At 41.8% G+C, this 144,179-nt stretch overlaps 3 protein-coding genes across 9 annotated transcripts; 1 reads left to right on the forward strand and 2 right to left on the reverse strand.

Moving 5' to 3' along the window:
• Nucleotides 1-54,197: 54,197 nt before the first annotated feature.
• Nucleotides 54,198-85,382, reverse strand: Sh3yl1 (SH3 and SYLF domain containing 1). Of its 4 annotated transcripts, none has more exons than XM_020176619.2 (10): nt 84,891-85,050; nt 75,054-75,164; nt 73,179-73,292; nt 71,107-71,171; nt 66,499-66,611; nt 65,581-65,709; nt 63,930-64,092; nt 63,160-63,244; nt 59,503-59,553; nt 54,198-54,565 (listed from the first exon to the last, which is right to left on the reverse strand). In XM_020176619.2, coding segments are annotated over exons 1-10 (1,023 nt in total). In that variant the 5' UTR covers nt 84,892-85,050; the 3' UTR covers nt 54,198-54,374. The 4 variants fall into 4 exon arrangements, with proteins under 4 accessions (XP_020032208.1, XP_073905156.1, XP_073905158.1 ...); XM_074049055.1 differs by lacking the exon at nt 84,891-85,050 and adding an exon at nt 84,766-84,784; XM_074049057.1 differs by lacking the exons at nt 71,107-71,171; nt 84,891-85,050 and adding an exon at nt 85,111-85,382.
• Nucleotides 85,383-85,557: 175 nt separating this feature from the next.
• Nucleotides 85,558-99,546, forward strand: Acp1 (acid phosphatase 1). 3 transcript variants are annotated; one of them, XM_020176616.2, is made up of 6 exons: nt 85,558-85,671; nt 91,460-91,533; nt 91,618-91,731; nt 96,993-97,054; nt 98,143-98,248; nt 98,386-99,546. In XM_020176616.2, exons 1-6 carry the CDS (start codon nt 85,572-85,574, stop codon nt 98,461-98,463), a joined length of 534 nt encoding a protein of 177 aa, XP_020032205.2. In that variant the 5' UTR covers nt 85,558-85,571; the 3' UTR covers nt 98,464-99,546. The 3 variants fall into 3 exon arrangements, 2 of the variants coding, with proteins under 2 accessions (XP_020032205.2, XP_020032206.2); XM_020176617.2 differs by lacking the exon at nt 91,618-91,731 and adding an exon at nt 91,770-91,883; XR_002213120.2 differs by lacking the exon at nt 98,386-99,546 and having other exon boundaries at nt 91,618-91,883; nt 98,143-98,218.
• Nucleotides 99,547-101,056: 1,510 nt separating this feature from the next.
• Nucleotides 101,057-110,357, reverse strand: Alkal2 (ALK and LTK ligand 2). 2 transcript variants are annotated; one of them, XM_020176618.2, is made up of 5 exons: nt 109,452-110,357; nt 107,752-107,805; nt 107,594-107,674; nt 104,752-104,817; nt 101,182-101,929 (listed from the first exon to the last, which is right to left on the reverse strand). In XM_020176618.2, the coding sequence occupies exons 1-4, from the start codon at nt 109,708-109,710 to the stop codon at nt 104,753-104,755; spliced, it is 459 nt and encodes a 152-aa protein (XP_020032207.1). In that variant the 5' UTR covers nt 109,711-110,357; the 3' UTR covers nt 101,182-101,929; nt 104,752. The 2 variants fall into 2 exon arrangements, with proteins under 2 accessions (XP_073905159.1, XP_020032207.1); XM_074049058.1 differs by lacking the exon at nt 107,594-107,674 and having other exon boundaries at nt 101,057-101,929.
• Between the last annotated feature and the right edge of the window lie 33,822 nt (nt 110,358-144,179).

The raw sequence follows: 144,179 nt of genomic DNA on the forward strand, positions 1-144,179 counted from the left end.
TTGTGGAGCTTAATTTACATTAGGGGATGAAGTAAATGCACAAAGTGTCAGTGTACCAAGTTTGTGAAGAAGGATGAAGCAGAGAAAGGGTACCTACTTGTGGTCCAGGCTACTGTTAGAAGTAGAGTAGTGAGGTACACACAAAGGTGCATGTCTGTAATCCCAGCTACTTGGGAGGTGAAGACTGGAAGGATCATGGTTTATTGGAGGCCAGCCTAGACAAAAAGTTAGCTGGATTCCATCTCAAAAAACAAGGTGGGCATGGTGGTGCATGACTGTGATCCTAGCTGTGCTTAAGGCATAGGTAGGAGAATTGCAGTTTGAGACTGGACTCCAGGCAAAAAGTGTAACTTTATCTGAAAAAATACCTTAAAGCAAAAAGGCCTGGAGTTATGGCTCAAGTGGCAGAGTTCATGAAAACCATAGTACTGAAAAAAAGAAGGAGGAGAGTAGTTAGAAAGGCCACTGAATTAAGGATCCATTTGAACACAGACCTGGAAAAAGAGTGAATAGATCCTGGCAGAGGAAACAGAAAGGGAAGAGACCTTGAAGCAGGAAAGCAGGCAGGTCTGGAGTCCAGAATGGCCTAGGACTGCTAGGAGAGGGAGGGCAGAAATGAGGTCAGTGAGGTGGGCCATGGGGCTCTCTGCTTGTTGGCAATCCCTTTTCCTCCTCTCTTTCTTCCTCTCTCTGTCCTCCTCCTCTCCTTCACTGGCTCCCTCCCAACTGACTTTTCTTATGCTTAAATCTTTGGAGGATGATTTCTGTAGGGAACAGGGAGGAGATTGTAAAAACCCTCTTTTAAGAAGGATTACTTAAACTAAAGTATCCACAAGTTTGAAATTTAAGCAACCGAACTAATATATTGCAAGCAATGAAAAATTGTCAAAAATATGTCTTATGTTAAGCTGATGAATCCCTGGAGATTTTAAAAACCAAAGTTGCAAATCCAACTCAAGCATCACTTGTTCAGGCCTGGACAGAATAAGTAGGGAGACAGAATGAGTAGAGGATATGTCTGCTAGAGTTATAGCTATTGTCCTTCTGTTTCAGATAGTCCTAGACATTTGTTTCCATGTTTTTGAGCATCTGTGAGATCCATTTTAGCCATGTTTTGGGTAATAGACTCACCCCAAACCCATTATCCTAACTCTTGTCCTCTACTCATTCTGTCTCCCTACTTATTCAAGAGGACTGAACTAGTTGTAAATGGATATTTGTTCAAATATCCTAGCTGAGAGTGAGTACTGTTCAGAAATGTTTCCTAATTTTTTAAAAAGAAAATGGAAAATTCTTTTTCTTATTCTGGGTAGACTAACCAGGCTCTTTCCATGAGAGTCTAAATAAAATAGGATCAGTATCCTACAGCATAGTTGGCCCTACTTTCCTGAGCCCTGAGTCCATCTACATGGGGATCATTGTCATGCAGTGTAGACCACCCTCTTTACTTGAGTCTGTCTACACAGAGATCATTGTCCTGGCAGTATAGACCATCTCCCTTCCCTGGGTCTCCCTACACTGGGATCATTGTCTTCCAGTGTAGACCACTTCCCTGAGTCTGACTACATTGGGATAAGTGTCAGCAGTGTAGACTGTCCTTCTTTCCTGAGTCCACCTACACTGGGATCAGTATTGTGATAGTGTAGATTGCCTCTGTCCTTGAGTCTGTCTGCACTGGAATTAGTGTGCCACTCGAATAGAAAGCCTAATGCTCCAAAACAAGCCATGTGATCTGTTGACCTGGAGGACAGCCCTCAGGTCCTTACAACAGTCTCATTCTCTCCCTGCTGAGCTTTTCTGACACAGTGTTGGGCATGGACTGTTGAATGTGCAGAAAGAATTTAGCTGCCCACAAAATTCTTTCACTGTGTTCATGCATAGACATGGAAAATTCAGTGGTCAAGCTGCACATGGGGCCTGAGTCACAGTTCTACCACTTGAATTCACATTGACCCAGCCACCATCTTGGTTTCTGTGCTTGAAACATTGGGGTAATAATTTTACAGCTTTGTAGGGTTCCTGAGAGGATGAGAGGCTTTTCCCTGCACATCACTTACCCTGGTTCCTCTACGCAGCATGTGAGCTCAGCTATATAACCAGCTGTGTAGGCCTTTATGTCTATTTTAGACTTTTACCTAAATTAAATTAAAATAGATAATTAAACATTGGTTAGACACACACACACATATATATATATATACACATATATGTATGTGTATGTGTGTATCACATCTCATTTAGTACTGACAACAAAGCGTTCCCATAACTAAATTATCAAATCCATACTTTTCTTGTAAGTTGTTTTGGCACATTGCAACAATATTTTTAGGATATTTTAAGGCAGAACTAATTGTGAATTTGATTTCTTTGTGGCTGGGAACTGTGGGTAGCTTTGCTACATGTCATCACTAATTAATAAAAATATTAGTCAATGAGACAAAAGAGAAAGAAACTGATTTTTAAAAAAAGAATGAAGAAAGAAAGGAAGGAAAGCAAAGAGGAAGGGAAGAAGGCAAGAGGAAGGAGGGAGGGAGGAAATTCTTAATTCTCTTAATCTAGCATTTTGCTTTGCAAACATTTCTTTCATCATCTTCTTTTGCTTTGTGTGCTAACACAGTGGTACATCAAGCTGGAAATCTGCATAACCATAAAGAGCATATTGTTAACTTCCTTTGCAAAGTTTGTGCATAATGCTGATATTTTCATAGTTTTATAAAGTAAGTGATTTGAACCATCTGGCTATAACTTCTTAGAGCACCACTAAGCTTTCTCCTTGGTTATTAGATTGGGCATAGGACATTTTAAGAAATTTTGTTTTCTTTTCTTTTGATATGAATGTTCACAGAGGGATAGTGCAAACTTTGCAAGGTAAAGATTACTTGTGAGCTGACAAAAACCAAAACTGGCTGTGCCAAGCTCTAACATGGCAGAAATTCTTACAATCAGGAGAAAAGGTAGAAACCATGTTTGTTTAAAAGCTGGTTGTACACAAATGCAATTGATGTGCACTTTAAGCAAATGACTTACAGATAGACAACTTATCCAAATACTGAGTCATTCTCCATTCTTAATTCATCTTGACCTTTAGGCTTAGTATGGAACTGTTGAGAAATTAGCAAAATTGTCATTTTTATTGTTCCCTGAGAGCAAACCTAATGTGCTACAAAAGAATCACCACCTGACAAGCTGGGCCCAGTCATTTGCCATATCTTTGTTCATCCAAAAAATCCAATGGAGCTGATAAAAAAAAATAAAAAATAAAAAGCTACCAAGTCAGTTGTAGGCATGTTTTCAAATTGTTGACAGTTCAGGTTTACAGAGACAAAACATCTGGATATCTGTTTTTAAAAGATATTCAACTCTAAGTTACTGTTAGTAAACAGTATTTGGTTAAACTCACAAAAGGTAAAGGATTTATGTCTTAGGCCTTGTAGCAAGAGAAGCTGCCTTATTATATACACCACAGGAACAAAAATGAAACATTTTGGAAAATTCTATTCTTTAAAAACCAGGTCTTCCTGGTTTCCTTATTCTATTCTTTAAAAACCATTATATAGTGTTGAGTAAAAAAAGCAATATGTAAGACAGCATGGGATTTCATCTCATTTTAATAAAAGCCCATTCTACATTCAGATATTAATTCTGTGAATTTATAAACAAGTTGAAATGGTTGCTTCCGGGGCTGAGAGTAAATGAGTCCTACAATTTACTTAGCGTAGTTCTCCATTTTTATGAGAACATTTTATTTTTTAAATAAGAAAAGCAAATACATTTCTAGTTTAGAGGTCTTACAGTGCTGACAAGGACTTACTTTTTTCCCAGTTTGGATTCCCCTCCATGACTTCCAGTGTGAACCCTGCTCATTTGTTATCTGATCTCTGATCACTATGCCTTGCTCAGTGGTTTAATCCTCACCTACTTTTTCCTTTGATGAATCAGCTTTAAGAATGCACCCATAATCTTGATTACTTTTTCCTTTGATGAATCAGCTTTAAGAATGCACCCATAATCTTGATTACCTGATTATTAGATGCTATTTGATACAAATTACTTTGATTTGGACCAATAACTATTTCCTCTTAAACTCATCATTGTGCTTTCATCTTGATAGAAATGGAAGACAGAGAGCAAACATTACAAAAATTTATTTTACATAAATCCCTAGGGAACAAATAGCAAAATCAACCTAAGATGTAGTTTTAGGTAAATAAATGAGTTCTCGCCAATGTTAAGCAGAATAAAATGGTTAATGTGTGTTGGTATTGATGTGGTAAGCATATCACTCACTGAGTTGCTTACTGTGTGCAGAGAGTTCGCTGGCTTTATCTCTTCCAGTCCCACTCGATGATATGGTGGGATCATCTCAACTTCAGATGAGGACCCTTGCCTATGGTCACAAGACTGGCAAAGGGCTACACTTGCCCCTAGATCCAAAGCCAGTGCCCATTCTATGTGGGACCACTGTAGGATCATGGAAGACAAAGCAAAATAACTTAAAATTAGATGAAAGTATTTTTTCTAATTTTAGCTTGTTACTAAGGATTCTGTCTTAAAATTAATATGTTGCCTTCTGGAGTTATTTGTGACTATTTCCTTGGCTATAAATTTCAGAGGGTTGTGTCAAGGTGCTGGAGAACACTGCAACTCAGATGAACAGCATCTCAGAGCTTAGCTGTCCACTGTGCTGGTTCGTTCACTTTGTGGTTCTCACATTATTCCAAACTGTCTTGTTCACTTTCTCATTCTGGCATCACCAGGCTATAGAGAATTATGGCATAGAGCATTTGTGATGTTCAGGAAACTTAGAACTTTAATTTTCTAAGAGAAAAGAAGAATGATATAGCTCCTGATGCTCTAAAGGTAGTACACTGTGTTGGACAAGCAAAACCGTCCTTCTCCATGTCTACCTTTCAGGGAAAGGTCGTAGCCTAGAATTATGATCAGCATGTTGGGAGAATGAAACAAAATATTAAAAATATTCTTTGCTATTTTTCAGAGAACAAATGTAATAAAATTTGGTCAGCAAGATTATTTTTTCACTTTTAAGATACTAACCAAATGATTAAAATTAGAAGTCATCAGAACTCGAGCTTCTGTCTCCTGAAAAATATAGCAATCTTCCATCTGCATTGAAGCATTCAGCTGTGCAGTGAGGCTCAGGAGTACACCACCATGAAACGCTAGCCAGGGTCAATATGTGGGCAGCAGGAAGGACTGAGGTGGGTACTAGTTGGCTGACCTTCCACAGGGCTACTTAAAATAGGAGTCTGCCTCAATTAAGTGTAAAGCGGTTAGGAAGAAATGAGTTCTAATTGCTTAGAGAAAAGTACAGTCACTATACCAGAGCCTAACCTTGAACTTGCAATCTGAGACTCAGTGACAGGTTCTCAGTAATCAGTAATCAGACTCATCACTCTCTCCCCAGCAGTCGGCATAGCACCTGGCACATAGTAAACACTCCAAAACTAGTTGAAAACAAAGCTTACAATGTATTGATGAATGACTAAAACATGACTACACTTAACTTTTGCTTCTAATAGGACCTTGAGATTCTGCTCTTTTAAGAAAAACAATATAAAATAAATAAATGTGAATTTCAGGGAAAAGATCACATGTTCTGCAAAAGATAACACACATCAAATTTAAGAAAATCATTCAAAAACTGTACTGAAAATGAAATACTATTTCATAGCACTGTCTAGAATTCTATATATGGGAATAATGACATGATTTGGTCAGGTGTATCCTAACTGTGACCTGTAGGAAATTGACTCAAATTGTGTCCGTAATCTCCAGCTGCATAGGAGGCAATGTCAGATGACCCTTGGCCCACACAGAGAGCTCTGTCTGTTTTCAGGCTTCCTGATTGTTTTCTCCAGGCTATTTCTAGGTCTCATCCTCTTCTAAAAAGAGATCGTTTCTAGAACCCAATGTTCTGCTGTCATCTGCAGGATACCCTCCAGCTTGTTCACACCCTTCTTTGTCCAAGGTAGACTTGTCACTGAAGATGCCAGCAGGCCAGAAGTAGGGTTTTCCTCCATGTGGTTGGCCCCATCCCTTTCCTCTAGGTGATTTTTCTCTACCATGAAATATCACCTCAGCCTTCAGTGATCACTGTCACCACAGGCAGATGAACTTAGATCCCCTGTATACCACACAGCTTCCAGCATAAACCTTTTGATTGTGCCCATCATCCTTGAAAATGCTTTTGTGTCTGTGAGCATTTGATTCGTTCATATGCATGATAAAGAAAGATCAAGTTTGATTTACTCATGATATTATTTCTTTAGCTAGCATTATGCCTGTAGAAGTTAATAAAAACACTTACATATAGTTTAATAATCTGGCAATTAAACTAATGCTACAGCATAAAATGATGTGTGCTTTGTTTTTCCCATGTATTTTAAATTTATTTTTAGTATGGAGTCTTCTGAAAATAACAGTGATAATTTCACAAGACTGTTTTTCCTAACTAAAATCACCAGTTCATAAGTGTTGAACTTCAATCCAAACCAGTCTTATAAGATTCCAAACCTCATATTTAACACTGTTCAAACACATTGCTTTAGCTTTTGAGAACAAAGCTGGAGTCCTAAGGCAGACATTTGATAGAGCTGATACTGAATGATAGTTTTCACAAAGGACCCCATGCACATGCAATCCAAACAACATCTGGGACTTGGAATGTCTCCGCAATATAGTCAGATGGCTATAGAGGCTGGGTGGGCTGCAGACATTTGCGGATTCTCACCTGGGTAGCAGAGAGGGTACCTCTCACAGCCAGGAGGCAACAGGGAGAATAGTTGGTATTTTCTCTGGAATAAAACTTGACAATGTCAAAGTCAATATGCCAGGAATCATTTTTACATCATGGCACTTTTTATAAATACTCTAAAACTAGTTGAAACAGCAAAGATTTTTTTTTGTCATACTGTGCTAAGAACCTACCAGTAGATATTTAAATTTAATGTAACAGGCGCTGACTTCCTGTGGTTTGAAATGTTGGCTTCCACACAGCCATGCTTAATTTTACACTTGCTTAGTATCTTCTTGTTCCTCTGGCTTGATATTTATGTTCCACCTCCTGAATGAGACTTTTTTGGCTTAAGGTTGTCATAAGCAGTGGGGATACTTCGGTTGAAAGCTAGACCAACAGCTTTTGCAGTTGAATACAACTAAAGCACATCTGTGCTATTTACACTCAGGAAAGAGGAGGTTTTCTCTGTCATTCAGCTCTAACAAGGTAGTTCCTGACTAGGATGTGTGTCTTCTTCTCTTCCTAGAGAAGACAGTACCCATGGCTGCATTCCTGAAGGAAAACCATTAATGACTAGGGCTTATGTAGACTTTGTCCCTCCTTGCTTGCAGCTTGTGGGGCAAGATAAACACTGACTCCTCCTGATGTAAAAAATGTTCTTACGTTCTGTTGTTGAGGAGGACATTGGTAGGACTCAGGCTGTGTGCCAGTGTATCATGAATTTGAGAATGTGCCATTGGACTACATCAAAGTCATCATGCAGTTGGTACAGTTGAAATCTAGTCCTCATGATGTCTAGAAGCAATAAGAACTTGGAAAACAGTGTGTAATGAAGAAGGCAGATGTGCTCACCTTACTGGTTGGAAACCTGAAACAAGAATCACCGTAGTGTTGTCTTGCTTACTTACTATGCAGTAAGTGCTTCTGATCAGCCTCAGGACTACAGTGTGATTTGCCTCAGGCCAAGGTTTTGTCTTCATCACTTCCACCTGGCTCTGTAAATGTGCGTAGGACCATTTATTTGACATTTGATCATTCCCAACAAATACGTCTTTACTGCTACCATTTTTGAAAAGTAAACCTCAAAACCATCAATGCAGGAGTAAACCATTATTCTCCCTTTACTTTCACAGGTTTTACTCTGGGCAAAGCCTCTTCACCTGAAGAGCGCTGCATCTGAGTGACTCCAAGTGAAGACTCCAATTCTCAGAGAGGACACATGCCACAGGACACATAGTGGATAGCACTAGGTAATAGGCTGGCCCACATCAAGTGACCATAGCACAAGAAAACTTTGACCACAACCTCAAACAAGCTGAAGAGAAGTGTTTATTGGAGCCAAAAAGAAAAAGATCCTTGTGATGCTACTTTAGTGAAATGGAGAAAAAAATTGTTTCAGAATGAGCAACAAAAATGTGCCTTTTAAGTACAACCTCCCAGGCCTTGTTGGACAACATCCACAACTGCAATGCACAGGAATTTGGCATGTAAGTTATGCTGGCTGACTTTGTTTTGAGCAAAAGTACATCACTTAGTGAGTGTCAATGCACAATTTCTTTTTGAAGTCAAACTTTCCATGCTGTTGAGCACCATGATTGAACCAGGACACCACAGAATCAGGCAATTGTGAGGGACAGCTGACATCAAGGGTTAGCTGGTGGATCTGAATCTTAGCATGATGAATTAGCTATGACTTCACAGGAAAATTCTGGTGACTTAAGGCGATATCCGTGTTGCCAATGGAAGAGGTGCATATCACCTATTCTCAAAAAAAGCAAGTTCTCCACCAAACGTTTTAAGAAGTCAAACTTCATACACAGCACTTGGTTTCCAGAATGTGAGAAGAGCCTCTTATTCTGTTAAATTCTTAATAATGATCATATTCTTGCATGGTTACTACATAGTTAGGCTCTGTGTGCTTGACACAAATTATTTGATATAAATAATTCCATTTCATGTCGACAATTGCCTTTTGTAGTTCTCTATAAAAACCTCTTTTGAGGTAGTATAGCACAGTGATTAAAAATTTAGACACAGGGAACATTCAAATTCTGCCTCTTCTATTCATTTAAAGTTTTGGATCCTTGGTTTCCTCACCTGCAACATGGTGATAATTATAGCCTATCTCATACAATGAATGTGAAGAACAAGTTAGCGAAAATAAGAAGGCTCCTGGAAGATGCTGAGGAGGTGTCTTAAGTTGTAAGAAGGCTGCAATGGAGCCCATCTGCAGGGATCAGCCAAAGCCATGCTGACAAGAAGTACCCACACAGGAACACACCCTAGTGGGCAAGTTCTGGAGAATGCTCTCTAGACCACACTGCCTTGTGAAGCAGGCAAAGATAAGTAACTCCAAATCAGCATGTGTTTCCTTGCTATAGGAGACCAACCTATTTGAGGTTTGCACCCTAAAAAATTATTACAGAGAAACACAACAAAAAATAATAAACTATAAACTAAGACTTGCTGTGTGTTAGGCACTAAGGTAGAGGCTGTAGGACAGAGAATAAAGCAAGTCACATCCTAGAAGGAAGTATTGAGGCAGGACAGATAGATAAGGAGATGGGGAAATTACATTATTTTAATAAATATTTAAAGGGCCAGATTCACATTGGAACAAGGAAGTAAAAACTGAAAATCCAGAGCAGCTGGCCCCCTCCCATCTTCTTTTAGATGCTAAGTTACAGGAACAGAAAGACTTATGGAGCTACCTGCTTCTGCTTTTCTCTTTGAGATGTTAGCAAGCTCTAGGCTTCTTGGATGGGTGGAAAATGCCATGTCTGGCAGAAGGAAGTTCTAAGACACACTTATTGTCTCTGTGTTTGCAGTGGGCCAGGATGACCCCTCCCTGTTTTAGCAGCCTTCTCAGCCACCCAGATCTGTGACCTTTGACCACATGTATTCCCCCCAACTCTCCAGTATGAGACTAAGAGATGGGGCTACCATTTTGTCTCAACACCCATTTCCTCCATGGGTGGAGGGGCAGGAAGTGGTTCTTTTTTTCATTTCTCCCCACTTTTATACTAAATTTATTTTCAAGTAAACTTTACTATTATTTTTACTACATCTTTTGTGTCTCGCTTGAATTCTTTTCTTGCCAGATGCAAGAAGCATGGTATTTATCAGTGCTATTTTTCTGGTTGCAGTTCCATTGTGGGTCAGCTGACCTAGCCTGCTCCTGACAGACAGTATGACTCAAAGGCAGTAGACCCTAATTGCCCACAGCCGTGGTGACTCAGCCATTGCTAGGATACAGCAAGGAAGTCTGTGTTTCCCACCGAAGACTTTATTGCACTTACACAGGCAGCTCTGAATTGAAAGAAAGTTGTGCCATGTTTCCTGAGATAGGTCCTTTCATCACATGTACTTATAAGAAGCTCAGGTTCTACTCATTTCCAGTTCATATTGTTAGCAGTTAACTCTCTCCCACAGCTGCAGAGTCGCGCAAATGTATAGCAATATTCTGAGTGCAAACTATGCACTGTGAACTGGGCTTGGCCTCCTGCCAGGTGAGGGATTCCACAAATCCCTTTGGCCTTCATCTCTGAAAGAAGAGACTAGAACCAGGTTTATTCACAATTTCTTCCTACGTGACATTTCTAGAATCACTTGAGTAATTTCAGATTGCAGGAGATTCCTGTAAAAATGTGTAAGAAGATGTTTGAAGAATGTGTGATTATGAGTGTTGAAATATCAGGAGTCACTTAGTTGGCATCGTGGAACCATGGGGCACCTTTTGCTCTGTGAACTGGATCTTCTGTGTTTTGTTGACTGAAAACAGTTTTGTTCCTTTATGTCCTCCTGATTTCACAGGGCTCATTCTCTAAATATGCTTTGGTTATCATAAGAATTTGAATGCTATCTAGAGTTTTACCTGTAATATTCTCAAGTTCTCTTGTCCTCTTTTTCCCATCTGAGTTTCCCATCATCTCAGAGCAGGTCTTTCCTGAAGACAAGCACAGTTTACTCTCAGTTCTTGGCAAGCTGACCGGATCACATCTGGTGGGATTCCTTTTCTCCCACTATAAGCCCTGAAGGAAAGCACATGCAGTGCTACTTATGAGTTCAATGCAAATACGCTCCTGCCACAGAAACCCTTGACATGGTCACTTGCTGTGTGTATGTGAGGGGTTCCCACACTTAAAACACTATTCTGCAGCAGAATTTTTTTTACCTTGATACTATAGGCCATGTCTTTATTACAGGTGTTCCTGCAAAAGATTCACCTAACATTAACTTAGTGAGATTGTTAAATCTAACTTTCATTCATTCATTCATTCAGCTATTGGTTTTTGTCAATCTAATCTGTGTCACAAAATGTACGGGGTGCTTTGCCTATGTTGTCTGTTTACATTAGGCAACACCATAATGTCCATATTGTTGACTGACAAATTTCCCTGAGGGCCTGCAGCTGCTGGCAGGATAGGGATCAGTGAACCTGTCCAAACATGTCAAATTCCTATCTGTGTGTCTCCCTTTCCTTACACTGCAGTCTAAGGCTTAGATACCTGTCACAGTCAGAGATGCAAGCAAGCCAGTGAATAGCATTTTCTTTTGTGGAGCTTGGAATTAACTTAGGAGGCAATAGATAAATTCACTAGATATGTTAAATAAACAATAGACAGTAGTATATGATTAAAAGTAGTGAAATTCCATCTGAGAAGTCAGCATCACTGGGTGTTCACAGGTCCATGAGCCCCACCAGGGAGTACAGCAGGACTCTGACCCTTCAGGAAAGCAGATGGCAGATCAAACAGTCTCTCCAGGAGTGAGGAGGAAGAGGCGAGTGAACATGAACTTTGATTCATGTTGAGAAGTGGGGAAAATTTCAATTCTGGTTACAGGTCCCAGACCTAATGTGGCCAGCACAAAGGATACAGACTTTCTCCATTGCCATGAACACCACTAATTCTTTTCCCTTGTCCACCTCAGCAGCATACATATTACCTTATTGACTTGTGTACCTGGACAACCGTCACATCATCCACCTGTACACTTGGACACCCTACAAATTACCTTACCTGCTTTGACCTGACAACACTAGATTTTGTGACAGTTAAACAATCTTGACATACTGTATCAGTCACCATTGGAAGCAGCTGATACAGTGTGCAAAGATCAACCCCCAAGAATCCTACTAGTCATAAAAATAACAGTAACAACCTCTTACATTTTGTTAATGTTTACTATGCAAAAGGGTTTCACTTATGCTATTTCAGTTATAGAATCAAATTGAATTTTTACTTTTGGTGCTTAATCTCCACTTTCTCCACCCTTCTCTTACTGGTCTTAATTAATATGTAGGTCAATATGTGGATCCACATATATTTTTTCAGAGAATGAAAAAAATCACCTTGAATCACGGTAGATGTGTCAATTCCAAGTTTCTACCAATACTCAATAAATGCTTCTTTTTTTTGCAGGATAGGATTTGAACTTGAGCCTTGCATTTGCTAAGCATGCACTCTACCACTTGAGCCACACCTCTTTTTTGCTTCAGTTATTATTACTTTTTAAATTACTTTTTGGATAGGTAATTTTGTTCAGGCCAGCTTCCTAACTGCAGCCTCCAGTGTAGCTTGAACTACAGGCATGGGCCACAATGCCTAACTTATTTGTTGAGATAGGTTCTAACTTTTGACCTAGCAGGCTTCAAACCATAATCCTCCTGATCTCTGCCTCCCAAGTAGCTGGGATTACAGGTATGTGCCACTGTACCTGACCTCAATAAATGTTTCTTGAAGACTGACAATGAATAATGAGAAAATGGATAAGTGACTACGCAGACACATGATCACAGCTAGATTTCTAAGGCTGAGCCTGTTTATGGATAAGAAAATGCAAGGTGTTCCAGGTGATGACATTGGTAAAGGATGGCTGGTGCCACAGGAAAGGAGTACATGATGATATCAGGAGGGCCATACAAGGTTTAGAGCCAGAGCAGGGTGTAACAAGCTTGGACTGGGTCAGAGAAGCCTCAAAAGAAGGCCATGCATCAAGGTGGACATGGGGATCACAAGAGCACTCTGGATTCTTGAGCAATGTTGAGGATGCTTTACATAATATCAATACAATATTGATGGAAACAATAGACTGCAGTGAGAAGTGATGATCACCCAGCAGCATCTGAGGATTGGACACAGCTCAGCAGGAACCTGGGTGCAGCTAATACGACAAGAGCTACTTTTATGAGAGTAGCAAGGACCAAGGGTAGAGGGAAAAATTCTAAGGAGGGTGCCTTCCTTCCTTATTGTGGCATTTATTGATAGACTATTGTAGTTTTTAAAAGAGTTATTGAAAGAAATGGAACATGCCAATTGGTAGGGAACATTTTTATATTCTTAGAAGGTGTGAATATGAGTAAGAAGTCCAGATTAAAGACTATTTTTGGCAGAAGGGAAATCATTTTGAAATCACAAGACTTATCTGCAAAAAAAAGTCAGGAATCCTAGGGAGGCACTGGTGCAATGAGGGCTGGGAGAGGGGAGACTTCCTGTTCTATGTCAGTTTCACTTTTTAACACTGTGGTAACAAACCATTTTGAATTCTTTGACACTGTTATCTGTGAGGACTCTGCAGAGTAATCTGGATGTTTAGCACAATTCTGTTTACACCTCAGCACAGCACAGGCAATGCACAGCTCTGCTGGGGGCTTCCTGACTTCACCAAGCACAAGAGCTCTGCTTCTGTGTCTTAATTGACTGTAGTCCTCAGCGTTGGATTTCATCTAAACCGTGGCCTGCCTTGGGGAAGAATTAAAAACACTGAAGCTCAGGTTTCACCCAAAGTAACTGTTTCCTGTTTCGGAGCAGGAGAGGCCGAGGTGTTAGCATTTCTTAGAACTCCAGGGTGACTCTAAAGTATAGTCAGTTTAAGAACCCCTACTGCATATGTCACCCAAACTACTTTCTGAATGCAATAGAAAGTAACCTATCAAAATGTGGTTTGGGTCAAAGTCTACACTACTGCTAGTACCTTCAGAATCTCCTAAGAACAACCTGAATGGGGGATTTGTAACCCTCATTCCACTTGAATGGTGGTAATTCCCATGTGAACATGGTGAGTCATGTGGGATCTCTGTGTCTTCACTGATGCTCTGGAATATGTTTTTCTGACAGTAGCAATCCAGGCTTCCACTCATCTGACATCATGGTGAGCACAAACATCTATGAACAGAAATGAAATTCACTTATGCGTCCAGAATCAAGTAGTGGAAAGCTGCAATGAATGCACAGCTGTCTGCCCCAGGGTTGATACAGAACCGTTAGTTGCTAGTACATTGTCCCTTGCTCTGACACTGCAGTGCTGGGCGCTGGACTTGCTTAGCCAACACTATAATTAATACTTCCTGAGCAGACTGGATGCGGTAGTTAGTGCTTGTAATACCAGCTACTTGGGAGACAGAGATTGAGAGGATCATGGTTTGAAGCCCACCCAGGCAAAAAGTCAGAAAGACCCATCTCAACCAATAAATCCGGGCACGGTGACATGTAGCTGTTGTCCCAGCTACCTGGGAGGCCTTAATAGGAGGATCCCAGTCCAGGGTGGCCCAGGCAAAAATGTGAGATTGTTGCAAAAATGACTAAAGCAAAAGGGCTGTGGTTGTAGCTACAGCACTTTGCTTAGAAAGTGTGAGGCCCTTAGTTCAAATCCCAGTATAGCAAAAGAAAAAGAAAAACAACTTCCTAAGCAAAGAGGAGATCTATTCACATTGTTTACAACAAGTTTTACATGTGGAATAAATGAATCCAGAACAACTATGAGTCATCATTCATTCAATTTTTCTACCTGGGTCATAAAATTGCAAAGCAATACCCATCTAAGTCTGTCTGGTAATGTGGAATGACTTAGCTGGGAGACCCCTAAGTGAGAACAATGAGCCTGAGCTCAAGTCTCACTCGACCCCTCAATGAATGCCTTGTGCCTAGGCCAGGTGCTTTGTCTGCCTGAGCCAAACACCACATTGCATTTATCTTGTTGGCAATTGGACTAGGAACTTCTGAGGTGAAGAGAAATGGCAGAATTTGTGCCTCAAGACCTAGAAATGTGCCATGGGCAACCATGGGGTACAAGTGCTTTTGACAAGAACACGCTATCCTTCCAGGTAGCAGCATAGGAAAGGAAGTCCCGTCCATCACATTGTGCAGCTAGAGAGTCTCATGTGAAGGGAGACCCCTTTAGCTGTAGCTGTTTTAGCACATCATGGTGGCAGGAATGGGGTCTCTTTCACTCTGGGTCAGCAAGAGAGAAGTGGTGCTTCCTTGAGAAGGGGCAATAATTCCCTGAGAAAGAGCACTTCAAGGAGGCTGGAATGACTTGAGACAGGAAGTGCCACCCATGAGGCCAGCCCAGAGCAGCCTACATGGAAAGGAGTAGGCATGCTGCAGAAAGACTCTGACATGACTAGGTAGACTTAAATCATGTACCTGAAAAAAATCGTGTTAATAAGTAGACTATCAAAGACAGAATTTGGTGATATGGATGCTGAATAAAGACAGTGTGGAACATGATAAACATCTGCCCCACTTCCCTACAATGAAAGGATATCACTTGCTCCTCACTTGACATGGAGGCAATGTCCTCACCTTGTATAAAACACAGTCACTGCATTCAGTTCCACTCTGTTGCTTATTTGGCTATTCTCCACAAATACAGCACTTTATCAAAACGTGTAAGATGTTTAGCAAAAGAGTGAAAACAGGTTTTCAAAGCAGTACACACTTATGATTACAAGTATGTAACATATGTAGCTATATAAAGGAAAATGTGCCTAGAACTTCCAGTCACAAGTACTTGATTTTATCGCTTGCTTCCTACTGAAGCCCTCCTTAGACTCTGCTGTGTCCCCTCCTGCAGCCTTGGGATCTATGCTCCATGAATTTGAGGCAGCTTGGTGAGACAGAAAAAGGCTCAGGAGGAGATCTGGCTGATGCTTATCAGTGATGCCCACAATGCAAGGGTGATGTGTGATTTACTTTTCTCACCACTGTGACAAAATACCTAACATAAACAATTTAAAGGAAGAAGACTTTATTTTGGAAGGGGTAGGGGACCAGGTAGAACCTTCAAAGGCATGCCCCCAGTGGTCTGCTTCCTCTAGATTCGCTCCACCTCCTTAAATTTCCACAAGCTCCCAAAACAGTGTCCTAGTGTGGGACCAAGCTTTCAACACATGAGCCTGTGGGGAACATTTCATATTTAATGGCAGCCAAAGTCCAGCTGGATGTTGGGGTGACCCTACACCCAGTAGCTTATATGCTTCATGGGATGCAATTAATTTTTCCTATTTGCATATCAAAAGAATTAAACGTACCAAAGTTGTATTAACTGGTCCTTAAATGTGACAGAGAATTACAAGAATGCTGTATGATCTCCAGTTTCATTCTACTTTCAAGTTGTAAGGGGAAATGCATAGGTAGAAAATACACTTAAGAATTCCACTTGATTAGGATGTATGATTAATAACATTTTAAGAAGTTTTTTGGAGATAGGGATAAAAGATTCATTTTTAAATGAAATTAAATAAAATAGTGATATTTACTCTTTTTGAAGGAGGGGTGGCAGTGATAGACTTCCTTGGAGATGGCTTTTGATTCATTGTAAAACTAAACGTAACCACCATCTCTGAGCTGATCAAAGGATAATCTGTTCTCTCCTTATGTGGGTTGAAATCTAAACTGGTTTGATTTTGATTTTAAAAGGTAAGACTTAGCATTCCCACTCATAATTGTTCCCACTTTTCCACATTTTAAATGGTACAATACAAAATGAAATGAGAATGAATTAATGACAAAGAGAAAATGATAAGGAAAAATTTAGAGAACTTTCTAAAAAGATTAAAAGCAAATTGGATTTGACTTTCAAAGAAATACAGTGTGAGGAAGGAACCACTAAACAGAAAGCATGTTCTGTGATCTAGAAATCCTATCATTAGGGACAGACTGACAGAATTGTACATACACTTATGAAAACCAAGAAATAATTCAAATGTCCATTAATGGTAGAATGGAAAATTATAATACACTCACACAATAAAATGCTGAACAACAATTAAGATGAATGCCACACACAACATAGCAAGCAAAATAGCTAAAGACAGCATGACTGTGATTCCAGCTACATGTAGTGGAGAACAGGCAACATGAATCAGTCTAACCACAAAGAAGCCGGGATGACCTCACCATTGGAACACTGGCAGTGCAGATGGTACCTGAAAAGGAGGAAAGAGGGTTTCTAGGTTTGTGGTAAAATTCTATTGCTTGATCTTAGTCATAGTAACTGAGGTAAGTCACTTCATGATACTTCATTGAGCTTGCACATTTGCAACCTATGCAAGTTGTGTATTTTATGTTACACTTCAATAAAAATAAGCTTACAAAATGCAGCCACAAGTAGCAGATGGACACAGATGCAGAGCAACTAGTAAGTATAATGACTTTTTGAGAGGAAAATTATTCCAGGAGCAGTACAAACATGTCATAGGATGGAAAATATGAGAAAAAAATTTAAAGCAAGTAAGTGATGATGCATGTTTCAGCTTATATCTAAATAATGTTTAGGAGATGTGGGAAAATGGGTTTAACTCCACATTGCTGAGCTGTATTGAATGGAGTGACTGATGGTACACCCAAGTGCTGAAAAGTACTAAGAAGAAAGGAAGGTCAGAGTAAACTCTATATAATTACGGGTTTGAACTGAATATCTCCTGATGGTTTGCTAAAAGAATTATGTATAACAACTGTAGCCTTCATTCATACAAATGGAATTGAAAATCTGTAGTAACTTTGTCACTACTTAATGGACACTTACAAGTATCCAGCGCATTTTTTTTCTCAGTAATATAATGTTTTTATTCAAAATTACTGAAACTTAGAAGCAAACAAGATGTCCTTCAGCAGGTAAATGGATAAATAAACTGTGGTGCATTCAGACAATGGGATTTTATTCAGCACTAAAAGGAAACGAGTGAGCTCTCAAACCATGAAGACATGGAGGAACTTCAATGTGTAAGACTAAGTGAAAGAAGCCAATCTGAGAAGGCTGCATACTATGTGACGTTTTGTAGAAGGAAAACCATCAGAAGGCCAGTGGTTGCTGTGTCCAATGGAGAGAAAGATGAGAGAGATGACTAGCAAGCACAGAGGGTTTTAGGGCAATGAAAGTTCTCCATATGATATGATACCACTGTGACGGACCCTTCCATTTTAACATCTGCCCAACCCCACAGAATGTTCACCAGCAAGAGTGCAACCTAATTTCAACTGTGGACTTTGGCTGATAATGACATGTTGTTGTAGGTTCTGTAATTATAACAAATGTGCCAGTCTGGTGCTAGATTTTGATAGTGGGGAGGTTGTGCACATCCAAGGGTAAGAGACAGGGAAAATTCTGCTCAATTTTACTGTGAAGCTAAAGTCATTCTGAAATTCCATTAAAAAGAAAAAGCTATAAATAGTCATGTCTTCATACATTGATGTTTTCTTCTTGATGGAATATCTCCTTCATTTCCCCTAACAATGTAATGAGCAGGTTACATTACAGGTTTCTTGGAGATTTTGTTCCCATCTTTGATCAGATAAGTGAGTCCCTGCTAAGGGCTGAGGGTATAGCTCAATGGTAGCACAATTGCCTAGCATGTGCAAGGCCCTGAGTTTGATTCTAAGCACCAAAAAGGAAGAGAGAGACAGAGAGACAGACAGAGAGAGAGAGAGAGAGAGAAAGTATTTGCTATAAAGTATCTCTTCATAATTTTCATGAATGGGTTCAAATTGCCAGAGAAAGTTCCAGACTCTCACTACAAATTGTGAGTTTCTGTTGAGTCAAATATGTTATAAGGGCTTAAAGTCCCAGTCTGGGCAATCTTGGCTATAATCATAGGATAATTGGGAACCCTAAAACATTGTCATGTCAGCAGGTCTCACTCTCCAAAGGGTTACCTCACTTTGTAGTGCCATATTTTAGGAGGATGAATTCCTGACTCCCACAACTCAGGTGCTTGAAAATAGCCTGAGATATTGCAGTTCTAGAAGCTTTCACTGAAGGTGGTCTGGGCGAAGCTTCAGCACCACTGAGAGGTTTTCTAAATCAAGGCAGTGGCTACTAGGATCCAGGCTCTGTTTCCTCTCCACCTCCAAAGCAACCATCTACTGGGAATGCAAGAATGATTTCTGATGGATGGGGGTAAGCAAATAGTCTGGAGACAATATGGAGAAAGATAAAGAAGACAAGAAAAAATATAAGATTTAGTTGGAATCATTCAAAACAGGAAAATGTCCTTAACTAGGGTCACCATCAGATATTTGGATTCTTAGAGGGAAGTCTCTAAGTGATTTTTGCAAGAAACAAGGACACCAGAAACAGGAATGTTATATGAGAAGACAGGCACAATGCAAACTGCACTGGAGATTCATGCTTCCTGCAGGAGGAAATGGACAGAAAGTAGTAGGGAAACAATAACAATATTGCTTTCCACAGGTCAGACTAGGAGGAACTCATGTGTCCCCTTTTTTGCTTCAAAGTTTTGATAATCTTTCTTGTGGACACTGAGACATATATGCCACAATTTCTACAGACTTTTGTCATTCTATCTCAACCCAGAACAACGTCAAGTTTTTAGTATCTCTGGCCAACATTCTACCTGTTCTTTCTTCACTGTGATTTCTTAGAAACTAGGTCCTCTGTATTCTGGATAAAGTTTTCAGAGTACACTGCAGGCAAAGCACCTGAGTTGATACAAGCACAGCTTCTAAACTAAAAGAAATACCTTTATCCATTCATTAACTGATAGGCACCTGGATGTTTCCATATCTTGGCTATTCTGAATAATGCTGCAATGAAATGCAAGTGCAGCTATCTTTAAAAGTAGAGCGTTCACATTCTTTGGGAATATCCCCAGAAGAGGGGTTGCTGGGCCATATGCTAGTTCTAATTTTAATTTCTTTAGGAACCTCCATACTGTTTCCAATCTACATTACCATCAACATTGTACAAGGTTCCCTTTTCCCCACATCCTTACCAACATTTGCCTTCAATAAATGATGTTGAGGATTCTTCATATTCCTGTGGCCATTTGTATGTCTTCACTGAAGAAATGTCTATTCAGGTTCTTTACCCATTTCTATCAGGTTATTTTTCTGCTAATGAATTGTATGAGTCTTTATAAACTTTGAATATCAACCACTTATCAATATATGTTTGCATATTTTTCCATAGGTGTCATGTCATTTAATTCCCCTTATTGGACAGAAGCTGGGTTATACACCTTTGAAAGGAGATTCCACCACTTGCTACAACATGGACAGACCTGGGGAATATTAAGACAATAGAAATGAGTCACAGACAGAAAACAGAGCAGTGCATGACCTCACTTATACGTTGAATATTGTAAGAGTCAAAGACTTAGATGTAGAGAATAAAACAGTAGCTTACAAGGCTTACGAGTCAGAATATACAAAGCAGCAGATATGTAGACTTAATAGAGATCTATGTGCAACAGGAAGACCATAGTTAATAAAATTCTAGAGTATTTGACATTATTGTTAATGAGTTAGCTGCCATTGCTAGAAGGAAAGAAAGAAGAGGGAGGGATGAAGTGAGGAGGGAAAGAAGGAAGGAAGGAAGGAAGGAAAGAAGGAAAGAAGGGAGGGAGGGAGGGAGGGAGGAAATGACTTACTTCTCTGGGCACCTTGCTTGTCTCCACCCTCCTCAGGGTGTGACTGCAGAGTGACATTGGATCCATAGATACCTAGTGTTCCCAGCCTTGGAGACTTCCTCCTTTCTCCACTGAGCTCAATCCTTGAGTGAAAGAAGAGCACAGGGGAATGGCAATTATACGGTGCAAGTTGAACAGAAACTACAGAGATGAGAATTGTTTCAATTAACCTTCCATTATCATCATTAGTTATCAAGTCTGCACTACTATGATCAAACCATTATATTCACATCAAGATTATAACCCATTCCAATCGTGTATTCAAAATAACTTCTTCCACGAAAGACCATTGGGTGTTACTTTCTACTTCTCTCTACATAAATGGGAACTCGTAAACAAATTAGGAAAGCAATTATAATTCTTTTAAAAAATGAACACAAAATAGAAGATAAATTAATCAACAGAACACAATAGAGAACCCAGAAACTGACCCAAACACAGCCAACTGGTCTTAGAGAAAGGGAAAAGGCAACTTACTGGAAAGAGGAGGGCATTTTCAACACAAGATGCTGGGATCACTGGACATGGCGTGCAACAGAATGACTGTAGACACAGGACTTGTACCTTTTAAAAATTTCACTTAAAGTGGACCTTAGCTCCAAATGTAAAGGCAATGTTGTCATACTCCCAGTGGATCACACAGGGGTAAATCTATATTACCCCGATGTGGTGATGGTTGTTTGACCACAACAAATGAAGCATGACTCATGAGGGAAAACTGCCAAGTTGAACTTCAGTGAAGTCCCACTTTTGTTCTTCAAGATACAGCTAAAAGAATGAAGATGAGAAAATATTTGCAATACATATCTAATTGAGGATATATATCCAAATACTACAAAGAACTCTCAAAACTCAAAAATAAGAAAGCAATCAAACTAGAAACACGCAAAAGTTCTGAACAGATACTTCACCAAAGAAGACAGGCATACAGAAACAAACAAAAACCTGCTATAACGTCATTAGGGAATTTCAAACTAAAATAGCACTGTGATATCACCATGCACCTATTAGAACGGTTGAAATTCACACTTAACTACACCAGGAGCTGGCAATGACATGAAGAAACAGGAACTCTAGTTTGTGCTGGGGAGGATGTAAAATGGTACAGACATTGTGAAAGACAGTATAGTAGTTTCTTGGGGTTTTGTTGTTTTTTGTTTGTGGGACTGGAATGGAATGGAATCCAGGATCTTGCACATACATGCAAGGTAAGTGCTCTACTGCTCTACTACATCTGCAGTCCTTGGCAGACTCTTACCAAGCTAAAATATTCTTACCATATGATTCAGCAAGTATGCTTCTACCTATTTACCCAAATGAGCTGAAGAGTAGTGTCTACACAAAAACACATACAAAAATGCTCATGTGAGCTTTACCCATAATTGGTAAACTTTGATATCCAGACAATGGAATCTTATTCATCAATAAAGAAATGAGCTATCAAGTCATTAAAAAAATCAACTGTGTACTGCTAAATGAAAGAAGCCAGCCTGCAAAGGCTATTGCTATATGGTACATGTGACATTTCAGAAATGACAAATTCATTAGTTTTAATTTTAATGCAGTTGTTTTAATTGTATTACCAGGGTTTGGGGAGAGGGACTGATGACTTGGTGGAGCACAGGTGCTTTTAGGGCAGTGAAACTATTCTACAGTTATATTGTAATGGCAGATATGCATATGTCACAACCTATAGTGTACTGAGCAAAGAGTAAACCCTAATGCACAGACTTCAGTAAATAAAATATAAAGTGATTTTTAAAAAAGAAGACAATGTGGCTCAAATATTATTTTTCTAGAATGAGGGGTAGGGGAATGCTTATATGGTTGTCATGAGCAAAAGAGCAGCTTGAGAGTACAGGAACAGAATGAATAGGTATAAAATGATTAAACTACATTATCATTTAAGAATATTGGTAAATAAAAATTTCTCATTTTTTAGAAGTGAGAAAGTAGTTCAGACATGTTAATGTAATTTTGCTCTACCGATCTTCCTATAGTCATGACTGTGGTGCTTTATTGGGGTTCAAATCCACACCAGAAGCACAGAAAGGCTGCAGGGCCTGACTTGAGTTAGGTGACTATCTCAGCTTTGAGGTTATTCTAGAATCATCTAAAAATTTCAACAATATGACTGATTTGGACAGGATCTATGTTTTATAACACAAAGAGGTTTTAACCCTCCCCACCAAAAACATTGAGGACCTTGTTTGGATGCCTGCTACAAATTACTTGGGGCTGCTCTCTGAGTTCTGCAGCCAGAAAACACAGGTGTCTGATTCTACTTTTGATGAGCTAAAGAGGCGGGGTCAGAGTTCCTCTGGGAGCACCAAGTCCTCTGTTCACAACATTTTACTTTATACATTCCACAGGTTTAGACACTATTTTAAAATGCATTTATTAACTTATCATGGTTTGCCCAGAGGATTTCTGTATCATGAGTAGACATCAATAAGAGTGCTCAGTGTGCAGCTGGGAGGTTGAGAGTCTCCTTGAGCCTGTGGGGGTGGGGAGCTGCGTTTATACAATAAGGGACTTAAGCTACCTCTAAGCCTTCAAAATCACTTCTAACAATAGAAAGTTTTCTGGTTTGTTAAATAAAAACTTAGGATGAAACCCTAACACTATAAAGATAAATGGCCATTTACAAATAAATGTATTTTCCATGAGTTCAGTTCATATGATGTAGTTATACTAAGGCAATAGGCAACCTTGAAGCTTCACTTCCGTTTCCACTTCCGGCTCTACTTCCGGCCAGCTTCCTAATCCTTACTTTGTGCTGTTGATTAAACCTAATGTGTCCAGGTCAGCAGCTCCAAAGGGCACAGACTGATTTGTAATTCTAGATGCTTTTCAAGATTCCCTGCTATTTCTTTTGGAAGATTCTAAATTAGTTTGCTATATCTTAAGTCTAAGTAACTGTGAAGATCTAACACTCTTCACAGTCCTTATGACAAATGTGCAAGTGAGAAGAGAAACAAACCACTTGGTGTGGCAAACTCTTTGAGAAACCACCAAAAACCCAGGCCTGAACACAGAGCTCTGGTTTACCTGTAACTGAACATGCAGCACACCTGGTCACAGGAGGTACATCCCATGAGATTCCATGTGACGGAACTGTAGTCCAAGCAGAAACTGTCCACTCTCCTGTCCCATGTTGTATCTGCATGGGTGATAGATATGTGCAGAGTTCATTTTTCCTGGCTTACAAGAAAATGATTTAATTGGACATTTGTTTACTGCACTGATGACACATTTATAATGCACTTGAATGACATGATTTTAAAATCTATTACAGCTTTTAAATGCTTTTCTGAGGGGCAGTACTGGGGCTTGAACTCAAGGCCTTGCTTGCCGGCAGGCATTCTACCACTTGAGCCATGCCCCAAACCCTTATTACAGCTTTTAAATGCTCAATGCTTTAGGCTGAATTCCCAGGAGAAATAACTAGTTCATGTCTTTTTGTATGCATTCTGGACATACTAGGGAAAAAAGCCTCTTTTTCCAATTTGCTGTCTATTTCTTGAAAACTAAGACAGACTTCTGTAGATCAGAATGCTAATAAACACGCACACATGCACACACACACACTCACACACACTTAAACACACTCACATGTCTTTAGGAGACTAAAAGGGAAAAAGGAATTTGCCTGGACAACTCTCACCAAGGTCTTTTCTGGGCAGATCTAGAATTATGTATGGGTTGAGTTGGATTAGTCAGTGGAAAGACAGAATGAAGGCTTAAGGGGGAATTGCCAGAAGAGGACCATTCTCAATGGTTCTGCCCAAGTCAAGTGCCCCAGATGTGGTTAGTTTGCAAGGCTGTGACTGCAGCAAAGAGGTGCTTGAAGGAGCAGCCTCCCCCAGTTCCTAGGGCCACAGTCCAGCTCATTCTAAGTGAAGGGCCAGCACAGGGTAGGCACGGAAACAAGAGTGACAGAGGTGGGAGATGAGGTCCTACTGTGCAGGCCACCTTCAGTGCTTCACACAGCATGTGAGAGGGGCCTCAGTGAACTGGAATGTTCTACATTCTCGTCTTGTAGGAGCTACTACAGACACAGTTGGAGTTACAAATATATTTGTAGGCTACAAAGTTCCCTGGAATTTCCTCAACTCGTTCTGAAAACTGCTGGCTCAGATAACCTCCATGCAACCTCTACATTGCTAATCTAACAGGCAATTTCCTGATCTGTGTCTGAGAGCCTGCTGCCTGGAGAAGGGGACTTTGAAGGGGAAGAAGATTCACAACCACTTATGGAGCCTGGTGGCTGGTCAAGATTCTGTCACAGCCTGGGATCCTGCCACCAGAGGGCACCATGAGACTGTTGAGGGAAGCACAGAAAGGTGTTTAGGGCCAGAATGACCAGGAAAGTGGAGTATGCCCTTACTTTGCCAAGCACTTAGGGACCATCCAAGGCCACACAGAATCCTCTCAAAATCACTTGCACAACATAGGCAGGAAGAGATAGTGGAATAAATGTGTACTTACCATGTGGGCGCTGACAGTTATCAGCCTTAGCAAACAAGTTTGCACAGGGTGGAACACATGGTCTGAGAGAAAGAGCACACAAGGTTAAAACAGAAAACTTTGTGAGCCTGTTTGCGCCTCCATGAAAGAACGGCAGTGGTACTTACCACCTTCTCTTCCCATGCCAAGGAGGTGCTGAATAGGACAGATACCAGGCTGTTCTTCTCATACAAAAAGTTCAGGGAAACCCTAATATGTAAGAATTACCAAATAATATAAGAATTTTCAAAGTACAATGTTAATATATATGGATAAAGGAATAAATTTTATATCAAATAAAAAGCCAGTCACAACTTAATGGCAATGAAGAATAGTTAAGCTTTTTCTTAAAAAAATTATATAAAAACTTGGTCTGTACTTTTTGAGTGTGAAAAATACCACATGAAGTTGACATAATATAGTCAAATAAAGCAGAAGCTAGTTATTGCCCTATCATTACTTTCAGGAAACCCAGTAATATGCTGCATTAAGATGCTTAAATGGGACTGATGTGGCTTGGTGATAGAGTGTTTGTCTAGTATGTGTGAGGCCCTGGGTTCCATTCCCAGCCCTGTAAAATAAAATATTGTTAATAACAGTAGTAGTAAATGATGTGAAAATGGTCCCGGAAGGTTTGGTTACTGCTTATTTGAAATTCTTTCTCAGGCTTTGAGATTCTACTTTTAGTTATAAGAAAAAACCTTCCAAGTCAAAAGTGGCATTTTCCTCCCTTCTCAAGAGGTATTGTGATGATGTGGTCTGGTCACCACTGGGTGAGAGACGAGTGGCAGGGCTGGAAGTCCATTTAGTAGCTAACATCACTAAGTAAGGGACCTCCCAAAGCATGTGAAGATGTGGTGCAGGATCCTGGACAATGGGATTCGAGGACATGTGGCATCTCAAGCAGGGATGCCTCAAAATCTACACAGTAGACAGTCAACCTCTATGCTCTACCTTGCCTATCCCAGCCACCTGCCCCACTCTTCAGGTAAGCAGACAGTAGGACACCGATAGCTAAGCACCTGCCTTCCAGACACTACAGAAACAAAATGGTCCAGATGCAAGACATGTAGTATCTGGGAAATAGCCAGCATCATGGCTGACCCCCAAAGCAAGACCAATAGATGAGCCTCATTCAGAATGTGAGCCAACAAAAGAGGTGCCAGGCATTTAAGGAAACCACATCCAAATAACAGACTGAGGTGGCCCAATGGATAAAATTACGATTCAGAAACTAATATTCTAGCAACAAGAAAAGCAAATGAGTTTTACATCATTACTCACCTGTGTGTATTGGGTGGAATGTCAACCTTACAAATGTATCACTTTTACACATTTTTAATTATTAGGATAAATGATAGGAAATTGTCATTCTTAGGGCCCAAAATCAGCAATGTATTCAAATGTCAATAATGTCACATGTTCAACATAATTTTTAAGAAAACAGAAGTGATTAAAAAATCTGACCAGTAAAGAGTGGGAAAATTTATAATTACATAGTAATAATAATATATGAGATTTTATTGAGCTTTAAAGTTTATAAAATACTTTTAAATACTTTGTTTTTGTTTGACTTTTAAACAACCTTATCATTGCATTCCTAAAAAATTTAATTGCTGGGAAAATCCAAGACCAAAAAAATAAATAAATAAAAAGAAAGAAAAGAAAAGAAACTGTCTGCTTGAATACAGCTCCAATTTGGAAGTACGTGGTTGGGAAGGGACCAAAACTCAGAAAGTACAGCCCACATCCTCAATTTCTAGTGCCTTAAAGTCTAGGAAGATGGAGCCTTGGGAAGGACTTGAGATGGAGGCAGTGGGGAAACAGCAGAGCCAAGCATGACATACAAATCAAGGTAAAAGAAGGGGCGATTTAAATACAAAGTCACATGTCCATGTCCATGAAGTTGCATGAGCTACGTAATTAAAGAACATTATATAGACACACTCTTGAGCTGACCCAGGGGAATGTCCATGGCACTGATTCCAAGAAGTATAAACTTGAAATTTCCCAGATATGAGCAAACAAACCCTATCCTGGAGGCTGTGGCCCAAAAGCCATACAAATGCCCTTGTTAACAAAAGAAACTAACTTGTGCCTAACACAGATAGAGAAAGGCTGACTTCTGTGAGCTGTTTCTGGAGACTAAATTAGAGAGTGTGCCACACACACTCGCACATGCACGCACATACACACACTTGAACACTTACACACTCACACACACACACATGCAAAGCAAAGGACAGACAATCTGGCAGCTGGAGGTGTGACAAACACAGAGGGATCATGGTCTCTCTCTCGCACCTTTCCTTCTTGCCCATGACTGGATTTCATTCTCAGGCTGGAGACCATGTGTTGCTGAATCCAACTCAGTCCCTTTAGGACCAAAGGATGCCTCTGTGCACAAATGATTTCTTTTATTTTTGCATTCAGCCCCCAGGAAATGAGTGAGCAGCTGTGAGACAGAAAGAAAATGTGCACAGTACGTAGATGGAGCAGGTGCCTGAGAGTCTCTTCTATGTATTCTGATCCCCACCACGATGCATAAATATTCATGTGGTGATTAAAGACATTGCTGAAAACCAGAAAACACAATGAAGCATTGCTCTTCGTAGTGCGCATTTGCTGTAACCAGAGAAGCAGTGATACTAGACATGAAGCATCCTACTGAAGTTCACAAGAAGTCCCCACTCCCTTCTTATCTTCAAACCTTCTGTTCACACTGTGGTCTCTCCCCCAGGGAGAGAGCATGAGCTCCCTTGCAGCGTAGGTGGCTATAGACTTTCCATGCCAGCATCTCCTGCCTCCAGACACACTGATTCCTGATTGTCTGGCCAGTGTTGACACCTCAGCGCTGAGGTCAGTCTCTGGCCCAGAGGCTGTGGAGTGAAGGTGCCGTTTTCTGTGGGTCTCATATTGGCACCACGTTGCTCAGGTGCATAGCTTCCAGAGCTGTGCTCTGACATTCAGGCCATTGCCTAATTATCACTTCAAACTTATCACTCCATGGGATACAAGCTTCCTTGATCCTTCAAACTATCTGCTTTGGAAATGTATAAAAACAAAAGAAGTGAAATTCTGTGACCCTCTAGAAAAAGAATTCAGCAGAGTCCCTATACCCGAGGGCATGTTGGGTCATTAATGTGGCTGATTTGAGTATACACCGGTTCTTTGCTACTCCTCCTCAAAAGATTGTGAATATCAGCAGATAAGTTCTCATTTTCTCTTTTTGGAAAAAACAAGACACTTAGGAAAAATGTCTACAGCTCATTCTTCAGGGTTCTAAACATGTGAGGGTCTAGACCTGTAAGAGAACACGGCAGCCAGACCCTGTCACAAGGCCTCGCATTGCTACTGTGAGATGGCGACCCTGGCTTTATTGACACATTAGATTAAGCAGCTATCACTCGCCAAATGGCACAGGCTGTGCCTACAACCTGCTTCTAAACTTTTTGGGGAAAAGTAGGCAAGGAACATGCCTGCTGTCATGGCCACACAGAAGGCTCACTGCAAACCTCTGTGCCACCACCTCCCCCTCAGATGTGTGTTTAGATTTTATAGATTTTTTGCTAGATTTTGTTATGTAAGCTTTATGTACTGAAAGGTTTTAATTAAAGATTTTTAAATGTTGAGTAAAGTGTTCACCAGCCTGGCCAGTAATACATACAATAAACCTGTCACATAATTTATTTTCTTTAAAAACAAGCCTCTTATACAAACTGCCTAAGAAACTTTTATTTAGAATTTAAGGTCATTTGGGGCTTAGTGTCATGTAAACAAAATTCTCCAAAATGCTGGGGTCTTTCTTTTGGGGTGTTGCACTCTGACAAGCCAAGATGGGCTAGGTCTTGTCAGCTGTTGGACAAACAAACCTTCTGCTCTGGGAGCTCTTGTTCCAGCTAGAGTGTGTCTTGCTGAGCTATAAACTCCCAAAGGCAGAGAGTTACAGGAAAGAAGACAGACCTTTCACCTTGGCATTTGGATCTGACAAAGGTACACTTTTCTATCACAAGGAAAGCTGATAAAAACCTCTCTTGCTGGGATCTCTGGCATGGGAGGAACCCTGTGAACGATCTGTGTTCTCTCAACATTCTCAGCTCATTAAGAGTTTGGAGTCAGAATCTCCACCAGGAAGGGACTGGTTCTGGGTATGAAGTAGACAGAAGAAAGGACCTGACAGAATCTTTTACCAACTTCTGAACTTCAATCTTTTTGTAGTTAAATAAAAATAACTACATGTGTTCATTAGTGTGTTCCTTGGTGCAGTGCCTAGAACAAAGCTCAACCCAGAAAGGTTGCTCCTTTATTCCTAGCTGAGCACCAGGGTGACACCCTCGCTCCTCCTTCATACCTTGCCACAGACAGCAGACCACATCCTCAGATTCCAGCAACCATGAATCCAAAACATTGGTAAAAAATCCCATCTGTACTGAACATGTACAGACATTTTTCCTGTCCTTATCCCCTGAACAATGCAGTGAAACAGTTTTCACGTAGTGTTAGGTGTCATAGCTTCTAGAACAAGCCACAGGTGCACGAGTCTGTGCAGATGCCCTACCACTTTCTAGAAGGTACTTGAGCATCCTAGGAGGAACTCAGTGTCTTCGGGGTCCTGGAAATGGTCTCTCACTGGCACTGGGGGAACCACTGTAATTCCAAATGCAGCATGCGTCTGTGAGGTTTTGGAAATATGTATTTCTACTGATGTTGAGTAAACTTGTTAAAAGCTTTAGGATACAGCAGTAGACTTAGTATTTAGGAACTTCTCTGACAAGTAGTGCTCAAGAAACATGAACGCAGAGAAATATAACATAGTGTCAATGTAACAGCAAACAGTGAAAGCAATCCTGTGCACAAAAACAGGACATGATTTAGCAAGTGGGTGGGAATTGAATATTACATGCTCATTAAAATTCTGTCTATGAGTAATCTTTAAACATGGCAAAAGGCTAAAAGTTAAAAAATAATCTATAAAGGTTGTAATGAACAGTGTGAACTCAACCACATTTTAATTCATAAAAATGCCTGAGGAAAATACCATTTTTTCTTTATACTATTAAACATTTTCAAGTCAGCCTGTGGCAGTACTTTAGCCATAGGCATACACTAACATTATACATACAATACTCCATTTTTTCCCTGGAGAAATGAATATGGTTTATCAGATATTTATTTAATAATTAAGGCAATGAAGAAGACATCAGTTGTGCTTAAAATATTGGTAAACTACAGGCTTCATTTGCTAAAGTGGGTACCAGGTAAAAGTAAAAGCAAGAGTTTTTGTGTCATTTTAAAAGAATATGTGTTCATGCCAAAAGTCAAGAGCAATTACTCATTTATTTTTTAAGAATATTTATAAGTGGTTTAAAGAGAGAGGCTTTATTTTTATATCGTTAGCATGCAGAACACATGTCAAATATAATGAAATTAATACTAAATTGTTTTGCAGACAAATTCTATATGCATGTGGCCTTCAAATCACTTGCTGATAAGATTTTTTAAACAGAAATACAATTTAAATCTCTCTAACATATCAACATTTTCCTCTTAGAGACATTTGTATCCCAAAAGATTAACTCATGCAGAATCTGGAAGGAGAATTTAGGGCTCTTTTCTTTTGTCCAGCCCACAAATCCAGGAGTGAACCATCGTTGCTATAGTACACAGCATGGTTTGAGTGAGGAAGAAAAACATTTAAAACTCACAGCCTCTCCAAACAGGGTCTCAAGGAGGTTTTGGCTCCTGGCTCCTTATAGGTACAAAATCCCGGAGCCAGCATTTCCTCCCCTCGTCCAGAAGAGTGTGGTGATGTCTAGAGCACGTGCAGAGGGGCAGCTGTCGGCAGTGGCATGGGAGGAGCACAGCACAGTGTCAAGGATGACAGCACAGACAGCCCCACCAAGCAGCGTCCAGCTCCAATGTTGGTAGCGGTGAGGCTGAGAAGTCCTGGAGGAAGTGGAACCTCAAAATGAGCTTTGCCTCTTCTTTTTACACGCACACATCAGACCCCAGGTTCCAAGCTTACATATCTCTTAAGGGAGGAGCCACCACAGTGACCCAAGCTGACTGTGCGTTCCAAGCACGGAAACTTCACCAGGAAGAGGAACCTAATTAAGAAGGGACAATGGACCTGAACAGACTTTTCTCCAGGATAATCAATACACAGAGGCCCAGCATGCTCATGAAAATGGTTAAGAAATGCGAGTCAGAACCACCATGAGACAACAACCCCTAAGAATCAGAAGGCCATTTTCAAAGGAATGGAAAACAAGGTGGGGCAATAGGGAGATCAGAAACCTGTGCACTGCTGTTGGGAATGTCATTAGTGTAGCTGCTACAGAGAGCAGTCAGACATTTTTCTTAAAATAAGACAAAACTACCACATGATCCTGCATCTCTACTTCTGGCTATATGCCTCCAACAATTCAAAGCAGGGTCCATGCTCACAATGGCCAAAGGTGACCGCAATCTCAATGTCCATGGACAGGTGAATGGAAAAAGAAAATGTGACAATTATAATGGAATATTATGCAGCTTGAAGAAGAAGGAAGTCCTGATGCATGCTGCAGCACAGATGACCCTCAAGGACATTGTTCTGAATAAAGTAAGCCAGCCACAAATGCACAAATGCCCTATGACTTCACTTATGTGAAGTACCTCAGAAATCAAAGTCATGGAAACATAAAATGGAAAGGTAGTCACCAAAGGCTAGTGGCAGGGAGGAAAGGAAATTACCGTTTTATGGGCGTAAAGTTTCAGAGTTGCAAAATGAGGAAGTTCTAGAGATTGAAGTGCAACAGTGAAACACACTTAATATTGGGGTACACTGGAAAGACACCTAAAAGGTCAATTTCACTTTACATGTTTGTAAAAACAGTTACAAATCAAACACAAACTTAGAAGCAAAGTGCTTGCCTAATCATTGTACCTAATTACTCAGAATAGCAGAAGCCTTACAATGTCAGGTTGAAAGAGTAACCTGTGGGTCTCTGTCCCAGACCCACAGTCAGCTGTTTCCCTCTGCCTCTTCACATCCCTCACCCCTTTACGCACCCACCCCTGCACCCTGAAGTCACCACAGAGAGCAGCAGTGGCCCTCCTGGGAGGGAGGGATGGGACTAAGAGTGTGGAACCTGGCTGCAGCCTACACATCCGTAGTCGGTGAAAGTATCAGAGAAATAAGCTAGAGAGATTTCAAGTTTTGGTCAAACAGAAAAGGAAGAAAGTAAAAGGAGTGTAGCCTTACTTTCTCAGCAAGAGCACTAGTCTGGACTGAAGGAACACGTGTTGAAAGCCTACTATGTGCCTTGTTTTATGCTTGCCTTGGATACCGTGAAGGAAGCTGACATCTTCCTGGTGTGCAGTGGGCGGGGATTCAAGTCTTCCCAAATCCCAGATGTAGACTTTTCTCATTTTGCCACACCAGGGGCCTCTAGCTACCTGAATACCATTTTTCTAGTTTTTTCCTCTCATTCAGATCAGGGAGGAGATTAAGAGACACATTTTTTATAGGACAGTCATCCTGGACTCTGCTTATTCAGCAGATCCTGGACTTTCTTCCCAACCCTTAGTGAGGTTTGGGATTCTCTTCTCCTGGCTCCTGGGAAATCAGCAGCTTCACTTCCCAGGGAGGCCATAGACCTTGTTACTGAAAGGGACTTTTTGCACCTTCTCGAGGCCATGTTATCCCCCCAGCACCCATGCAGTGCAGCCCCTGCCTCCTGGCTCTCTCTGCCTGCTCCTATGTAGAGGTCTGTGAAGGATTTGTGCTTGAAGCTCCAGCCGCTCCTTCAGCTGCTCTCACCTCTCCAGGCCCAGGGCAACTATAAATAGTTCTGCTCAGGATGGTAAACTCCTGGGGATGTTATTTTCCTTCCCAAAGCATCTGACCCTAACATTTTCTAACTCTGGGGAAGCAGAGAGACAGACGTTTATTTTAGATTTTTTTTAACCTTCCAATTTTACATGGTCTTGGCCTTTTGTGTCCTGGATAGGCATTTTCCCACAACCAATAACATGCTTGAGTCCAAAGGGAAAGTTGATTTGCAAAAAGATTTCACCAAGCCTTCCAGATATTTTGTTTCTCACTTACTCAAAATCTGTGCTTAATGGAGAACAAATTAGAAATGAGCATGTACCTACTGACCCTGTGGGTATATGCATAGGCCACAGGGATGTGGGAAGTGGGAGAGAGCCAGCTAACAGGGCAATGGGCAGAGACTGTCCTTGTCAAATCACAGCAGCAGCAGCAGGCTCTGCGTAGAGCAAACCAACTCGCATCAGGTTGACCTGGAAAAGAGAACCTCTGCTGTGTTGATAGAGGCCCACCACAAACACACAAATACCCTACCACCTGTGCTCTCACTGCTGTCTCTGCAAATCACATTCGTTCACCTGTCATGAATCTACAGGGCTATGGCATAGAATCTAAAGGGTCATCTAATGCAGAAACAGGGTTGTTAAAAACAAAGCCTCAGAATTATTTTATTTTTTGCTAACATAATTTGAACTAGCAAAACATTTGTATTTTCTCATGTGTCCTTTTGTTGTGTGTTCATGTGTATAAATAATGTTTACATCATTTTAATCATTGTTTAGGACAAATATACTTTCTTTCACATGTGCTTAAATGTGTTACCACATGATTTGTATTTTACTTATTAATTACACAATATAATAGGGACTATGCACCACTCAAATTCACAGCTATTGTTGGATATTTGGATTATATTATTATAATTTGTATTGCAATGCACACCTTTGATTGCAGTGTCTGCTACATCACTTTCAAGAGGTACGAAAGATTTCCATGTGTCCATATCTTTAAGAAGTGGCATCAGAGGAAGTTATAATGACTACACTAAGTATTGTGTGTTTGGTGGGCATAGGTTATATGAGTCGAACTCTCCTCATTCCTGTTAGAGAAATTGGGTGCATGCAGGTTTCCCCTGTCTCTCAAAGTAGCTGTCCCTCAGGCTTTCTCTTTCCCAACTCCCCAAGGGAGTTGCACCATTTGTCTCTGTCCCCAGGGAAGGCGTCCATGACCCTGGCTCACCGCTCTTCCTCTGCAGGACCCCGTGCAAATAATGAACAACCAGAAAATCAGTTCTGAACTGGATAGGTAATCTGACAATTCTAAAAGTGAACAGCAGCGCATGTTTCAAAGCCCATATTAGTCATCTAAAATCTTTCTCGGGATAGGGCCCAGTGTCTCTCCCTGCCTGGCCTTGAGCCATGCTGGATCTGGCCTAACAGTTGCTGCAGATGGAGAAAACACAATCCTGCAGGCCAGCCCCATGAGGACTTCATGACACAGTCATTGCCACATCTCCATCAGTAGGCTTCTTTAGTGCCCACAGACCTAGCCTATGCTTTGTCTTCTCTGTGCTTGAGAGTTCTCCTGGGGTCCAACAAAGACCTGGGACTAACATAGCCAATCAAGAACATCTTGGCCGCCCCCAAGTTAGGCATCTCACAACATCACAGGAGACTCCTGTTGATGGGCCATATGTCTGGCAGTTGTCCTTGCCCTTTTCTTGCTGTCTCCTTTGTGTCCAGTTCCTTAGGACACTGCAGATTTCCACGGCAATCTTTGCTTGATCTCTCTTCACAACCTTAGTCTTTTGAGCCAGCCTTTCTTCCAACTGCTCCCCACCACTGAAATAAGTCAGGGCTTCACTCCCCCACTAAAAATCCTGTGAAGCCTGAATTTGGCTCTTAAACATATGGTTTTAAACCCAGGCCCATCTCTAAAACCCTTGTTCCCAAGGAGTGTTTGCATCTGCTTCTGCCTGCACACCAATGTCACACTTCAGAATGAGGGTTTGCTGGCACAGAGGCCTGTGTTCAGGAAGACTCTGGGATAGTTTTCCCTCGCTGTCCCTATCAGAATTCAGAGAGGTAAGTCCTCCACTGAGGTTTGCTCTTTTTGCTGATGGCCATTGTCTCCTATGTCTGGGGCACTTGAATTTCCAGAGGCTACTTCCAGACCTTCAGAGCCAGGAGCACTGTGATTCCAGGCCTGAACACTTTTTCCTGGAAAGAGACAGCAACCTCAGCCAGTATGACTTGTGTGTTCCTACAGTTAACATTTACAGACAACCTTGGGGCTCTATCACAGGGCCTCAACTCATGCTAGGTGAATGCTGTATCCCTGAGCTGTTTTCAGCATTTTATGCATTCTGCACTGCAAGGCTGTCCTAGACAATGATAGCCACAGTCCAGGAGTGGCCCCTGGCTGTGAATTGGCCTTTGTTGTTAAGGACAAGGTGGTATCAAATGCAGCACAAGTGCAGTCCAGGGTGAGAAAAGGTTTTCTTTGACAGTATTATTTGGAGGGAGGGAGTGAGGATGAGAGAGAGGAGGGAGGGAGGAGGGGCCAAGGCAGGGATAAAGGGATAAAGGGATTTTATGGCAATAAGGAGAATTGTCCCATTCAAGGCCTTCAAGCACCTCAGGGTCATGCAGGAAAGGTGCTTGTGTTGTTACAGGAGCGACGCACATGAGAGGGGTCACAGTTTGTGGGAGGGTGGGAGGCTGCTAGACAGGGTAACAGAGCATGTTACCCTGAGGCATCCCACTGGGCACACTAGTGGAGAGTGCAGCCCCCGCTCCAGGGCTGTAGGAAGCCAAGTTTAGGGGCTAGAGAAGGAGAAGAATGACAGAAACTGGGATAACAGCTTTTCATTCACTGGGTCAGCAGAGTCAAAGCAGTTCAGCTACCCATTTATGGGACAAAGGATGAGCACTAGAGTCTGTCTTGTCCTTGGTGACCGGGATGTTCATGAGTCTTTTGAACATGTGGGGAAAGGGTTTTTGCAGCAGCTGCTGTTTCCTGGGACACAAGAGTTGGAGGCTTTATAACCCCACGAGGGTCACAAAGTTCAGCACTGCCAGGGGTCACCGAAATAGTTTTTGTCTAGGATGGATTTCATCCTCTGTCCAGAATTTAATTTTTATGGAGCTCTAAGCAACAACTTTGCTGAGTTTTCACTTGGGTCACCAACCTGTCTAGGGCAACCTCAGTCTAGGATGTGTCTGCTACCTTCTGTGACAATTAGCCTCTGCCTGTCAGGAGCATTCACCTCTAGGATGGTGAAGATATCACTTCTCTGGTGGGGAGAACCTTTCTGGGGTCCAGAAGGAAACATGGCAGCTTTGGTAGAACCATGACACCTCCTGGGAGGCAGAAGCATAAGGATTTTCATCCATCTGTTCCTAGAGAAAAGTGGTTTGTGACTGCATGCATACTTCATGACATCAGTACTCCTCAACTAAATATTCTGTAGCATTTTTAAATTCCTGTATTAAAGAATCCCCCTAAATACTGTTGAAAATTAAAACGTGGGCCAAGTAGACCTTAACAAATGCTGTAGCCACACCACTCAATGGACCATGGACTGTGGTCAGTGTGTATTTCAAAAGAAGGGACTATTTCCTCGATATCCATCCTTACTTTTATTGAGAAGAAGACAGTTCATTGTTCATAACTTAAAACAAGAGGTGTACTTCATCAGTAGAATACCACATTAATCCACGCTACAATGTGCTGATTTCACTCCAAGTTCAAAGGTGTGGCCTCCTGGGAAGGTCTCTTTTTTCCAGGGTCTACACTGTAACTAGACCTCCTTGGAGGCCTTGAGGAAGGTAAAGCAAGAATAAAGTAGAGCCACTGAATATAGTACTTGTGATAATTTTTATGCTTTAGAATTAATTTTTATTAACTGATTTTGACCTAAATTATTTTATTAGCTATGTTATTATCATTAATATCAAGAAAACAAAACATGATATAAAATGTTGGACAAAGAAAATTCTCACTGCACAACCCATCAACCTAATGTAAACTATTTTCACTGTGTTTTCCCTTCCAGTCTTAAACCTACACAATTTCACACAGGTCTGTCCTGCCACTGTGAGGCTGTATGCCCTGAGTTCTCTGAGCAGTGTGTCTCGAGAACTTTCCTGTGTGTTTTTAGCTGTCACAGTCATAATCTCAGTGTCTCAGTAATATTTCAGAGGTCCTCAACACTAATGCTGACATGCCTGTGAGTAAAATACTCTGTACAGTGGTGGGAGGAATAAACTGTATGCATCAGGGGAGTACCTGCTGTCACTCTCACAGCCAACAGTTGCTGGGTTTTTGTATGTTTCACTGTTTGAATCTAGTTAAATCTATTAGAGTAAAATCCATTCATTTTATTCTGAGTTCTGAACTTCTGTCAAGAGCCACAAATTCATTGCATGTATGCCTTGATGGGTCAGTATAGCACAGCAGAGACCCTGAGTTGGCCCCAGTCTCTCTCTCCCCAGCCTGGTCCCCTGCATTCCCACGGTTTAAAGTTTATTTTAAGCTTTATTCTTTCCCACATTCTTTGTTTCTTTTAGATAACATGCATGCAATTATGAAAATAAATTCAGACTGAGGCCACCTCTATAGAGGGATGGATGCAGAACAGAGTGGCAAAGGTCTGTGGAAGGTTGTATTCTATTTCCAGCTCCGCTTTATCCATTTTAGAATAATTAGGAGGAAAATGTACAAAGCACAGGGTCAAATTTGCCCGGCCAGTCAGGTGGTTGTTTATTTCTCCAATAGTCATGCATGTATTTATGTGATCTTATTGCATTAATTTAGTTGTCACTCTTTTTACAAGAATGCAAGCAACAGGAAGATTTGTTTCTGCTGGGTTGAGCAGCATGAGTTTGTCTAGTGGAGCAGAGTGGAGACCTCGAGGAAAGGGAGGGGCACAAGACACAGCACCTGCCCACAGCGTTTCACAGTTCTACTGGGGAGGTAGAAGGAAAGACCATCTTCCAGCAAGCTCTCTGATGGCTTGGGGTGCACCTTTTGCTGCTAGTTGAGGCAAAACATGTCTAGGGAGACTTCAGGGAGGGCTGAGAACTGACTGAAGTCTGGCTGAGCTTCAGCTATATTGTTTAATAAGATAGCAGAGTTAATTCCACCAAATACTGCATCTAATTACTGTCTTTCTAAGCTTAGAAGAGGGGTGAAAGTGCAGGTGCCTCTGCTTTGCACCAGCAGTCAGATATTGATTTATTTGGTTCCTCAATAATTTTCACTCCACTGCACAAAGAGATTATTTGCCTTTAAATTCTCTGCAGTATCCACAGAGCCTTGAATGATGGATGTCTGGAACACAGTAGGCATTCAACAACTACTTGTGGATTGAGTTAAGTGTGACTTCATCGTCAGTGAACACAGTGAGGACATTGAGAAACGGCCATCGTTCACCACCGATATTTGTGCAGCAACTGTCCTTGTTCAATTGTGAGGTTGAACAAAAGAATGATTGGAATTTACTGGGTGACCCAGGAGCCTAACACACATAGGCCACACTTTTATGACTTAAAAGTTTTGTTTATGGTTGCTTTTGATTGGATTATTTAACCAGTTTTTTTTTCAATGTGATACAAGTCATACCAATTTTCTCTGTGACCAAGAGCAATTTTTGAGGCCAGTCTATTAGATCCTGAACTGGCTCCAGAATTTATCTAAACTAAGAAGAATGCCATCTTTTCATACGTGAAGCTGGACTTAAACCTGGGTGTGTGCCAGTGACACGCTCCCATCAAGAAGCAGTGTGTCCTCACATGGCTCTGTCCAGACCCAGAGGGATTCAAGACCAATTTTCTCTGTTTCAAGCTTGCATCAAAGTCTGGGGAGCCTTCCCAGGGGACCACTCAACACACTGGCACAGCACATAAAGGCTGCAGGGAGCCCTGACAGACACAGTATCTCCTTCCCTCTCTCCACCTTCCATTCTCTGGAGAGCTGGTTCCCCTAGAACACAGTTATGAAACAATGCAAAAGTACATATAAAAACACTGGAAAAGCCAAACAACAGTAACCCAGCCAAGCACAGAAGAGGGCAATTTGGCATTGCCTTGAAGTTCTGGTCCCAGGAACCCAAGTAGAGAAACTTGGGCCCTACAGCCAGGTTCAAACAACAATTCAAAAACATTTACTTTAAAACTACTTGCCCAAAAGTCAGCGCTTTTATGTCCTTTGGGATTTATCATTATTATTATTATCACTATGAAATAATTTGAATTACAGAAAATTTGTGGAAATAATATATTTCCCAAATATTTTCCACTCGCTTCTCCTAAGGTTAGTGTCTACATACCTCATGATGCTGATTAAGACCAGGAAGAAAACATCAGCACAGACTTATGTAGATTTTGCATTTTCCCCTTGATGTTCTTGTTTTGTTCCAGGATCAAATGCAACATCGCACATTGTGTTCAGTGCCTTGTCTTCACAGAACCTTCCAATCTAACAGGCCCTCAGTTCTTCCTTGTCTTTCATGACAAGAGAACTTTTAGAAGATACTGGGCAGGTAACTTTGGAGGACACTGGTCAGGCACCTTGGGAGAGAACTGGACAGGCACCTCAGGAAATACTAGTCAGGTACCTTGGGATGGTACTGTCAATATCTTAGAGGTTACTGGTCAGGCGCCTTGGGAGGGCTCTGGTCAGGTAATTGTTGACTTTCTCAGTGTCCTACATTGACAAATTTAGCCCCGGTCAATAGGCTAACATATGGCCTCTGAGGTTTCTCCCCTAGAAATTAGTAATTAGTTAATATCTTGGGAGAGGTACGTGAAGCTGTGTGCTTACCTTGTTACCAGTTAAACATCCATGTCTATAAGCAAGTCCTACTGCAGCACCTACCTTTGTGTGCTCTACTGGTGACTTAGTCCCCTAACTTCCTGCTTTTATATTATCAACTTGTCCCTTCTGTTAGGAGGAGCTATTTGTTTACATCACTGTGGACTCCCGGTGTTTGTTTCATGTTACAATAGGATGCTTTTATTGTTTATTTTCTCACTCTGGTTACTCCCTTCTCCCTGGGATCTTCAGGGGGGACTCTGGTGCTGTCTGTCACCCCTGCCCTAATCCAGCTCTGGAGCCAGCCAATCCTCTCAGGAGCTGGGTATCCTTTATTGGCATTTAGATGTTATTTTAATGGTACTTAGAAACAATGGATCTGGGAGTTCAGGACAGGTATGATCACCTCCTGGTGTCAGTGGACAGAAGTGGGGAATGTTATTGGATTCAGTTTACTACATCTAGGGGCCAGAACATTCTGGGCCTCATTAGAGAAAGAATTTAAGGACAGACACAGGAGACATAAACAAGAGCAGGTTTGTTGATGCAAAGCAAAGCAAAAGTGCACCCTCTCCATGGGAGGGTGGGCAAGCTCAAGAAGGAATTATGTACTGAAGGTCCCAAGACCTCAAGCTTTTATTGGTGTTTGTGGACATGGGGGTGGTCAGTCCCAAAAAACCAGGTTTTGTGTCATTAATTCTCAGAGACTGGGCTGTGTGTCATCAACTCCTCCCACATCAGGCAGGGAGTTCTTGACCTGTCATTTTTTCATTGACTGTTGGAGGCTTTGGATCAGCAAGACACTGTAAGTCATGAGTTCTGTTAATGTCAGCAGTCAGGGTGTGATTCCTGGTCAGCATCCAAGTCATCATTTTTAGCATGAAGTTTCCTAACTCCCTGCCTAACTAACCTCATGTCAGGAACAGAGTGACCTACACAAGACCTGCTTCTGAGCCCCTGTGTCAGAGGTAAATCCCCACAAGTTCATGCTGAGCCTCTGATTCCAACCCAAACCAGGGCTTCTTCTCGCCCTGAGTGTAGCTGTAACTTCTTTTTCTGACAAGGAGAAACCCAGCATTCATTACCCTCTTGTTCCTCTATAAGATCATTTGCTAATTGAGAATCCACCACAGTTAACAGAAAATTCACATTTTTTATTTTCCTTGTTTCTGACTAGAAATAGTCTGTCAGGGTCACTAGCCTCTTCACGCTCCACCCTTCTATGTAATGCATCTAGGTTCATTCTGCGGGTTTTGCTTTTGTTTTAGGTTTTTATGCTTCAACACTTAGCATTATGGTTTATTTACAGAGTGGCTCTCCAAAGACTATGGAAAATCCAGGGGAAAATTGCTCTCTGAGTTAGAAATTCTTCTCAGGCATGGATGCCTTCTGTTAATTTCAGATTTTTCTGTCAATTTGGTCAAGTGTATCCTCTGCTTTCAGAAGGTTTGCTAAATTCCTCAATCACCAGCTGACATGATAGCTGTTTCTTTCCTGTCCTGAGGCTGACATTACTCTGAAGAATCATCATGAGTTAAGAGCACGGAAACCCTCACATCACTATATATTTGTCCTTTTAAACTGCTCCTTTCACTTGTATTTCTTCAGTTTTAGAGGAGAGACTTGCATTTATCCTGGTTGAATTATGTGACATCGCTTTGGCTCTTTGTTATAGTTGATAAAGACAGGTAGAACTGCCACTTCCACGGTTGCCATCTCCACGGAATTTGCTTCTAAGAAGTATTTATAAAGAAGCAAGCCTGCCAGTGAAAATGCAGGGTAGGGAGGTCCAGAAAGCACCTTTGCTACTCCAGGGTTCTGTAGTATAGGATGTGGTCCACACCGTGGCATTTCTCAGATGGTGTTTGTTTCACAGGCCCTCAAAACTTAAGTGAAATTAAGTCTAAACTGTATTTTGCTGAATTTATGTAGCATTTGTTTAGAGAAGCTCAGTCACACCAAAGAACATGGCCCTCAAGTTGCCCTGTGTTATTTTTTATGGACTTTCAACACAGCAATTTTCCTCCCTGCAAAAGCATTTCTTCCAAGTTAAGAATCAAATCATGATTCTTGCATATTTCCTTAAAGCAGACATCAATCATTCATGTATAATTTCATGAAATTTTAATTTATTACAGAACTACTTTCCCTACTATATATTTAATATTTTTAAAGGAAATCTTGCACTCATATCTTAAATGGGAAATTGGTATCTTTTGGTATAAGTAAAAAATAACTGAAATACTTACTTATAACCCTGAGCTTAGATGCAAGTGTCAACTTTTTAACAAACACAAAGAATAATTAAACAAATCTTAATATATCTGCTGGGTTTTATGTAATGAAACATTAAAGCTAAGGGAAAAAATGAGAAAATGGCTATTTGTGATGAATTACAAACAAGTGGATATTTGAATAGATGTAATTCACTCTAGGTGAGTGTGGATTTGTTGTAGAAGAAAATTTACATATTCTTTGTTTTTCATATTAAGCCATTTTCCAAATATCAGCTCATGTATTTGAAAAATCACAATTATTTCACCACTTCTTATTATTAATTTCTTACCAAAATTAAGAAAGTTACTATTTTTAAATACTTCTGCTTCCAAAGCCTTCCAGAGAAATGTGTTGTTGGGCTGCTGACAGTTGCTGTCTCTGGTGCCCAAAGGGAGGGCAGAAAGATGCTTGTTACTCACCACACTAACAAAATCCAAATTTCAAATCTTCCCTGCCACTTTCTATAAAACTGAGAATGCAATACCCTGCCCTGGAACCAAACTGACCATCCACTGTGGTCTTCAACCTCCGGCACAAATCCAGTGGCACAGGTGGCCCTATGTCTCCAGGGTTCTATTGTTGTGGCAGTGTAGTCAGATGAGAAACCAAGCGACACTCAGAGGAGTGGAGAACTCAGATTTTATTTTTACGCCAGTGAGCTCAGACGTGTACCTGTGTCTGAGCACTGAACAAAGGATTCACAAGATGTTTAAACGGTAGTGCGGGGCATCAGGTTACAAAAATGTGCTCAGGTTATGGTGTCCTAACCAGTGAGTTAGATTGTTCAGGTTAATTGGGCTGGTAGTGACCTAGGGACATAGTGTTGTTTAGATGAGGTCAGCAGGGGAGGCCTGCTTTGGAAAGTTTATTTACAAGTAGAGACAAAGAAAGGCAGGAATGGATGCTTATCTCTGCATGGTGCTTTTCATCTGGGTCCTGAACTTTTGCATGGCTCTAATGGGCAATTCCTCATGCCTTACAGCTGTGTCCAAGGTTACAGCTTTTAATCCACAGTTTACCATGTTTTACGACCCTGTTTCAAGGCCATCTTCTTCTTCACTATGACCGAGAGACCACCTGGACCCCCATGGTGTTTATGCACATCCAGAGTTGATCTTTTCTGTTTCATGGTACAGATTGAAGTGGTGCACAGAACTAAGCTTGGAAAATACACATCTTTAATGTATTTCATTTTTGCCATCCACAGCTCAGAGCTGTGTAGATGCTAGAATTTCAAGGATGCACATGCCTGTGCTTTGTACAGTCCACATACGGTAGATTTTAAAAGACTGTGTTGTCTTATGCTAATCAGCCCTGTGTAGGACGCAATGTGTTTCCTATGAGAGTCATGTGTTTTGTCTAATTCACACAAAAGCATCCACACACTAGCTTGAGACTCCTAAGATGTTTTACTAAGTCAGTTTTCCTCCTTTCTCCTAGAAATCACTGAACAGCCACACAGACAACAAGTCCTGTTAAACAGATTAAACCCCATTATCAGCAAAGGAGGGGCAGGTGTGATTTCAGTCTCCATGTGAACTAGGGGAGCTGGGCTTACTGCAGTCCTGTGGGGAAACTGAGGTGACAAGAGAGTGAGGGCAGAACAGAAAGGGTTGTGACCTGAGGTCTGGCACATACTCCTTGCTGTGAAAGAGAGCAGTCACAAGAAGGAAAGCTGGTGGACATGAAGAATAGGAAGTAAATGCACTTGCATAAGGTAGTATGGCAGAAAAAGAGAGCTTCCATGTGGAAACCATGTGAGGAACCATCTGATCATCTGTGTCACAGGAACATGCATGTCTTCTATTATGGGGTCCACTTAGGATTTTCCACTTCACGAAGGTGCTACAAACAATAAGCATTTCATAGAAACTGCTCTTTAGATTCTGGAATTGCTTTTTTCCTGGGATAGCAATATTTGGTATGATTCTGTATGAAGACACAAGACTATAGGGCAGCAGTCAGCCTGTGATCACCACAGCCGGGAACAGCAGGCACTCTCTAGTGTACGTGTTGCTTAGCTAGGGTGTTCAGTAGGTTGGTGTATTAAACAATTTTGACGCAGACTATTTCCAACTTACAATGGGCTCATCATAAATTGAAAAGCATCTGTACGGGCATAAGGAGCCCTGTCTCTTTAGGAGCTAGAACTCATCTGATCTTTAGGGTAAAAGAGAAGAAGGAAGAGGAAGGGAGGGAAGGAAGGCGGGAAGGAAGCAAGGAGGAAAAGAAAGAAGGAGGGAAGGAAGGAAGGCAGGGAAGAAGAGAGGGAGCTGCAGAAATAATTAGCAGGCAAAATTGTTTGCACAAATTGATTAATATTTCAACTGAATATTTCATTTACCACAAAAGTAATGCATCAGTCACTACAAGTGAAGATCACAAAGCTGAAGTACAACATTTCACAGAAGAGATGATGAGATACCAAGAGAAGAAAAAGCAGGCACCACTTGAAAACAGGCGGGGGAAAGTCCACTCTTCTAGAGGGAGCAGCTGCTGAGTGGAAAATAAAGCAAACCACCAAAATAAAATTGAAAGGGGTTTGTGATGGGCATTGGGCTTATGCCCACCCTACTCACATTGCGCTGAAGTGCCGTGGTGTTCACAGGTAGGCCTTTGGAGGGTAACAAGGTCATGAGGGACTGTTACAGAAGACCCCAGACAGCCCTCACACTTCTGCCATGTCAGGGTATTATGAGAAGGCCCTGTGTGAAACCTGGAAGAGGTCCTCCCAGAACCGAGACTTCGGAGTCCAAGAGTAGTGAGAAATAAATACGTAGATAAGCCACCAAGTCTTGGTGCTTTGTTATGGCAGCCAGGCTAAGGCACAGTCAAGAAGGCATACATTTCCATCAGGAAGTCAGATTGGAATCTCTTGGTGAGCACGTCCATTACAATTTAGGACCAATTAGGGAATGTTTTTTAAGGCACTGATGAGCTGGCACAAAATGTAGGAACATAGAGGCAGAAACAGAATGAAAGAGGAAAGGAACTACTGGAGCAGCTCGACACAGATGGACTTATGGAAGGTTGCATTGTACTCAAGATACAAGAGAAAAGATGGTCTGTCCTGGGTGGGCAGCTAGTAGGAGAGACCAAATGTCAGTGTAGGGAAAAATGAGAAAAGAGTTCCAGGCAAAACAGGAGTCGTTCTGTCATACCCTGGGTCACACACACTGGTTTGTGGCCCTGAACACCTGTGAGATATTCCAAGTTAAAGTAGTTCTGGGTTGCAGGAACCTCCAGGAGACCAGGATAAACATATTCTCACTGGTATTCTATAACTTGAAACTAAGACATAAATATTTTACTCAGGTTCCTATTTAATAAATCAGGATCAAATAAAGAAGCAAGGAAGCATGGGTGAGAAATAGCAAAGGAACAACAGAAACTTCAAACTGCAGGGATTTCCAATATTACAATTGCCAGCTATAAAATAATTATGTTTTATAGCCAGGGGCCAGTGGCTCACACTTGTGATCCTAACTACTCAGGTGGCAGAGATCAGTAGGATCTCAGCTTTAGGCCAACCTGGAGCAAATAGTTCACAAGACCCTATCTCAAAAAAACCCATCACAAAAAAGGGGAGCTGTCGGGGTGGTTCAAGGTGCAACCCCCAGTTCAAATCCCAGTAGGAAAAAGATTTAAAAAAAAATTTTTTTTTCACAAAACAAAAAAAATATGTTTTTGTTTCACAAAAATAAAGAATAAACCTGAAAATATAAGAATAGAGATGACAAAGGACAGAGGCATATTTGAAAGGAAACTAGTACATGAAAAATGTTGTACTGCAATTGAAATTTAAAACCCGATGAATGTACTAACCCACACATCAGATACACTTGAAGGTGATCAGAAAGTTGGATGAGATGTCTAAAATTTATCAAAATTACAGCCCAACCAGACAAAGAAATAGAAAAGATAGAAAAGTATGAGAAATGATGGACCAATTGAAGGTGTGATCAATGTTCAGAGGTTAAAAGGAATGAAAGGCAGAGTAAGAAAATGGCCACATTTAACCATATTACTCAGCTATAAAGAAAAATGAAATGATGTCATTAGAAAAATGGATGGAACCGGTGATCATCTTGCTGAGTAAGATAAGCCAAGCTCAAAAAGCCAGATATCATGAGTTTTTGTTCATTTGTGGACGCCATTTCTAAATGATAATAATAATAATGGGACATGATGTAAAAGCGGGGGGCTGTCTAACAAGATCAGTGGAAAGGGAGGAAGAAAGAAAAGGATACTGAAGGGTAGAAAGGATCAAGGTGCACAACATATATATGTAGATATGTAAATGTATACACACACATATATGAAGATAGCACAAGACCCACCAAATACTGTTTGAAAAATGAGGGAGGAAGGATGGGGACTGGGAATATAATGGAAGGGTGGACTTGTTCAGAAGTACACCATATACATATATGGAACTATCACAATGAAATCCCCTTGTATTATCAATGTAAGCTAATCAAACATAAAATAAATTTTTAAATGACATAGAATATGCTTGAAAAAGCATAGGAGAAAATGTTTGTGACCTAGAGTTAGGCAAAGATGTCCTACCTAGAGCATCAAAAGCATTAGAAGAGTGAAAATACCACAGACTGAGAAAAATATTAACAAGTTATATTTTTCATATAAAGATTTTATCTAAAAATACATAAGCTCAAAACTCAATAATAAACAATAAATCAGTGTAGAAACAGGAAAAATGGGCTGCTTACTAAAGAAGATACAAATGTGGCAGCTTGACAAGAGCTCAACCCCTTCAGTGTTCAGCAATAAGAATTAAATGCAGAATGAAATTGGGATCAGAGGAGACATGGCTTCCACTGTTGGACTGACTGAAGTTGATGACCTTGACTGGGCCAGGGGCTGGTCAGGGGGTGGAGCAGCTCATGCTCATGGCCTGGGACTGACAGAGGGTGGCCTCTCTGGAAACCACGGTGACAGATTAAGAGTGACAACCCACAGGCCTCCAGCTCATTAGTTCTCACCACTCTATGCCTCTAACATCTCTTTCACATTTGCCACCTGTCCATTTCTGCAAAATAATTTCCACAGATCCATATTTTAGTTAATGTTTTCTAAGTCTGATTGATGTTGAACTGAATACTAAGTTTTAAGTTAATTATTATAGTATCCATTTAAAAATGTTATATCTGCAAGTGTTCCTTTTTAAGTATACTTTCCTCTTTCGTGGATTCTTGTTCTTTTCTCACATTTTAATCATTTTAAAGTTCTTTCAACATATTAGAAACACTAGATAGACTGTGCCAAGTGTTTGCACTGTCTGAAGAACGGTGAGTCTGATGTTGCTCTTCCTTCTTGGCTCCTGTCAGGAGGAAATTCTCCTGGAATGTCTCTGGAAGTTTGGGAATGACCACCTACCTCTGGAAGCCTCATATGTGGGATACTTTAGGGCCAATTTGTAGGTAGACTTTTTCTGAGAAAATGGGTTTGCTTCTCCCACGGCCCTGGGTGCTACTCACATAAGAGCACCTTAAAATAAACTCTCTGCCTGAAATCTTTTTAGAATTAGTATGTATTTGTGATATAAAAAGACATTTGGAGGGCAAGTTCATGGTCCAATTACAAGGGAAAGATTTCTCCACATCATATTAAACCCATTTCCAGAAAGACAGTTTCCCAGCAGTCCAACTGAGCATAGACCTTCATCCTCATATACTCAATCTGTGCTGGGTTTGCCCAATCTGTCCAATTGTTCAGTCTCAACTGTATCCCTTGACCCTAGGCACCTTAAGGCAGTGGTGATCAGGGTCACAAGACTTGGTAAAATCTGAATATTCAGTACTCAAGTTACCCTCTGTTCTCCCACTGTTATTTTCTGATTGTGAGAAATCCTTATTTTCTTGAGATCAGGGAATTCATTTAAAATAATTTTGAAACACACTTTATTCCATGATTTCTTTTTAGCAAGTGGGTCAGCTGAGTCTTCTCAGGCTCATGTACATGTGACCCCATTATAACTGAACCTGGCCAGGCAGTGTGAGGCTTTGGGTCATGAGATCTGAGTTCTGCATCGTCTTCTATTTTGGCCTTGACACAGCTGATGTCCCTCACACTCTGGGCCATATTGCACCCAGCTGTGACCTGTCTTCCAACAAACCCCTTCTCTTTTCCTCACCCACAACAATCCCAGCACCTGACTTCAGCCCCTATCTCTGTTTTCTCTGTCATTGTTTGCTATGTGATTTCATCCAATCTCATGGTTTCAAATAGCAGATGAACCTCAACTTTAAATCTTAAGCTATCAAATTCCAACTCACGTATCAAAAATGCCTACACCATACTTTCCCTTGGATGACTAACAAGCACCTCACTTTTGACAGGTGCAAGGTCAAGTGTCAAACACACAGTTTCCAAGCTTGGCTCTCCACACTCTTCCCCTCACTAAATACAAATTATCTTATGGGCAACACAATTTGTGCTTCTTTCTTTCATGCCCTACATCCATCCATGATCACATCTTGTGTCTATACTCAAAATAGATTCAGAATCCAGCAGAGTTTCATCACCTCTATCCTTTTACCTTGCAGTCTATTTTCAAAATTGAAACCAGGAAAATTCTCCTGAAAGAAACATCAGATGATAATACATCTCTGCTCAAAGCTTCAATGGTTATATCTCACTATGACAAAAACTTAAAATCCTCACATGGCCTAAAGTACCTCCCACCTGGCACCTGTTTCCTTCCCCCACCTGCCTTCAGCACAGAGGACTCTGGCTGATCTTAGATTTGTGATTTGCCTGCAATCTGGGATGCACTTTACTGAGGACCCTGTTCAGAGCAGCAGACCCTCCCTGCATGCTCCTCCCTTTCCTCTCTGATTGAAGTTGCTCCACAACCCTTGTTCAAAATTTGATATGTTACACTGATATTTTTATATTTGCTTATTGTGTGTCTTTCCCCCAGGATATTTAAGCTACATAAAGAAACTTGTCTCCTTTGTTCACTTTTATATTCCGAGTACTGAAACAGTGTTGACACATAATAGATACTGAGTATCTGTTAAAGGAGGGGTGGGTGAGTGGGTAGATGGATGAATGAGTAGATGGGTGGATGGATGGGTGGATGAATGGATGGGTGAATAGATAAATGAGTGGATGATGGATGGGAAAGTGGATGGATGGATGAGTGGTTGTATAGGTGGGTGGGTGGATGAATGAATGGATGGATGGGTGGGTGGATGGGTAGGTGGACAGATAGTGGATGAATAGCTGGGCAAATGGATGGTTGGATGGGTGGTTGGGTGAGTGGTTCACTAGGAACAATGCCCTGCTTCAGCTGTAGGACAGTTTGCAGGAAGAGAGAATGTACCTGAGTTTCTGGGATCATCAGAAACTGGCTTCCCCAACTCCCTATTTGCTTTCTCCCTACTGCTTGTTATTTAAGAAAAACAAATTCCGATGTGTTCAATCCAGTATTTTCCTATCTTCTTTACTTGCTGCTTCTTGCAGTGGTAAGCTTATTTAAACTAGAATTTTCATCATTTAAGCAGGGTTTTCTGTCAAGTGTGCTTGGGGAAGTGACTAATAAAGAAGGGCACAACAAGAGCAACACCAAGTAGCGCCTTCCCCATACTCAGAGTAGGAACAGCCTACTGCTGCAAGCATCCTCTCTCTATTCACCATAAGTAAGCCTATCTTCTGGTGCACAAATGTAGTGTTGATTTTAGAGCCCTGGGATAAAAAATAATGCTGATAGTATCTTCAAATTATTATCTTATTCTTATTTGACAAACAAATATTCCTGATTTCTGAATCCCCCTTTGAGTGGCCTCTTCCAAAGGGTGAACACCAAAGCATTTTCTGGATCTGGGCCTTATAGTCTGAGAGGAGGATCCTTTCCATAAAAACTGATAGCCCCACCCAGAGCTCTGGCCTGCAGACCAGGCTTCATGCAGGGATAGCCAGTTTGGCTGGTGTTCATGTTCTGATCTGGAAGGCAGCTCTGTTTAGAAAGACCTCCATGGCTGGGCTGGCTCAGTATTCTGCAACAGGCAGAGAGAAACATTGTCAGTGGGGCATGGGAAGATGACATCCAGGTGATTCTGAGAGCTCAGGAGGCAGCACTGGGTTCTGAGCTAGGTCTCTGCTCAGTCCTGCTTCATGGGCCCAGCTCCAACTTTCACCCCTTCTTGGTGAGGGGAGACAGCCTTTGTCTTAAAGGGCAAGGTATAGCTATTACCATGGAGCTTTAAGACTGTTGTGAACAGCAAGAATCTGGGGTTCACAGCTCTTCTGAAAGGATCTCTGTGCATCCTCACTGGGCCTGCAGTGCGATATGTCTGTGTGCATCTGCAACTGCACTTCTCTGTGGTGTGGTCTTTGCCAGCCTGACTTCTCAGCAGCTTCTTCAGAAGTAAGCCATGGACAATGTCACCTCACTGCCTTGGTCACCATGAGGTCAGCTCTCAGGGGATAGCAACTCTTCTCCCTCCTCTCACAGGTGTACAACACAGAACTGCTCCAGGTTTGCTCACTAGTGGCTTGTCAAGCAGACTTCTACTTAAATAACTCTCGTATTAATAAATATGAACCAATAGCTGATTTATCCCAGAGATGGCACAGACTAACTCCTGATATAAGTTTGAGGGTAAGCTTTCCTGACATCTGATTTTGTACCAATTTTTAAAATTCAGTAATATGTAAGATATTCACAAATTATTAATTATTCCTCATTTAACAGATGAGTGTTGGTGTGCAGTCCTCACTGTGCTGAGGGCTGTGCCCCTGGTTCCTTTCATCTCCACAATGCCTGAGGAAGTTCACAGAGCCTCTGCTCTAAAATCCAGGAAAGGAGACTGGACTGAATTCCTCAGCTAATCCTTGGCAGAAACAGGTTTACATTCAGACTGCCCAATCTAAAGCAGTGTTCAAAAATAATGCAAGTTATTTTTAAATTTATTGCTGTGCAGGTGGGAAATGAATACCTTTGGCACTAAAATGAGAAGTCTGCACAATTCCTAGACTTTAATGCGTTTAGAGTTTCCATACACTTTTCAAGTACTGAACAGAAAATCAAACAAGCTTTCTTGAGGTTGTAACAACAGCTTTAACAGTTGCAGTTTCACCTACCAATTCCGCCACTAGGACTTATCCTAAGGATTTATCCATTCCTCACTCTGAATGTAAGCAAAGAAGTCACCTCTAGACTCTGCGCTGGCTCAAATGCCTCTGCCAGAGCCTGCCCTAGTGCCCTCCAGATCAGCCCAGCACTCCTGATAATTCAAAGAGCTGCCAAACTTCCACCACCCACATGTAGTGCATTTTCCCTCCTGTCAGGAATCCTGGAGCCTACTGAGAATACCACTTTCCCACATTAGAAATGTCTTCCTCTTCCTTGGGTTGTCCCTGTTGGTCCATAAACTCCAGAAGCTCCCCCTCTGCTTCTGTCAGGAGTTGTGCACAGGTGCAGCCCAGCTCCTCATACACACCCTCACTGGCTCACTCTTCACATCTCCAATGATAGTTTTCCTGGGTCCACCTTCAGCCTCAGATCTTCCCACCTCTTGCAGACCTCTAGCCCACATCTCTACTCTAAAATGAGCATGGCTAAAAAAGAACCAAATCTTCTTCTTGCCCCTTTTCAGCTCATCACAAGACCTTCCCCATCTCTCCAAATGTCTCTGCTGCAAAGGAGAACAAATCTTTGTTTCCTGGGTATCTTCTTGATTCATATATTTCTATCCTGCCCATAGCCAACCTGGGTAGAGCCTGCATCTGTCCTTCAAACCCTTCTACAAACCACACACCCCTCTTGACTGGATCATGTCTGCAGCCCTCAGCTCCCCACAGAAGTTGTTTTCTTTAACAGAATAGTCAAAGCACTCCTGCTGAGGACTGAATGGATCATTTTGCTGAAAGATAAGCAGGGTTTCCACTGCAAGAACACAAACCAGTCAGGATGAAGCCTCCTGTGGTGGGGCTCTGCCTCTGGTGCACTGGAACCTTCTTTTCTGCCTCCATGTCTTCTCAGGTGCTTGGTACTCAATGTTTTTTCTACTTGGAAAATCTTCACTGTATCTTTCCAGTGTAGTCTTCTTTTCTTTTTAAAAAAGATATTTCAATTGACAATATATCATGCATGAGAGGATGGTCTGGATTAAGTTGGCATGGTGGAGTGGTTAAATCTAATTTGCAAGTACTTCTTATACATTTTTTGTAGTGAAAACACTTATAAACAACTGTCCCTGTGATTTTCAAGACTGAGGCACGGTATACTAACCATAGTGACCCCACCACACAACTGGCCTCTTAGACTTCCTGCTTGGTCCTCTGATTCTGAGTGTTTCACTTCAGTCTCTCCTGGAAGGGTCTCCTCAGCCACTCTAAGTGCAACACATCCCTGTACCCACACACCAGTTTTGTTTTGTTCATAGCATTATCAGTGACTAAAACTACCCTGCTTGCTTTCTTTTGTCTTTTAGAAACATATTGGTCTCCCTCTCCATTAGGATAGCCTCATTCATTTTCCCTGAATGAAATAGGTGCTCCAAAATATTTCTTGCCCTTTCAGTGACTCCATGTGACCTGTTAAGGAGAAAATCTCTTACACATGAGAACAGTAAACACCCAGTCTGTAACTCCACAGCCATCTTTCTGAGCCTCCTCAGCCAGGCCCTGCCTGGTGAAGCAGGTGGGCCTTCAGAGGGTTAATGCCTGCCTCAGCCTGCAGAAGAGGAGCTCAAGGAATGAGTTCCAGAATGATGGCAAGCCTTGTCAAATCTGGCTTCAGGGAGGTGTCCTGAGCATCATGGACACATGGGCAACACATTACATTGTGGAGCACAGTGAAAGTGCATCTTCCTCTTTCAGTATGTCATATCTGTACTGTTAGCTCAAGCAGTCACTTGAAAAAGCTGGTTAAACCCATGTATCAGTTAGGACCCTTCCTGATGCAAAGAAATGCAATAATGGTTGCTAATGTTTATTGATCTCATCATATGCTCAGCACTGTTTTATGTGTTTCATGCAATCATTAGAGGTGACAAAACCAAACAGAGAAGGTGGTTCAATCCCTCAAGATCAGTCATGGAGGCTGGGCCTTGCAATTTTAACAGCTGTGCACACATTCTTGGACAAGGCAAGAGATACTTACTGTGCCACTTAAGCAGCAGACTGGAGCCTGCCAACTGTAGGGGAGGAAAAGGGAATGATCCCCTTCCTGCCCTTTATATAGGGTCACAGCTGCCACCCTACTTCATAGTGCATTATTTGATCATCATTTTACATGGGTGGGAACCATCAAATTGAAGGCCTGAGGACCCAGGGAAAGTCATCCAGTTTGATGCTAAGATTCAATGAAGAAAGGACATCTGTGCAGAACTGTGACTGCACAATCTGATGGTAACAGGCAGAGCAGAACACAGTGAGGCCTGTCTATGCATCATTCCTACCTTCCAGGCATGGGGCAGTATGTCTCTGGGATGGGACTTAGGATCTATCAGATTAAGGTCAGTCAGAGTATTTCTTTATGACCAGCTCCAAGACAACAAGGCAGAGGGATGGGAGAAGATTAATATTTTTAGGCATTATGGCTTGCTTTGGGGAACAGTGTTCTAGTTTCTATGACTGCTCTGGGGAAGAGAAGTTTTAGTTTCTATGGCTTGTCTTAGGGTAGAATGGGAAGCACATATAGGAGGACCAATGGTGTCAGAGAGAAACTGTGCTTCTGAGGCCTCTACTTTGGGGCCTTTACCACTAAATGAGTTCTATCACACACAGGAATGGCTGAGTCATCTTCTGTGTTTGTGAGGGAGTTCTCCCCAGCCCCAGGTTAGCAATCAAATAGCTGCAAAATAACATTAGTGGGAAACTCCAGTTGGAAATTCTGTGCATGTGTGTTAAGTCAAAATAGACATTTTTTATCTTCCCTGTTTTTGTGAGAACAGCCTTTCCAAGGGTCCCAAAGCCCCCTCCCTTGGTGCCAACACTGCATTTTTTGCAAACATGGACGAGCATAAACTCCAGGCTGCCAGTAGGAAAGAGCAGGTGTCTCTAAGTTGGCCCACTCTGCCCAGCTGGAGGTTGCCAGTCTTTGCCATCATCAGCTCATTTAATCCTCCAAAACTTGTTAAATTGAAATGGTAAGGACCTACTAAGAATCAATAATGGACCAAAGTTCACATGAAATTGAGCACCACTTCACAAGCAGGTCCAGTGCACACAGCTGGATCAAAGCCTGTGTGATGTTGATGAACACAAAAGAACCACAACTATAAAAATTGTGTATGTTAAATTTTAAATGGTAGATGTGATGAAATTAGTACAACATGTTAAAAGACATTCAAATTAACCATTTATTTATATAGAGAAAAACCTCTTACAACTGAAATAAAAGTTTGCAGGACAGAGTGCTTTAAATGTACATTAAACAATGCTTCCTGGGTAGTAAATACTGTCAGCATAGAAATATTTTTCTGTAATTATCAAAGAAGGAAATAGTATAAACTTTAATCTATGTTTACATAGTTGGCAGGAAAAATGCCAGTTTGACCTTGAAGTTTTCCTTCCCACCAATCAAAATGTGAGTCAGTTTTTGAAATAACTGTGATTCTGTCTCCAGCTTGAAAACTCAAGTCTCCAGGCTGTTGTCCTTCAAAAGAGTACAGTGCTGTCACTTCTACTGGCTGATTGGGACCATCTACAACAAGGAAAAGGATTCAAGTTATTCATGCTTTCCAGGGAACAACCAGAAGTACCTTCAGATGAGACAAAAACTGATCACCGATGGTTCAGCACTGGCTGCCTCAAGGGTGGCAGAACGCACAGCACACGCTCTGTAATGTTCACTGCGTTATTAAACTTGTGGTTTTCTCCTTTGAAAAGAGCAAATGTTTGCCGATAACATTTCCCAAACCCACATGAGTAGAACTGCACATAACTATGTATTTGCAAATATCTGTGGTCATCACTGAGTTTTGAATAATCTCTAAGATGATACTACACTTTCCCCCTTTTTCATGGAAGAGTCATTGTTATGGTCCAAATCCCCGCCTCCCACCCTCAAGTTCAATACTGAAATCCCAACCTCCAAGGTGACAGTCATGAATGAGATTAATGTCCTCATAAGAGAGGCCTCAGAAAGCTCCCTGGAACAACCAGGCAGTGCTGGCTGTGAAGTGGAAATGGAGCCTCACCAGAGCCCAATGTCCCCACGCCTTGACTTTGGACTTCCAGCTGAGAATCCTGAGAAATGAATGTGAGCTGCATTCATTCACAGGTGCCACACCTGTGGCAATTGTGGCAGTCCGAGCAGGACTGAGGCAGGTGGGATGGCTTCCATGGACTGCAGACATTACAGAAGAGCTGACCACCATGCTCACAGTGGTGTCACATAAGATTCAGTTTAAAAACAATGCTCCTAGTGAGGTTAGCCTGGCCCAAAAGACCAAAAATCGTATGTTCTCCCTCATATGTGGACATTAGATCACGGGCAAACACAACAATGGGACTGGACTTTGAGCACATGACAAAAGCAAGAGCACACAAGGGAGGGGTGAGGATAGGTAAGACACCTGAAAAATTAGCTAGCATTTGTTGCCCTTAACACAGAGAAACTAAAGCAGATACCTTAAAAGCAACTGAGGCCAATAGGAGAAGGGGACCAGGAACTAGAGAAAAGGTGAGATCAAAAAGAATTAACCTAGAAGGTAACACCCATGCACAGGAAATCAATGTGAGTCAACTCCCTGTATAGCTATCCTTATCTCAACCAGCAAAAACCCTTGTTCCTTCCTATTATGGCTTATACTCTCTCTACAACAAAATTAGAGATAAGGGCAAAATAGTTTCTGCTGGGTATCGAGGGGGGGGAGAGGGAGGGGGCGGAGTGGGTGGTAAGGGAGGGAGTAGGGGCAGGGGGGAGAAATGACCCAAGCCTTGTATGTACATATGAATAATAAAAGAAAAAAAAACAAAAACAAAACGATGCTCCTAGGTGGCCGAGGGTATGCACCTATAGTTCTAGCATGCAAGAGGCTCAGGCAAGGGGGTCCTTTGAGTACAGGGGTTTGAGGCCAGCCTGGCAGCATAGTGATACCCCCATCTCAAAAAGTAAAATAAAATAAAAACTTTGTTTGCTAGCCCCGGGTACAGTAGGTTGCAGCTCAGACATATTTTGCTGCTTCGGAGCATTCTCTTTTCTCCCTGGGCTTCATGGACGCCTTCGTTTCTGCACTGACTTAATCATTCTCTCTGCAATTCAGATCAGCAAGCGGAGCCATTTATCTACACGTGTGCAACCTGATGTGCTGCACTGGGAAAACCCTTTGAGAGCAGAAGTGGTTAACTGAGTGAAAGACCTTAGATATTACAACCACGTAACACACAAGAAATCAAGAAATGATACTTTCTGTGTGATCAGCCACATGGCGTTCGTATCGCATGTAATTTTGTACATAAGTTAGGCAATTAGATACTCCAGGATGTGTCAAGGCACAGATATGCAGAAAATATAAACAACCAAATTCTAAAACCAGTTCTTTTTGAGCCCTAACCCCACAATAATAATAATAATACTAATAATAAACTGGACCTGTTCTGTCAGTCATAAGAGCCCACACTTCAGTTAAACTATGGCTGGAAACCCGGAATCCACAGCTCACACAGACCGCACTACTGCTTTCTCTATGAAGCAGGGGCCTTTGAGTCCTAAAAAATGAGCCCATTGAAAACTCACACAGCACATTAGAGATTCTACTGATAGAACAAGTTGTTTACTATAAGACAGAGAATTTCTGTATATAGTCCCTGTAGGAGTGTCACTGGGGCATGAGTGGGCAAGGCTACCAGACAGGGCCACCAGGATAGACCTCTGTACAAAGCCTCTTCTCATAGACCTATTCTTAAAGCCTATTCTCATAGACCAGTGGTCCTCAAAGGAGCAGTGATGCCCCACAGCAACAAGCTAGACGACTGCTGACATATTAATGAGTAGCCACGTGTACCCTGTAGACAGGAGCATGATGTTCCACTGAGATGAGCACACCTGTCATAAGCTCAGAAGAACGTGTCCTTAGATAAAGTAAAAGACATTTCTGAAAAAATTCTGGGATACTCTGTAGTACTTCCACTTCACTTTTTCCAGGGCTGTGTGACAGAGCCCATGTGAAGCCCACCATCTGCCCAGACATGGTTCAGAGGAGCCTCAGTCTCTGGAGGCCACAGAAAGGAACATGGCCTGTGGCTGGGATACATCTTGCTGCTGTCACTTACACTGTTCATAGCTGATCTGATTCTGACCGGTTTCCCCCAGGCTCCATGTTGGGAGTGGCCTAGAGCTTTGGGGTCACAGTCCCTATAAGAATGTCACTGGGGCATGAGTTAGGTAAGGCCACCAGAATAGACCTCTGGACAAAGCTTATTCTCATAGACCAGTGATCTTCAAAGGAGCAGTACTACCCCACAGCAATGTCTAGAGGCATCTGTGGTGACATCTTGGGTAGGGGTGACAGCTTGGGGGTGGGGGGTATTGCATCAGGTTCTGTGGTCCAGGGATTCAGCTAAGATTATGAAGCCCAAGACAGCAAATCCTTGTCCAGCCTGACATGGCTACACTGCCAAGTTGAGAAACTCCTTTATGGACAATGATGGAGTGGGTAAGAGGGTGGTGATAAGCACTGATGTAAGAAGGAACAGACTTGGTCACAGAAATGTCCCTTCCAGAGTCCCTAGATGCAAATTCAGGAAACTGTACCCTTCAAGGCCTGTCTTTCTAAAACACCATCTTCCAAAGGGTGTGAGAGGAGGTGTATGTGATCTGGAGAATCATGTATCTGCAGCCCCGTATAAACCCTTAGCCCACCTCGGGCTCAGGAGGATTCAGGAGGCAGGCCTGCTTTGAGGGGTTTTCAATTTTATGCTCATGCCTGTGTGGTTTTTCTCCACAAGGATGACAGCCAGGATGCAAGGAGGTCCTGATAAGACTTCAACTGGTTTCACAGCTACTTTTTTTTTTTTAAAGTACAGAATTATAAACTGAGTTTTATTTTTAAAAAGACTTTAAAGCTTCCCTTTTGTGTTCTTTTTTTTTTTCCTTAAAAGTCTCTTCTCTTTAGAGAAGAGGCTAAAGTAGCACTTTAGCTCACCCACGGTGAACAACAGGTAAGTGGTCTTCTCTTCAGATACAATCACATGCCCTACCATAATGATTTCACCTGCAGGCCATACAACTGGTGAATGAAATTGCAAGGACTGAGATCTGCATTGCTCTCCAAAGCCCCATTAGAGCTTAAGTTCTCATCACTGATTATTTTCCTCTGTGCCATTGTAAGACACTTCTATTAAATGGGCCTCCAGTTGCTAATGTCACATAGTCATAGTCTGCCCAGGGGGGCCCGACCCTGGGCTCTCCAGGCTCTGTAGGGCACCCCAGCAGGTAGATGGTCATCTGGCTTGTCCAGTTCAAAGGCCCTTTAACAACCAGATACCTAAGTCTAGATTTAACCCCAACATTCTTTAAAGTTGAAAGTCTATGGAATGGAAGTCTAGATGCCTCAGCTTCTTGGGTATAAACATTTATCCTTTAAGCCCTTTCCTCCCACAAGACACATGCCCAAGGTCAGACTTGATCATTTCAGTGGTCTTTGCACTGTGTGGACCAGGAGGAAGTGTATTTTTAATCATCCAGAGCTTGTGAGCATCCCTAAGATCCACCCCAACCCTGTCCAGGTCAGCTCACACCATGCCAGTGCCCCACAGGACCTAGCCACAGACTTGTAGCAGGAATCATGGAGGCCCTGAACAATAGGGGCCCAGCTGAGCAAGGGCAGGCCTGAAGACCCAGATCCACCAAGAAATATGCTCAGCACATTTTATCTGCATGATAATGTTTTTAATTCATGTACCTCATTTCTTGACATGATTATTTATGTAAAATGGTTAATTCTTCAATTGTTTGTTAATTCAGTAGTATATGGTTTAATGACCTTAGTAACAAAAATGTATGATTTAACAGCTGTTTGACTTTTGCCCTCAATGTGTCCCATCTACTTTTATAAAAAGATCAAAACAAAAAAGATCAACAAAACCCTGAATAATTTTTTCAAAGAAAATTTGTAACAAATATGTAAGTAAGGCAGGCTGAAGGACTATTTTTATTATAGAAAATCTTAAGTTTTATGAAGTAGTCCCCAGTAATAGCAAAATATCTGAACAAGAAAGGTAATGAAAAAAAATCTATGTAAACAAAATTCACGGGACCAAAACCCAGAGAAAATGCAATAAGGACTACATTGAAATTCAAAATTAGCAAACTTAGCATTGAGTTCTCATAGCTATTCAAACATTCCCTGGGCCTGTGAGGATAGCATGTGGCGCTACACACAAGATCCTGCGCACAGGTACCCTGAACAAGCAGCCCTTTTCCTGGTGCCTCCTTAACCTTATTGCTCAGAATAAAGCCAATCAGAGAAGAGCAGCAGCATAGCATTTTTTCAATGAAATAATTCTAAAACTAATGTGGATATCTTATAACTAAGGGGAAGGGTCTGAACATGAGCACTTCCTCAGAAATTTTCATAAGTTATCAGAGAAAAACTATGATTACAAGATGGCTTTAACAAAACATTTTTTACTTACCAACACTCTTGTGATAGCTGGAAAGCTCAGGATACAGTTTATATTCATTACCTGCAAAAAGGGGAAGATTTAGAAAGTTTATCAGAGTGTGCGCAACACACAAAGGCCAAATCCCGCCCTAGTTAAGTGGTGGTGTTGGTAGGAGTATCACCATGTGGTCATGCTGCATGTTGAGGGTACCTGAAAACACACACAACACCAAGCACTAGGCAGTTTAGGTACTGAAAACTGCGTGATGCAAAACACCTCTTCCAGGAGCAACCACAAATACCTAAATGAGAAATATCTTCAGCCCCCAGCCAGTGACTCCTAAACATTCCTGCTTGCTTAGCCCCAAAATAATTTAAGACATCTGTATTCATGCTGCTGTATTATTTCTTGTTGACACCTTTAGTTCAATATGTTTTTGTAACATATTCTGCATAATGATTATTTAAGTTAAATAATCACATTTCTGGTTTGTGAATAGGGAACTCTCCATATCCCAGTGATCGAATCTCACTGCGCTGGTTAAAAAAAATCAACAAGCTACTTCTAGTAGTCAGACTGTACAGCACTCACTTTCAATCTCTGAACCATATTTCCATTCCATTTGTCCCAAGATCTTATGGTAATATATTAATATTATATTTTATGTAATAGTTTCCACAACAAAAATCTGTATTTAAATTTATTTTTTAATTTTAAGTAAACATAGGGACTAATAAATAGCTCCTTAAAGATTGAGTTACTATTTATAGTCATTATTTGTAGACAAATGATCAAAATCTTAAATATATTCTGAACTTTTTAGCTTACTAAACATAAAAGTAAAATTTTATTTGAAATTCTTCTCAATAGATGGATGAGACTTTTTAAAATTAATTTTTCACACAGGAAGACTATTGCTTGTAGGTTCAATATCAAATTACATTTTAGTGATCCTTTTTATAGATACAAGTGCTAAGAGAAATGAGTCTTTTTTGTTGTTGTTTTCTGTTTTTGACAGGGTCTTATTATGTAGCCCAGGCTGGTCTTGAACTCTTGGACTTAAACAATTCTCCTGCCTCTACCTCCTGAGTAGTTGGCACCACCATAAAGGAGGTTCTTAATAAAACTAGAGAGGGCTGGCAGGATGGCTCAAGTGGTAGAGCACCTGCCTAGGAAGCATGAAGCCCTGAGTTAAACCCCAGTACCACCAAAAAAAAAAAAGGGAATAAAACCAGGGAAGACTGGAAGGAGGTATTTTACAGTTATATAACTATGTTCTTTATAGTCCTGAGATACAGGCCAAAAAATGCATAGCTATCATGAAAACAACATAATAAAAATAGCTATAAGACAATAAAATATAGTAATTATTTAGATGACAGACAACTATGTGACTTTCAAAGTAATTACTATATAATGATGCTATTAAGTACTGCTCTCATTATGAGTTCTGATTCAATCAGGTCCCTCCTTAACTTGGTTGAGAGCAGAGAAATTGCCCGTTTATGGGAGGACTTGCTGTCCCATCAGTCATTCACTAACCATATTCCATCACTTCCACATTTCAGATTGGATCTTGTTCTTACACTTTGGGGCAACAGTGAGAACTCAGAATCAGAGTGGATTGCAGGTTTTCTTTTCTTCTTTAAGTGCAGAAAAATGACTGTGAAAGACAGAAGAGGAAGAGGGAACCTGTGGGCCAGACTCTCAGCTAGGCTGACTGAGATAGAACTTCTCCATGAACTGGAGTTCTGGAAATTGCATCCCCAGAAGCTGCCTGCACCCACCTGCCCCTGGAAGGCTCAGTGTACCCTGTGAACAGTCTATCTATGAAGTTTATGGATATATGGACAGAGAAGTAAGCACTGGCAGGCCAAAGAGGAGGACATAAATATTCCAAGAGTGTCTACTTTGAGAAACTGACTAGAAACAATTTGGGGTAGATGATCAGTTATTAGATAAACAAAATACGTGCCAACTATGACTTCTTCAACTATGAAGTGAAAATGAGAACCTTGATTATACAGTACAGAGGATTAAATCTAACAGAAAAGTCACAGAATCTATGAAATCTTACAAAAAATGTAAAATAACATCTCAACAAATGGAAGGCATAAATGGGAAGATTATGATACTTATCAAATTAATTCATACTACATGTAACATTATTATAATTGGTATCAAAGAATAAATACACAATATTACTTTAACTGGACTGCATATTGGGAGAAGAGGTAAGAATTGGTAAAATGATTTAAAGTGTTTGAAAAATAAGTATCCAGGAATTAGAAAACAATATCACAAGAAAATCTAGGAGACTGAATGCAATCTTACATAGGACTTAGGTGGACCTTCTTAACCATGACAAAAAATCCACATCTATAAGAACTAGATGACAGGCACATTTTTACGTAAAGATAAAACTTTCAAATAGTAAAATATATGAAAAACAAGATCAAAAGACAATAAACAGAAAATATTACAACCAGTGATGGATCAAGCCCTTAATATGCAAAGCACTTTCACAAACTGAAAAAGAAGACAACTATCCAAACAGCCAAAGATAGAACAATGAAATGAAGAGACTTTTCATTCAAGATTAAATCCAAAATACCAGCAAGTAAATAAAGAGATCCTTAAATTCATAACATGCTCCAATTAACAAGGAGATGTGAGCAGCAGTGAGGAATGATGTGCTGAGGGGTGCTGTGGTGGACATATGAATGGAGGGATACATATGGTGCAGTGTGTATGTGGGGACTATATGGTGGGCAATAGGGTGGGTGGGCAACAAGGTAGTAATGTTTGTGGTGAAGCATGCCAAGATTTAATATGAGGGTCCTGTGCTAAAAATTGGAAGAAATGGACACAGAACATGAAGAAAGGGTCTGAGGACAAGCTTCCTGACCTCTGAAGGGCTTTATATTTACTATGACACTTCTCCCAAATAGAAACATAGGAAGCAGTTACAGTTTTACATGCAATACCTCTCCTTCTACACTGAAACTCTGTAAAGGCAAGATCTAAGTCAGTCATCTTTATAGTCTCAAAGTCACAGCCTAGTGGTACACAGCTGTAATCCCAGACACTTGGGAAGCAGACCTAGAAGGATCTTGAGCTCAAAGCCAGCCTGGGTAAAGTTAGTGAAACTGTCTCAAAACCAAAATATCAAAACAAAAGGACTGTGGGACATGGCTCAGGTGGTAGAGTGCTTGCTTAACATGCGTGAACAAGGCCCTGGGTTCAATCCCAAGTACCACAAACTAAAAAAAAAAGAAGAAAAGAGGAAAAGAAAAGAAAAGGAAAATCACCTTATGGGATCCTGAGCTCCCAGGAACATAAGATAACATCAATACTTATAAAGGTGAATCTTTGAGTATGAATGGAAAGATAGGTTGATTTGTTCCCATGTCAAATCACTGGGAAGAAATGATACGTGATAAAAAAAAATTAGAGATAAGTCTCCTAGATTTAAGAAAGCATCTTATGGATGAGAACAGAAATTTTCACAAATTACAGCATTGAGATTTGTCTTACAATTTAGCAGAGGAAGAACATTTATTTTTTAAATACTCATTAGGTCTTCTATTTGACTCTAAAGCATAGGAATTTTGCTTGATTTATTAACAATAACACTTAATAGTTACTTGACAACAATTGCATTTAAATTGTAACAGGAGTATTTACTTTGGGATCCGGAGTTCAGCTGGCCTGGTGAGGATGAGTGCTGTGGTCTTGACAGTGGCGATGGTTTTGGAGGTAATTCTTTAGCCTGGGAGGAACAAGAATAAATGCACACAATTCTAAAACCCTCTTTTTACTCAGGAGTACAGAAGGCTTTTGTTTCTAATGAGTTTATGTAGCAGATTTCATCTTATGTGCCTATTAATGAGGCACCCTGAGTGTTCACATGTAAGCCTTTGGGTCCTGTGCCATTGAACCTAAGGAGGCCCAGTCTTGGGTGGGGAGTACTCTCTCCTACTTCAGTTCCCCACCCCTTTCACAACTGTGCAGTCTGGTAGGGCTACAGATACAGTGCCTGTGCTTTTCAGGCATATTAGCTGGGAAAAGGCTGACAACTTAAACCCTATGCTTGTTTCATCCTGCACAGCAGAGACCAAGCAGAGAATAAAAGGGTATTGTGGGACAAGTTGGGTAACACCCACAAAAGCCTGGGTACTTCAAGGCCCAATGTGGCAGCAGCTGGTTTTAGTTTCGTTGGTTAACATCACCAAGATTCATCCTTAGGAGAATGAAACGATAAAAGACAAACTATTTTCCTTGATAGCTGCTTAGACAACCTCACAGTCCCAGGACATTTTCATCAGGACTCTATGTACACGATCATGGAGGAAGCACTGTAGGTCAACTGGGAACCTAATACTAGAGACATAATGCTCTGAGACAGAACTTTCTTGTGGCCACTGAGAGACCAGAAAAGCCAAACACCACAGCACCTTTCTCTGCTCCCTGGCTGCTTTCCTGGCATTGATGCGTTGTCCTTCACTTTCATACTTTTCAGTAAAGGAATCAAGAATTTCATAAAGATCTTCTGCTTGAGCAGGCCGTGGAATGTCACCAAATAAAATGTCATAAGCTCGAATGTCCTGACAGTAAAACCTAAAAGTGTAAAATCAAGAACATTTCTTTAATAGACACAGATCTTTCCTGGAGTGCGTACATATGTGATCATTCTTATATACCACATTTTAAAAACTAACTACAAGCCTGACCCCACGTCTGACTCTTAGATTTACCCCCATGCTAGCCTCTATGGGAAGCTACCGTAAATATTCTGATATACACCCTTTCTCTTTCAAAACAAAAAGCAAACCATATATACATGTAGTATACACATTTATATTGAAATACAAATATATATATACAAGTATAAACATTTTCAAAGGTTTTTACTTTTTAAGCTTGTTACAAAAATCATTCCTACATACATGGCTTTGTTCTTTAAAATGTTTCTTTTTATCAAAATTAAATGAAGATTTGCCTTGCGAGTCTGGAAGACAAGCAATTCATTAAGGAGTTTTTTTTTTAATTTTATTGGGTTTTAGTCAAACTTTAATGGAAAAGGCTTTAGCGCCAAAAGGTTAGAATCAGGAGCTTCTAAAAAGTATTCTTAAATTGTATTTCTCAAACCAATAAAACCAGAAGTGGCAACATGGCTTTTAATTCTGTAAGATGACGAGCTCTCAACATTTCACGTTCCTCATTCCTACTACTGCCAGCTTTTCCAGCTTAAGTTTAGCATTACACTTGTGCTACTGAAGTCCTGGGAGAACTGGCTGTGGACTGGGGCCAGTACTGCACGCCTACAGTGCTGGGCCTGAGGCTGTACCTTACCAGCAACATGGGCTGTGACTCCAGAGTCTGCAGGCTCTGAGCCTCTACTCTTCCCTGCACCTTATGCACTCTGTAGCCTGATTCTAAGAGCTGCGTTGGGAAAACTATCCAGACCTCACACTAAAGCTTCCCTTCAGCTCCTAAGATTCACCCAATACAGTTTTTTTTAAAAAAACAAACAGTATTTTTAATCAAAAGTAGCCTCTGTTTGATGTGGATGGAAGACAACGGCAGTGTGTGATAAGAGGAAGTCTTTCACAATGACACATTTGATTGCCCCCAAGTTTACCTGGTAGGCAGGCCCTTGACAAACTCTTGCAAAATATAGATTATACAATGTCTTCAACTAGTGGACTATTATGTGGCCTCTAACTTATGCTAATAGTTCTTAAATTATATCAAATGGAAAAACATATTTACAATTAAACATATACTGCAATTATAATCATATTGGAAAAATAAGGGAAATTATGCTAAGAAAATGGGAGGAACTAAAACAAAATGTAAACAGCGTCAGTCTTAAAGATGTAGAATGTTTGGGGGATTTTTTTCTGAATTTTCTGTAAGCATATACTACTTTTATCTTGAATTTTTAAATGTAAATGTTTTTACATTTATACTTAAAACCACATCTTGTTATATTTAAGAATATCAAGTATACTCTGTAAACTCTTAAGAAGTGTATCAACTTTGATGTATCATCTGGTCACACATTCTTTTTAGTCAATTAGAATCACTGTAGCATGAACTTACTTCCGATTAGTTTCTTTTCTTTCAATCAAACAGCTCCCTTCTAGGGAGATGCCAGCAAACAGCCCCCTTGATTTGCAGTATGTGAAGACAGCTGCAGAGCTTCTCAGGGCCACGTTTCCTTCCAGGTTCCTGCAAAGGATGGCAGTACTGAGACAACTACTCGAGTAGCCTAACTTCTGGACAAGAGAATGGTCTCATTCTGCCCTGGTAGGTATTACTTCTTTTGCTAAGCTAGTGTCTTAATATGACCTAGAACAGAAGACAGGCCTGGAAGAACATGTCACATGGAATTACTGTGGAAAGGTGTGGTGGCAGGAGGGCCACACTGGAGAGGGAGACTGAAGGCTGGCTATTTCTGCACCAGGAATTGTATCTCAAAAGTGCTGAGAAGTCTGGATTCTTCTTACATAAAGTATTTTCATGCACGTTAGACCCCTTTTTAGATGGCTTTACTGTGTAACTTCTACTTTGCTCATAACCCAAGAATAGTATGTAATTAACAGAGAAAGAAAATATATCCAAGTATCATGAACAATGCTCAAGTAAGACTCAGGCATTTTAAATTTTCATGATTTAGCTTGAGAAAACCTTTTCCTTTCCTGAGCAACACTGCTTCTTATCTGTTAATAAAATTTGACTTTCCTTGGCTCCCTTAAAGCTTAAGGTAAATTTAATGTTCAATTTCAACAGAAACCATGTCCTGTATTTTTGAAACACTTTGTTTCTTCTTGTGAGTTCTGGTTTCACATTTTCTAGTTTATCCCACTGACTGTTTTTTGTGATGGCCTTGAATTCTCTGGTGGATACAGAAATCATAAGTTGGTTTTAATCCAAATTTCCTCTCAATGAAAAAAAAATAAGTACTTTTTAAGACTTTGTGATTTAACATCTGTTCCAAAAATACCTTACAGGACTCACCTTCCCAAGGGCCCAACTGCCACAGTAAAATTTCCTCCCAGCGTCAAGTTTCCACCCTTTGCAAAAGCTTCTACGGCTCTGTCATAGTTCAGAATTATTACTAAATCCGATACCTAAAAGGTAGAAACCCACTTATTTAAAAATAATTACGACTAAAGATCATGTAAAGTGTATGTTGATTTAAAACCAAATATACCAGGTATAAAATTTCAGTGTAGACAGAGAATAAATATGAAGCAAACATGAAAAAAGAGCCATTATTTTTGAGCTAATGAAGTAAAAAGCCAACATCGTGCAGGTAATTATGGCAAACACTTGTGAACTACCTGTGTCTAAGCTTCACTGGGAGGTCTCCTGCACAGTCTCCTTTACTACTCCAATACCTCAGTGAGGTTGCAAACTGCCACTAGTAATAATCAGAACAGATGACAACCGTAGGTGCAAGGGATCAAATGTACTCTCTGATTTCCTCAACTAAGGAACCCAGACCCTGAGAAGGTATACCTAGGACTGTGAGGCTGTGGGTCCAGGTTGGCTCCCAACCTCTACTCTTGGCAAGGTCATGTGCTTTTTACCAGGACACTTGAATATAAGCCACAGCAGTTCAAAGCTTAAGAACCCAACTGGCTTCCATTAGTAATGCCCATGACTATCAATAATTTTTATCTAAGTAAGAGCAAAAACTAGAATGAGATTCAACCTGCTCCCAGAACATCAACATGAGGAAAGTATTTCTCAATTTACTATGGCTGTGGGGAGCCAAAAGTTAGAACAGAAAAATAACCTGACCTACCAAGTGTGAGACTCCAGCACTACTGGGAGAGTTAGGGTACACCACCTAGCCCCTGACCTCTGATTTTTTTTTTTTTTTTTTTTTTACTGGCTGTACTGGGGTTTGAACTCACAGCTCCATGGATGTGAGGTAGGCACTCTACCACTCAGCCAGCCAGCAACATAGAGAATCAAAGAGGAAGCCTTGCTAACCATGTGCAGGTCCTCAACTGTGGAGCCAGCACAGCCAAATCACTCACCAACGAAGCTAACAATAAGCACACTGCCTTAAGTATGTGGATACAGTACAGACCTGAGATACACCTCATCTAGGTGGCTCTGGGGCTACTTGAACACCATAGTGCACTTACATAAACACAATGGCTACAATGTAACTGGGCAATACAATCTCATTGAATCATCCTATATATAGGTAATTGTTGACCTAAGTGTCATTAAATGGCAGGAGATTGTATTATCTGAAACATTGTTTTCAAAAAAAATTATGAGGCAAGCAATGAAGAAGGTATGTGTGACCAATATGTAATAACACAAGTAACTGCCATTCTGATCATCTGGACTTCAGGGTTAGCACAGAAAATCCTCAAAATATGTTCAAAGAATAACAGAAAAAATGGTAAAAAAGTAAAACCTTTGTGCTAAGAATGTCTCATCAAAAAGAGAAAATGTACCAGTATTACAAGGAGATAAAAATCATAGAAAAGAGCAAATGAGATTCTTGAGTTAAAGTACATTATCAAACTTGAAAATTCATTATCAGACTCAATAGCAGATCTGAACAGGAAGACAAAGAATGAATGGCATGACAATAGAATAGAGACACAAATCATGAAAACTAAGAGTAAGACTTAGGAAAAAGGAACAGAACATAAAACTACGTCCACATGAAATATGCAAGTTGTATGACATGGGCATCAGAGGTGGGGAGAGAGGAGCAGAAAGTTTTCAAAGAAGCAATGACTGAAAACTTCCCAGTTTGGTGAAAAATGCTAATCTACACTCAAGAAATGTATGTGTCAGGAGATCTACCCAGACCCATAACTGGAAAATGTGAGAGAACAAAGATAAAGTCTCAATAGCAGCAAGAGAAAAAAATGACTCAACAAGTAAAGGGAACCCAGTAAGAGGAATGGCAGTGAAGATGAGGAAGTGAGATTTCAAATCAAAGTGTTGGAGGAAAAGCCTATCAACCTGTAATCTTGCATCCTGCAAGATATTCTTTTGAATACAAAGATGAAATAAAGATATTCCCAGATTAAAAGAAAAAAAATCTGAGGGAACATGTTGGTAGTGCACCCATGATGCAAGAAATATTAGAAACAGACAGTAATTCAGGTTGAAATCAACTGACCTTAGATAGTAATACAAAATCACATTGTAAAAAAGAGCCCGAGTACAGAAAATGGTGCAATTATCAACACAATATAAATGCATACTTTTCTTCTTTCTTCATCTAACTGACTGAAAATGTGTTTTTGAAACACTTCTGGCCTATAACATAGAAACTTAACACATGTGACAACCACAAGTAAGGGGGACCAAGTGAGAGCAGAGCTGAGTTGCAGAAAGAAAATGACTTGAATCCAGAGACAACTTAACAGAACCAAACATAGTAAGTAAGAAGGTTGATATAAATAGGTTTGATAATAAACATTTGCTCTCAATTCTTCACTTTTTTCTTTAAAGGACATAAATTATGTAATTATTTGCCATAATAACGTTTTGTTATGCTTGCAATATACAGAAATAATATAATAGCAATGGCACTAAAAAGCCAAAAAGAGAACACAACTATATAGATGGAACATTCTTGAATTTCATTAATTTAAGTTATTATGAATTTGAAATTATTTCTGATAAGCTAAGATGTAATATAAGCTCTTCAGCAACCACTAAGAAAATGACTCAAAAACATATCAAAAATATTATTAAATGGTTAAAAATTATACCTTCCAAAATATTCACTTAATTTAAAAGAAAGCTGTAAAGTAGAAACAGAAGGACAAAAACAACATGAGATGCATACAAAAGTAAAATGTCCAGACACAAATTCAACCATAGAAATAATATTACACGCACAGATTAAACACTATGGTTGATTCATTCTATACAAGAATGAATATAGAATTTTTAAACTTGCTGAAATCACTATAAGAAGGGGACTAAGGTAGAAAGGAAAGAAATGGAGGGGATGAACCAATTCGGGTTATAATACATATATACATAGAATTGTCACAAGGAAACTCTCTGCACAGCTATCTTAAACAAACAAAAATGCCTTTTTTCAAAACCAGAAAACAGGTCCTGTCTAGGAGTTTGGCACCAGTGGGAAGGGGGAGGATATAAGGATAGGGTATAGGGGGTGAATGTAGTAGAAATATTATGCACTCATGTATGAAAATAGAAAAAACAGACCTGTTGAAACTATTGCAGGAACGGGGGGAGGAGGGATAAAGGAGAATGATGGAGAGGGTGAATTCAACTATGATTTTTGTAAGAACTTTTGTAAATGTCACCATGTACCTCCAGTACAACAATAATATGATAATAAATAAATAAGTAGAGGGGGAAAAGACAGACTGTCTGGATTTTTTAGAACGTTCAATCCTATGCTGTTTATAGGAGACACACTTTAGATTCAAAGAAGCCAAAAGACTGGGAGTAAAAGGATTAGTCTCTCAACACTGAAAAGAAAAAATGCTATTTGGCATGATACCCAGACCATATCCCCTGGGCTTAAATGGAGTTGAGGGTTGTCCTGGAGGGAGGCCAGGATGTGCAGAAGTGGAAGTCTAGGGGCTGATCTGTATAAAGGAAATGCTCCCCAAGAATGGAGAGATACAGGGAGCCAGGGTTGCTGGGAATTCCACAAGAGGGCAATGTTTCTGAAGGCACTGATTTCCCCTCATAGGATGCAAAGATGTATCCCTGTGAATAGAACTAAAATATGCTGTGTTTTTATACTGCAGATTTATGCAGAAGTGAGTCAAAGAAAGAAGAGTCTGCAGAAATACTTCCTCCTAATGAGGCTGAAAAAATTTAAAACTCTTGCCACAGAGCAAATTCATAAAAGAATAGCTCTATAAGAAACTGACTGAAATTGGAGAGAAAATGATTTGAGCATATTTGGAGACTTGATTTACCAACCAAGTAGCCGTAACTGGCAGATAAACGAGAAGGTAACCCCCACTTGGCAGACCTCTACAATAGGTCCACTCTAATGTGCAACTGCTAATCCACTGGATAACAGTCATGAGCATTAGAAAATAATACAGAATAATATGAAATTAATGAAATTAATATGAAATTAATCTACCAACAGGTCCCTCCTCATGTGTAATTTCTACTCCATGGATAAGACCATGAGCATTCGAAGAACATTTATAAACTAAAATAATGTGAAATTAATCTTTACTTAAAGGATTTGAATATCAGATGTTTCAGAATGGATTTTTGCCACTAATGATGACAGACTGAATTAGGTTTGCTCTGTCTCATGACCCAAATTCCAGCTTGCCCAACAGCCCATGGAGGGAGAAAGCAACTCTGCAGTTAGCACCATACGTTGCAGATGTTGGGATGATGTGTTGTGTGGATGTGGTTAAGATGGAAACAGATGAAATGGTGAGTGGGAGGGAGGAAAGAACAGTCCTAAGAGAGAGATGGATGGATGCGGGGGACAGGAAGGGAGAATGAGAATGAAATAAGAGAGAATAATTTCTATGAGCGTCAGAGGCAAATTAGCAGCAGGAAGTCTCTTGATGTTTATGTGTTGAGTCTCAGGTGCTTTTAGGGAATGCAACATAATCCACTTACCTCAATTCCTATTTCAAATCCCCCACCAAGCCCAGCTATCCCAATGGCTGAAGGAGCAGACCATTCTGATAAAAACAAACAAGTACACAAAATGCAATTTCATATTTAACATACCTGACATATGAATATGAGAAAAATAATAGTTCCCTTTAAAATGAGACTCACATTTTTTCCTTTATGTTAAAATGTTCTTTCAAAAGCATATGCAATCTTTATAAAGCTGAAGATATTTGAATAGCAGTAAGTGTTCATCATCATGTCTCTGACTCATAAGTTCATGCCCTTTAAGCTTTCTCTAACATGCATAATACCAAACAATTGGCTTCCTACTCAATAACATGCATAATATTTGATCATTTCAATTACCATTAATTTTTATCATTTAGCTCCTGTCTAGTCTTTGGCTATAATTCTGTCACAGACATGAGAGACTAGGATTCAAGAATTTGTTACAATCATTCCTAAGGGCAACATCAGACTAAATTGTTGCCATTGTGAATTTCAGAGCTCAGAACTGTTTTGGTCCCTCTTGTGCTGACAGAAGCACAAGAAACAGGCTACAAATTCAAAACATAAAATTCTAGTAAAATAAATTTCTTTGCATATGGAAACAGTATAATAATCCCATTTGCCATGATATGGAATATTTAGGACTGCTATGTACTTATTTTTCCTGATATAGAAACAATTTATGCTAAACAAATCTAGAAAAAGTATTTTAACTTGGTGAGGGGAAGGAAAGAAGAAGAGTCTAGCAATGCCTTCCTAACCTACCGCCCCTTGTTAGCAGACCAAGTTTAGAAAACAGATGTTGTTTGATGTTTCAGAACTGACCTGCTGGGCAAGGAGGAATTGGGATTACAGAAATCAGTGTCTGATAATCCCAAAGCTATTTTTCATTTCCTGTGTTAGGAACTGTCTGGCTTATGGCCTCTCCTCTGGGATCAGGAACTTGCCTTGCCTTATTTGGACAGTTTTTAAATTATTCTCAGCAGGGTGCACAGCTGCTGCTCTAGAGGATGGGGAGAGAAAAAACCTTTTAAAATTGGTAGAAAGGTCCAAGATGAGGGACAGGAGAGTAGGTCCTACCCTTTCTGCAACAGTTGCCTGTCAGAGGGGCTCTGGTTTTGGGCCTTCCTGCAGAGGCCAGTCACTCTGACAAGGACCCCTTTGGAAGGTGCCTTTGCTTTGTGTTTTCACTGCTGAGACATGAACATTCAGCCAATGCTGGATAAGGAGAGCATCATCTTTTTCAGTTTCTTTTAAAGATTTGACTTTCTTTTTATTCTTTTAAAACTGTGACAATTTTTTTTTAATCAACTGAGATGTTCTGATCTACATGTTTCGTTGAACTTTTATATGAAGGGTCTGCAGCGAGGAAGCAATTGTTGAATGTGCCACAGGTGTTCAGGTATTACACTGTGGTTCAACACCAGAGACAACACTGAGCTATGAAAGCAGAGCCACGACTATGGGGAGGGGGAAGATACTCTTGTTTGCTGTGGGAACGCAATGGCAGGAAATATTGAATTCAACTGTTAAAGGATATGTTTCCTAAACACTTGTGTTTATTGAAGCATGTGTCTTAACCAATACTTGTGTTTGCTGGCTGCAAGTATAAATTACAGTGTTACAATGAACTATTAACAGAACAATGTGTTTCCTTATACGACAGAACAGCAAATGTCAAATTTTATAAAAGGTATTTTAACTGATTATGATACCTACAGAAGTTTTAAAGATTACTATAAACATTGATTCTTGGGATTCATAGCAAATACATTTTGATTTCATCTCTAAAAACTCAAATAGACTACCCCCCATAAACCACACCAAAATATACTGTTCTCAACATGGACGACATACAAAATGTACATGCAGCAGAGTCATGTCTACTCTTGAGTCACATCTAGTAATCTAAGACTCTCTCCCTGCTTACTTTCTGACAGATACTGCATGTCCTGTGGAGCAGCTAGGATGACATCAACTTACCTGTCACACTCCTTATAAGGACATTCGCAAATGAAAAAGAACAGATAAGAATTAAGGTCCCTTTACATGTGTCAACTTACTTCCATCTGGAAGGCGTGCCAGGACAATCCCGCTGCCTCCTCTAGCTGTCACCAGAAATCCAGCCTTAATCACAGACAAGACTGCAAGGCCTTTTGCCTTTGCAATCACATGGGCTGCAAACAAACAAACAAATAATGACCAAAAGGCAGCTTGTGTCAAAACTTTGATCTTAATACCATGCAGCTAAGTTCACCTTGAATTCAACAATAAAAATTAAATTACTTTGCCACTTTCAATAGTTTTAACTTCATAAAATGATCTACAATATTCAAGTACTACCACTTTACTAGTACACTAAAAATACAACTCAACTTACAAAACTGGTTTATTCATATTTCAGAGAGCTCATTATATAAAATGAGGTCTACTATGTGTATATATTATGTGCATATAGACCTATAGGCAACACCTCACTGTTCCGTGACTCTGTTTACCCAATAACACATCTTTCAAAATAACACAGAAAGCCCCAAAATATGACTAAATCATAGTTTAATCTATCATTTTCTCTGTTTAATAGTCTGTCAAGAAAGTAAGACCAGACGCTGTACTCTTTCATTTACAATACAGGATGCACTGATGGCAGATTTACTTTCTCAGTTAGGTTTCACTTACATCTCAGAGCCTTTAACATTAGAGAAAGGCAAACTCACACCACTGAAGTTAGGAAGCACTGTTTACCCACAGCCTATGAACACAGATACCGATATACACTAAGATGCTTTCAACCCCCGCTGTAGAGTACTGCTACTGACAATTCAGGTTTTCTGCTTGAACTTTCTTTACTCTTGAAAGCAGTGCTTCTTAAGTGCATTTATGCATGCAGTTCACTGGGGACCCTGTGAGAAATGAAGACTCATGAGGCCTGAGCAGATCTCTTATAAGCTCCCAGAATGTCCAGAACTGAGTCTGTTTGCACCCAGATGGAGCAGCAAGGCTCCAACAGAACTGTTCTCTTAGGATGAGGGAACCCCCCCCAAGGCCAATGTAACCATAATTAATATTATTATTAATATTGTTATAACAAAATTCTAAAAATCACTTGAAGCGCTATTAAATGACTTTTGAAAGTCTAGCTCACAAAAATTAAACTGGTTTGTTTAAGGCAGGATAGAGTCAAGTACTGTGATTGATTAAGAGGAAAATTAGTCTGTAGCACTCCCCAAGTTAACCACATGTAAATACTCTTGGCACGAGGCAAATATTCCATGAAACACCTTTGGAAATATCTGGACATTGGATATAGTAATCAACAAGTAGTGGCTCCCAAAGGCTCACCTCTGTGCCAGGTGACATGTGGCCAGCCTGATCACCAATCACATAGGGAACATGTCAGACACAAGTATCATTGACCAACTGCTCTGAGTCTGATTCAGGGTGTTGGAGTAGGATTCAGGGCCTGTATTTTAATTCAGTATACTTCAAGGGGATACTTGATGCACAGCTGTGCTCGGAATTATTCACCAATGTCTTCTTGAACCACTATAGAATCTGAATATCTTAGGTAGCAGGAAAAAGCGTAAGAGTAAAATTTCTATGTGCGATTAGCTAGTGAGTTTGCAAAGTCTCAGGAAGTGATGAAAAAACAAGAGAGTTTGAGGAAAGCTGAAGTGGACAGGGACTTAGGGGTTCAGGGCTTTGGCACCTCTTAGTGGAAGCAGGAGGCAGAGGTAAGGAGGAAAGCCCACTCCTTGGCTCTGGTCCACAGCCAGACCTACTGAGAAGACTTCCTAGGAGAAGCAGCCCCAGACCAGCCCTGAGGAAAAAGGTTATCTAAATACTCACTGCTGTCAGCAGGATCTGCTGCTTGACACAAAATGCTAAAAGATACAAAAAGCAATTTAGAAAACAAACACATCTAGAAATTTGCCTACCAGGAATGATCTTATCAGGTCCATTTCTAGAAGTTATTTCTGTGAATTCTCTTAATATTTTAGCAGCCTTCTTTGCTTCTGATTTCAGATTGGAAGGTATAGGGTTATTCACTGAAAGATTAAAAAGATATCTCAATGAAAAAATCTACTACATAGAAATCCAGAATTAACTCTTTTCATTTTCTCATACAAAATTACACAATAATAAATTGTCAGACAATGGAAATGATTTCCAAGTGCTCAGTTATTAACTTTATATCTGTTTTCCTAAAACATCAAATCTACTCAGGTGGGAAAACCCTAAAGTCTCAAAATCTCAGAAATTATAAAATGGTTGCACCCTAAGGATCTTAGACAAAATCTGGCCTTTCTTCCCCATTATCTGTATTCTCCCCATAATTCATTCACCTTGATTCTATAAGATTAGTTTAAAAAATTAGTGAAAGATGCATTTTTATAAATGTCTATATAACAGACAATATAAAATTTAATATATTTTATCAGAAGTGCTTGAACTGGCTGCCTGTAGATTTTCCTACAGTAAAAATCTGGGCTACTCAGGAAGGTATGCCTGTTCCTGTATCACATTTTACATTTCCAGGGTTTCCTGCACATTCATAAACACCTGTGTTTCTTTGTTGTAACAGTGCACATGCACATATAACCATTGCATGCTGCAGTATTTTGGGGAAGGTAAGCTATTCTCTCCTCACTGAACAAGGGATCAAAAGAGCCAATGAAGTCCAATGAAGCTCTAATGTAAGTCCAGGTGAGTTCAGACGCTGAGGATTTCTCATCTAATTGTCCTAGGTTACAAGGTTCTTCAGGTGGAGACGGATGAAGGCATTTGTTCCACTGTTTCGGTTGGATGATTTTCAGAATGGCATGCTGAGGATGCTTGGAATCAACAGACAGAAGGAATGACTAAACAGCACAGGGAAAAAAGTCTTTTACTCATCAAAGTATGGATTCTTATACTAAAACAATACAACACATTTTGGTGTCTACTATGTTTGAAATGTGTAATTTATTTTAAAAGTAAAACAGAACTAAGGTCATATCAGAGTTTTATTTTGTTTTCTTAATAAGCGATCACTTTGGTTCTTTGTAGACCAACCCAGGAGCATTGCTAAGACTCAAGCCAGTGGAAAGTTCATCCCCAAATAGTCAGCAGTATTAGATTGGGAACAATATATTTTCATAGTCTGTGCAAGAAAAATAAAATGTATATGATGTGTGTGTGTGTGTGTAAGTACACATGTGCATATACCTTTCAACCTTTGGCATCATAACATTAGTATGTTTCAGGATTTTTTTATTTTTTTAACTCTTTTATTTCAGAATAAATATTGGCTCTCAATGTAGGTAGGCTTTGTGTATAACTTACAAAATGAAACTCACCTATTTTACAGGTATAGCTGATTGAGCATGCACATTTCATCCCCTTGAATGGCTCTCTCCTGCCTTTTGCAGTCAATCCCATCTATCTCCAGCACCAACATCAGGTAAGTGGTTAATTTTTCACTATGTTAGTTTCATCTGTGCCAGAGTTTCAAATAAATGAAAGTAAACAGTGTCTATCCTTTCCTGGCTGGCTTATTTCACAAACCATAAAATTAATAGGAGTCACATGTTGGGCATGGATCAGAAGTCCATCTCTTTTGTCAGGCTGTATTGTAATATGTTGGAACACCATAATTTATTCTTCCATTCACTTGTTAACAGACAACTACATTGCTTCCAGTTTGGGCTGTTCCAAATAAAACTGCTATAAAAATATTTCCATAAAGATCTTTTGTGCACAAATGTTTTATTTCTCTTGGATAAATATCTAGGATAGGGACTGTTAGTTCATAATGGTAAGTGCATGTAATGGTAATTATATAAGAAGCTTCCAAAGAGTTATCTGAAGTGGTAACATTTTATGATTCACCAGAAATTCGGAGAGGTCCAATTACTCTACAACACTTGGTATGATCAAACTTTTAGATGTTAGTTTAGTGGCATACCAGTGTAAACGTAGTTTTGATTTCCTGTGTGATTATGCTGAAACTTTTCCTAATGTTCATTTCTGTTCTTTATGGTTTATAGATTTTTTTTTCTGGCCATTTAAAAATGTATTTTTCCCTTATAAAAGATCCCTACAAACTATGGATATATATCCCCCATCAAACACAAACAAACCCCTTACTTTTTTTCTCCAGTTTAAGGTTTACCTTCCTAAATGGTGTCTGTTGAAATTTGGGGCATTAGTTCTTAAAATACATTTAATGCCTCATTTCCCAATCTTGGCACACAAATTCCAAATCTATTAGGTGTTTTTTTTCTTTCTCCCGCCACCACCCCCCCACCCCCCAGCAACGTGTCACTGAGACTGTTCCTGTTCTCCTGGCCTGTTTCTTTGAGCTTTGACCATTTACAGTTGCTGTATCTTCAAGTTCGCTTTAAATACTGTGCTTTCAGCTTCAGTCCATTTGTTTCAGTCCCTACCATTTGTGTCCTGTTTCGTCTATGCTGTCCTCAAGTTCTCAAGCACATTTTGCACCCATACATGGTTACTGTCACTTCCGGCCTGTCTCCACCATTTCTGGCCCCGTCACTTCCGGTCCTTCTTGACCAATCCCCCGCACGCGGGTATGCATTTTCCTGTTCCGCTCTTTCTGTTAGTCTGCAGGCTTCGGGATGCCAAGACTGGCAGAGTTGAGAGACCATATTTTGGGTCTCTATCCAGGCAGCTTTTGGGCCCGTGCGGCCCTGTGGCTGCAGCCGGGAGCTCCACCTGGCTTGCTTGCCCTTCTGAGCCCCACAGGCCACAATGCGCACGTGCAACCCCGGGGGTTCCGCCGCCGTCACCCTGGCTCTGGAAGTCTGATGTCTGGTTCTGGTTGCCTGCACCACCGTCCGGATCTCTCGCTCTTCCCTTCCCCACGTGGACCCTAGGCGTCCGCGTTCAGCCTGGCCTTGCCAGGTCTCCAGTAGCTTCTGCTGGTCTTAATTTCAGATTTTAGCCATGATTGAAAGTAACATAAAAAGATGAAAATGGCTCATTTGGTATTCCACAAACGATTAAGAGAACATACAGTGAGGGGCATTTTCAGTTTCCCGAAGTTCCACTTTCCAACTGCGTTTGTACAGTTCACACATTTTGAAAACTGGTTAGTGAGTACATACTCCGATGGACTAGCTTCTTTTCCATTTTGACGGATAAAAATTACAGGAGGTCCCTTTTAAGTACTTTTTAAGGAGCGAGATAATGAGAACATAACTAGAAAATTGACACTAATATGTTCGCAATCTGCTCTTAAGGTAGATCCTTTGAGTGTAGTGTGTATGATGATAGACAATGTGTGTGTTCCTGACTTTTCCTGGGTATCTAAAGCAAGGACATACAGCCTCAATTTACACAGAATGAGTGACACGTGGAGGCTTTGTCTTGCTGGTTGTGGGGCTGGGACAGTTACTTGTCCACCCATGTGTGTGCTCCCCCATCATAATGTGGGGTGGCTCTGGGAAACAAGTGCCTGACAGTGGTGTGTCACCATTGAGAGGACTTTGATGGCAGAGCCTGAGGAGGAAAGGATAGAAGACACAGAGTCATCACACCAGAAACTGCCTTGCTCCACACCCACATTAAACACCTACCTGAGGGAGAAGTGACTTCTGCTGAATTAAGTAGTAGAAACTTGGGGACTGGCTATGCCACTATACCCTAATGTGTTCTAAAATATTTCTGATCTTTCCATGGTATATGCTAAAGAAGAAAGATGGGAATGAGTTTGTAAATTTAATTTATATCTTGGGACTAGTTTTAACTGGTTTTTATCTGCATTCTAGTCACTTAGGAGGTGAAAACTGGGTAGACACATCAAATATGATAATCCTGTATGTTCAAATTTTAACTCTTGACTACATAGCATAACACAATTTTCATGTCCTTTAAGAGTCAAACTGTAATTTTGCTTTTTCATTAAATGTTAAATGGATAAAAAGATGTGTTATCTTTGCTGTATCAAGTTCTCCTATTGCTATGAACATTTTAATGTAATAATGTAGTAGGTATAGCACATTTCTCTCAGGACCCTAGTTCTGCCATCTCCTCCTCTGTCCCCCCAGAGCAGGTGCAGAGTCCATCTCCACACAGAAGACCCCACGACTGGGCTGACCATGGAGGGGGGAGCTTGATGTCAGAATTATTAAGGCAAAATATATGTGGCTGCCTAAGGCAGAACAAGATTCCACCAGACTCAGCCCCCTGGGCAGCTTTCCAGATCCTTGAGTAGGTGGGCTGCAGCCAGGACCCACAGAGCTGCAGAGGGAACTCTGGTTTCTCGGTGGAGAGGACTTGCAGAAGGGATTTTGCTTGAAGTCTGAGGGAACTTGTCCAGGGCCTGGCTCGTGAGCTCCCAATGGCCCTGCCTCTTGTGAAGCCCTCCATAACCCTGTGACAAGGAAGCTCAGGTTAAAGAGTTCCCTTTTTATCTTGGGTGTGTTGTCAGGTGCTTTGGGAGAGCAAGGTTGGGAGCCAATAACTGGTCCAGCAGGACTGGCAAGCTAGGCCCAGGCCAGATCCAGCCACTGCCTGCTCCCCAGCCAGAAATAACACAAAAGAAGAACATTTTCAGAAGGCTCACATTAGAGATCAGGAGTGACCATTAGTATTTGTGCTCTACTCATGAGAAATGTAGGTGAACCTCTAGCAAGGTGGGGCTGCACAGTAGACCTTGCTGTAGGGAAGCACTCAAATCATATGTTTTGTTTTCAATTTATAAAGAAATTATGGAAGTTTCTTTTCTCTCTTGTTAATGAAGTGGCAACATGGGGACAGGCACAGTGCCTTATACCTGTAATCCCAAGTACTTGGGAGATGGCAATCAGGAAGATCATGGTTTGAGATCAGCCTGGGCAAAAAATTAGTAAGACCCCATCTCAACCAATAATCCCCATATGGTGGCATATAGCTGTAATCTAAGCTACACAGGAAGCATAGTTAGGACAATCACCTTCTGAGGCCAGCTATGGGCAAAAAAAAAAAAAAAAAAAGCAAAAAGGGTTAGTGGTGTGGCTTAAAGTCCCAAGTGCCACACAGATAACCACAAAAAAAAAAAAAAGTCTAAATTTCCTAAATATCCTAGATATCCACAATATCCTAAATTTCATCTTCTGGCTTGTGAAACCTAATAGGTGGTAATTGGCCCTTTACAGAAAACAGCAGCAAGCACTGACTACCTGCTGAGGACACCATTCTGTGACATCCTCTCCTGGGGTGACCCCCAGTCCATGCCTGAAATGGGATTTCAGCAGCTGCCTTGGGTTTCCTGTTGCCTTGGAGAATTCCCCTTCCTCCTGGGCTGAGCTTCCTCTTAGTTGCACACTAAACGTCACCTGGGAAGGACAAACCCCCACCTCTGGCTTAAGGGACTGGGGGAACACTTTGTTATTGTTAATAGCACAGGGCCATCCTGTCCTGAGTCCTCTTCTTCTTGACCTGAATCTCAGATGCTCCCTCCCAGTTCCACAGCTTGAGGCACCATTTGTATTCAACACCTCCCTCAATTCTACTTATTTTTAACCTCCCCCTAAATTGTGCTTCTATGTCAACCTTTGCGTCTCCAACATAACTATTCAGAACTGACTCCCTCGTCTGAGGATCATCTGCAACCAGCCTTCGTCTCAGCTAGATTTCATGAGAGCTCATCTCCAAACCCAACTGTAGCTTTTCTCCTGACTTCAGAATACATTCATGTTCTGATCACATCTTCCTCCCCTGCTGCCAACCTGTCCCAGGGCCTATGACTGATTTCTCACTGGGACTCCTGCTTGCCTGTTCTCAATACCAAATCCCTATGACCATTTCTACAAAGACAAGCTCCATCTAAGTAATAGCTCAGAAAATATGATTCCATTGCTTGATCTCTCAAAGTTTCCATCATGTAAGGTACTGAGCTTGCACCACAGCCTGTATCACTACCATGTGTGTAATGCTGTAGAACCATGTTGAATGCAGAGTAGTACTGGATTTTCAGTCACATGGACCAGGAAAATACTGTTAAAGCCAATTTAGACCAGACATTCTGACATGTGCAAGTAAATCAGGAAGAAAAACTGTGTCCACACGAATACTGTGTACTTTGACCTCCTGAGTTGTTTTAGACCAGGATGCACATTCCACAGCCAAGTGTCAGCTCTGCAAACACCTAGCCCAGAGGGAAGGTCATGGGCAGGATAACAACTGGGCATAAGTGCTCCTAGTGGGTTCTTCCCTGTGAGTGGACTGCAGACAAGCCTAGTTACAATGAGAACTCATCAGCATGTCAGATGGACTACAGAAAATATCAAGAATTGTTTGAAACTTCCTACAAAATTGTACTGCCTGGTCACAGCTGAATGCAGTGAATTTCTCTGTCAGAACCAGAAATAAAATTTTTAGCTATAGGTCTCACTTCCTGTCCTCAGCTTCAAATCTGGCTTTTGCTGTGCTGTTCTGTAAGGAAAACAGAGCATGATTTGACCCGAGGGGGGTGCCATCCTATTCCATGACCCTGAGTGACCACAATGCCTCCTGAACTTCACATCTGAATACTCAGAGAGGTCTTAAGTCTCCAAATTCCAAAGCCAAGCAAGCTATTGTTTTGTTTAGGTTTTTTTTTTCCTGAGAAGGGTGGCTGCCAAACCATAAGCTAAGAAGGTATTAGATGTAAAGTGTGCTTTTACAAGCAATTAAAATATTTGAAATTTTCCATACTTTAAAAAATTCCATACATTTAAAAATTAAGAAGAGTTTATAAAATACTGGAAATAAAATTTTGACTTTGGAAACCACAAAAGCTTAAATGAGCTTAAGACCCAGAAATAATTTTACATATTACCATAACAGGAGTAGGGCCTCTGGAGGTAAACAGTAATATTTGCACTCTATTCTGAATAAATAACCACTGGGGTGAGAAAGCTGACCACTGTTTCCAATCTAGACCTCCACCAAGGGCCAGGAGCAAAAGCCTGGACACCAAAGAACCCCTTCTTCCACTTTCAACCACACTCTGGGAACCCAAGCTTTGCTTCTGTCAGCAAGCATATTACTTTCCTCAAAAGATACTAAATTATGAAAGGGGAACCTCTAGAAAAAGTAAGCTTAGAAATGGTTTTCCAAATTTCTGTTAATTATATATTAATTATTAAAATTTATAATTGGCACACTGGCTGGAAATGGAGGTTAACTTCCTAAACTGATAAAACTGCATCAAAAAATCAAAGAAACTAGAACAGCAGCTAAGGATGGACAGTATAAAGAACAAGTTGACTAAATCTTAAAAGCAACTTTAATCTCTCAAGAGGCTTTGAAAGGCTGTTTTCTCAATGTACAACTTTGAACACTGCTGCCCGACAACTACAACTTTCTATGACTAATGCTGTCTTTCTGGAGCCTTGTTTAACTACTTCCTTTGTCTTAAGGAGACAAAGTTTGTCAGTTCTAGAAAGCAGAGCTTTTATCCCTGTCAGATTAATTTCCCTGAGCCAAACTTCCAATCAAACTGACCGTGTGAATGCCAAATCTTACTGTGGCTTGTACCTCTTTCTCCTCCCCCTAACCCCAGGCTGTGGATGAAGGACAAAGAACTGAGAGCTTGATTCACACCTGCTTCATCTTCTCCACAGAGATCTCAGGAAGATGTTAGCTTAAATCACACAGGCCACTCTAGGCTGATCATAAAAAAATGGACTCTTCCCAGAAAAAATAATCAAGAAAAAAAATAGACCAGTGTGGTGGTGAGATGAAGTTAGGAGATAAAAAATGGCCAAGCAAAACAGGAGCAGAGGGAACTTGATGGAAGCTTAGCAAAGACACAGAGTTGAGATAAACAGGTGTGGGGAATGGGAAATCTTGAAATCACTCACTCAGGCCTTGAAACTGCTAAAGGCATGTGAACTAGGCCCTGATAGGATGTCCAGCCAGTGTGCCAAACCTCAGGGCCATTGGGAAGGAAAAGGGGGTCATACACAGTGCCCCTGTGATGTCCATGGACTGGCACAGATGTGTATCTCTGAATGGACCAATAGCACAGAGACACAACCAGCTTCCCTTCAACCAGGAAATAATATCCTTATAAAAACTTCTAGACAAACAGCCTCAAGGGCTCAGCCTTTCTGAGACCCCTCCCATTTATATGGAAGCTTTTCTACTCCTACCCTTTCTACTTAAGTAAAACTGCTTTTTGCTCATCCTGTTGTCAGTGACTTTCATTCTTAGATCACATGAAACACAGTTCCTGGCAACAACTACAACATATCTAAAAACAGACCACTGCAACAGTGGCTCACACCTACAACAAGCTACTGCAGAGGTGGAGATCAGGAGAACTGAGGTTCCAGCCAATCCCCACACCACCCCACCCCCTAAAAATGTTAGCAAGACTTCATCTCAACTGACAAGGTGTGGTGACATTCACCTCTGATCTCAGCTACACAGAAGCTATAGGTAGGAGGAGGCAGCTGGCCCCAAGTAAAAACTGGACACACTATCAGAAAATAACTAAAGCAAAAAAGGACTGGGTAGAGCACCCGTCTAGCAAGCACAGGTCTTAAATGGCAAAGAATTAAGCCTTATGACACCATTTACAAATAAACTAATCAGAACAAGAACTTGTAACTATCCAGTAGTCACATGGTACAGTATTTCTCTTTCACTAGTACCAACTTACTTTTACTTTGAAATACCAAATCCTCATTTCAAAAGAAGTCTCCTGAGAGTAAAGATTTCCTAAACACAATAAAAGTACCAAATCATCTTTAGGAGCAGAGTTAAAAGGACTTTTTAATCTTACAAAAGATGAGGAGTAGTATTGACTCATTTTACAGAAATGATTAAATTGAACCCTAATGAACAAATAGTCAGTTCTCCTTAAAGACAATAAACAGGATGGAAGTTACCACTTAAACTGTTTTAACCTCCAACGTAGCAATTTGCAGACAACTAGAAGATGCTCAGGTATTTCAATAATAGACCAGAGCCTTGGATTAAACAGCAGTTTACACCAGAGACCTGTTATTCTCTGAACTGGGTTTGCAGATTTCTGACTAACTCATCATTAGTCCAAACATTTCCTCACATCTCAATGAAACACCTAGGTGAACAAGAATGCAGGACACGCACATTCTCTGGTCAGAAGAGAAACAGGCCTCTCTCCCAGGGCAGAGATTCTCACCCATTTGCTCCTTGCAGGTATAGGTAGAACCTTTGTGTCATTCTTTCCAGATTAGCCTTAGCAGGGCAGTGGTGACACTGGATATTTATTGAAATGAAGTGAAAATGGCACGTTTTCAGCCAGCGGGAAACCCCATCTCAGAGCAGTTCACACTTTAGAAAAGAAATGCCCTGATAGCACCAAGATCCCCCAGTGCTCCTTGCTCAGCGCCACCCATCTTGAGGCCAGGTGGGCCCTCCTTAGGGGACCACGCCTGGACCTTGCCAGCTTGGTTCAGGTTCAAAGGCCTGCTCCTCTCCTTACATTTCAGGCTCTCAGGACGCCATTTATCAAAACAATTTGAAACCGGAAGGTATCAAAATATTAAATGAAAGCTAGCAGTTAGAATTCGAAACGCAGAAGGTGTATTTCTGTGAGTCGAAACGACTGCGGTTAAACTCCAATTGGAACCTGTGACCCATTCAACCGGAAAGCGCTAATCTTAAATTCTGACAGTTTGCGAAAGGACCCACTGCGAATTTGGTTGGGCGACAGGAAGATACCGGCGACGCCTTCTTAAAAGTAGGGTTACTACGACAAGCACTCGTCCCGGTCCCGATTCCAGGTGGGCCCACCCGCGCGCCAACACCTTACTCACTTGTGTCCCCAGCCGCTCGGCTCCGCGCCCCGCAGCTCTGCACACCTGCCCTGCCCAGGAAAGGGAAGGCGCCCTCCGCTCGCCCCGCCTCCGGGCGGGGACGCGCCCCGGCGGGCAGCGCACCTGACCCGGGTAAGGGAGCCGGCGTCCCCGAGCCTTTGCCCAATACAAAGCACCCGCCCTATACATTGTCCCAGGGCAAAACGCAAGTGCGCCTCACCTACTCATTCCCTTGGAGCCTTCTAAAATCCCATCGCTTTAAATAGGGAAATCCCACCCGACGGAGCAGATAGCTGCTAGAAGCGGCTCTGAGCGCAGCCTGGGGCTGGAGTCGGGCTGGACCGCCCGCCCCTTAGGGTTCCTGCACTTGAGCCGAGGATCCCCGAGGGTCGGCGAACCCCCACTCCCTCGGCGCCTAGCCCGCCCCGCACAGGCGGGGGGACCACGGCCGCACCCGGCCGTTGCCCAGGTGAGCAGCACCGCGGCCGGCCTGACCAGACCAACCTCTGTCACGCCCCGAAAGGTTTCACAACCCACCCACGTGGCCCCGCCCCTCCGCCCCAGAAGGTCCCGCCCCTTGGTCCCCGCCACGCCCTCCAAGCGACTGGCGGCCCCGCCTCCGGACCGGCCCAGCGCAGGGTGGCTGATTGCGCAGGCGCGGGTGTGGGTATTGCAGTGCACATGCGCAAACTGGGGACGCGCAGACGCAGTCTTTGGGCGCCAGTATTCGCAGGGAAGATGGCGGATCACAGTCCTAAGTCCGTGCTATTCGTGTGTTTAGGTAAGGGCGCACTAACTTAACACCCTTTTTTCTTGGAGCGTTGAGTGCCTCTTGTATGCTCTGGCTGGTCAATCAACCTTGGGAGACGATGCGACGGGCTTGAGTGGGGCGGGCGCCGGGTACCTTACCTTCCCGTCTTCCCCAAGTCTGTGTCCCGGTTCCCCTGCCCTGTTTCCTTCAAGCCTGTGACCTCACTCACCTGCCTGCCACCCCCCATGTCAGACGACCTGGCATCATCCTCCAAGCTGGTCCTTTTCATTACACTTACTACAGTCTCTCGTTCCCCTTTTTGTGTCCAGGAGGGCCTGAGGCCGCAGGAGCGATGTTTTCTGTTAGGGATCTCCGAACCAGTAACTGCAACGGTTGACTTGCTGGTGTCCTCGGGCTGCAGTTACTGGGGATCTCAACTAAAGGGTGGTGGAGGTTTTTCTGTTATCTTGGTCTCCAGTGTCGTAGTGTCTTTGCATAACAACTGATATTTTTTTCAATTTAAATACCTTCCAACTCAGAATTGTTTTCATTCTTAGAATGTCATCACTGAGGCCCCCTTACTCAGAATGGAATTCACTTTTTAGTGTTAGGTCTTCTGCCGAGCATGCATTTCCTACAAAGTAAAGCTGATCCTCTTGAGGATGGAAGCTTGCCAGACCTTTCTTCCCCACTTCCCTTACCTTGTTCCACTCACACATGGGCACTGCCTTCCAGAACTCCTTGCTGACCTCAGTATATGCTTACTGTTCCTGGTGTTGTCAGGTGCTTCTGGATGCCATACTGCATTTTGCCTGGAAAGCTTTGTGTTTTGTGAGATCAAAACCAAATCTTCCCCTATTTGCATCCCCAGACCATTAGTTGCTTCCTTTGACTCCTTATAGAGATGTTTTATTCCTCAAATTTCATTATAATTATTTGGTAGCCAGTTGAGGTCCCAGTGAGCTTTAACTTTCTTGTGAGTAATAACTGGCTTGTTTTTGTTTGTTTTTCCAGCTTTGGGGCAGTACTTGATACTCACTAGCTATTTGTAGTACTTAATTCCTGTGAGGGGAAACTGTAAAAAACTCACTCTGTTTTGCATTGATAGTGGGCATCACTTGACTTTTAAGGTGTTTATTAAAGACTGGTGGAATCAACAAATACATTAAATAGTGATTTGTTTCCAGTTAGGTATCTAATACTATCCCATTGCCTTGTTTATTTTTGCTTAATATTGTTGACTCTACAGCCATTTTGCACCATGGTGGCTATTAATAGGAAGGTGTATGCTTGCATACTTACATATATTTTTCTACAGTGCAGTAGGTTTTTTTTCTCCACTATATGCCAGACGTTGTGGATGATAGTATAGTGGACACCAGAGATAAACCCTAACCTTTCTGAAGCCAGTGCTGTCTCTCAGTCATCAATTGTCAGTTAAGCAGTGCCAGTGAGCTCATTCATTTGGTGTGAAGTGTTAAGAAAAAGCAGGAATGGGGTGGGAATGGAGTGCAGTTCATGGTTAGGAAGCCCTCACCTGAAGGTGACCTATGACTGGAGACTTGAAAGGAATCAGGTGTCATGCCCATCCTGGCTCAGAAGGCAGCTGGTGTGGATTTTATGTGGGTAATCTCCATAGTCCAAACAGGCTGGGCCTGGGAACCCAGTGACCTTTCTCAGCCAGGAGTCCTTCATGCTGAGGACGCTGCAGATAATTTAGTGACTTTTCTCTGCCCTCCATGATATCTGACTAGTATCATTCTAGCTGCATGGGGAGAAGTTAGGGCCTTACAGTGGATGCTTTGGGGCAGGGGTCTGCATACTCTATAAAGAGCCAGAGTGAATAATTTGGCTTTGTGGGGAACTGTTTGTGTAGCACCAGACAACTCATAAGTGATCAAGCTTGGCTGTGAACTTTGTTCATAGACACCAATATTGGGACAATATATAATTTATCTCAAGAGTTTCCATATTTGTGTTTTTTCACCTATTTAAAACTTTAAAAATTATTAGCTGTCTGTGCTGTACACAAAGTGGTAAGCCCCAAGCTGTAGTTTTGGACCCCTGTTTGAGGTGCAGACCTTGGGAGGCCATGTGAGGACATGGGCTTGCACTGAGTGAGATAATCCATTGGAGGTTTGTAGCAGAGGTGGGGAAGGATGTAATTTGTTCCAGCTGCAGTGTTGAGATTAGTCTGATGGAGGGGCTGGGACTGATCAGGATGCCCTTGCTGATCAGGTGGTTGCTGATCAGCTGTTGAGTGTCTGGTCCAGAGTGCATTTTATGTGGTAGCTCCCATGGGGCAGGGGACAGTAGGAGCTATATGTTTGAAATGTCAAAGTTTTATTCCTTGGAGCCTTAGTTGGACTCTTTTGAGACTGAATTGTAGGAAAGCATCAGAGGTTAGTCAGTAGGAATACTTACTGAGAAGAGCTTCTTATTTCAGGAAGATTGTGAGGAAAGCTTTTTATTCTGTAAACCAGAGTCCTCTTGGGGAAGGCAGCTTTGACCCAAGCCCCAGCCAGTGTAACTGGTAATAGAACCCACGTTGCAGGTTCAGAACTTGTTCTGAAGGTGAAACCTAAGACTCTGTGCTTTACTAACAGCCAGTATGTTCCATTTCTATTTTTGAAATATTTATTTATTTATTTTGGTGGAGCAGGGGATCAAACCACATGCAAGGCAAAGTTCTTCCCACTGAGCTATACCCTCAGTCCCTATAGCTTTTAATAACATTAATATGATGGTGTTGACTTTTGAAATCTAGATTTCCCTTCTTTTTATCTTACTAGTAGACAATCTTTGTGGTAGTGGAGTTTTTTGTTTTATATCCATTCTGTTACATAACTTCTTGCTTTAAATACAGCTGTCTGGGGGCAAAGTACAAGTATATATGCCATTAAGTCATTAAATAGTCTTCTAAGTTTTCGTATTGTGGGGAAAGTAAGCTGTTATATTGCAGTTAATGAAAGTTATTGATAAAGAGATGGGGTGAGTCTTTTTCTTTTTAGTTGGTGGTACTGGGGTTTGAACTTGGGGCCTGGTGCTTGCTACAGGCACTCTACCCTTAAACCACACCCCCTTTTGCTTTTGCTATTTTTTATGTAGAGTCTTCTGGTTTTTTGCCCAGACTGTCCTGGACCGTAATCCTCTCACTTACACCAGCATAGCTGGGATGACAGGCACAAGCTACCATATCCAGCATTTTTGTTCACTCAGCATTTTTGTCTTGCTAACTTTTTGTCCTAGCTGGCCTCTAACCAAGATCCTCCCGATGTCTCCCAAGTAACTGGGATTACAGTTGTGAATCACAGCACTCTTCCTGGAACTGAGATCTTAGGCATCTATTATTATTTCTATAGCTGTAAAATAGTAACACACTTTCCTAGTTCGGCATACAATGTTGGCTGTTAAAAGTTGTAAGTAAAGTGATCATACACCCTCAGGAAGACTTTCAGTGATGAGATATTGCTGGTGATGGTACTTGCTGAAAAATCAAACAAAAAGTAGAATGTGGGAAGCAAAACCTTTACAACATGAGCCAGCATATGGAGGGCATTCATGGTTAATTCTTAACTTTGATAGTTTAAAGATGAGACTGTTTACAACCGTGGAAAACCACAGTGTTTATGGGGAAAGCTGAGGGATGTGGCAGTAAAGGCAGCAGGGCACTGGTGTGTTTTTACCATGTATCTTGCCCTCTGAAGCAGAGTAGAATTCCTCTGAGGTAGTTCATAAAAACTAGACTTCTTCCCCAAAAAAGCCTTAAACCTCGGAAGATTATTTTTCTTTGTCCCTTGAAAACCTTTAGTCTAGAGGTGTCCTGCCCCATATCTGGGAAGAAAGAGTGTGCTCCATAGAGAGGTCAGGAATGATCTGCACTTAAAGGCCTTGCTGGGTTCAACTCCATCTGTTACCATCAGATAATAGCCATTTGTCCAGTAACAGTTCTGCACAGGTATAAATTCTTCATTGAACCGTAGCATAAAACTGAGACAGGACAGCCTTTGGGTCTCTAATCTGAAGGTTCCTATGGTGCATAAACCTTTGTTTAAATCTATTTTGCTTTTCTTTTGTTAACCTGTTGTGTTAGAGGAATGTGGGCTGACCTCGGGTGGCTAAGGAAAGGGGTCATGCTTTCCCATCTTATGCTATCATATTCACCTTGTAGAGGGTCTCTCTGCTTTCAGTCCTGTGCTCTTTTAATGTTTCCTTAAGCCTGCCAGTTATTTTCCTAACTTGTAGCAAGGGTCTGTGTTGTGAACAGCTTTCTGTCTGCATGCCCTAATAGAGTTCTTGGCTCAGAAGTGGTAGGCACATGAACTATGCTTGTTGAATACATCACATTGCCCTTTTCCCCAGAACCTTCAGGTTCTTCTCACTGTGCACTGAGTCCAGACCTTGGCATGGTGTTAGGGCCCCCATGTCCTGGGCCACTTGGCTTACATTCGCTACCATCTGCACCTGGACCAGAATAGCTGTACCCCCTAGGTCGGCCATCCCTGACTCCAGGGCCTCCCACCATTAGACCCCCTCATCTCGTAAGCGTCAGCTCAGTCTCCTTTCTCTCTGGTAAGAAGTTTTCTTATGTTTTGTTTGTCTTTGTAGAATCTTTGATTTTCTGTGTTCGCATAAGATAGTGCTTGTTTGTCTGCATTTACTTTTTTATTATTATTATATAAACTGTGTCTCCCCTTCATACATCACTGGCACACAGCAGATCTATTTGCAAAGATCAAATGCCTTTTGTCTTTTTCCCTGTGCAGTAAGGAACTTGGCCCTCATCCTGGCTCCTGGGAAGTCACCTCTGATTTCCTTAGGATTTCTAGGAGTAATGGTATGTCTGTTATTCATGGTGGCCCCATAGTTTATGTTAATGAGAAACTCCAGACAGGACTTGGAGCCCTCTGAGCCCAATACAGCAGAAGAGGGGCTCTGAGATTAATTCAGCTGCATGGCCAGAGATTCAGTACATTGCCCCCAGTACAAGAGCTTGGTTGAGTTTGCTGGGTAGCAGTAGATTCCTGGAGTGCTGTCACTTACCAGTAACAGAAGGGCCAGGTGTCCCCAAGGACAAGGAAGCTTCCTGTTTGGAACCTTCTCTTCCTCTGACTACTTCCAATCTGTATTTTGCAGTAAAACTATACCACAAGTATTGCACTTTCCTGAGTTCTCTGAGTCATTCTAGAGAATCATCAAATCTGGAGGAGTATATGGAAACCCTGGATTTGTAGTCATCTGATCTGGAGTGAGGATGGACCTGGGGATCCTGACCTGGCTTCTGGTGGCAGAAGTCAAGGGCAGATGGGGCAGTCAAGAGGGCCTCACTCTGAACCTCAGCTGGCTAACTTGTGTGGCCATATTCCTCTTAGCACATGATTACTCAGGAAAATTTGTGTTGAATCATTATGTTAAACATTTTGTTTATTTGCATATTGTTTTGTGAAATAACTCATTATGTATAATATAGTTGATCAGTTCTGTTGTATTTCATTGTAAACTAAGCTGGCTGCAACTTACTTCATTGATTTCATGACTCACTTCTGGGTCATTAGTAGCAACCTGTGAGAGGGTGATTTTGGTTAAAGTTGCTTTCTTAATGTCTTTGTACCTGGGCATTTGGTGTCACATCACTGAACTTGGTTTGATCAGTTGCTCTCTGCCAGGTCTACTCTGCACTGCAGTGTTGACGTTTGCTTCTCCACAGGGAGGATACAGCTACTGTGTGCAAGATGGTCCATTGACTCTTCTGCTAGAAGTTAGCATCCACCTTTTTACCACAGCTGACACTCTGTATTTCCTCTTCCTTCCTTTTAAGGTAACATTTGCCGGTCACCCATTGCAGAAGCAGTTTTCAGAAAACTTGTAGCTGACCAAAACATTTCAGATAATGTAAGTATCATCCATACCTTAAACAGACCAGCCTGAGCACCTTTGGGCAGGAAAGTGGCGGAACATTTTTTTTCTCTCCTGCAGTGGAGGATAGACAGTGCGGCCACATCCACATATGAAGTGGGAAACCCCCCTGACTATCGAGGGCAGAGCTGCATGAGGAAGCACGGCATCCCCATGACTCACATTGCCCGGCAGGTACCGTACTGGAACTTGACCTGTGTTTTGTGTTACAGTGGGCTATTGACAGCGGTGCTGTTTCCGACTGGAACGTGGGCCGGGCCCCAGACCCAAGAGCTGTGAGCTGCCTAGGAAATCACGGCATTAGCACAGCCCATAAGGCAAGACAGGTAGAGGAGATCTTGTTTAATTTCTCCTACATAGAGTCCTGTAACTTGAGAAGTTGTGAGAGGCTGACCAAGCCTGTGTGTGAATGATAGGTTTATTTGGGGTAAATAAAATTAACATGCTGCATGTGCAATTCTAAAAGACTTGCATGGCCTTGGGATTACTTACTAAAATACAGAAAAAGATTATAAAAATCACATGAAAGAACCCTAGCTGCAAGCTAGACTTGAGCTGTAGTCTCCATTCTCTTGGTACCTGAATAGTTTTTGGTTACACATTTAGGCTATAGTAACTGTTCTGCTTATATTACGAGTTTGGTGCTAGAACAGAGTCATACAGCATGTTCAAAAACTGCTTTTCAACTGTGAGCACCTTAGAAATATAGGGGAATATTGGTACAATTATGCACATATAATTGGAGTGTGTCATACCAGACTACTTGTGAGGTCTACTGAAGTAACAACAAACACTTCAATTTCAAATGAAGATAGGTTTGTATTTGTAGTATAAACCAGAAGATGCAGTTGTGTTTCTAAGATTTCTTTATTTAAATATTAAAGGGTTGACCCTTTCTTAATATTTGTTATTCTGAGTATCTTCAGGTATGTACCTAGTCTGGCTCTGTTTTGTTACTGCCTGAGGGTATAGATTTCTTTTGAACAGTCAATCAGAATTAGGAGCCATCTGATTTTAAGGTCTGATTAGTTTTCATACCCTTAGTGCATGATAGCAGTGGATGCAAGTGGAGTGTTTTAAATACATACACCTTGAAAAGCAAACTTTCAAGAGCAGTTTTCATTACCAGCTTTGGAAGTGGTATTTCTACAGAATTTGTTTCTTGCTGCTTTTCCCTGTTGCTTTTAAGAAAAAAATTGTTACCAGTATTTTTCTTTTTTTAATTCAAAGTACTGGTAAAGTATGTTGTAAGTTAGTATCACATTAGCTCTTATGTTTGCAAGTTCTTTTTCTTTATGATTATCATAGTTAGTGTGATAACTTTTCTAGTACATTTCTTTAGTTTTCCTAGTACTTTGAAACTAGGTTTAGTGAATGGTATAGTCTTGGGGTGCTGTTTCCTTTCAGCTTATTCAGTCAGTCTCTTGGGATGTGCGCTTAGCGGGATGGAGGTTCTCCTCTGTTGGATGTACTTTGCGATCGTCAGTAAAGTCTTCATTGATGTGTGCACAGATCATTACTGCACTCATCATTACACATTGATGAACATTGATGAATGCAGCCCTGTTGCCCCTCAGCAGCCGCTTCCCACTCTTGCTGAAGTCACCCAAAAGTACTTTCTTCCTTTAGCCCTGGAATGGGATCTTAATATATGTGCACTCTCTGTCAGCGGTTCTCATTTGCGATTTTCCATGTCTTATCTTACCGTAGCACTTCCCCCTTGTCACAGTTTACTTGCCTGTCCTACTCTTGGTGGCACCCTGTTTCTAGTTCAGGGTTTCTGCGAATAGTGGTGCAGTGGAGGTTGCTAAGTACTCATGTGTGGTTCTGGTGGGCTTATACCCAACATCGTACACTGCAGTCAGGGTTGCACAGTCTCATAAAACGACGTACTGGGATGCTCTGTTTTCTATTCTTTAAACAGGTTTATAGAAGGTTGATAGTATTTCTACTTTAATATTTTGGGTCAGTTGTTTTTGTTGGTACTTTGAAATTATTGCCACTTTCACTAGCTGCCTGTAGCTTTTTGTTTTAGGGTTTTTTGGTCTTTAGTTTCAGCAGCTTTGCTGTAGGAGGCCAAAGTATGATTGGCTTGATGTTTTTCATCAATTTTGGAAAATTTTAAGCCGTTATCTTTCCATATTTTATTTCTTCCTGCTTTCTTCTGAGTGCCAGCTTGTATGTATACTGAACATAAATTTCTTGGATTCTTTCCTTTACTTTTTATCCTTTTTACTCTGTTCTTCAGTCTGAGATATTGTGCTGATCTCTTTTCTGATATACTAACCCTTTTGCTATTTCCAGAGTTCATGAAATTATACTGAGATTGACTGACTGCTTCAAGTTTCTCTTGAATGTTTTTTTTTGGTAGATTTATCTTCCTAATGAGATTCATCATCTTACTTGATGTTCTGAACATACCATCACTGTTACTTCAAACAAAGTCTGGTAACTGGTGTCTGGGTCACTCTGGAATCTGTTTTCTCTCTTGTTTGAATAATACTAATACATGGTGTGTGAATAATTATGGGGCTTTGGATGATCTGGTTTTGCTCCCCAAAGGCTTTCTTGTTGACTGAGAGTCAGGGTGGTCAGCTCAGTGTGACTAGTGGACCTTGTGCAGGGCTTGTGCAGCTTCCATGTGCCCAACTCCTTCTGCTGAGCCTGAGGTGTGGCATGGACAGGACACCTCATGCTCTGGCAGCTCTTGGGATAGAGTGTTGGACTTTTCCTCACTGAGGCCATGCAGCCTCTACTTGACCTCTTGACCTTCCCCTGGTTAGGTAGAGAACTTGGTGAAGGCTGAAAGGCTAAAGCATGTGCTGGACTCCCTCCTTCCAGAAGTCTGGGCTCTTCCAGGGCTGGTTGTCATGAAAACCCTAGTTACCTCTTTACCTCTTGACTGCTGACAGGTTAGTTGGTGCACTGCTCTTTTGCCCAGATCTCCCGCCTCTCCAGCACGCTTTTCATTCTGGCACTGTTGACATTTGGGTCTTGATTGTTCTTCATGCAGGGCTGAGCTGTGCCTTGCAGAAAGTCTGCAGCACCTCATCCAGTGCCAGAGCCCCCATTATGACAATGAGAATGTCTGCTGGCATTGCTTATGGTCTGTCCTTTGAGAATCCCTATCCCACAATATAAAATGCAGTTCTTAAAATGTGATCCAGGGTCCCCTGTGCTCTGGGGCATAAGCCAAAGATCTATTCAGAGGAAGAGACTGACTAAGTGGGCCTGTGTGAGACAGAAAATACCGTCACTGGAAAGGTCATTGATTGGGCTTCCAGTCCTGCATTGCAGCTAACCTCTAAAAAACCATTGCTCCCTAGTTGTGATGTTACAATCACAGTGACCACTAGGGCTACTAAAGTATTTCTCATACAAAACTCATGTTTGTGTGAGGCAGATTTACTTTTCTACACTATCTCACACAGCATAGTGCAACAGAACGCAGAGCTGAAACAACTCTGAAAATCCATCTGAAACAGTGGCACTCTGCTGACCAAGTTCTGGAATTGAAAAGTGTAGTTGTTTTTCACTAAAATAATAAAATTGGAAATATTACAGATGTGAATTTGTATTTTTTTAATTATTAAGTGTTTGAACTTTTTTTCACCTTTGGCAATGATTATAAATACTAGCAGATGCAACCCCTATAAATACATTGTTTGGAGGGAGGGCCTGAAAAAATTTTGAAAGTTAAGGGGCGGTTGGGCTATAAAGTTGAGATCCCTGCTGTAGGGTCCAATCAGTGCCTGCTGGGGTCAACTTGTGAGGTCTGCACTGTCCTGTGCCCTGGGCTGATGGAACTCAGCTACTGATCTGCTGTCTGTGTCCATGTTCTGCCACAGATGTAGAGCTGAATCCTTAGGGAGAGACATTGTGACTTATAGAACCAGGTTACTGCAGGAACACACTCATGGGTTTGAAGGTGTGTTTTGATTTTTGTGTTGAGTTTTCTAATTATCTTTGGTAGTGGCGTTGATTTGCCACACATCATTTCCTGTAAGCTATAGCTGCTCCTCTTCTTAATTATTTTAACATCTAAAAATAATGCATGGTTTCACTTAGTAAATTACTAAACATTTATTTATTTATTTACTTATTTAGTACTGTGGTTTGAACTCAGAGCTTTGCACTTGCCAGGCAGGTGCTCTACGACTTGAGCCACGTCTCCGGCTCTAAGCATTTTTTTTTAAGAAAAACTTAATTATAATCAGTCCAAAATTATCAATGTTTAATATTAAAACCTAGGGCACTTCTCACATCAACTAATTTGGAAAAATAGTATAATATACAATAATATATACAGTCCTTTGTAATAATTTAAATGAATGGCACACTTAAAATTAATGGAAATGCATACTAAAAGCTACAATTTCTCATTTTTAACATAGTAATGAGCATATTTATTCTTTTGCTACTTGAGTGCTTTATTGCTTGAACCACACTCCCAGTGCTTTTGCTTTTAATTTTTCAGATAAGGTCTTAGCTTTTGCCCAGGCTAGCTTTTGCCCAGGCCAGACTGTAAACCTAACTCTGCTTCCACATCTGACCACCGCATCTGACTTACAGTATTTTAGAGGTTTTTTGTTGTTGTTGTTATTGAGAAAGATTATTATTGAAGTTATATTTTTACAAGTTATTTCCACTTTTGCTGCAAAGCATGTTTTTTGTTACAGGGTTTTGAACTCAGGACCTTTTGCTTGCTAGGCAGGTGCTCTACCACTTAAGCCACACATCCAACCCTTTTGATTTGTTGGTTTTTTTCCTTATTCCTTTATTTATAATAGTGAAAATCTGCAAGACAATTTTATTTTAAATAGGCTTACATGTATAAGTTATGATGTCAGAAAATAGTAAATTTCCAGGTTAGAATCAGGTAAAGCCCTGGAAGGAACCCTCCGTGTCACCCTAAGTGTGAGTGTTTGGTCAGAATAAAGAAGAGCCAAGGATAGGTTCCTAACCACCCTCTGACCACCTTCTTAGAATTTGCCTTTCTCCCTCTCCCCAAACCCTGGATCTCCTCTGCTTATTTTTGCTCAGAGGCATTTGTCCTCCTGTGTGGATAAGTAACTCCACAGGACAGTGGTTTGTCACTTCAGCTGGTATGTGTCACCGGGGCCTTAGACATTCAGTGCTTGAAGAATGAAAAATAGAATAATGGAGGGGATTAAATACAGAGCATTTCGGAATTATACTTTACCAAGGGACTGAAGCATTGTGTCCACATCTTATACTGTTCATGATTATCCCAAGGAACCTTGTGATAAAAAAATTTCTTTGCAAAATACATTAACTTTTAAAGATGCCCAATTAATTACATTGTTTATTAATGAGTAATAGATTCAGTGTTTTTTTAGTTACTATTTTTGATCATCTAGGCTTGAGTGGCATAAATAGAAAACACAGTGTTTTGACTGTTTACTCAATTTTAGGTTACCAAAGAAGACTTCACCACATTCGATTATATATTGTGTATGGATGAAAGCAATCTGAGGTACTTTTATTAAATTTATTTATTTTTAATTTGTTTATTTTTTGGTGGTATTAGGGTTTAAACTTGGTCTCATGCTTGCTAGGCAGGCACTAGAGCCAATCCACCAGCCATATTTTATATTTTAGAGTATTTCTACTCCCAATTTAGTAGTAGGCAAAGAAGTCCAAAATGACCTTTTTATTACCTTAGTAGTTTTAATACACGGTGATGGTTCTAATGTTCAGAATTATCTATTCAGAATAGCGGGGAAATTGAGAGAAAGAGTGTCTCATAGTTCTGTTTGTAAAGGGTGCACCTTTCAGAAGCGAAAGTCTGGTTGGCATGATGGAGCTTGAGATCAGCTGGGTTGTAGTCTGTACTTGTAAAAGGAGACACATTGATTTTCACAAAAGCAGTTTTGTTACCACTATGATGGTTCATGGACTAAGAGATATTGTGTTGTTTCCTACCTTATTCCCACCTTAATACTGCCCCCCGATAAGTCTGAAAGATAGAATTTTGATAACTAAAACTGATGGGCTAGAGTATTGGCTAGCAGTGACTGGCTGCACAATACTTACGTGCTTTGCAGACCCCAGCATTTCATCAGTAGATCAATTTTATTATCAAAGAAGTGAGCTGAAGTTACTACCTCAAGCTCACAGAGTAGGTGGCTGGGTGTGAAAGGGCTTAAGCCACTGTTGCCACTGCCACGTCTTCCATGCCCATCACTGCACTCGCTGCCCCATCCTCACATACCCTGTGGTTTATGTGACGTTTTTTAGTTATTTCTATCACCTTTGTTTATCTCTGAAGCAGTATCTTAAAACATGTTTCACAAAAGAAAACGTAATTATTATCTGTCTTAAAGATTCTTTCTTGTGCAGCAGAATCGATGGGAAGGTGCTATTGCCGTACCCTACTGACAGACAGATCTCCAATTCACAGCCGCGTGGGGGTCCTGTGGCTCTGCAGAGGGTTCTGTTTCATTTTAAATCAGGTTGCTTTGGCTGGACTTTGATATGGACATTTCATAAACCCCTAGCAGATGTCCCTGTTTAATTTGAAACCATAGAGCAGAAAACCAAGTTCATGTTTCAATTTTACAGAGATTTGAATAGAAAAAGTAATCAAGTTAAAAACTGCAAAGCTAAAATTGAACTGCTCGGGAGCTATGATCCACAAAAACAACTCATTATTGAAGATCCCTATTATGTAAGTACAGTTCAGATTATGGGGCCAGTGTGAAGATGGGCAAGTTGTATCCTGTCATATTAAATGACCAGATGAGGTCTCTTAAGGACATCTTCTTTATACAGCATTACTAGTGTTTCTTTTTCCTGTCCTTTCAGGGGAACGACTCTGACTTCGAGCTGGTGTACCAGCAGTGCCTCCGGTGCTGCAGGGCCTTCCTGGAGAATGCCCACTAGGGCTTGCCCTGCCCACCACTAGCTTGTGACTTGCCACCAGTCCTGTGCCAAAGTGTGGTGGTATTCCTTAGGCCTCACCTGTTTCTTCAGCTGACTTACTGTTTTACCTTTAAAATAATTGTGGGTGGCCATTAGTTATATTTTCAGAAGAATAAATAGAAATGTTTGATTCATACAGTTTGGGGCAGTAAGCACCCAGACTAGTTAAACCTCTCACTTTGCCCTAATTACAAAATAGAGGAACAAGCAAATATGGAACAGCAAAATAGAACATAGTGAAGTAAGAATGACCTGAAGACAGGTCAGCCTCTGAGCCCAGCAAGACTTGGATAGTGTGGTATACCTGCACTGTGTATGAACAGCCAGCACCACTTGATGTCCTCTGCTTGCCTTGCACCTCTTGCACCTCTTGTGGAGCCCTAGCACCTCGCTGCCAACCTTGGAAGTGTTTGCTCAGATACTCACAGTGCACCCTTGTATATTGAAAAGATAGGAGAAGCTGGGCATGGTGGCGCATGCCTGTAGGAAGGCTGAGGTGGGAGGATCATAAGTTCCAGACCAACCTGGACTACATAGTGAGACTCTGCCTCACAAACATCAGACAATAAATAAAGGCTGGAGAGATGATTGGAATGAATCTTCAGCACTCTTTAACACTTGTTAGTTTGTGTCTAGTTTATTTCATGAGAGGTCACTTCTTGACTCCCAATTAAGCCATTTTGCCTCTGAAAATTATATACAGAAAGGACACTTGTACAATTTATCTATGTTTAGTAGAGCAATGTCTCTTTTCTATGCATATGAAACCCAGATGTCAAAAATAAATTGGCTTAAGTGTGAAAAAGTTGAAGAGTCCCGTTATGTTGATGTGCTTAAATACTATTATGTTAATAAGAATTCTCTCATCAGTGTTTAAAAAAGTTACAAACAGGTAATATTGTGTATTGTCAGATAGCTGGCCCTCAAACTCATATGGATATATGTCAGAAAAGATTGTTACTAAATAAACTGGGGGTTATAAAAATACAACTAAGATAAAAATCTGTGTCAGCCTCTTTTGCTGTTGACAAGAATATTTGAAAATGTCTCCTGTATTTCTTTCACATGTTCTGTGTGCATATTTATCCTCAATATTAGGAAGTCAGATGTGGAACTGAGTAAGCACTTGCTGCCACATGCAGTGGTTTCTGCTGTGGAAGACTGTTGGGCTGCCCTGCAGTGTTCTTGCCTGAGGCCCTTCTGGCGTCACTGCACCAGCTGGCCTCAAGCATTACCCAGTCCTGATCCTCTGTCCATAATTGGTGACTTCTAATCCTGGAGAACTTGGAGTCAAAAGGTGAGTTGTCCTCAAAGGCTGAGGGAAGAGCAAAGGCATGGGAATCATAGCACCTTCCCGACCAGAGACCCCTCTCCCTAGCAGGGGAGAGCTTCCAGTACCCCATCCCATCTAAGGACCCTGATGTCCTTGGAAGGTGGTTTACCAGCTATGTCTGTCTCCGGTGGGATTACTGGGATATAGGAAACTTAAGAGAGTATGTTAGATGGTGGATATGGGAATGATGACCCCAAAGTGGAAGAGATGTTGAGTGGTCATCCACAAATAGAAAACATGACCAAATAAGGGCGCTGCAAACGTTCTCTGTCATTAATTGCTTCTTAGTCTCAAATTGTTCTTTTCTGTTTTATGTTCATAAACAAAATTCAGTAATTCGCTTTAATCTTTACATATATAAACAAATACTCAAATTGTAGGACTTAAGACTACTTGTCTGTTAAGGCTGTTCCAGACAACACCATCTGCTCACAATGTAAGGAGGCAAATGGAAGAGGAAATAACCCTGAGGATGTAAAGGGATGGATGACAGAAGTAATGCTGTTTTAGATAAAGGAGATAGGAAGTCACACCTAGAACATTTAGGGAAACTAAGAAGCTTCGTGTGCAGGTGGTAAAGCACAGCAGTTTTTATTCCTAGATAAGGGAAACAAGATAAAACATTGCTAAAGGTAGACATCTAAAGGGATGAGATACCCCTAAAGGAGACTAACACAGCGAACTTTCCCAAGATAAAAAAGTGGTCTCACCAAAATAATGAGCAGTAAGTCATAAAATGTAGGTGATAAGCCTCAAGGACAGGATGGACTAATGAGACCCTCCTGGAATGTCCAGTGTGATAAAGATGGAGGGCAGTTAGATGGTCTGGCTTGACAAAAAGTCAATTAGACAGTCAATTACAACCAGTGTTAAAGGCAGGGGTGCCTAAATTGGCCTCTATAATCTCCTGAACTTCAGTCATGAAGTCCTTTGGCTTAGCACTTAGTTAAGTCCCACCCATTTAGGTGCTTTGCTGTCCTTTCAATAAACTTTGTGCTTGCTCTACTCTTTAACTCCTGGTCTGGTGTGAATTTGCTTTAACCTTTAACTGCTTGTCCTGCACCATCAATCATCGACTGCCAGGATACAAACCCAGGAAACAATAACCCAGCCCAGTATCAACAAGGGCTCAAACAAACCCACTGCTTTGCTGAATTCAATTTACCTTTTAATTAGGTTCAATTAGATTTTTGTTTAGAATCTACCCATAAAAATCTGGAGCTGTATAAATCTTAAGGTTCCTCTTAGTTTAGTGTTTTCGTAACAACAGGAAATAGTGGATACAACCTTACTTGGCATATCAACTACCAAATCAACACCAGCTGTCTCAGGAAATACTGCTCTGATTCCCAGTAGCCTCCATTAAAAAAAAAATAATTTCATTGTCACAGGAATGTTTAGCTTTTAAGTTTTGTGTGTGTTTAAATTCTGTGACATGTTACCAGTGTAATCTCTTGGTAGATGTGTAAGTCATGAATCCCCAGTGATGAGCCTGCTAGAAAGAAAGTCACTCTGAAGACTGCGTTATGACAAACACGTTGTTTATTGTTTGTCTTTATTTACAGTATTTACATATTGCACAATAGCTGGATTGCTATTTTAAATTTATTTCATATAGGACAAATGGGTTTAGCCTGGATATAGTCACAGATTTATACTCTACTGTCTCCAAAAACATGACAAGGTTTTTGGTTTTGGTGCTTTTAAATTTTTCATGCAGTTCCAAATAATACTCTGGGAGTTTAATTGTAAAAGTAATATAAAACAGGAAATCATATGGTATGCTATATGAAAATATAGTTTAAGATTCTGCCTATGTTTCTAAAGAAATATTCTTTGTGATTTCACCTAACCAGGAAAAATGAAATATTCTCATTTTATAGCACTACACATCAATGTGGAGTGTTCTCTCAGGTACACTGATTTACTGAATATATATCTGCCAGCAGTGTTGACAACATACAAATGCAACGGAATTATGGAAGAGTCTGCAAAAATAAATCTCTGTCCACAAGGGTATGGGTGAAGATGGTTTTGTTCCCTGCTGGTTTCCAAGGCACTTCTCAGAGTTCCTGGCGTGTTGCTCCTTTGCAGCTGAAAACAAGCACATTGTTTCATGTAAACACTCACTCTTTGTAACCAAGTTCAGCAGTAGCATAACACCTTTACACGCAAAGAGTCTGCATGTGTGTTCCTCTAGTATCTAGTTTATTCTGTTACACGCCTGTGCACTGCAGGGATGAAAACTTTCATGCACAGCTGTGAATGCTGATTAGTCTTGGTGTGTTGTCGGAATCTTCATATTGTCTTACACCTTTGCATAAAGGTTAAGAAAGTTACTTAATGACTAATTAGTATTGTTCCTAGTACTCCATGTTAGAGTAGTATTTGCCCTTTATTTTTTAAAGATGAGTAACTTCAAGGTTACTAGGCTATACCAGTAGGCTAATCCAGGTACTGTGGTACTTATTACTCAAAACTATACTTTTTAAAAAACATCCAGAGCTCAGTCATTTCATTAAACTGACCTGTAGGTCTGGTAAAGAAGTGTGTATGGCTGTTACGGAATGGTCAGTTTCTCTTATGTCTAAAGAGTCAGTTACAGAGCTTCATAGACAAGGAAGCCCACAGATTTGCCCACTGTTCTCCTCCAGGGCCCTGTAAAGAACTGCCCTCTTCAGGTTGTTGGCCTTTAAGAAAGAGGATCCAGGCTGGTGCTTGATCAGGAGTCTGATCCTGCAGCCTCCTGTGAGGACAGAGAGGCATTGCTGGGACAGCAGAAGACAGGACTCTACTGTTAACCAGTAGAACAGGTGCTTAGGATCCCTCCAGCATACCACCACATCATGAGTGTTGCATGACTAATGTGTGCTCTGCCCCATGTGGCTCACTGGTATCATGAACAAAGCCGCAAAGTACACCGAAACCTGGCAAAGTCTACACTGGTTGTTAGCTGGTAGAAGTTTACTATTGCAGTTTAAACCTTTTGGAATTAGGAGAATTTAATCTTTAAAAAATTTTTGAAACTTTCTACTTAAAAAGTGTCAGTGGTTTAAACTTGACTTACTACATTTGTGACAACTGCTTGAGGCAGGTGACCTTTGCATGTAGAAGTTTGTGAGCATGTGCCCTTGTCCTGCCCCTTTACTGTGTTTCCTCCTGTCATATTCCCACTGGGAATCCCACTGGTGCAGGGTGGGGAAGGGGAGAGGTGTCACTCCTCAGGGTTGTTCCTGGGGCTACATCTATTGGCCATGCCATGCCTTCTTGACACTTTTGCACATTGCTTTTGGCAAACAGATTTGCCTACAATGCCTGATGCAGGGGCAGACCATACAGAACTGAGCCAGCCACAAGAGCACAGGTTCCCTGATGACGATCCGACTGCAACTATCTGTTCCTGTGGAAGCAGTCAGCCATCAGCCAAGGACAGGCAGCAGAGGCAGAGTAACTTAGCGGAGGAGTTGAGCTTTGGCTCTCCGCACTTGTCAGCAAATGGAAACTTAGAGAAGTGTGCCTGACTACCCTCTGGATAAGTGGTGACCTGACTACAAAGACACAATAAAAACAACATTCTTATCTCCCCAGCACATCACCTTGGGAGGCATACAGTAATACACATCTGTTCACTGGTATAAAGGTAAGAAAGACTTCTGCATGCCTCAAAGGCAGTGGGTATGACTGAAGAGTGTTAGAATGAAAAGGAAACAGGCTTCCTTTTATTGCAGTGCTTGACTTTGGTGTTAAAATGCACACTTCCTCCAGTAAAAAGAGCCAGTGAGCATATGTAAGTCCACTGTCCACTCACCTCTGTGAGTTCTCTTATTTCTAGTGGTGCTGGCTCCTGAAGGAGAGCTGAGGACACTGGTCTCACTCAGCCAGGTCTGAAGTTTGGCTCATAAGCACAGCACTGCCTTCATGAGAGCCCATCTTTGTATGAAAGAGTACTGCTCTCATCCATTTTTTATGAGACAGACTAAAGCAACCACCAGAAAAATGTAATACTCCCTTTTTATTAGTATTTTCTGGACAGCCGTATGTTTTCTGGGAATAGCCATTTGCAAGCAGGAAGCAGGTGTTACTTGTGATGGAATGTCCCCACCTGGCAGTGCCTGGCACACCCACAACACACGAAGTACAGGACTGGTGAAGGTAAAGATTCACCTAGCTGCATCCTTGGCTGCACAGCTGAGAGCCGGTACTACTTGTTATATGTCATCCCTCCAAAGGCCAACATACAACCAAAAACTATGATTATCAAGATCGTGTTTACAATTCTATCACTAGACATTATGAAGAGCATTTAAAGCGGACAGCTATTCTATGTAAGCTTATTGTCATAATGTTCCAGTTCACATCTTTACTAGGTATGCTAAAAAATTTGTGTGAGAATGTTTAGTCACATACAGATGGTCCTAGACACCACACACACTAAAGGTTTTTTGACTTTACCATGGTAAAGAAATAGTGCCCATTCCATAAAGATCATACGTTGAATTTTGAATCTGATCTTTTCCTGGGTTCTTCTTTGATGTTGAGCACTGGCTGACAGCCACATTCCCCAGGTTAGGTGAATTAAATGCATTTTGAATGACTAACAATAGCTTTCTTGGGTCGTAACTCATTGTAAGTCAAGGAGCATTTATAGTCATTTATGAGTGCTAGTGAATGAGTGAAAGACTAGAAGTAAGTAACTTATGATTTGACTGTGTGCTCTGGTCCAGACTCCCAGTGCTGAAATTAACTTGTCTTTAATAATGCTGCCTGGCCACTGAGGATGGCCAGCAGGGGGCACCTTTTACTCTGACATACTTTGCTCAGAGTAAGGCTACCTGTGCCAAAGATTGCATGTTTCTAAACTCCCCTGAGTTTTTCTACTCCTGCTGTGCGGACAGCATGCTTGTTTGGGAGCTTACCTTATCCTTCCATGCACATCGGACTGACAGCCAGCCGGGTAAGAAGCCTGGCACATCTTTTATAGTCTGCAACGAAAATAAACCACAGATTCTTGTCAGTTACCTGAATGACACTAAAATAAACAGTGGCTTTGTTTTTACAAGTGCATCAACTGGTGTCGCTATTTATTTAAATATCCTGGATTCCCTGGGAGCAATGTGGAATCTGTCATCTACAATCATGGGTCCTAAGCTGCTAATTTACAGTTCTTCAGAGATGTTAGTTCACAAGAAGCTGGGTAATGTAACTGGAGGCTGCAGAGGGGCACAAACAGCTGCCCCTCCTCACATGGCTGTCTGGCTCATGAAAATGCCTCTTGTCTTCCTTTGGAGAAGAGACAGGATCTTTCTACACCCTTTGTGTGACTTAACCTTCAGGTCACCTGCAGATTTAGTCCCCACCTGAGCTGACCACAACACAAAGACTTTGGCATTAACATTATAAAAAAAAAAAAAAAAGTGGGCCAAAAGTAACAGCATCCCAGGCATGGTGGCATGTGCTATATTCCCAGCATCCAGGAAGCAGCTTGAGGCCAGCCTGGTCTACATGGCTCAAAAAAACAAAATAAAATAAGGGGGGAGGGTGGTGTAGTAGAGCAGAGACCTGGGCTGGACCTGGAAAGGAAGCAAAGGGCTGGTTTCTGAGCCACTCTGATATCTTTGCACTATCATCACTTCCCATTCTGCTCTCCTGAGGGGCTACCTCAGAGAAAATTCATGGGAAGACCAATGCCTCAGAATCTCCTCAGGATGAGGTTCTGTGGAAAGCTGCAGTAGTTCATAAATTATCTAAAGTTTATTTCTCAGGAGTAGCAAAGTCCTAAAAAGGAAAGATTCATACTCAGCAGAGAATATGAATGAATGAGTAAACTGACAATAATAACCCTTCCTAATAAGCTAGGTAAGGAGCCAGCTCTACTTCCATGAACACATATCCTATATACTAGAATATGAGGAAATGGACCCAGCCACTGGCAGCACCCTAAATTAGTCTTTAATGCTCTTCCACACTTTTAGGAATGTAGCTTTCCTAAATAGATTTTGTATCATAGGTGCAGTGGACTGTTAGCTTGAGGACTGTCTAATCAACAAATTATAAATGCTGCCATTTGTAACATGTCAAGAGATTCCAGTTGGTCCCCATCTTACTCAGCACAGATGTCTCTACCAATGTTCTCCAAACCCTAAGTGCATTGTATCACCTGGGGACTTAAAGTGCAGTTTGTTCCTCGGGACTGGGAGGGACTTAGTTCTGCATTCCACCATGTGCCCATGGGACCACACTGACTAAGAAGGCTCTAAGGTTACTTCACTTCTAGCTTTGCAAGATCTCAGGGGTTTCCCTCTGGACAGCCCAAAGCATCCTAGTAGTGGTGACTCCAGCTCTCCAGCTCTTTATGGGCTGAGAAGTGGAAATAGCCATGAATCTCAATGCACAGCTCTATCTGTCAGCTGTCTACCTCTAGAGGCCCAGGGTGATCTGTGACCAGGAGTTTTAGAGCAAAAGCAGTTGACAATTCAGAAAAGGCTTTGCAGAAAGTAGAGCATGAGCCCTAAGCCCTGGTTTTGTGGACACCTGTGTGACAGCACACAAGTAATCTAAACTGTTTGCACATTCATAAGTGAAAGAATTAGATGTAATGGCCCAAAGTTCACTTTCAAACTTAAAAATCCATGAGCCTATTATTATAAGACAGCATTTAAACAATAAAAGGGTTCTGTGACCCAAGGAAGCAGCTTAGTAATTCTCAACAGGTTTATTATTGTCAGAAAACTTTCTCTGAAATGAAACCAGGTCCACATAGCTCCAGAAATGGAAAGTCCAATTCACAGAAAGTGTGCCTGCCTTGCATTATAGGCCTTGCTTGTCTGAAAGGCGCTCCTGAGAAGTCCTCACTGGGCCAAGGCCCACTAATGCAATGTTGTGAACATGCCCAAACGGTGTTGGTGCACAGACAGTTCTGTAAACGGTGGATATTACTATTCAGAGTAGCTGTGCTGCCTAGACAGAGAAAAGAATTGCTCTATGCGATCTGGTGCTTTTTGGAAGGCAGGACAGACCACTCCAGTCTGTTGACTGGGTTACTGGCTCTCTGTGTTGTTTCCGAAAACAGACAGCAGGTTCCTAGTATATCTTCATGGCTTTTCTCCTGTGAGCTTTAAATGCAACTAAATAATGGTTTTAGGAAGAGTACAAAGAACCACTTTAGGTGAAATAACATTTTCTGTTATGGATAAACAGTAAAAGAATGCTGAAGAGAATGAAAAGAAACCTAAAAGAAAAAATGTTACAGTTGAGAACTGGACAGAAGTGTGAACCCGGCATTTCTGAACTGGAGAAGCAGCAGACAGCAAAATTTTGAAGTAGCAAATAAAATTCCTGAGTGATGAGATTATTATTATTGAGGGAAAGAAAAAAGTCTCTGATCAGATCATTAGGATGATCAAGAAAGTTCTAGGCCAATTTGACTGTTTATACCCAGAGCTCTGACCTAACCTGTGTGATTGTCACATCGAGCAGGACAAATACAGGCACTGTGCCAGAATTCATAAACAAAATGAGAATGTGAACCAAAGAGTTTCACCCATTCCAAGAAAAAAATTATCACTCATTTCAGGGAATTAGGTAAATAATTTCCAGTGAGGTGTTGGCTGATGCAGACTTTACTATCTGCCCAGTATCTGGGCATCCTGGGCCCTACCTCAGTCAAGAAGGGACCACACAAGCCCCTGCACATTTCAGAGGGCAGGGCCTACTGCATGGAAGGGCGGAGTGCAGGAGGTCTGTTGGGTGCTCACTTACATGCAGGGATGGTGCAGTCTCGTGTGTTGTGGTAAAGTCTGTGGAAGTGTTTGCTGCACTTCGGACTAAAATAAAGAGGACCTGGAACACAGAAGAAGGCAGCCATGAAGATTCCAGGCAAAAAGGAGCAGGGAGGGCTGAGGAGTGAGAAAACGCACCTGTGAGGTGTTTCAGAAACTTGTCCTTCATCCTCAGATCTCGAGGAACAATCTCTGTGGGGAGAGAGATTATTGTAGTGCTTGAGTGAAACTTATTAACTGCAACCTTTAGTGAATGTTGAAGAAAACTGCATTACCAAATTACAATGCACTAGATAGAACTCTAGACTGTTACACAGGTACAATGTAAAGACTTAGATTAGGGACATGTTTTTCTCCAAACAGTATTAACTCCTCACAAAGTTCCAATATTATCTGTCCATTCTCTATCACTAGGACAGACTTGGAGACTTTTTTAGACAGCTCCCAATGAATAAATCACTTTAGACACTTCATTTTGAAGTGCTTGGGAATCAGATTCCACAGGACTTCAAAATTCAGAAAAAATTTGATCCTTCAAACAAAGTGTGTTATAGAAAACTATATTTTATAGGCAAACATTTAGAAAAAGGATATAATGCCTTTAAAACCACCTGTTAGTAAGGGTGGTGTGCATGAATGAGATTACAGATTGACCTGGTTTATAAGGCAAAAGTATGGCTCCAGAAAAAAAGCTCTTGCATGCAAACTTCTCTCACACTCCTGCTCTTCTTTGGAACCTGTTCCCCAGCAATGGTTCCCTGATTTTCTTTCTGATCTGGACCTTTGTTTTGGCTTTTATTGCAGTCATCCATAATTATTTTCCATTCCCTTACTAGGGCCAGAAATGCCTGTAGGATTGTATGTGATGCCACACTTTATTTTACCGGAAGTATTGCTTGACCCCTTCCCACATCTGAAGAGGGACGCTGGTATTTGAGTTTTCCACGTGCAAGGAAGGCTCCCTAATGCCAGTCTTCATTTACTTTTCACTTGAATCGGTCTACACAAAATTGACCTTATCATATTTGACCTAATTGTGTCATGAAAGCATTAAAAGCTTGCATGCTTCCCTGGGAAATTCCCCATGGGCAGCTGCTCTGGGAAGGCTCCACCAAGGGAAAAGCTCTGGACCATTTCTTCCTCGTGAAAAAGCTGGGCTGAGAAAACTCCCATCGCCAAAATAGCAGATGCCTGCTTTATGCAAAAATTTCTGACCCAGGCATTAAACAACTCCAAGTCCTAGATGTAAACTAGTGATGGTTTTCTGAAAGGCTAACAAATCTCCTGTTCCTGTTTCTGCTAGGTTCTGTCGAGAGAGAGAAGAGAAGAGAAGAGAAAGAAGAGAAGAGAAGAGAAGAGAAGAGAAGAGAAGAGAAGAGAAGAGAAGAGAAGAGAAGAGAAGGGGGGCAGCAAGGGAGGGCGGGAAATGGAGACACAGAGAGGAGGAGGAAAGAAAGAAAAAGAAGGAAAGAAAGAAAGCACCCTTCCTTCTAACAATCAAAATTGACTTCTCTTTTTAAAATGTGTTTCTCAAAGGCAATTCTATTTCTAAGAAAATAAGTGCATCCTCACACATGGAAGGTAGGCAGTTGGGGAGCAGCCTCGGTCCACACTGCTGAGACCCTTATCCATTTCTGCACCTTGATCTATGATGCTGCCAGGAGTCATCCTCTCAGGGTCCACACTGTCTGCCTGTGACCCTCACCGACACTGACAATCTGTCCTGTAGGTCTACCCTGCCTGGAATCCTCTTCCACTCTCTGCAACTCTGGGTCCACACTGCCTGACTGGCCCTCCTCCATTCTGTGCTTCGGGGTCCACACTGCCAGGACACTCACCCACTCTTTGCTCCTCGGGGTCAGCCCCATAGTCCGCGGCCTCCCTGCGGCCCAGGGCGAAGTCCGGCTCTCCGAGGAGCTGCAGCCTCTTGGACTCCCCCGAGTGGAATTTCTTCAGCTCCTGGACCAGCTCCACCAGCAGCCTGAGCAGCGTCTGGCGGTCCGCGGGGCCCCGGGGCTGCGCGCGCCCCCGGCCCGGCCCCGCCGCGCCCAGTACAAGCAGCAGCCCCAGGAGGAGGGGGCGCCCGGGCGCGCGCATGGTCCTGGGTCACGGGCGGACTGGCGGCTGCGGGGAGGACCGGCTGCGGTCAGGGCGGTGCGGGGCCGGCAGCCCTCGGGGGGCGAGCGGGTCCCCGACCTGCCCCGAGCCCCACCCTACGACGACCGCGGCGGCGCGGGAGCCTGGAGCTGCGTCCGCCCAAATGTCCCGCACGCGGCGTCCGCGCGCAGGCCCGGCGCCCGCACAACTTTCTTTAACCTCTGGGACCCGCGGCGGGGCCTCCGCCAGCGCCCGAGCGAACGGCCGCACGCACTCCCGAGCCGCGGGGGAGCCGGCTGAGATCGGACTGCGCGAGGCCCGGCCGGCACCTGCCTGAGCGCCCGCCGGCCACCTGCGCCCGCGCCGCGGGTCACCGCGCCTCAGCTGCCCGCGTCGTCCGGGTCCGTTCGGGTCCGCCTGCGTCCGGCCGCGGCTACTCCATGCCCGGCGGCGCGGCTCGCGGAGCGCAGGGGACCGGGACGCACGGCTGACTGGAGCTGGACCGGCTTCGCCTGGTGCGGGCGCCGAGTCCCGTCGACCGCGGGCGCTTCTTATCCCCGCGGCCGCCGACGTCAGGCGGGTCCCCGGGGCTCGCAGCGCGGCTTTAATTAGAACCGGAGAGCAGCTAGCCGGTGCGGATATTCGTCAGACCCCCGTCCCCTCCCCCACCGCCCTCCACCCGCCCCTCCCCCACCCAGCCCGCGTCTCCCTCCGCCTCTGCTCGCGTCTCCTCGTCCCTCTCCCGCAGTCTATTTCCCCCGTTCCTGTCACTTATGACAGGATGAGAAGGAACGCCTTTACCAGGAACTCGGATCTGTTTTTGTCTAAATGTAGATCTCGGGCTATTAAAAAAGGAGCTGCCTGATTGCCTAGACATTTAATAAGTCAATTAGAGTCTATCGGTTTCCCAGGGATCTGCCGGCTTGGCCAAGTCGGGTCCCCCGGTCTAAGACGGCGACGCAAGTGTCCCCGCGGGCCGCCCGGCGGTGGCAAGACCCGCACCCCTCCGAGCCCCGGCGCCCGTGGAGGCCCGGGCGGGGGCCGCGCGGAGGCCGCTTGATCTTGGGACATTGCCTCCTTAAGAAACTTTAGTTCTTTGGGTGTAGCCAGGCTTATTTACAAGGGCTCAACAATTTACTTCCTTGACTTTTTTTCTTGTAAAATGGATTATCAATCAATTGCACACTTTCCCATTTTATTGGCGCTTTCTGGGCAAGAGCTGGACGTCCTCCAAGCAGCGATCTGATTGGGAAAGGTGTTCTAAGTACAGCGGCAGAAAGGGAGAGCGGGCGAGGATTAAAAGCCTCCACCTTTACCCGGCAGCTGCTTGGCTGTGGGGCGAAGATGCTGGGGCGGGCAGGTGCGCGCGTGCCCCGGACCGGCGCGTCCCCGGGGACAGCCTGGGTCCCTGGGCCCCTGCTGCTCTCCTGGTGGATCCCGCCTCTCTCTCACCTTGCTCCGTCGCTTCTCCCTCCCTTCGCTAGGTCTGTTTGGTAGAATGGGGGCGGGGTAGAGATGGAGACACTAAAGATAGACCCTTGGGGGCCTATCGCTGCTCTCTCTAAAAGCAAATGATTTGACTTCCCATTGAGAGTTTGAAGGTTTTGTTTGTTTGTTTTGCATGCAATATGACTGAAATGAGTAGGTTTCTGTTGAAATACACCCAGGTAAAGGTAAAATTTCCTATCAGATAAATGAAGTATTTTTTTTTTTTTCCTTTCTCCCTTTCCCCTTTCCTTGTATAAGGAGAAATTTAAGTTCCAGCGAGAGCGACGCCTACTGCCCACTGCTTGCCTTACCAGCAGGGTCAGAGTCCACATGGAAGCTTCCGTCTCCAGGTTGCACACCTAGTATACCTGTCAATGCAAAGCTTTAGGTTTGTTTGTTCTTAGCCTAATCGCATTTTCTTTTCGACTTATGTACACTCTTTCTTTTCAAACAGTGCTCCACAGAATAAAAGCCACACTTCTAAAAAATATCAGAAGAATCCCCACAAATTCTACCAACAGAAATGTCTTGCTACTGATGAATATTATTATCCATTTGTCTTCTGCAGTTTTTGATGGGACAAATGGATTTCTTGAATGACTTCTTTTTACTATGCGATTGTTATGTGCAGCACTTCAGCCTTAGATACATGCATAAAAAAATAGACAAAACTGATGCTTAATTAGTGTTTGGATTCCTGAATTCTGGCAGTTAAGGATCAGACAGTTCCTCTGTTTGTTGATTCATGTTTAAAAGTTCATTGTTAAAATGACTCCAGGTTCCCCTGACTTTATATAAACAACTTTTACAGACTTTCAAAAAACTTAATTGAAAGAGTGTACTTGTGTACTGATTTATTAATCTTTACTGAACTTCTCACCTTACAGTGTTGTCAGGGTGAACATGATGAAGACCTCCAGTTGCTAGAAGTTTGTGTTCTGTGCTCATCACTGGTACTCTGATCCGCTGAACTCATTGGCAGTGGAAACAACCAGAGGAAACAATCCTCTCAGACATGTGAAGTGGAATTGACAGACCACTGAGTCTTTACATTTCTTTTTGTGTAAAATGAGATGGTTGGACATTGTCCCTCGTCTAAAACTATATTCTATGGTTGTTACCAAAAAAAGCCTAAAAACACCAAAATCATAATGTTTCCCATGAAAAGCTGAAGACAATCCACTTGAAGAATCACAGTGAGCTTCACCATCTATTTTCAGACGAGAAGAGTTAAAGCATCCATATTTATTAATGTAATTTCCTCCTTTAGTAGGTGAACAACTATCTACTGTCAAGTGTCCAAACATCCAAAAAAGAGAAAATTAGCAATAAACTATTTGCTAGGATTCCTGGCAAAAATGATTTTTTAGGTTTGAGTTAGTTTAGTTTCCTTTTGGATACAATTATATTGTATCATAGGAAGAAAATAGCAAGAGGAAGATGTCGTTCTTAATCTGCCTTTACTGCGTTCATGTCCTGAGATGGGAGACTTATTTTCCAATTTCAAAACAGCCTACATGAAGTCCAACACTTCAAGTGCAGTCATTCTTGTCCCTAAAAGTATAGATCTAGTTTTAGATAACTTCACCTGCCTTCACAGACTTCTTTTTTTTTATTGTTTTGTTATTCATATGTGCATAAAAGGCTTGGGTCAGTTCTCCCCCCTGCCCCCACCTCCTCCCTTACCACCCACTCCGTCCCTCCCTCTCCCTCCCACTACAGACTTCTAATATGTATTTATTGTATTACATTTAGGGAAATGTGTTTTAAATGGATTGTTATATTGTTCAACCATTATGTTAGCCATCTAGCAATTAACAGCTCTAATTAGAAACAAAACAATCACCTTGTGTGAAAAGTAACAGCATGTGCCCTAAGGAAATATCCCTTAATGTTTTAACTTTCAACAATTCTGTTGTTTTTGCAATCAACATACTATTAGTATGCTAGGAATGTATCAGAAACTATATAAAACCTTTAAGAACTGACTTCTACAGGCCAGGTTGGGGGCTACCTTGTACGCCATGCTTTTCCTATCATGGCTCCAATCTCATTTTCCCTGTTCACAGCATGTCCTGGGTTACTTTTCTGTGTCTTCCACTCAACTATCATATTCTTACAACCAGGGAATGCTTTTTGTCCATTTTTATACCACCAGTAATTCCAGGTTTCAGGGACACAGTATGCACAAAAAAATTAATTTTGAAAAAATGAATAAACATATTCAGAATCATGTCTGTCAGTATTTGTACTCATAGTTTTGGAGATTTTAGTCCATAATCAGTTGGTGTTATTGCTTTGGGGCAGATGGTGACATGGTATATCCTGGTGGGAACATGTGGAAGAAGCACGTATCAGAGAAAAACCACTCACCTCATGATTGGATAGCAGAAGAGAGAGAGGAAAGGGCTATCTCTGTCAAGGGCACACTCCATCAAGGAGGTTATGGGTCTCCCTAAGACCTCCCTCTAGGTTTCCACCTTTCAAAGTCTCCACCAACTGAAAATAGTGCCGAACTAAGTAATAAGCCTCTAACATATGGGCCTTTGTTAGAACACTCGAGATCCAAGCTATAGAATTCTACCCCTGGCTCCCAGAGCTTTGTATCTATCTCACAATGCAAATGCATTCAGCCCGTCTCCGAGCATCTTAGTCATAACAGTTCCAGCTTGGAAGTCTAAGCCCAAAGTCTACTCCAAGACTCAAAGCAAACCTAGCTGTAAGCCCCCGAAAAAAATCTAAAAAGTTATATAATCCCAAGGTACAATGTTGGGACAGGCACAGGGGAAACTACTATTTTAAAGATTAGAAAATAGAAAGGAATCAACCCAAAGCAAGACCAAAACCATCAGGTCAAACATTAAATCCTAAAACTCCATCAACAGCATCCAGGACACACTGTGACAGAATGTGTGCTCCCAAGGGCTTGAACAGCTCCCCTCCAATGGCCTTGCTGTTTGTAGCCCACATATCCTCTCTCTTGTACTAGCTCTACTTTCTGCCAGTTGCTGATTTCCTCAACAAGCATTCTACAGTTCTGGAATCTCTCAATTCCTGAAGTCTCAGTTCCACTCATCACCTTGTCAGGTCTACCCACAGGGACTCTGACCCTTCCACAGCATGTTTTCTCAAGACTTTCTTTGAAATCTCAGTGGAAGCCTCTGTAATTCCATAACTCTTGCATTCTGCATTGAGGTGACTCACAGGTCTGCTGCCAAGTGAACTGAACCCACTTTAACCATGACCTTGGTGGGTTCTGAGTGCCTGTTGATTGGAAATGGGGAAATTATGACGTAGGCACTTTGAGACATGTCCCAGTATACTCTGGGGCTGTCTTCGCAAAACTCTTCCCTGGAAAGTCTGTGGAACCATTTGCATTTTTGCCCTGCTGAGGCTGTAGGTCTGTGGTCTTGCTGCTTTCTGAGATGCACTCAAGCCGTCTTTCCTGCTGACCAATGCAAAACACTTGGCTTGTTTTTCTTGGTGCTAATAAGCAAGCATTCTTCACCAGCAGCTTTAAAGGCATTGCTTTCCTTGATAAGCTGTGGATTTTAAAAATCTTTCTACCCTGCTCCTCTTCACCTCTGATTATTTCAAATTTGATGGAAAGCAGTCAGCAACATCCATGCCACAGCCTGAGTTCAGTACTAACTTAAAATTTCTTCTGCAAGTTAAGTTAGTGCAATTTCCAATACAGTCGTGATTTCCATCTGAAAGTTTGTCAGCCCAGTCTGTATTTTTTGCATTCCTATCAGTGTACTGGCTTTCAAGTCCTTGGTGGAATTTCCCATTAAGCTCTACTTCCAGGATTCTAAGCTATTTTCTTTCCTATTCTTCAAGCCTTTTCAGATTCCTCCTATAAAGCAAAAAGGTTTTTTGGTGGGTGGAGAGGCTGATGGAGTGGCTCAAGTCTAGCAAACATGGGGCCCTGAGTTCAAACCCCAGTGCTGTCAAAAAAAAAAAAAAACAGGTATAATCGCAACAGAGATTTACTAGGCATCCTTCATTCCAATCAATTTGGCAATCAAGATTAGCCATCACAGATACCTGTGTGGAAAACCAGTGTTGTAGAAATTTAAAGAGAACTTGAAATGGACTGTCTCTTTGGAAGGCATATGATAGAATCGTAAAGATATCAACATGCTCATAAAAGTTATGCTATCTTATTTGAGCTATTTTGGAAAATTTCATAGGAAAGGTGTCATTTGGAAAGTCCTAATGATGGGTAGGAATTGCTCATGTTGGCATGGGACCCATGCATCCTGTACAGAGGGACATACGTAGGCAAGCTCCCAAGGGACAAACTGGAACCACAGGGGTCCAGTAAGATGGACTGAGAGGAAGGGAGGGGCAGTTGAAGAGGCAATTTCCTGACCCCAGTTTCTCTCCAGAACGCAATGTGAGAGTGGAAAAGCCCAGAGGCAGCTCTGGTTCTGGTTCCTAAGTTCATTTGTGTGACGCTACCTCTGTGAGCCTCATATCTTCATCTCTAATGGGGTAATGAGGATTATTACCTCAGAACGTTTATGAACATTAAGACACGTTAACTTAGCACAGTGTCTAAAACATTTGATACTTTTGCACTGTTACAATGCAAAGAGAATATGGGATGCAGTTTTGGCTCATTTGAGGTGGCTATAACAAAGTGCCTTAAACTGGGTGGCTTATAAGCAGCATATGAATTTCTCACAGTTCTGGATACTGAGAAGTCCAAGACCAAGGCACCAGCAGATTCAGTGTGTGGTGTGAGGATTTAGTGTACGGACCTCCTTTTCTCACAGATGCACCTTCTTGTGGCTTCCTCAGAGGTGGAGGTCATGGGGCAGCTCTCTGGGGCCTCTGTCATAAGCACAGTTTTCTCAGCATAAGACTGCCTTCCTGACCTCACTTCTGAAAGGCTCTTCTTCCTAATATACTCACATTGATGGCGAGGTTTCCATGTGAATCTTATGGGGGCATAAAGGTGCAGACCATAGCAGACAGTCAGCACTCTTCAAATAGGGCCTGATAGAACTCAGTGTTTAAGTAAACATCAGACAGAAGCAATTCTACCCCTCCTATGAGGCAGAATTCACTTTCACATTCCACTGCCATTGTTTAAGTTCATAGGTGCTCAGGAGAGGTACTGTGCTCAAGTGTAGTGTGCTCCTGAACGCTAGATGGAATATGGCGCTTGTGTGCTGATGGATGAGGTGGAGCAGGAAAAGGGAAGGGCCTGGGTAAAATGGCATATTTGAAAATTTCTATTTTCCAGAGTTACCTTCTGGAGCAAAGAAAGAGAAAATGGCAGAGAAGAGACCATTCTAAATGCCATTCTGTGTTGTTTGTACTGTATACAGTAGTCTGTGATAAATGACTGATGAGGTTTGAGCAGGGGATTGAAATCAGATTTATATTTTATGAGAATAGATGTAAAGAATAGACCAAAAGGATTGGAGGTAAGGCCAGTCAGTGATGGAGCTGTTCTATTCATCCATCCCACCCACCCATCTACCTATCCACCCATCTACCCACTCATCCTTCCATCCATCCATCATCCACCCATCTGTCCATCCATCCATCCATCCACCCACCCACACATCTATCCCCTCATTCTTTCCTTCTGTCACTCAACAGAGAGACAAGTATTGCATCAGTTCCTGTAGATATTGGACTCTTCACTTATGGAGTTCTTGCTTCAGAGAGTAAATGCTGGCAACCAGTGTACTATTTAAAACAATAGAAATCTATTTAAAAAGTACAAGGATGAAAGAAGAAAGGAAAACAATGGTGTTACAGACACGAGCTAGAAAGAAACTTACGTTTGATAAGGGGCTTAGAGAAGTCATCTCTGAAGATGCAGCCTGGTAATGGAAGCAGCCACTTTCTCAATGTACAAGTCAAAAGAAGAGGAAGCCCAGAACCAGAGTGTGGGGAGGAGGATGAGAAGGAAAGAAAGTCTTGCCACCCTAAAAAAGAATCTCTTTTTCTCTATTTTTTTCACCATGGGAATGGCATTTCCAGTGATGTGTGTTTCTGCAAATGCATTTAAAAGTACAGTGTAAAAATAGAAACTAGGAACTATTTATAGCCTCATAAGGCAGTTCATTCACTTAGTCAGCAAGCATTGACTATGGCTCACCACAGATGGAGCACAGTTCTAGGCAGGTTAGGCACTATTACTTGACTTACTTAGATGTAATATTAGCTTACTTAGAAAAAGAAATAGGCAATTTAAATGCAATACAAAAATAAGCTTTAACAAAAGCAGAGTGCCTTATTCTGCTTTGTCTGGGCAGAGAGTGAGTTCTTCAGTCAGGACTTCTTAGCTGATACATGTGTGGATGATAGGGCATCTGGTGCTGAGGACCAGGTGTTTTCACCTCACTGTGCACTGATAGAGGATACTTGATTTGCCCTGGGCACTGTACAGAGCAGTGGCTGAGGGCAGGACCCCCATGTCCATCCAGCTTAGAGCTCCTACTGTCAAGAAACCACAATGGAGAAGTTACTGTGAGCATTCTGTTTGTTCACTTTGGTATTAAACTTGGGGTGATACCTGACATCAGATTTTGCTCCATCACCTGTCAGGTTGTTCCCAGCTAGTATTTGAGCAATCCCCCTAGGTTCTTCATATATTTTAATGTCTGTAACCCATGCCACCTCTCTATTGTGAGTGCTCTTGTTTATATAAAGTGCTTTCCTTACTTTGTCTTCAGCATAATTCAGACATCCCTAAACATGGCACTGAGAGTTTTCTCTTTGTTCCTATATGTCTGGATAACAAGCAAAATTCCAGAGGAATCAAGAAGATGTGTTACTCTTGGGGATATACCTAAAAGACTGTGACACAGGTTACTCCAGAGGCACCTGCACACCCATGTTTATTGCGGCACTATTCACAATAGCCAAGTTATGGAAACAGCCAAGATGCCCCACCACTGATGAATGGATTAAGAAAATGTGGTATTTATACACAATGGAATTTTATGCAGCCATGAAGAAGAACGAAATGTTATCATTCGCAGGTAAATGGATGGAATTGGTAAACATCATTCTGAGTGAGGTTAGCCTGGCTCAAAAGACCATAAATCGTATGTTCTCCCTCATATGTGGACATTAGATCAAGGGCAAACACAACAAGGGGATTGGACTTTGAGCACATGATAAAGCGAGAGCACACAAGGGAGGGGTGAGGATAGGTAAGACACCCAAAAAACTAGATAGCATTTGTTGCCCTCAACACAGAGAAACTAAAGCAGATATTTTAAAGTGACAGAGGCCAATAGGAAAAGGGGACCAGGAACTAGAGAAAAGGTGAGATCAAAAAGAATTAACCTAGAAGGTAACACACAGGCACAGGAAATTAATGTGAGTCAACTCCCTGTATAGCTATCCTTATCTCAACCAGCAAAAACCCTTGTTCCTTCCTATTATTGCTTATGCTCTCTCTTCAACAAAATTAGACATAAGAGCAAAATAGTTTCTGCCTGGAAGCGAGGGGGTAAAGGGGAAGAGGGAGGGGATGAGTTGGTTAAGGGAGCGGGGAAAGAGGGGAGAAATGACCCAAACATTGTATGTACATATGAATAAAAAAAAAAGATGTGTTAGCTTCCGAATAAAGGGAAAAACGTGACTCAGAGAACCAGCCAGGCCAGCTCTTCCTGAAGCCCCCATGATCTAAAACCAAGCCCCTAAGCTCTTGGTTTTTAATTTTCTCCCATGCAAAATGGGTTGTTATTATCCATTCATTTTCAGTATATAGGGTCTTTTAAAAGGACTTAATAAAATGGTAACTATGAATGATACAAATTTTCTTCAGAAACGCAGTGGCAGGCAGTATTAGTTTTCCATGCTGTTCACAATTTAGTGGACTTTGACCAAATACACTCCTTCCTTTCTGATTCCTACATTTTGGGGACTGTTTTTATATGACAATATTTTCTTCTTGCTGTCTGTCTTGGAACCTATCACAATGAAGTGGTGAAGACAACTTTGTCCCAAGCCTATAATTGCATATGTGTGTCTCCCCCTCTCCCCACCCAGTTTAGGTCAGCGACACTGGACTGCACGTGTGGTTCTCTCTGTTTCAATAAATGTCTGGGGCCATCTTTCCCTGACTAGGTTGGCCAGTCCCCCAGCTTCTGCCACTGCATGACAAAATCAATAAAGTGCACAAAAGCTGTTTTATATTATTGTCCTCTCCTTATGTCGAATTGAAATTCTCTCACTTTTTCTCATAGTTTTGAGACCTCAGTCTTTTAATGCCCTCAGCAGTCTTGGTTTCCATTGTGTGTGTGTTTTTTGTCAGGATGTGGATTTAAAGTCCTGTTGCTGGTAGAGCTATGCAGAGGTAGCTGGTAGAGGTATTCAGATTAGATCAATTTTATAACTATCCTCTTATGCTATCTACGAACAAATGACCACAGTCAAACAGAAGCTATTTTGCCTTTATTGGGGGTCCTCTTCAATGGTTTTCAGAACTCAGGAGGCCTGAGGTCTGCTGATGTTCTATCTCTGCACCCTGATGCTGGGTCAAGGTTGAGCTGAACTCTCTCATCAACGTTATTTGCTGATGGGCCATACTTTTTGTAAAGGAGAATGTTGCAATGTATTATGTCATGTATTAGGTGAGTCTTGCTAATGTATTATGTTATTTCACATGTAATCATTACTACATAACTTTAAAAACACAAATTGGAAAATTATCAGGCTAGGGATAACAATGGTGAGTTATAAAAGTATCCATTAAAAGTCTGAACAATATCTTGCATAAACAGAATTTTGGCAGGTGGCAATGAATGGTTTTTGTTTCCAAGGCAGAAACATTAGGATTTGAGAAGGAATTCCATCATTAAAAGGCACACTTTATTGCAAAGTTTGTATCTTTACATTGCTTTACTAAGATCAAACTGTTTTAATTGCCTTATACATTTTAATAATTGACTTTAAATTGCACAATGATAAAATAGTTGTGGACATATGCAGAAGAAAGTAAGTGCCTGGTGCATTATTCAGAGTGTCTGACTTGTTTTCAGACAAAGCCCTTGCTAAAGGAAGTCTTAAATAACCATGATGTTAGCAAGGGTGTAACTGATCTATGAAGATGAAAACAAGACCTGGTATTGATTGGTGTACTTTCAAAGTCATTTCTAGTCAAAGCATTAGTGGCAAACAGTTGTCATGGGGCCATTTTTGCTAAAATTAATTGATAGGCACTATTTAAAATGGTTGACAGCTATCCTTACTGGCTATGATTGTGTTCTTATTCAATCTGATGAGTAGTTCTAAAGGTGAATTTCATATACATACCACAACATAAAGACATTCCATTTTTATTATCAGCAGGTTGAAATCACAAATGTTAGAAAATAGCAAAAACAAATTTGTATCCATTCCAAAGTTGTAGCTTTCACGGGGCTTAGCTTTTTTCTATTCATTGAACAAAAGTGAAAGTTCTTTACAGTTTTGACTTTTATTTGAACTCTTATGATTAGCATGTTTATTAAATAGTCCTGTATGTAGGGAGTTGGTAATTATAATTTCCTCCATCTTTTACAATGCATCCAGTGTTGAGAAGCTGCTGGATGATATGTCAGTGTCTACTCTACGAAAGGCAGGAACATCCGTATGCAGAAGAAAAGTGGCATCAGCAGTCCTGATGCTCTCCAATGTTTGTCATCTGAAATTCCTCAGAAGTGCCCAGCACAGCTCCTTATGAAGTCTTTGCCGAGCTGGTCCTGAAGCTGTGCCTGCAATTACTTACCTATATCCCTGGGAACACTTATGAAATTTAAGCTGAAATGAATCTTAAATGTGTTAAGGATGTTTGTTATTTAAAGAACTTGTGGGCAATCTATTTTTAAAGCAAATAGTCACTTCATAAGGAAAATTGCTATCCATTCTTTTTGTAAATCTAAATTTCTTTATGTCACTATGTACAAATGGATTTTTAAAATAATTGTGGGCGTTTTAGAATTATTTTGATTATATCTGTTCATTTTACAGCACTTATTTTAAAATGCTTATTTTAATTTTAAGATTTAAGATATCTTGGCTATGTAAGAAAAGAGATGTTGTGTTTACCACGGTGGGATCCCTTTCCAAGACTCCTTCATGCCCAGCCAACTCCAGCAGAATGAGCTGGGGCTTTGGGAAAATGTATAAGAATTCACTACACTCTCTTGTTACAACAAGGAACATGCATTTCTCCTATTACCATCATTACTTTCTATGAAACTTACTGGGGGAGGAGTCAAGGAGAGACAGCTTTCACATTGCATAATGTATAGCATTATATTATACTGTTCTTTTAAATGACGTATATTGTTAGATCAAATAAAGAACTTTCAAACAGATCTAAACCAACACTTGAAATCTTGATTTTTCTCAGTCAGTGTGTGGCTGGGAGGAAGGTCATTTCTCCCAAATACCTTCACTTTTGGTGTCTGTACCTGGGGCTGGTGATGACTGGGGACCCTCAGGAATCTGCTTGTTGGAGATACAGCCCTCTCCCACTTAGGAAACTGAAATCTTCATTTCAATAAGATCCCCAAGTGATTCATGTGCATGTCAAAGGTAGGAGCACTAATTTAGATTATTTCAGATAAGTTAGACTATTTCAATAATGCCTGTTGGATCTTGATGTGATAAGGTTTTGCTCCTTGATCACTGGCCATCTCTCTTCCCTACACACTATTGCCAAGTATAGTTACTTCTCTACCTTTGCTTCGGCATTGTCTACAGAGATTTCATAATCCCTGCACCTCACTCTTGCATTTTATTTAGATAATATCATCTACATGCACCCTTCTTCTCTTCCCCACATCTGCATCTGGCTTCTGTATTTTTATTAAGTTTGGTAATACATGCATTCTGTTCAAACCACAAGTAACTTTACACCTCAGGCTTCGGTTGATCTAAAAGTTGAAAACGAGTGGTGTAACAATGACTTTTGTGACAACTAACAGAAAACAATAGTTTTGTGTGTGTGTGTTGCAAACTCAGGTACACACAGTGTAGGTGTGAGAAGCTGTTGGAGTCACTTCTATCCTCCTATGGACAGGCCAGGTACAGTCTGACACTCAGTCCACCAATGTCATCCCATGGATGGGCCAGGCACAGGCTAGTGAGAACATTTGCTGTCTCCTCTCCATGAAGAGTCTTCTTGATTATTCTCCAGCAGCATCTGAAAGGTACCTCAGGCAGCTTCTGTAGCATGGTACCACTGCTCCTTATGACTGAAAGTTGTGCTTATTGTTGCTTCTTCACATGCATGCTGAGTATGTGGACAGGGCAGTGAATCCTGCAGAAACTTTTAGGTTAGTGGCTTAGAGGAACCACATGTGGTCTTCACAGGGAGCATGTCATCATCCCAAGTCCTGGATTTTGAAATGAAGGCAATGTGTGGGTGAGAGCTGTGTGAGATGTGGAGGAGGACTGTGAAACGGTGTTGGTTGGATTGGTGGCACTGTGCCAGAGACAGATATTTGCCTACTCTCCCCTTCATCATTAGAACAGATAATTAGTGGAAGGGTTAATGAGAAGATTTTTTAATTCTATGGGTAAGTAATAGGGAAGCTACAGGGCTATGGCAGTACCCAAAATCCCCTAAGACTGAGGAGAAGACAGGAAAATGGAGGTGGTCTTTAGTGGAGAGTGGAGCCAGCTCCACAGCTTTCCAGTATGGGAGCAGTGGAAATAAGGAAAACATTTTCCTGCCTCCCTTTAGCACTCTCTTGGCTCCCACTGTCTGTACCTCCCAGGCAGCTAGAAGAAAGGGAGCCCTGACAATGGCTTATATTTTAGTCTCTGGGCCCAGAGACCAGGAGAAGATCATGGAGAGCCACCCTACCCCCCACAGGCCACACTGAAGGTGGCTGGATCACCTGTAGACCTGCAGTCTCCTTTGCCCCCTCACTAATGGAGTTTAGCCGAGATGGAGGAGGTGGTGATTCCTTGACCAACTGCACACATTTTGCAATCTCCAAGCAAAACCCCCCTCAAGACCATGAAGACAAAATTTAAACTCAATATATGTGAAGCAGAATAGTATTATGGACTACTATTTCAGTTCTGCATTGCCAAACTATGACTGCTCATTTTATGCAGAAGATAATTCTCTATTTAGTTAAGTCACAGCATATTGGTACATATTGCCAAACTTGGCCCTAATATACACTATCCTGACCTATCAGTGAGCCAGCCTGCTGCTCAATCAGTTTCTGTGCATAGGGCTACCATTGAATCCCAGTTGTTGCCTAAGGAGATGACAACTGACATATATTGTATACTTTTCAAGGAGCCAACACATCTTCACCTACAGAAAGCAGGATTTTTTTTTAAGTCTTTGTGTAAAAATTCCCATTTGTTTCTCTGATCTCGTTAATTGATGGGCTTGTGGAGTACTGAACAATACAGTGCTGCAGGACCCACACCTGAACAGGAACTGAGCAATCTAGGATGAGGTCTGAACCCTCGCTTGATCCAGGACAGTGTTGCAACTGAAAAAAATATTTAAGAATTTCACTGCTTAAGTTGAAGATTACTGTTTGTTCTCAACTCTCAGAGAAATTAAATACTTAAGATTGCACAGCAGAATCAAGGCCAAGGCTCATGGCTCTTGAACAGCTCTGGGAAGCTCCTTTTGCTTGCTTCTAGTTTCTTATGTAAACAAGATGGCAATGCAGGCTTCTTGTACAGAAAGAACAAGCCTGAGATGGCTGCATGATAACTTGGATATGGGTCAAAGTGGAGGAGGGAGCTGGGCTGTGTCTCCCTGTACTTCTGGAAAAGCAACAGGAGGGAAAGTTGAGGGAAAGCCTCTGCCTCTGCTTCCCTGACATGAACAAAGACTTCAGCCTCAACACAGTTACTCACCCAAAGATCTAACCCTGATGTGGGTGGGTTTGCAAATCCATGATCCACAAAATTAATGCTCTATTAAATGTATTTAATATTTTCTGTGGGTTTATTTCTTAATATAATTTGTGAAAATACTTTGGTCCAATGTGGCCCAGTCCTTCTGAGAGAGGCTAACATGCTGTCAGTAGGAGTTGGTGTATGGATTATCAATATACAAGTCCATCGACCATGAGGTACCTGAATTAATCTGGCACTTTAATACCCCTGGACTGTTAATCCATGCTTCTGTTAAACAGAATTTTAATTCGTGTTCAATTTTCTTCTTTCTGCTAATCATGAGATTCCACTCTGGGGATTTATAGCCATCTCTTCCTCTGCTTAGTGTTGTAATTTTCTCCTTCTGAATGGGTTTTCTTCTTTTACAGTATATACAATTATCTATTGTGCTGTGTTAATGGATAATCTTCACTAAGAATTACCTAAGCGCATACAGTATGATACAATATTTCTCTTTGTATGTTGTTAATAGCATCAGTAATATGAAAGTAAAGTGAACAGGGTTTGTGCTTATATAGAACAAGTCAGGACCCCCACCTGCCTGCCTCTGACAAAGTCTAAAGTGACTGGATAAGAACCTGTCTCTACACTTTCACTTCTCATGGAGAGACAGGTAGGTGCAACTTCTCCCTGTTCTATCCTTCTTCCTCTCTCTCTCTTGACCCCCTGCTCCGAATTAGCATTGTATACATTTTTAACAGAAGAAAACTCACCTATTTTGCCTGATGATTCCTACTGAACATTTCTTGCTTTTCCCGAGTGGATGACTAGATCCAGACTAGACATCCATGTTGGAGGAGACAGACTACTTAACTGAAGAGTATATTCAGGATGAACTTTCTTTCTTCTCTGGAGGCTAAACCATCTCTGTCAATGAGTCCAGAAAAACTCAAAGTAATAGAATGGGAAATACATTCATTACTACTAATAATAATTGTCTTGATTTAATTCTGTGAGTTTGATATAGCAAACTCAATCTTTTGGAAACATGACCATGTTCAATGGGTCCAGGATTAAAGCATTGCTCTACTTACTAATTTTATTTCAGAGATCCTGTAGTCACAGAAGCCACCTCACAAAGATAATGAGAGAATAGCAAGTTTTCCTTAAAGTAGATTAGGAACAGCCCAGGCAAGTCTTCAGACCTGGTCAGCTATGTGACATTAATAGGATACGTATGTCCAAGCTAGAGAGAGTTTAAATCCATGATTACAATCTTAAATAGTACTCAGATGAATATGTGTGTGTAAGGGCTACATATTTTAAATTATAACCTCCATCTCCCAAAGCCACTTGCTTTCCTGAATTCACAGACTCCTGTTTGTCTAGCCTCTGCTAATATTTTAATGCATGTCAGTTAATCAAATACCGGAGAGAAATACAAAGTTGGGTGGAGGTCAGCCAGTGCAGGACCTACCCTCTCTGCTGTGACCCTCAGAGCTCACTTCAGGGGCTGCCTTATAGACACAGATAAGCTCAGAACCTTCATAAAACCCCTCTGTACACTAGAGATTCTGGAAGAACCAGGATCGTATCCTGACAGTGTCAAGCATTCGGTATCTGAAAATAGTGAACAAAAGAAGACACAAGCCTTGTGCAGTGATTTGTGTCTGTAATCCCAGCCACTTGGGAGGTCAGCCTGGGGAAAAATTTAGCAAGATCCTGTCTCAACCAATAAGGTGAACTGGGTGCCGGTGGTTCACACCTATAATCCTAGCTACTCAAGAGGCAGAGATCAGGAGGATTGTGGTTCAAAGCCATCCAGGCAAATAGTTTGTGAGAACCTATCTTAAAAAAAAAAAAACCCATCGCAACAAAGGGCTGGTGGAGTGGCTCAAGGTGAAGACCCTGAGTTCAAGCCCCAGTACTGCAAAAAAAAAAAAAAAGTAAAGTGGGTATGTTGGTATATGTCTATGATCCCAGCCACATGGGTGACCATAGCAAGAGGATTGAGATCTAATGCCAGTCCTGTCAAGACTCTACCTGAAAATAACTAAAGCAAAAAAGGACTGGGAGCCTGACTCAAGTAGTAGAGTGACTACTTAGCTAACTCAAAGCCCTGAGTTCAAACCCCAGTACCACCACCACCACCACCACCACACACACACACACACACACACACACGAAGCATAATATGAATTTTCAGACAAGACAGCATAGGGAATGATGTGTCGATGCTTGTATTCACAACTGTATCTTTCAAGATAAAGTGAGCCCAGTTTATATACATGATAATCTTACTGGACAGTACTTATGCCGTCTGGTTATGGATGGGTCATGGCAACCATTTGATGGCCACACAGCGACTGAGAGCACAACACAAACTTTGTACTTGTGAACATCTGGAATTTAATTTAGATTGAAAAGAAGAGATTACAGAGGGCAGTACATTGAAGTCTCTGCTCAGCTCAGGAGCTTGTCAGCCAGTGAGTTTTACACCATTTGTGAATCCTGTGAGAGCTGTTACTGAAAAGGTAGCACTTGGTGTGCTGTAGAAATGCAGCACTGCACATTAGTGAATCCAAAGAAAGCAAAATGATCACTCAGGCCCCATGTAGATGGGGGTTTGAGGGCTTGCCCCTTACTTCCTCTCATTGGGCTGGGTACTTGAGCCTGGGCTGTTATTTCCCTGCTCTGTGGTGCGAGGGTTGAACCTGTTTCTCCCCAGATCTTCTGCTCCCACTGCGGTTACTGGGAGGATGTCCAGAGGCTGGGCCTTTTGTGCAAGGGAAGACCGCCTCTGGTTACAGCCTTGGTGGGGGAGAGATTCTGTTCTCAAATTGAAAACACATTGAGGCTTTAGCAGCCCAGGCACCTAGCAGGCCACCCACTGTTGCTGCCTAGCCTTTGGGCCTCCCCACAGTCCTGGTGGGATCTTGAGGTGTGAGGAAGCTTGTTTGGGGCTGAGACAGCAGCCTCTGGGTTTTGCTTTGGTTTCTGGTTTAATCCTAAGTGCATTTGTTTAATACTTTTTTTTAGCATTTAACTGACTTCCCCCCCTCGGGCTTTATGAAAAGAATGTCTTTGAGGGGAGGAGAAAGAAGGATATATATATATATATCTCCCTTCCATATTGCACCTTATTATGTTTCTGCAACAAGAAGCCATGAAAATGTGGCCTGCACCTGACAGAAGGTGAGGGACACTTAGCTGTGGTCAGCACCCTGGAAGGCAGAGGCCTTCCTGAGCCCATCATCTCTGAGCAGAGTGGCCTGGGACCAGGTCTGTTGGAAGAGCACATCTAACCGATCGTCTGACACTCCAGTGCTCCATGGTGCTCCGCAGTGGATGTGGGAATAGATGTGGGCTACAGGGTGGGCACCTGAGGGGCACCATTTAATGAAGTTCAAGATAAGAAAAAGTGGCCCGCTTTTCTTTGTAGATTGCAAGCATCAGAAGATCAAGAAGGAATCTGCTGTTTTAAACAGACTTCTCCATCTAGCTGAGTGATTAAAATGTAGGGACATTCCGTGAATATGTTTCAGTGATTGAAACGGTGCTTTACTCTGTATAACAGAAAGTCATTAGAGGACATTTTTGGCTGAAAAGATGCTTAATTCTTTTCAAATTGAAGCTGCTTACTTAGATAATGTTGAAGACTCCCTCCCAGCATGGAGAGCTGGTCAACATGGCCACCTGAAAAATTATTCAAAAGCGTTAATCGATCAGAACAGACTCAGGAGAAAGGTCCTCTTGGACTGGGACCCCCATACCATACAAAGGATGCCATGAGCCCGGAACATTTGCAGTTGCTATGGAAGATCAGCCTAGGGTTCTTGCACGGATACTGATGATGTTCAACTTCTAAATCATGGAGTCTGCTTGTAATGTCATTTAATAGTGTTTAAGCAGAACATTTTACTCCTTGGTGAAGAGCTATTCAGAGGATGAAATGGGGGCTGCTTCAAGTGTCAACTGCTTTCACCACCCACCTTGGTCTGAGAGCATCAAAGGAAACTTACATACAGATAGGCTGAGCAAGTAGGATGTCCTACATCACGAATTATGTGTCAATCAGGCTGAAACAATGGGAAGAAAATTTAGTTTAAATCCCTGTATAGTGAAAAATGAAGCTGCTCAACTGAGTCGAATCAGAAGAGAATGGGGTGGAATGAGAGCTCTGGGAGGCAAGCAGAGAGAGAAGCAGACAAGGTTTGCAGTGCTTGCTGCTCTGAGAGGTCACCTGTAGCAAGACAGGAGTTTAGTACCTGCTGTGCAGAGTCTTGGTATCTGATCCTAGGCAGCAGCTTGACCTCTGTCCTCTGTCCTCAGCAGAAAGTTGGATGCTCCCCAGGCCTCATGCCTGCTGCATGTGAACTTCAGTTGAGTCACCATTCACCAAGTAAGTGGTATTTTTCACTTTTCAGCTAAATTACTTTCTGTTGTATAGTCAGAACTGTCAACCCACACAAGAGGAGATCTAGAAGATTTGGTTTAATTAATGCAGTTATTGTGATAGAATAAAAATCAGAGCCTGTTGCTATCAGTCCTACTTATGGCAGGGGTTCTGTAGAGAGGTCTGGGGTTGTGTGACTGCCTTGAGGAGCCCAGACAGCAGGAATCTGATTCTGGGCCATCTTCATGTCCTGGCCCGGGCATCTGAGGTCTCTATAAAGGGTGCATGGTTAGGAAGGCTGGAAAGAAATCTCATCATGTAAGCACTGCAACAGCTTCAAGCTGTATGCAAGCTGCCTGCTCCGAGCTGCAGCAATTACCTGCAGTCTCCCACTTAATTACCCTCCTCCCAGACCCCTGCTCCCAGCTACTCTGTCCTGTTTTCTTCCTAGGGAAAATCTCGGTGATAGGATCATTGAGTCACAACAAAGATTATCGTCCAAACCCTTGTTGGGTGCAGGAGGCTTGTCTGTCATTCTGGCAAAAAGTTCCCTGTCTTAGTGAAAGCATTGTTTTTGTCTTACCACCCTTGAGGAAACAAGTTTCCTATTGCCTCACAACTTATTAACTTTGTTTTATAGAGTTTTATAGAGATAAACCTTCAAGTTTAGTAATGCATTAATTTAAAATCCAGGTCATGTTTGTAATAGTGATATGAGGGAAAAGAGTAAGAAACCTAATTTTTACATTGTTTTCAGAATAGAGCAACCAGATGACTGCAGAATCTGTTGCTGGTCAGAAGAAGAGGCTGTTTCAAGAAGCAGAAATAATAAAACACTCATTCCCCCACCTTTGTAAAGAGAATTGTGGTCCCACTGCAATACCAGGACACGCTCACTCACCTTAGTGCTCGAGTGTAAATCACTGTTATGTGTCTGTGCCTGATAGAAAGGATGGGCTGGTGAGGGTCTGGCTCCCTTATATGTCCATGTTTAGTGAACACTGATTAGATGAGCTGAGTCTCGTGCCATACAGAATTCTGTCCATAACGCAAGACATCTGTTGATTGTGTGCACAGACCAGGATGCTAAAAGACTCGTGGAGTTTACTCTCATTGGCACTAAAATATAAGGATGAACCTCACAACCCATGTTCAGAGAAAAACATGAGTAAAATTCTGAGGTACTCTAAGTTTTCTTTCTTCTTGCTTGCTCATGCCCCTTCTTTTGGTACCCAAATAAAGGCAGAATTCCACAACTGGTTTGCATGGCATCCCACTGGCCACTTCCTTGGCCTCCAGCCAAATCACTTATACATCACCAGTACTAGAATTTTTCATCCTCCCGTGGTGGCTTAGCAAGTGACAGGAAAAGCACCCAGATATAAACAGTGGCCCTGCACTGGCAGGAAGGTTGGAGGGAGGCCAGCTTGCTCCTCCCTGACACAGCATGGTGGTCAGGCCCCTCACCCTCCTGGACACTGGCAGCTGACACTGCACATGCTAATTACAAATGCCAATTAAAATGTGGGATTTCATTAGATTGGTCTTGACACTTCAAACACCCTGACACTCATTTCCCAGGGGCCCTGAGTGAGGAACTGATCTTTTAATCAAAGGCAGGTCATAGCCTCTACCTTGCTTAGAAGTTCTCCTCCGCGTGATGAAGGAACCTTGCTGCTTCACCTTGGTTTCGGTGGGGCACAACAGGAAGGTGCTCCAGTCAGATTTAAGAACCAGTAGAGCAAAAGCCAGCTTGGGAAAGAGGCTGCTCTAAGATGGAGGCAGTCCAGTGAGCTGGGAGTACCTTTTCGATCCCATCCATGGACATTTTTGGATGTTTATTATTTTTTAAAAAGAAAGCAAAAAGTGGGCTGGCATAAGTAATAGAGTGCCTGCCTAGCAAGCGCAAGGCCATGAGTTCAAACCCCAGTACCACAAAAAACAAATTTGCAAACCTAGGGGAATCCTAATTTTTATCCACAAACTTGAGTGGTTCTTTCTCTCCTCCCATTCACAATCATATAGAATGAAAACAAGAAGTAGAAATGAATTTTCCCTGTTTCTTTGCTTGCCCTGTTTGCTGGGCTGGGTATGCTTCTGCCAGGCACAGCTGTCTCTGGATGTCCCTGAGTGAAGGGAAGCAGATCAGACCCTTCTCCACCTTCCTCTGTTGGTCTCCAATGCTTTTACAGATGAGTTCCGTACTGGGATTCATGCTTTGGCCACAGCCAAACTTAGCCCAGGTCCATGTGCAACAAGAAGTATGGATTCCTCCTCCTCCTTGAGGCTGCAAGTCATAGAGGCTTGCCACTTGGAAGCCTGCTGAATCTGGGGAAGAAGAGCAGTGGAAGCTGCCATCTTTGGGAAGTCAGGCATCATGAGATCAAATCACAATAGACAATTGAAACTGTGGTCGTCTCTTAAACTTGTCACTTTGGAAACCCTGGAGATTGCTGACAAAGGTGGGGTTGGGACCTGAGCAGGAGTGTGACAGGTAGAAGAAGAATTTGAATGAGAAAACATCCACGGGTTCATGTCTCTGGAAGCAAGTGTCAGAGATGCTTTCTTCCATCTGGGATGACATGAAACTGCTCTACTCTGCAGTGCAAATGTGAGCTTTGCTGCACCCCTAGCAAGGACCATATCTATGGTAGCCACCATGCTCTGAGCCCTTGATGGACAATGGTTCTGACCCATGTGTCCTTGCTTCTATGGTGACCAGCACAGAGCTGGACTGCCCTTTGGCTCTGGACAATTCACCACTGAAGTAAGACTCCAAGTTGAGGCAGAGAGCCTAGGCAAAGCCACAGGGTTTGTGCAACCTGGAACTAGCTGGACCTGCAGTTTCAGGCAAGAGTATGGCTTACAAATACAATACTTGGAGATCATTTTCTTACACTCATAGACAGTATTTAAACAGGTAAGAAGCAAGAGTGTCATTCAAGTGACACTTACCTGCTGGCTTTCAGGGGTATGCACCCCATCTCATGTGGTAGGTAGATTTGGTGGTCTCAGAGGTGGGTGGCAGTATGTGGTAGAAAGAGGCCAAGCTTTGCATCAATGAACAGTGTGGGTGAGTTGCTTTCTGTCTGTAGACCTTGAAGGGGGGAGGTGTGGCCAATCCCACCAGCCTGCCTTTGCCCACTCATGAGGGAAGGTCAATTGCATGGTTGGGTTGTTCTGATGATACTCATCTCTGAGGCTCTGGCCTGACATAGATGGAGTTTTATATTCCAGAGAGAAGGAAGCCATGGACAGTGAGGATATCCTTGAGAGGACACAGGAGGAGATAGGTAGGAGTGAGAGGAGGGGCCTGGGGTCAAAGCCCTGAGTCATATTCAGCCTTGTGACCTTGGCACACTCCACATTTCCAGCTCTGCATCCCTGACAGCTGTCAATCAGGACAACCCTAGGTGAAATTATTCACAAATGAAAAGTGTTTAACATGGCATCTGGTAATCTGTCTTCCAACTCAATTCAGTGTGGCATCACTCTTTCAGGCTAAAAATGATGTCATAAAGGAAAATTTGAAGTGTATCAAGCATTTAAAAAAATACCAAGTTTTAGACAATAAACTGTTTTTCTTTATCTAAAGTAATGAGAACAGCTAAAGCCACCTGTCACACGCCCCCTCTTGTGTGCCTGGGAGGTGGGGGGACAACAGTCCATGAGAACTGGTTGCTGTGAAGACCACCTCGAGACACAGGCAGCAGCTGCTTGCTCTGATCCTGAAAGAGCAGGTAGGAGGAAAGGTGCTTATGTCCATGTTTTGATTTTGCATCCTGTAAAATGCAAAGGAAGAAAAACAGGTTTCAACTTTTGAAATTGGTGAGACAGATGGGAGCGTCATGTTAGAAGTTGTTTTATGCACTCCCATGGGAAGGTCTTATAGCTGTTAATGCTGTCTGGAGAAAACGCCCTTCTGACATCTTCTGAGCTCCACAGATGGCTGCAAGCCTGGCACCACAGATGGCTATACCTTCACAAGTTTGTGCTTTGGAGTCCCTGAATTCCTCAGGCCCTTGTGTCTCATGACTGGACACTGTGCACCTTTTAAAGCTCATAAAACTAGGTGCTTCATCATGAGTTTCTATGAACTTCCACAGGAGTCTCAGGTTCTTTTCAATCTGTCCCTGGTGCTTCAGGGAGAGAGCCTGCGGGCAGTTTCTCACTTGAGCACCCTGGAGGCAATGATGGTGTCTCATGGTTTTCAGTTACCAAACAGCTTTGCATTGTTTTGGGTTGATCAGATCTCACATGGTTCCCAGGTGGGACCCTCTGGTTCCTCCCAGGTTGAGGCAGGATGGATACAGATTTGGGGAATTGAGGCCTTTGAAGCCCAAGTAGACCCTACAAACCTCTAGGCAACTCGTTTTTGGAGCCCAAGGGAGGTTTGCTGAGGAGGAGACTAGTGAGCCTGTGGCCTCTGGCCTCTGGGTGAGGGACTTGCAGTAACACAGTTGGCTACTTTCAAACTCGCATCATGGCACTGTGGTGAAGAATCGTCTGATCTCAGGGCTTTGTGGAGATTTGAAGGGGTGTATGGGACTTTCTGTGGAGCAGAATGCTTTGTTTCTATAATTTGCATTCTCTCAGGTCCTCCTTGTCTGCAGATATTCTCTATATTTTAGAAGAAAGTGGAGGAAGATCAAGGTACTCATAGAAAAGGAGCAGCATGCCTTCAGGAATCAGGGCTGCAGAATGGGGCCTGGAGCCCAGAGTGTGCTGCTGGGAGCACCTTTGCCTTAAGCTGAGTTCTGCTTTTGCTGCCTGACATTTATTGGCCAGCAAGGGCTCTCATGCTCTACAGTGACTTTGCAGCTTGGCACTTGGTACCTAGTGTAAGTTTCTAAAAGAGGAGTAACTGACTCCATGTGTCTAAGGAGACTGACTGCCCTAAGCCCTTTCCAGATTTTACAGGGTCACATAAACAATCAAAACGTTAAAACATTGCTGGGTATTGGGGAATACATAAGGGTAAAGATGAAACTCAATCTCTAGCTATTCACCTGGTCTGAGCTCCATGGTCACATCCAGCAGCCACCATGAGCAGGGCTGGGTGAAGAGATGGCTTTTCTAGAGCCAAGTTGGTGAGTAAGACCTTGCCGGGGCCTCAGCTAATGTCCCCACCCTGTCTTGCATCACACAACTCAGTGTTTCCAGATGTACCAAGTTTCATGGTTTGTATATTTGGGACCTAAAAGCCAGAAATCTTATATCTCTCCCCCTCGGGATGCCTGCTGATGAACCTGGAACTCTGTCTCTACATCAATTCCAAGAGAAATATTCTATGTCTTGGAAAAGGAGGGACGGTATAGTACTGGTGGCCTGTGTTAACCATCTGTGTTGTGTCTGCCCGGTGTCACTTTAAAAGGTGAGACTCAGGAAGGGCCAAGAGAACATGTTGGCTAATAATTTCTGAAGTCTTATGACTCAAAACCAAACCATATCTGTTTGTTTTTATTTAATTTTGCAAGTTTTATATAGAGTTCCCATAAATAAAACATTGTGCTTTGAGAATGTGAAGGCATGAAAACAAATGCCCCATGGTTCACAGCAGTGCCTGACGTTCTAGTCTACAGGGCTGTTTCTTAGAAGCCCTGAATTTGACAGTAGAAAATGATTCATGTGCTCCAAAAGTGCTACCAAAATGTACATTCGCTTCTTTTTTTATGTATACAGAACTGTTACCAATGTGCAAATCTTCTTGATACCACATTCACAAGGGTGCAGAACTCCAACCATGCAGAAGGCCAAGTGGCCATCATCCCAGACCTGGCAGAGTACCATAGATTCTCTGATTTGACTGATGGAAGCTAAGTTTCATCAGCGTGGTGTACTGATGTGTATCAGGTACCAACTTTGTTATGTTTCCACATATTTGTGGAACTTTAACTTGTGGGTTAACAAGCAACACTTTTTAAAACGGGTTCCATTCTTTCTCTGGAATATTTCCAATCTCTGCTAGAGCAACCTCAGGACAACCATATAAACATGTAGATATTCCCATGTATTTTAATTTTAGCACCACTGAGTTTGTAGTCCCTACTTGTGTACTGATTCAGTAGTAGACATGGGTGAGAACCTTGGTTGACTAGAAAAAGCACCCTTACAGACAACTAAATATCCCTCTGTTTTGAAAGAAGAGGCAAGGTCAAGAACAGATAGACATGTGGAAGGAAAAACAGGGCTTCTAGTGGTTGGAATGAAAGCTCAGTGGGGATATTTGGGAAGAGGTCATTCTCGAAGATGGGCAGAGGTCTCAGAAGTCAACAACCACAAACAAAACCATCCACTAAATGGCATTTTAAGAAATAACTGAGGGCAGTTCTAACAGATCTTCAGTAGACACATGATATGGGAAAACATTTGGATTAAGTCAGAGGCGAAGCAGAGAAAGGCATAGTTTGTGTAATCAATTAATCAAATAGCAGTCAGTGGTACAGCGTATTGTTTCGCTTTGGCTATGGAACAAACAGATTCAGAGGTTACTAGTTAAAGCAACAGTCATTTTAGTTAGAACACAGTTGTGTGGGTGATATGTGTAGAACCTCTGGCCTAGATCACCCAATCTCTCATTCATCTGTGGACAGGTACAGGTCTGCTGATGGGTGGTCTAGGGTGACCTCACCTGAGAGTCAAGTGGTCTGCCGGTTGAGCTTGTCAGAACAACTTAACCTCCTTAGTATGGCAGCTCTGGGACTCTAAGTTGGAACTCAACCCGAACAATGATTGTATTAAATATAATTTAATACAAATGGGTCAGATATTTGAAATTAAATGCAGAGATTGTCAGATTGAATATAAATAGGAGACTTATTTTAAATATAAAGAAACATAAGTTGAAAGGAAAAGGATAGATGGGGTGTGGTGGCTCAGACCTATAATCCTAGCTACTCGGGAGGTAGAGGTAGGAGGACTGTGGTTCTAGACCAGCCTGGGCAAAAAGTTAGTGAGACCCCATCTCAACAAACAAGCCATGGTGATGCACACCTGCAATCTCAGCTACCAGGAAGCAGAGATAGATGAATTCTTATCTGAGGCTAGCCTGAACAAAAGGTGCAAGACTGTATCTGAAAAATAAGTAATAGAGCAGTAGAGTGCTTGCCTAGCAAGTGTGAGGCCCTGAGTTCAAAACCCCAGTACTACAAAAGAAAGAAGGAAAGAAAGAAGAAAGAAAGAAAGAAAGAAAAGAAAGAAAGAAAGAAAGAAGTCAAATAATGGGAAAAATATACCAGGAAATCAGTATAAGAAAGGTGATGTATCTATATTAGTCCGAGAAAACATAGACTTAAAGATAGAGATCATGACGTGAAGGAAATAGAGAGGACTATTTTAAAGACACAGGAGAACCAAATTTTCAGGAGGGCAAAATGATCACTAACAATGACATGTCTGACTATAGAACCTCAGCATAAATGGGACAAACTGAAAGGGACACAAATCTGAACTGTGGTAGAGAGCTCAGCATTCTTTTCTCAGTCAGTGACAGAAAACATTAAAATCTAGAAAACCCACAAGTACTTGGAATTGAGCAGCACACTTCAAATAAGTCATGGGTAAATGGTAAAAACACAAGGAAAATTAGACAAAACTTTATGTCTGTGAAAATAAACAGCATATTAGTGTTTAGAGCAAAAAAATCATAACTTTTTTTACAATACTTTTTCTTAATTCATAAGTGCATACAGTGCTTGGGTCATTTCTCCCCCCTGCCCCCATCCCTCCCTTACCACTCTGCCACCTCCTTCTCCCCCTGACCCCCTTGCTACCTGGCAGAAACTATTTTGCCCTTATCTCTAATTTTGTTGTAGAGAGAGTATAAGCAATAATAGGAAGGAACAAGGGTTTTTGCTGGTTGAGATAAGGATAGCTATACAGGGCATTGACTCACATTGATTTCCTGTGCGTGGGTGTTACCTTCTAGGTTAATTCTTCTTGAACTAACCTTTTCTCTAGTTCCTGGTCCCCTTCTCCTATTGGCTTCAGTTGCTTTTAAGGTATCTGCTTTAGTTTCTCTGCGTTGAGGGCAACAAATGCTAACTAATTTTTTAGGTGTCTTACCTATCCTCACCCCTCCCTTGTGTGCTCTCGCTTTTATCATGTGCTCATAGTCCAATCCCCTTGTTGTGTTTGCCCTTGATCTAATGTCCACATATGAGGGAGAACATACGATTTTTGGTCTTTTGGGCCAGGCTAACCTCACTCAGAATGATGTTCTCCAATTCCATCCATTTACCAGCGAATGATAACATTTCGTTCTTCTTCATGGCTGCATAGAATTCCATTGTGAATAGATACCACATTTTCTTGATCCATTCATCAGTAGTGAGGCATCTTGGCTGTTTCCATAACTTGGCTATGGTGAATAGTGCCGCAATAAACATGGGTGTGCAGGTGCCTCTGGAGTAACCTGTGTCACAGTCTTTTGGGTATATCCCCAAGAGTGGTATTGCTGGATCAAATGGTAGATCAATGTTTAGCTTTTTAAGTAGTCTCCAATTTTTTTTCCAGAGTGGTTGTACTAGTTTACATTCCCACCAACAGTGTAAGAGGGTTCCTTTTTCCCCACATCCTCGCCAACACCTGTTGTTGGTGGTGTTGCTGATGATGGCTATTCTAACAGGGGTGAGGTGGAATCTTAGTGTGGTTTTAATTTGCATTTCCTTTATTGCTAGAGATGGTGAGCATTTTTTCATGTGTTTTTTGGCCATTTGAATTTCTTCTTTTGAGAAAGTTCTGTTTAGTTCACTTGCCCATTTCTTTATTGGTTCATTAATTTTGGGAGAATTTAGTTTTTTAAGTTCCCTATATATTCTGGTTATCAGTCCTTTGTCTGATGTGTAGCTGGCAAATATTTTCTCCCACTCTGTGTGCTCTCTTCAGTTTAGAGACCATTTCTTTTGATGAGCAGAAGCTTTTTAGCTTTATGAGGTCCCATTTATCTATGCTATCTCTTAGTTGCTGTGCTGCTGGGGTTTCATTGAGAAAGTTCTTACCTATACCTATTAATTCCAGAGTATTTCCTATTCTTTCCTGTACCAACTTTAGAGTTTGGGGTCTGATATTAAAAAAAAATCATAACTTTTGAGGCTGATATTAGAAAAAAGAACATTAAGTTAAACTTGCTCTACATTTCTGCCTACAAGTCTAGAAAAAAAAAGATATAAACTAAATCCAAATTAATTAAATGAAGAAATAGTAAGGAGCTGTTATACATGAAGCAGAAAATAAGAAAAAGCTAATTACAGCTATGTTTGTTCTTTGAAAAGAGTGGTAGAACTTATCAATCTTTAGTAATGCTAATGAAGAAAAGTGAAAGCAAACAAATTCTCAATGTCAGAAATGAAAACAGGTATCAGTGTAATTTCTGTGCAATCCATGAAGATTATAAGGTAATGTTGTAAACAAAATTATTTCAGTCTATTTGACAACTTAGAGAAAACGGAGAAATTCTTTGTCAGATAAGCTTACCAAAATTGACAAAAAGAAAGTCAAAACTTCGAATAACTATACATAAGTTGAGTCTTGACTGTTGACTAGCCTGAGAAGACAGATTAGTAAAGCTTACCTGTGGTATACCTGTGAGGACTTCCAGAGAGCACTGACTGAGGGAGGCCAACCCTGAATGTGGCCAGTGTGGTTTGTGCCATCCCATAGGCTGAGGCCAAATGGAATTAAAGGGGAACAAGGAAAAAGCCAGGAGTGCAAGCTCTCTCTCTCTCTCCCTCTCTCTCTCTCTCAGTCTCAGTCCCTGACGCTCTGTCTTTCACTCTCTCTCTCTGCTTTCTTGCCACCAGAGGTGAGCAGCCTTCTTCATATACTCCTGCCACCACGATGTTCAACTTCAATTCAGGTCTAAAACAATGGAGCCGGTCAACCACTGGCCCAGAGTCAACAGAGCCAAAGAGAGTGGACTGAAACATCTGAAACTGTGAACCAAAATAAATAATTTCTCCCTCAAGTTGTTTTGATCAGGTAGGTATTTTGTAACAATAATAAGAAAGCTAAAAAAAAAGTTATCAAAAATCATCAAAAAAGTCTTACCACGAAGATAATTCAAGCTTAGATAGTAAAATGATAGAAGAAATAATACTTAGAAAAAACTCTTTTCAGAATGTAAGCAACAAGGAATCAACATGTCTCATGGGTCCACAGAGCCCTAGCACCTAGTCATGACAAAACCATTCCCAAACAGAAAGAGTCATGAACATATCTCAAAAATTATTGACAAGTGAAAGGAAAATAATTATTACCAAGTGATACATCATAGGGTTGCAAGGTTGATCAAACATTTGGAAAACCATCAAAGCAAACAACATGTGAATAGAATAAAAAAGAAAGATCATATGAACACATCAAAAAATGAAAAGAATGCTTGCTCATGATTTAAGCACTTTCAGCAAATGCAAATAAAGAATACAAATGTGCAGTGAGGAACTTATACTCACATCGTAGTGAAAAATTGAGGCTTTTACTCAGAATCAGGAACAAGGCAAAATCTTAATGACACTTCAGGTCAGCATGGTTCGATCTCCTGGCCAGCGCATTCAGACTATAAAAAGAAATAAAATGGCACACAGATAGGAAAATAAGAAATACTGTCTTTGTTCATATAGGTCATAATTGTTTATGCATAAAATTCTAAGAAGTTCATAAAATAATAGAAGAACCAATAAATGAGTGTAGCAAAGCCATAAGATACAACACAAATATAAGACTTAATTGTATCTCTAGAGCAGCGCCATCTAGCAGAGAGTGAGTGAAACTTTGTAAGGTAATCAGAAAGAGTGACGTTTTCAGGAGCACCTTACACAGGAGTGGTAACACATGTGTAGCGAATTTGAAGAATGAAGTAAAGATGTATTGCTTTTTAAAATTTAGATTCAATTTTGTTAAGAATTGAAATATCCCCAAATTGATTTTTTAGAATCAACACAACCCTAACCAAAATCTAAACAGACTGCTTTAAAAAACTACAAGTTAATATTAAAATTACTATGGGAATGCAAATGATCCAGAATAGCCCATGTGTTCTTTTGAGAACAAGTGGAGTTGGAGGACCCATTCTGCCCAATCGCACAGCGCAGTCTGAGGCCATGGTAACAATCTGTGAGTCACACACGTAGGCATTTCTATCAGTGTGGCAGAACAGTCGCACGGATGATAAACTGACTCCTGGTAAAAGTTCTAAAGACATTAAGTGAAGAGAAAGGAATGCCCTTTTAGGTGGTGATAGAACATCAAAATAAACATGCTGGAGTTTATCTCCCTGATATTCCTCAGAATATCCCTGTCTCACTACATTAGGGTTCGTACGCAAAATACAAGCTAACACTCCAAAGCCCAGAGCACACAACAGGTTCTCAAAGAGAACAAAACCAGGAGCTGGCATCATAAGGAATGGATTGGAAAATTAAATTGTGTCAAAATTTAAAATTGTTTTTCTCTAAAATACATCAGTAAAAAATATAAAGGCAAGTCACAGACTGGGAAAGTATTCATAATTTTTATATCAGACAAAGGACTTATAAACAAAAAATAGGAAGATCTCCAACAAATCAATAGAAATGAACAACCAAATAAAAATGGTTCAGTGACTGTACCAATAAATGAGGGTCCAATAAATGAGACGGTCCTCTAAGAACAAAATGCAATGTTCCATATAGACGCGAAAAGGTGCTCACAAATGCCAGATGTCAGGGTAGTGTAAATGAATGTCACAGGAAGATACCGTGGGCTGAAACTGAAATTTCACCACGTCAAACCTTGACATGGTGTGGACACCTTGAACTCTCAGACGCGAGACATGGTTCAAACACTTTGGCAGTTTATTACAAGACAAAACTAACCTGCTATGTGACTCTGATAACCGAGAAATATAAACACATCTGTCACAAAAAGACTTGAGCAAGAACATTTGTAGTCACCACTCATAGTTGCCAAAGGTGATAAATTTAGATGTGTGTCATCAATAAGATGGACTCACAAACATGATGCAAATGTGTAGCAGGGGTATCCTGATCAACACGCATGTAACATGCATGATGGACTGGTGCACGCACGTGACCTAGATAGCGCTACCAAGTGTCTGCTCAGTAACAAAACCCCGTTCTAGGCAGCTGATGAGCAGGCTGTTTGTGTGGAGGGTAAGCAGACCAGTGAGTACCTGAGAGGTTGGCAGCCATGAATGGATACAGGTTTAAGGGGACTCTGGAGGGATAGGTGCAGATATATTCCGACCAGCATGGTCAGCTGGTCAATGGTCCCTGAAGACACCAGCTCAACCAGGGAACTTATGAACTTTACCCAACAGAGGGACTTTGGGATATAATTAGATCAGGAGATCCACCATCCAGGATGAATTGACTGAGCCCTAAACATGGGCACAAGTGTCCTTATGAAAGAGAGGTCTGATCACAAAAGAGAAAGAACATCAGATCACAACACTGGGGAGAAAGGCCACATGAGTCAGGGACCTGAGCCCAGTAAGAAGGTCAGCTCCCAGATGTTAGGAAGGAAGGAAAGCACATACCTGGAGGGTCTCAAGTGTCCCCCATGCCACCCTGATTGTGGTCTGTGGGCCACTATAGGCATCCAGCTGCTAGAACTATAAGAGCAAGCATGCTGGGTTAAGGCAGAAACTTGCAGTAATTGGTTACAGCTGCTGCAGGAAATGAATGAGGCTGGCATGATGGGTCATGACTGTGTATTACCAGAATACAAGTGCAAGGTCAGTACACTGACTGCATGAAATTTTTACCTCAATTTAAGAAAATAAAAAAAAACATCCATTCTGTACTTAATTCAAAAACACCCCCCCCACACACACACACAAAGGGAGTTGAAATAGTTGATGCTGTCCTGGAGGAAATTCAAATACGACATTTCTTGTATTTTTTTTGGAGGGGGGAACAGGGTTTGAACTCAGAGTTTTTACACTTGAAAAGCAGGTGCTCTACTTGAGCCACACCTTCAAATTTTGGAGATGGAGTCTTGTGAACTATTTACCAATATAGGTTGACTTCAAACTGCAATCCTCCTGATCTCAGCCTCCCAAGTAGCTAGGATTACAGGTATAAGCCATCAGCACCCAGCCAACTCATATCCTTTAAGGGAAAGAAATCCTCACTGTACTCTGAGTTTCTATAAATCCTATCATAGAGTAAGGCAAACTGAATATTGGTTTTCATCTCTCCAGCCTGCCACAACAGGACTCTGGCCCCACCCCAGTAGTAAAATGTCCACCCTCCCACCCCCCACCAGGTCCCAGCAATTTCTTCAGCCCATTTTGAAAAGGGGCTGGAAGGACAGAACAGCATGCAGGAAGAATGCGGCAGCTGGGAGAAAAGTGATTTCCTTCATGGACAACGTGGAGGAAAGAAGGCTGAAACCCAGACTGGGGCAAGAGAGGAAAGGAGACACACCATGGCCAAATGTTTGGAGAATGTTTGAGTAAGGCTCTCCTTGTGACCCCTCCCAAGCCACACCCAGAGCAGACTGTGACCCCCAGAAGGCCTCCACACTGCAGCACCCAGAGGTGCAGTGGGGACAACCGTGAGATATGCTCTGGGAAGACCTGCAGGGTTTTACATGAACACTGTCCCTGTAGGGGAGGTACAGATGTGGCCAGAGCTTAGACTTCAGGGGGCAGGAAAGAACGGGAGTGACACACACAGAGCCAGACCAGAGGAACATGGGGGCAGATCCTGGCCTGGGCAGGCAGTGGTCCACGGATTGTCCAAGGAACTTGTCTGTGCCCTCCGCACTTGGGGCTTCCCTCTCCGGGCAGGTGTGTCATCCTTCACTGGTGTAAGCCCTCCGCTGACTCAGGTGTGCACCCCCACTCAGGTGTGTCCTCCCCACTCAGGTGTCTCCTCCCTGACTCAGGTGTGCACCCCCACTCAGGTGTGTCCTTCATTGACTTAGGTGTGTCTCCTACACACACTCAGGTGTGTGTCCCCCACTCAGGTGTGTCCCCTACATACACACTCAGGTGTACCCTCTGCTGACTAAGGTGTCCCCCCCCACTCAGGTGTGTTCTCCCTGACTCAGGTTTGTCCCCTCCACACACACTCAGGTGTCCCCCCTCACTCAGGTGTGTCCTCCTTGACTCAGGTGTGTCCCCACACACACATTCAAGTGTTCCCCCCTTTACGTATGTCCTCCCTTGACTCAGGAGTGCCCTTTTCTTCTTTTGGCAGTCCAGAGGCTTCTCTCCTTTGGTGGTGGACTCTTGTTTTTTCATTCACAATTTGCAGTAAGTATCCTTGTCATCATTTCCAAATTTAAAAAGGAAGGAAAAGGTTTAAAATCGTACCTTAACAGTGAAAGCCAGCAAGGACTATAAAAGGTTAAAAATAGCTTTGCACATGTTTAAAAATGAATTGCTTTGGATACACAATCTGCAGCCCTCAGCTGCGTCTGCCCAATGCCAGCACTTTGCACTCCAGGCCGCACGCCTTCGTGTGCCGCGCACACTCAGAACAAAGGCCACACTCGAATAGCCAGCCCCTCAGAAGGATTGCCATGGAGCATGTGACTTTTTCTAAGCTGACACACAGGACTCATTCTGTAGGATGTTCCACCTGGATGTGATGCCAAATCTGCTTGCTTCGTGTTGAACTTTATATAACATTAGATGCTTTCTCAGTCTATTTTCTGATTCAAACTGAGCATCTAAATTTTTCTTTTGGCAGTGTCTGGGCCAGGTGCTTGCCTGGGCTCCAGCACTCACCAGATCTGCTCTGTATGGGCTGGTGGGAGGCCTGGGAAGCTGCAGGCTGACCTGTAAGAGCAGGACGAGCAGGCGAGGTCCAGGAGTTCCCTGAACTCCTGACCACCCGGAACTCTGTTCCTAGAGAGGTTCAACTTGAGTTTTTTCCTTCTTTAGAAAGAGACCTTCTGCCACAGCCAGAGTATCCTGGGAAGGCGACCCTTGGAGGCCTGGATGGGGCTGAAACTGGCTGGAGAGGGTTGGGCACTAGCTGTCCACACATCAGGGAGCAGTCACCCTGAAGAAGGAAGCAGCAGGGTGTTCCCCTTTCTACTTCTGGAAATTCCCGAAGAGAAGTGACAAACTTCATAGATCTCAGAGCCCTTATTAAAAGCTGAAACTAGCCTACTTCCCCTCCAAAGCAGGCTGATCAACTTTAAGGTCATGAGTGTGTCCACACAGTTTGCAGTCAGTCACCAGACTCAAGCACAAGGGGCTCCATGACACTGTGTCACCTAGTGGCGTCATGGCTGAACCTTGTGTTTTCTTCTAAGAGTTTAATAGTGTGAACACTTATATTTATCCCACTGAATCATTTTGGATTAGTTTTTGTGTATGGTGTGAGGTTGGCATCCAGCATTTTCTTAGTGGTTATCCAGTTGTCCCAGCACCAATGGTAGAACAGGTGGCACTCCCTACTGGTAGTCTTGGTACCCTTGGCCATAGATGTTTGGGCTTAGTTCTGAACTTCCAACTCCTTCCATTGGTCTATGTCTGTCTCTGTGATGTTTTGACACTGTTTTGGTGTCTCTGAATTCACAGTGAACTTTAGAGTTGGGAAGCATGGGTCCTCCTCCCTAGAGTTAGCTGTGGAGTGGCACCCCTTGAGGACCAACGTCCATTCCTGCTAAAATTTCACTAGGATCTTGATAGGCATTGCATTGAACCTCTACATCACTTGGGGTGTGCTCCCATATTGACAATATTAAATCTTCCACTCCATAAGCATGGAATCTCTTTCCACTGATA

This window comes from Castor canadensis, chromosome 12 (assembly GCF_047511655.1).
Source record: "Castor canadensis chromosome 12, mCasCan1.hap1v2, whole genome shotgun sequence".
NCBI classification, from domain to species: Eukaryota; Metazoa; Chordata; class Mammalia; order Rodentia; family Castoridae; genus Castor; species Castor canadensis.

What these genes read in the sequence shown, in the direction of transcription:
- Sh3yl1 (XM_020176619.2), bottom strand. An exon ending in GGCACGCCTTCCAGATGGAA is followed by an intron (nt 71,172 to 73,178) that starts GTAAGTTGACAC and finishes TGTTTTTATCAG; the next exon opens with AATGGTCTGCTCCTTCAGCC. An exon ending in CAGCCAGGGAGCAGAGAAAG is followed by an intron (nt 63,245 to 63,929) that starts GTGCTGTGGTGT and finishes TGTTCCTCCCAG; the next exon opens with GCTAAAGAATTACCTCCAAA.
- Acp1 (XM_020176616.2), top strand. Translation starts at nt 85,572, where the DNA reads ATGCGCAAACTGGGGACGCGCAGACGCAGTCTTTGGGCGCCAGTATTC. An exon ending in ACCAAAACATTTCAGATAAT is followed by an intron (nt 91,534 to 91,617) that starts GTAAGTATCATC and finishes TCTCTCCTGCAG; the next exon opens with TGGAGGATAGACAGTGCGGC. An exon ending in ATGGATGAAAGCAATCTGAG is followed by an intron (nt 97,055 to 98,142) that starts GTACTTTTATTA and finishes TCAATTTTACAG; the next exon opens with AGATTTGAATAGAAAAAGTA.
- Alkal2 (XM_020176618.2), bottom strand. Translation starts at nt 109,710, where the DNA reads ATGCGCGCGCCCGGGCGCCCCCTCCTCCTGGGGCTGCTGCTTGTACTG. An exon ending in GTTTCTGAAACACCTCACAG is followed by an intron (nt 107,675 to 107,751) that starts GTGCGTTTTCTC and finishes TCTGTGTTCCAG; the next exon opens with GTCCTCTTTATTTTAGTCCG. An exon ending in AGACTGCACCATCCCTGCAT is followed by an intron (nt 104,818 to 107,593) that starts GTAAGTGAGCAC and finishes TTTTCGTTGCAG; the next exon opens with ACTATAAAAGATGTGCCAGG.